The 144,179-nt window shown below is 43.2% G+C and overlaps 1 protein-coding gene across 2 annotated transcripts; it reads left to right on the top strand.

Moving 5' to 3' along the window:
• Positions 1-36,218: 36,218 nt before the first annotated feature.
• KLF7 (KLF transcription factor 7) lies at positions 36,219-130,320 on the top strand. 2 transcript variants are annotated; one of them, XM_079782777.1, is made up of 4 exons: positions 36,219-36,783; positions 83,912-84,340; positions 119,377-119,500; positions 124,106-130,320. In XM_079782777.1, exons 1-4 carry the CDS (start codon positions 36,682-36,684, stop codon positions 124,141-124,143), a joined length of 693 nt encoding a protein of 230 aa, XP_079638903.1. In that variant the 5' UTR covers positions 36,219-36,681; the 3' UTR covers positions 124,144-130,320. The 2 variants fall into 2 exon arrangements, with proteins under 2 accessions (XP_079638903.1, XP_079638902.1); XM_079782776.1 differs by having other exon boundaries at positions 83,912-84,542.
• Positions 130,321-144,179: the final 13,859 nt, after the last annotated feature.

Genomic DNA, 144,179 nt, shown 5'->3' with positions numbered 1-144,179 from the left:
CTTGGAAATGTGAAGTACCTTGTTCAAGGTCACACAGCTAGCAATTTGAACCCAGATTTGTTTGCATCCAGAGTTGAATTCTTATCTACTTTATGAGGAATTGATGATTGCAATAATTTAGTTGTTAGGTTATAATGATGGCTATTAAAGTGATAGCAGAGGGAATGGAAATGAAGGTTGGAGGAGAGAGGTATTGTGAAGGAAGTATCCACAGACCTAGTGACTGAGGGTGAGGAGCTAAGTGAGGACAAGGCAAAGATTTGGTTTTATTGCTTCAAGCCTAGATGTTTCGAAGAATTGTAATATCAGTTGAGAAAGAAAGTTAGAAGAAAGCCTTGGTTTGGACAGATTATGAATTATTAGTGAAGCCACAATCAACTGGTCTCCAATTCTTTCTCCTCGATCTCAACTTCGCTATCTCTCCCCTTTATTACCAGCATCTACCCAAGGCGGCAAAGTGCTCATGCTGCCTTGTCCTGGTGCTAGGCTGAGTCCTGTAAGATGAGGCTTGTAGAATGTGCGAGAGGGTGAAGTAAGGAGGGGGAGGCAGGGAAGGAGAAAGGGGAACAAGTATTTAATGAGGATCCTCAACAGAATTTATTCTCAGTCCTCAGGATGTATTATACGTAGATTTCACTGTAAAAATACTATTATACTTATTTTGCACCATTCTCTCAGTAATGGCATTGGGCCCACGGTGCAGTTATAGGACCAAATCACAGCAGTCATTTAAAATTCATGACCTTGCTGCTGCATGGCAGAACAATATAAATTGAAAGGCACAGCCTGGATACCATCTTGTGGTCTTTATAAGGGGAAAATTAGTGGCACTTTGATTCACGAAAGGCTATGACAGGCCTGGGCCTGTGGTGGCACTAATATAGCCATCACTGAAATGCCAAGAGGTGGCCTGCTGTGTTAACAGCTGTCATTTGTGCCAAACTCACATAACTAAAAGGTTATGGGCCAATAAAAAAAAAAAAAAAGAAAGAAAAAGAGGCTGCTCTCCTCCTTGGGTTATGAGACATGCGAGCAGGCACTTTGGAAAGCCAGCTACCTTGTTTCCTGCTAAAATACGCCTGTCAAAGTGGCCAGTGTCCGAGATGAAAGACATCTATAGACATGCTCATGTCGGCCTTTCTTTTTCGAGTGGGTGAGTCTTGCTAGAGCATTGTCCTAAGAGCTGAGCACTGAGCCAGCAGGGGAGACTGACTTAGGACGGAGTTACTTTAACATTTCAGTCAGGATGGTGGCAAAGGCGACTCTGAGAAGCAAAATGCCTGAGAAAAGCCTGCTTCTGATAAGTTACTTACTGTCATTGTGACTCATTCTTGTGAAGAAATACCTCAAAGAGTTGGTGTCAAGATTGAGATGATTTAATATTTAAATCACATGTAAGAATAGAGGACACACTAAAAGTTAGCTATCATTATTCTACTAAAAGATGAGGTCAATGTTTTGTTTCTTGCTATATCTACAGCATTTATAAAAGTGACTGATACATAGTAGGTACTCAAGAAATATTTATCCGTATAAAGGATTAAATCAGTGAATGCATAAGGTAATTATAAAAGATTTATATCTACTCCTGGGGGGCCAGTAAGACTTAAATTGTTAGCTCCGTCCTCTAATTGTTGTCATTTGGCAACAACAATACAAAAAATAAGAGCACTGTGGTATTTAGGAGCTAGGAGGCATCTGTGATGTTGTTTACTCTATCTGAATGACAAAATGAGGTTCCAAGAAGTTAGGTGACATCATGTGAGGTAACTCAGTGAGTTGACAGAACTGGTATGAGAATTTAGTTATTTTTAGTCTCAAGGACTTCATAAGCCTGGGTGGAACTATCCCAGGGATGATTTGAACTCAGTCTTTTTTTTTTTTTAACACGTTAAGCGTCCAGTCTGTTTTGTCTTCCGGACGGAAAGTATAGTGTCAGTCACTGGTGACTGACTGGGCGCTTAACGTGTTAAGGAAACTGCCTTTTTATAGTTTTCCATGGAAGAAGGAAAACACAGGGGAAAAAGAAGGACCATCTCCTTTTTGAAGCTATGAGCTAATACGAAATGGAATCTTCATAATGTTTGTGACATAAGTCTTCATTTCAGCTCCAGTTCCTGCTTTGGATTTGAACATGGGTTGGAATCCTGACTCTGTTATTTATAATCTCTGTGACTTTGGGCAAGTCACTTAAACTCTCTGAACCTCAGCATACTTTATCCATGAGGTTAGTTATCATACAGACTCAAAAGGTCCTCACAGGAGGATTAAATGAGATGATGCAACTAGAGGATTTAGCACAGAGCCTGGCACAAAGTAAGCTCTCACTAAGTACTAGTTCTATGTGAGTCATGTTGGTTCGTTCTATGGAATGTCTCCCTGAACTATTCCTTTATATCTGTGGGGTTACCATCCTGGTGTAGGCCCCGCATCTACTACTGGTCTAATGCTTCATTCTCTTTCCTCTTCAAGCCTTTCTTCATATAGCTGTCAGCTTTCTTAAATACTCTCCCAAACTGTTCATTGGTCCTGATTTCCTGTTTCTAGATCAAGTCTAGGCCTTCTGATCTGTTTTTCAAAGCCTTACTTTGCCTCTCTTACCCCAGACAACTCCTCTCAAATTTCCCATTGGCCTACCTCTGCTGTCGATGGTCCTGACTTCTCAGGTTCACTTACATGGCTATCCCATCTTTTAGGCTATCCAAATCCTTATGCTGCAAGGCACAGCTGAAGTTTCAGCTTTTCCAAGGAACCTCCTCTGGTGATTCCAGTACTCACTGATTTACTACTCTGAATTCTGACAGTGCATTTTGAAACATTAGGATAGTGCCTGATTTTCACTGCTATGTGTGCCCTTGAACTGTGACTGAAAGTGAGTTTCTATAAAATTATAAATGCAGTCTTATATTTGGTCGTTGTATCTATTCAAGAACTGTAAGAATAATACCAACCTATCATATTGGTGTAATAATATGTCAGTAAATCACACAGAGTAATGGTAAATATATGCATGAATTTCTATGAAGTAGGCACAGCCCAAAACCTGTTATTAATTTGCTAAAAGGGGATTAAGTTATCTTAAAGGGTACCTTTTTCTTATGAAGATATTCATGTACATGTGCAAAAATGCACAGGGAAGTTTTGGGTACCATTGTTTATAACATCAAAACATTGAAGACATGAAATATATGTCAATAAGGCTTGAAGTTATGCTACATCTATACACAGAATACCATGCACTTATAGAAAAAAACACACAAAGTGAACCTCTATGTATTGACAAGGAAATATTATCCGTGTATAAAAAACAAGCTGCAGAGTAATACATATGACTAAATCTTTATAAAACAAACACATATTTCAAATATATTCCATGTTCCTCTATGGATAGAAAAAAATCTTGAGACACACTAAACTGTTAAAGGTGATTATCTCTGAGCAGTTAGGTATGGGTAATGGATTAGGGTAGCTAGAAGAATAGTTATTATATATTTTAAGTATCTATTCAATAAATAAAAATCTAATTTTTCCATGTCATAAGTTTAGACCAGAGCACAAGCCAATTATAATATGTATTTAAATTTTTACATAAAACCTTGTGCTTGCTTCCTAATAATTTAAATATATATATATGGTGTTTGATTGAAATAATTGATTTTTTTCTCAGTATAAATTTTCTCCCAGCAATGAGTGTCATTCACATTGCCTTCTTTTAACCTAGAACTGTAGTCATGTTTGACATTATTGCTCTCAAAAACCAACAGTCAATGTCCTCAAATTTCAGGGACCCATTAATGACATTATGGGTCATAATATTTTAAAAATATGTCACATTCTAAATGGCTTTTGTAGTGACCAGTCAGATGGATGGGGCATCCTGGCAGATCACCAGCCCTGTCCTTAGCTTGTGAATTGGCAGAAGGTAGCGTCTAGAATCTGTTCTTCACATTTGTCATCTTGTGCTTGATCTCTTCCTTTTCCCACTCAACCCAGAATCAGAGGTTGTTTTGAAGAAGTGGTTATTCATAAGACAGTGGTTATTCAAATGCTTTGGTCAAAATGATAGAAGGTGTGATAGGGCTGATGGTGGAGTGGAAAGAGTGTGAACTTTGGACCAGATCTGGGTTTGAGTGTTGGCTGGATCATTTCCTGGTTGTGTGACCTGTGGCACGGCATATCATTTCTCGGAGCTGCTATTTCTTTATGTAGAATGATGATGTTAATGTCTACCTCACAGGGCCTTTGTTAAGGGAAAATGAGGTGACTGGTGAAATGTCTGGGACATAGTTGGTATTTGTAAATGTTAGTCAGTCCTTATCTCCTGCCTTCTCCCCAGTCCTCCTTCCCACATGCCCTTGTTTACTGTAAGAATGTGAGGTTCTGGTCTTTTCAGCAGCTGCTGGCAAATCCACTATTTCCCCTGCCATGTACTCCCTCTCTGAGTTATTGCTCAGTGCCAGCTCACATGTCCATTGTGTCACTGTATAAAGTAATGATGAGTGGACTACAGGTGTTTATTAGGCAGCTTTGAATGCATAATCATCAAACAGTCCAGAGTGCAGAACACACCCACCTAGCTGTTTAGCCCTAATTATACCTGGGTCAGTTTCACCTCTTCTAACTCTATGAAAAGCTCCTTGAGGGCAAAAGTCAAATTCTCCTACATCTGCAATAATGCCTTGCACAACTGATGAGTACATTTACCAAATATTCCTCGACTGACAGACATCGCCCCAGGGGTAGTAGGACCTCTTTAGAGGTAAACAAAGCAGATTTTGTAACTGGTTAACAGGGCTTGATAAGAAAGCCCAAATCTGACTGTTGAAGCTTAATCACATTTTAAAGCAAATACATCTACACCCACATCATTGCAAATGGGAGAAAGCCTTCCTTCTGTAGCTAGTCTTCATTTTCTCATCACTTGGTGGTGGCTCATTAGAGTAATGGAGAAGCCTTGAGGCAAGCTTCAATAGCCTTAGAGCACAAGTCATCCCTGAGCTCCAGAAAGTACCTGGACAGGCCCTGAAACTGGAGGGGAAGCTTGGGAGAAGGCAATTGAGAAACCTCCCAGAGAGACATTGTCTGCGGATCACTGGCCCGATATCACATAAAGGCCCCATCTGAGCCATTACAGCCTATTGTGTCAATGTGTTTTCTAGGAGGCTGTCATCCATAGATCACAGTCGGCAGTGAAGGTAATGCCTCCATGGGCACTGGTACTATTTCCCATTGGTGAATTCTATTAGAGGTCTGTGGGTTACTGCCACTAGAGTTCATATTAACTCGGTCAAAGGGATGGTGATTGATTCTGGGGAATTTTGTAAATACACACAAAATACATTTCACACTGTCATATGGGTTTTGTATTGCACTTCCAAGATCCCTACTATATGGTAAATCCAATATCATCTACTCAAATTGCTGCAGAGAAAAGAAACACACAAATTTCCCATGCCATTTTAAAGCTGAAATACCTGCTCATTTCCTTTCTTCTCCAGTCACAAAAGATTTAGACATAACTATAAACCATTGACTTCTCTTCTGACTTAACAACTTGATCTAATGGGAAGGCCATTTACTGAATGCCCACTGTGTACCAAGAAATAACAGTGGAAGCTACAGGATGATACCAAGAAATTAAAACACTAGGTTTGTGTCCACAGGGAATTTACAATAGAGCTAGAAGCACTCATAAAATGATTAAAGAATACAATTACAAAACAAATAACAGGAGGTGCCAAATTAATACACAGTTGTGTCACATACATAGTACATTAGCTATATTCTTAAAATGAAGAATGCATACTGAATCTTATAAAGCACTAAAAAAAAAAAAAGCTATTTTACAGGGGTCCTTTATGGTAAATAGTGTCTAGAGTCTAACTTTATAGCCTAATAGTCTTTCATAATCTAATTTATGATATTAAAATTTCTGAAGTTTGTGAATCTCTCTATTCCTTGAAGTAGGTTATATACTACTAGAGGCCCCGTGCATGAAAATTCATGCACTGGAGCGGGGAGTCCCTCAGCCCGGCCTGCCCCACCCCCACCTCACAGTCCGGGAGCCCTCAGGGGTGGGAGGCAACCCAGCAATCAGGGGAAGGCGATGCCCCCATCACACTTCTGCTGCTGCCACTGCCGACAGTGCAAGCCTCAGCCGGCCTTGGTTACCTGAGCCTTGGGCGGCCCTGGGTGGCTGGGCAGCTGCCATCTGAGGCTTGCCTGCATCTCAGGCCGGCCCTGGGTGGCTGGGGGGCTGAGGGAACTGGGGGACTCCAGAGGCAGGTGCCCCGGAGGGGCTGAGGGGACTGGGCACCACCGTCTTGTGGCTGTGGGCGCTGCCATCTTTGTGAGGGTGTGACGGTCAATTAGCATCTTCCCTCTTTATTAGATAGGATGGGCTCCTGAACCAGGAAAAACACCAAGTGACCTCAGAATGTTTCCTATATGAATTGAATTTTGGGTTTGATGCTGAACGTGAAAGACATGATGGTAGTGATTTTAGTGAGGACCAACCTTCCCACATGCTCAAAGCAGAAAAAAATAGCATCAGGTCTCCATTTCCTTCCTCAGTGGATGTTGCTCAGTACAGGAATAGCTAGTTCTAGGACACTCATGTCATTTGTCACTGGCATGTGAGTGTTTTCTTTAACATACCTCCCTAAATTGCATTTAGCATTTCGACAGCCTGAGACCATGTGTACACATACAGAATCTTGGTGATCTTCCAACCCTGCATCTGGACTCCTAGAGGAGAGACAAGTGCTCTCAGGACATCCCTGATATTGTGGGGAAAGGGCCACAGGTCTGATTCATTATGGAAATTCCTTTGTGCCCATGACTTTTCTCTAAAGGTTTTCAAAGGAAAAGTTCCTTAGGTTGAGGTCATCATTCTGAAGATGGAGTGATGATCTGAATGACAAAGTTCTTCCTCAAAACTCTTACAATGTCCCTTGAGTTTGTACCTTCCTTTAATTTTCCAACTCCCCTTGTTGTTTGGGTCCTCTTAGATAGATAGATAGATAGATAGATAGATAGATAGATAGATAGATAGATAATAGATAGAATGGGTCTCTTAATTATACTAATTTTCATCTCTGGTCCAATACCGCTAAAACTAACTGGTAATGCAACTATCCTCAAGTACAGAGACCATCATGTTACTCCTCTGTTCAAGAATTCCCTACTGGTCCAAGCTGATTTGGCTCAGTGGATAGAGAATTGGCCTGGGGACTGAAGGGTCCTGGGTTCGATTCCAGTCAAGTGCACCTGTCTGGGTTGCATGCTTAATCCCCAGTAGGGGGTGTGCAAGAGGCAGTGGATCAATGATTCTCTCGCATCATTGATGTTTCTATCTCTCTCTCCCTCTCCCTTCCTCTCTGAAATCAATAAAAATATATTTTAAAAAAAGAAGAATTCCCTACTGTTTAATAGGTCCAAATTTTTCAGTCTAACATCAAGGCCCCTCATAAACTCTCTCCCAATGCAGTTAAAAATCCCTCTCCTTAACCACCAGCATTTTTCTTCCATTGTGCTCTCTGCTATCTCCTAAGTAAAGTCTGTCCCTTCTCCTGTGGTTTTCTGTGAGATATCCCACTGCTCAAAAGCCCCATTCATTTCTCCCTTCTAAATCACACCCTTCAATGCATAGATTATAAATCAAATGTGGTTTTAAAAACTAGCTAGGCATGCAGGCACCTTGTTTCCATGGGAGAGTGGTTCCACATCATGGCAAGGAGGGGTCGTGGGGGACTGAGGAATTCTTGTGCAAGAGCCCCAGACTTGGTAGGAATGGAGCCCACAATCCAAACACCTCCTTTGCAGGTCAAATGCAGACATTAGTTCTGCACAGCTGAGAAGGAATAGGGAATGCATGCCTCAGGCAAGGTAGAAATCAGAGAACCATGAGCATAAGAGCAAATTAAGCTAGAAAATAGAGGGAAAACTGAGGTTCAAACCTCAGAAAGACCAAATACCACCCTTCACCGAGTTCTGAGGTCAGAGGGCAAGAATCATACAGCTGAGAATTCAGTGTGAGGCCAGAGTACTCAGGCAACAAAGAGCCCTGGGAGTTGATGGCTTCTTTTAAGTGGTTCTGAGGGGGGTGGAGGTGGCAAGTATGTGGTATGTGAGAAGATGCCCCCTCCCAGGAGCGCTGGCAGGAAATGCAGTGACAAAAGGCTCCCTCTCACTGGCTTGGCCTCTGGGGATGAGCATGCTCCTTGAACGTAGACAGCCTTTCAGTCCAGGACAGGTAGGCATTTGTTATAGGAATAATTACAGGTACCTAATAAAGGAGCTTTGCTCTGTGATAGTAAGGGTCAGATTTGTCTTGTGCACCACTATGTCCTCAGAGCCTAGCAGGCTGCCTGGCATCCTTTCCAGTTGGTATGTTGTTGCTGAGTGGATAATAAGGTTCTTGAGAAAATTAAATTAAATAATATATGCAAAGGTGCTACAGGCTAAATGTTTGTGTGTCTCTCCCCACCCCCTACCCCAAATTCATATGTTGAATTCTACCCCCTAACGTGATAGTAGCTGGAGGTGATAATTAGGTTTAGATGAGCTCATGGGTGTGGAACTCCCATTATGACACCTCTCTCTCTCTCTCTCTCTCTCTCTCTCTCTCTCTCTCTCTCTCTCTTCCATGTGAGGATATAGTAAGAAGGCAGCTATATACAAACTAGGAAGTAGGCTCTCAAAAGACACCGGATCTGCCAATGCCTTGATCTTGGACTTCCCAGCTTCCAAAATTGTGAGAAATAAAGGTTTGTGGTTTACGCTACCCAGTCTATGGTATTTTGTTATAGTTCCATGAACTGACTAAAACCAAAAGGCTTAGCCAATAAATGAATCACAGTAGTTCCCCCTATTCAAGGGGCGGGAGGGGGGGGGAGGGGATGTGTTCCAAGACCCCAGGGGATGCCTGAAACTGTGAAGAGTACTGAACCCTTTATATACAGGGTGGGGCAAAAGTAGGTTTACAGTTGTTTGTATGGAAAATAATACAATTACTAAATAATAATAATACAAGAATAAATTCTTTGTTTCACCTACTCACAAATATAAACCTACTTTTGCCCCACACTGTACTATATTTTTTCCTATGCATACGTACATACCTATGATAAAGTTTAATTTATAAATTTGGCACTGTAAGAGATTCATAACAACAACTATTAATAAAATAAAAACAATTATAACAGTATACTGTGAGAAAAGTTATGTGAATGTGGCCTCTTTCTCCCCCTGTCAAAATATCTTATTACTAGAGGCCCGATGCACGAAATTTGTGCAAGGGCCTTGGCCCCGGCCCCCTGCCCGCCGCCACAGCTAGGGGCCTCTGCCGCTTCTGCTTCGCCCCCCACCACTGCGGCTTTGTTCGGAAGGAACATATTACGCTTTTATTATTATAGAAGATACTCTACTCACCCTTCTTCTCCTTGTGATAATGTGAGATGATATAATGTCTTGTAAATTGAGAACTTATACCTTTTCACTTAAAGTATGAACTTTTCGGCCTCTCATTGGCATACTCAAATTGCCAGCATCCCTACTCTTGTGTTTTGGGGACATTACTAAGTAAAATAAGGTTAACTTGAACACAAGCACTGAGATACCTTGACAGTCAATCTGATAACAGAGACGGTTGGCCACTAAGTGACTGACTAACAGGCAGGGAGCATATACCGTGTGGATACACTGGGCAAAGGGATGATTCCTGTCCCAGGCAGGATGGAGTGGACCACCTGAGATTTCATCACGCTACTCAAAATGTTTCAATGCTTAAGACTTATAAATTGCTTATTTCTAGAATTTTCCACTTCGTATTTTTGGACTTGACTTATTTTTGCAGTTGACTCTGGGTAACTGAAACTGTGGAAAGTGAAACTGCAGATAAGGGGGACTGCTGTCCATTGAAAGTTTGTTTTCATGAAGCCAATCAATTAGTGAACAGATCTAACTTGAAATCCTATGTCCATATCTCAGTGAGGGGTAACATTTCTACAATAGCGTTATAAATATATTCCTGGAAAAAAACGTGTTCTGCAAAAGCCCACACCAAAAACAGCAGCACTTTTGGGGAAAATAAGATTGAGGCAGACCAATTAATGCTGAGGCAACATTGTAAACAGAGGACCAATAAAACAATAATTTTAATTAAATTCTAGTATTTTATAAGTCAAAGTCATGCTAACTCTTATATATATCATAGTATATATAAGAGTTCAAAAAATGAAGATAGGTTAATAAAAAGGATGTTAAAGGAAGTAGTGAGCCTGCAGATGGTAGAGATGAGAACAAAATACAAAAGATTGGGGAAAGCTGTGTAAATAATCATATCTAAGACAGAATAGGGTGAACAGAACAATGGTCTGTGATTTGCTGCACTGAGCTAGGCTAATATACTTTGCATCCAGCTGCCATGACTATATGACACAAAACATCAGTGTGCTGGCAGAAAACTCTGTGTGAACCAACGTGTCAATTATGTTCTATTAACATAATTCCCTTCTTAGCCAATCATAGATGAGCTCTTTTACATTCTGGAAACATGTTTAGAAGCAGTACAGACTAGATTTACACATTTTAAATAAAGATGGTCTAGAGAATTATTCCTCTTGAATATCATGAGTTTTACATTGAAGAAGGTTCATGGTGGCTGATAAAAGTCTCTTGTGTGGCCTACACAGTATTTTTTAAAAGTTTTGAATTGGGCCTGGCTGGTGTGGCTCAATGGTTGAACATCGACCTATGAACCTGACCAGTTGGATTCCCGGTCAGGGTATATACCTGAGTTTCAGGCTCAATCCCCAGCAGAAGGCATGCAGGAGGCACCAATTGACGAGTCTCTCTCATCATTGATGTTTCTATCTCTCTCTCCCTTTCCCTTCCTCTCTCTGAAATAAATAAAAACATATATTTTTAAAAACTTTGAATTGGTGTGTCCAACATTTAAACATTCAGAGATTTTCTATAAAAATGGGTAGTGGCTGCTCCTTATTCCCACCTGATAATAATTCGGTGGCCTGGGTAGCAGCTGCCTTTATCTAGAGAGTGGCTCTATTCATTTATGTTATCTGCATGATCCTGTAGGCATGGGGGTTGGCAAGACTGGTTATACTTTTCATTCTCCCAGGCTCTGCTCTTGTGCATGTGTATTTGTATGTTGGATATTTGTAACTTAGGAAATGCCTGCATTTTATTTATATTCACAGTCCTTTTGTGGACATCTCATTACCCCAAAATGCATACTCTTTAATTTAAAAGTGACCCAGATCCATACTAAACGGGTCACAGGTAAGTGAGATAAATGAATCCCAGAAATAGAAAAAGAAATAATGAGTTTTATGGGCAAATCAAACATTCCCCTCCTAATTATCACAGTTAGATGCTTAAGGAAGATCTGTTGATCACCTTTGAGTAGTTAGTATTTTAGGGCATTCTTTTAAATTTCATTTGATTTGATTGCTGTGGTTCTTATGGAAAGACAAGTGTATATAATGTCAATGTAATTTTATTAGATGCCTCCCATATAATTGCTTTAAAATAAGCTAATTCTTCAAGCTACACTTTGAGATTCTATTAGGATGATTATAAAATAAACAGAACATAAAACCTTGATTATGTGACACCTCTCTAATTATTATTTTTACTGTTGATCTTGTTATTGAGATGAAGTCAATATACTTTTACAGATGAGGTTTTTATTTTTTCAAACAAGATAATGAACACTTCTCTATTTTAATCTAGAAAATAAAATAATAGGCTATTGCTCAATATAATTTTTATGTCTACAAATGTTTGTTTTGAGTTTGCATTTCTTTGCTTCTGATTCCCATGGTATGTAACCGCCCACCTGCAGAAGAATAATTAAAAGTCCTGTTTCTGTGTTTGACCACGGAAAGGTATGCATTATCTCTAAGCCTTATTGAAACAAAGATTTCTTATTCCTTGACTTGCAATTGATGGATGTGTGTTCATGGCATCAGTTTCACCTCATTCTATTACAATAATAAAGCAGGGTGTAAGTAATCTATACAACATATACAATTCACAACCTTAGTTATAGCCTTTCAAACAAAGAGTAGAAATAGATAATAAAAATATAAACATGTAATGTATTAATGTAAGAGTTTATTTTCTCCTTAGGATTTTACTTGCCTAAAAGATTATCTACACCAATTGTGAGCAGTCATTTAGCATGAGAAAGTGAATTAGAACTGAACTTTTACACATAATTATTAATTTAATATCCTAGAAGCTCAATTTACTGTTCCTTTTGGTGTTATGGCTAATTAGTTGTTTTTTTCAGGGTCAGGAATATTCAGTGTAATTTTTTTTGGTCCACTATTCAAGTGTTACATAGATAAACATTTTTACAAATTTTATTGTTGGTTCTCTAGTCAGTCAAAGCCCTTGCGATTTTCTACTCCCTGTCTTTCTGATATCACAGATTATTTCCATGGAAAGTGAAGTGTTAGGAGATCAAGTGTGTTTCCCAAAAATGAGTACCTCTTTTGTAAAGAATATCTCTCCTAAGCATCATCTACTACATTTACTGATGTTGTCTCAGACCATCTTTACAAATGGTTCCTTTTCAGCTTTTATCTCTGAGTTCATAAGTCAATACAAAACTACTTTACACAGATTTCTCTTCCCCCAAATAGGTGCGTGTTTTGCAAAGGTCCAAATTGTCATGGTTTCTAACAAAGATTTCTACTCCAACCTTTGGTAATTGTATTGAATAGATACTTAAGTTGCCTCTATTTTTACCTGCAAAAACATTGGAAGAAATCATTGTCCAGGAATTCCCAGTTAGAAGGAAGCCCGTAAGTGTGCACAGCGTGCTGCTCGGTACTGCAAGTCTTCATGGTCCCTGGGAGACAGCAGCATTGTCCGTGTCCGTGAAGTAACAGTGAGCCCGACTCTGGCACGCTACCCTCTGATGAAAGAGCACTGGATTGAGGGTTAGGGGAACAGTCCTGAACTTTACAACATAAATATTTAGTCCCCCACCACTTGACACAAATGGTTTGAGACTCCTAACAACAATATTGCAACAATAGTAAAGCCATAAATGGAAGTAATAAGCCACGACGAGATGAGAACCTGAAATGTACTAAGCCTGGAATCAACATACTTGGCTGTTATTGAGCTTGAGGTCAGAAGGACAGGGTTACAGTCCAGGCTCCGTCCCTAACATACTGCTCACCTTGAGCAAGATGCTGCTCTTCTCTGGGCTGTGACTTCCTCAGCTAGAAAAGTATAGGGGACTGCATTATTGGATGATTTCTGAAATATCATCATCTTTAAAATTCCAGGTTTCCAGGATAAGGATGTGTGTGGGGGGGTTATCAATCATTAACTTAAGTAAAAAGAAAATATATTGATTTTAGGGCTGAGGGAGTATTTTGCAAGTCTAGCAAGTTATCTTGTGGATGGGGGTACCATTGATCATGATGCAGACAGTGCAAGAGAATGCGGAGATGTCTCCACTGGGGGGTGAGCCTCAAGATGACCATGCTTTTATTTCCAGGGATAGCATGTGCAGGTAACTCCCCCAAATACAATTATTTTCTGCTTTGCCAGAATCTGCAAGGCCTCCTTACAGCTTTCGATGCAACCAATTTTTAAAATTTACTTACTCATTCACTTAAATGTGAATACATGACTTATTTCATTTAAAGAAACATTATAGTTTTTATTATATATATATTTTAATCCTCACCCATGATTTTAGAGAGAGAAAGGGATGGAGAGAGAAACATTGATTGGTTGCTTCCTGGATGCATCCCAACTGAACCTGCAACTTGGGTATGTCGAACCCAAGACATATGGTGTATGGGCTGATGCTCCAACCAACTGAGCCACCCCAGCCAGGGCTACAGTATATATTTTTACATTACAAAGATATTTGAGGTAATACAGAAGAGTACAGACAGAAAGTGAAAACATACAGGCAGAGAAAAACCACACTAAACCCCCCAATCCAGAAAGTATAATCATGGATTGCTCAGGTAAAGCTCCTTTAAGAGAAAATAGGGAAATAGAAATGTTTTTTATAATACCAGGTATATTATACTTACCATCTTAAATGGTAAGAACTGATTTTAATTTAACTCAAATTTAATACAAATACAAATAAAATAAACTGAAACAAAAAGCATTATTGAGCTTAAAAGAAATGTTTGCGCCCTAACCGGTTTGGCTCAGTGGATAGAGCATCAGCCTATGACTGAAGGGTCCCAGGTTCGATTCCGGTCAAGGGCATGTACCTTGGTTGTGGGCACATCCCCAGTAGAGGTTGTGAAGAAGGCAGCTGATTGATGTTTCTCTCTCGTCGATGTTTCTAACTCTCTATCCCTCTCCCTTCTTCTCTGTAAAAAATCAATAAAATATATTTTTAAAAAAAGAAAGAAAGAAATGTTTGCTCCCACCTGGCTGGTGTGGCTCAGTTGGTTAGAGCATCCTCTCCGTACACCAAGAGGTGGCGGTTTGATTCTGGTCAGGGCACATATCCAGGATGCAGATTCCTTCCCGTTGGGACACATGTGGGAGGCAACCATCAATGTTTCTCTCTCACATCTCTCTCTCTCTCTCTCTCTCTCTCTCTCTCTCTCTCTCTCTCTCTCTCTCTCTCTCTCTTCCTTTCTCTGAAACAAACAAACAAACAATAAATGTTTGCTTTCAAATATTGGCTGTGGGGGAAGAACTTTGCTTAGTTTATTTCTTTTTTTAAATTAAATTTATTGGGGTGACATTGGCCAACATGAACATATAGGTTTGAGGTGTGGGTTTTACTTAGTTTACTTCACACATTTATGTTCACTTTCAAAAAGGTACAGAGACCAAAAAATTTGATGCTGAACTCATTTGCATCACTTTATTACTTTCTTCTATTGTGATGTTTAAGTCCAACACAGGCCCATACCTTAGAGTGTAATTCTAGTTGAACTTGAGTATTTGGGTCAATGGTACCATGAGGATAGGTACAGCCCAGCTAAAAGAGAAGGAAAAAAGAAAGGCTGTATGTTTGTGCTTAATATGTGATCCTCACTGAGTTCCTAGCGTGATGATATGGTGGCCCTGAGTATAAGCCGTGCACGCATGGCATGTACTCCTTTGCACACACAAAATTACTTACTTTTTAAAACTGGAGAGAAGTAGGATGATCAAATAGATGTGTTGAAGGGAGCCCAGGAATCTGCCCCCGACTCCCACAACCCTCACAATAATTCTGTGGTTTCCAAAGCAAAAAAACCCCAGGATAATCTGTGAGAAGAATACAAATTTTAAATTCATCGTTACAACATCTCTGTCTTTGGTGTATCTTTTAGAATGTATACAGAACATTACTGCAGTAGTACATGTAGATCATTTACAAAGAAATGAACGAAAGATGTATTTTCAGGGTGCCTGCTTAAGATTTTATTTGGGGTGCCCAGTCAAGACTTAGAGACCGAGCATTACATGGTGGAAGCAGAGTCTCTCCATCTGTAAATGGAAGCTGTTCTGCCCCCTCCCTTCCAGAGAAGTTGGAGGTCCAGAGAGAACCCTATTGCCCTACAGAGCAGAAATTTCATAAACATTCTGCATTAACTGGGCTAATTTAATTCGGATTAAAAAAATGGTTTTATTGCACTTAGTTCATATGTTAATGGCTCCATTTCCTATGTTTAATTCATGTTTGTGGGCATTCTCCCAAATATATATTCTGAACTAAATTAAGAAGCAAAAAAAGTCTAGGAGAAGATTTTCACTATACATGACAGATTCATATTAAATTCCTATGTCTTAATATATGACTGAAGGGGAATAACATAAATGGACTCTGAATTTCTCCCATGTAACTCATTTACAAGAGTACATCGGCTTGCTAAGAATTTGCCTCTTGTTGGCCATTAGAACACTTAGTAGAATATTTATTAGTTATTAACACAGAAAGTGTGTTTGCATGTGTGTGTGCAAGTGCTGAAAGAAATGTAGTTCTCTTATCTACCTACTAGAGGCCTGGTGCATGAAATTTGTGCATGGGGGGTGGGGGATCCCCTCAGCCCAGCCTGCACCCTTTTCAACCCAGGACCCTCAAAACAGACAGCCCCCTGCCAGAAGCTGCCAGAGACCCTGCCTTCCCAGGGGCTGAGAGGAGCATGGGGCCTCCTCCTCCCTCCCCCCACATTGTTCCTCACACTCTGGCTTCCCTCCAGCACACCCCAAAGCTGCCACCTTGGCTGCCACAGTTTCCACTGTCTCCACATCGCCCTCCAGGAGGGTGCTGTTACCTCCTGCTTCCTCTTACCCCTCACTCTGCTCCTGACACAGAAGCCAGCGGGTCCTAACCTACAGCCCCGGTGCTTCCACCTGCACTCAGGGGATGCCAGGTTCTCACAGGCCCTCGATCCCTGCAGGATGTGCTCCCTGACCCAGCCTTGACCCCCTTCCATTTGGCCTCTTACTCGTCCTGCTGCCCCTCCATAGGCTGTGCTCTCTCCCCAATGCCTTTCCCTCAGCAAGCCTCCCTTTGCCCCTCCCCTCACGGAGCCTTTATGTGGCTTCATTCCCATGTTTTCCTGGTGCCTGTGCCCTCTAACAGCTGCACCTCATGTCTGCCTGAGGCTGTTTCCTCCCCGCACCCCTGTCCTCTCCTGGCGGAATGCACGCTGTGTAGAACAGGACGGCTGGCTCCCTGCTGCTCTGCGAGCACCCGGGCATCGCCTGGGTGGGTGCTCAGCCAGTGATATGGGTTGAGTAAGATGCGCAGGCAGTGGTGTAAGGTGTAAAGACCATTGGAAGGCAGACTCACTTGGAGCTGAGGGCCAGTGAGCTCTCCGCACAGCGCTCAGGGTGGGGCCTTGGGAGCCAGTTGGTCTTTTCTTGCAAGAAAGCGGGAGGAAGAGAATGAAAAAGGAGCAGTGTGTGTTTTCCCTCAACTACTTAAAAGCTGATAATCTCATTCCATTCTGAAAGCTATGAATAGAAACCCTTAGATCAACCCTGTGAGGTGGGTTCTGGGATTATCTGAGATTCCATGGAGAGTACCCGGCCTTCGCCCGCCACAAGGATGGTGCTTAGTAACCGCCAACTTTTTGTGCTGTGATTCCTGCACTGGTGGGGATCAGCCTATTGTGGGAGCGCTGCTCATCTCGGTCAGCAACCACCATCTTTTAGTGCTGTGATTCGTGTACTGGTGGGGGGCAGCCTGTGGGGGTCAGCCCAGCAGCTGTGGACCCTCCCTCTGAGTGGCTGCTACTGCTGTGGGAGGGCCACGCACTAACCACCAAGGGGCAGCTCCTGCGTTGAGCGTCCGGTCAGTCCATCGGTCGTTTCAGTCGTCACGGTTACTGCCTTTTTATATATATAGATTGTTGGGGCTAGGTAAGATTTTAATGTCTTATACATGCTTAAAAACTAACTAAATCCAGCCCTGGCTGGTGTGGTTCAGTTGATTGAGCATCATCATATGCACCTACAGATTGCTGGTTCAATCCCCGGCCAGGACACATGTCGGGGTTACAGGCTCAATGCCTGGTGTGGGGTGTGTAGGAAGCAGCTGATTGATGTTTCTCTCTCATCAATGTTTCTCTCTCCCTCTCCTCCCCTCTCTAAAATTAATAAAAAACTTATTTTAAAAAAACTAACTAAATCCAAGAGTGAATTGAGGCGAGACTCAAGAGAAGAGGTTGATCGGCTGTCAAGGGTAAAAATGGAGAGAACCACACTGCCTAATGTATCTTGTGTTTCTCAGATTCACCTAATAAACCTGCAAGCTATTTATGCCCAATATTGTGCTGAATTCGTTTGCTAAGGCTGCCATACAAAGTACCACAGAAGGGGTGACTTAACAACTGAAATTAATTTTCTCACAGTTCTGGGGGCTGGAAGTCTGAGATCAAGGGGTTGGTAGTGTGCTTTCTCCTGAGGCCTCTTTCTTGCCTTATAGATGGTCGCTTTCTCCCTGTGTCTTCACATGGTCTTCCCTCCTTGGGTGTCTGTGATTTTTATCTCCTCTTCTTATAAGGACATATCATATTATAAGGACATACCAGTCATAAGGGATTAAGCTTCACCCTAGTGACTTCATTTTAACTCTGTTAAGTCACCCTAGTGACTTCATTTTACCTCTTTAAAGACCTTATTTTCAAATACAGTCACTCTGAGATATTGGAAGTTAAGACTTCAACATATGACTTTTGGGGGAATACAATTCAACACATAAATAGTGACATTCCCCAAGGTGATGGCTGCACAGTCATTCCAACAGCATTCCAGCTAAGCTACAGCTAAATTCACACTGGACAGCAGCTTTCTTTGGCCAGGACTATCTTTATACGCCATTGTGAAAGGTTGTATTGTGTAGCTGTTAAATAAAGTTTGTTGCTTTCCATACCAGAGGTGGCTATATTCCAGAAATGAATGAAATGTTTTCTGTGCCTTTTCTGTAATGGGAGAAAAAGGAGAGGAGAGAAAATTGGGGACATTAATACTGTTAATGACTATTATAAGTATTTAGGAGTACAAGTTTTAGTCCTACTCATGGGTTTCATTTTCATAGAATTTAATCTATATAGTAACATAAATTTGGTTTATTTTCCTCTTGATTCAGTTCCACTTGCAGGGACTTGAATTTGAACTTTTCAGAATATGGAGGAGGGTCAAAATACAATTAGTTTGCTAAGCTGTCACATAAGATTCTCTTGCTAACATTTGCTGTATTTTCCTTGGCTGACCAAGCACTTTTCTCCCTGAAAACTAAACACCAAACAGTTATCTATGAAACAGGTCAGAGCAAATATATTTGGTCAGGTACAGGATAAATAGATCATAGATTGATTAAAATAGTCCTAAACAAAACAAAACAAAACAAATCTCTAAGGCATACAGATCCAACCTGAAGGCTTTCAAAGGTAAAACAAACAAATAAAACATTTAATGTATGTCTGACTAGTTCATATTTCTATTAAACATATGTTTCCTAAAGCTTTATTCTCACAACTATACACCAACCAACCAACCAACCCCAAACCACGAGGCTGACAGAATTTTTACAAACTGTGATAGCCCATGATGTCATAGATCACAGAGAACTCTAGAGATTCTGAAACCCTCAAAATCCTGGAAAACAATGAAATGATTGTTACCTCCGGAGACAGAATGTGAATAGAAGAGGTTGATAGCCAAGTTTGGTATTCCAGATAACAATGAGTATTATTTTAATGACCAAAAAATAACTTGAGAAAATATATGGAATGTATGGAGAAAGAAAATATTCAACTTGTAAAGCAAAACAAAATCCATCACCTCCACCCAAAATGAAACAATTATTCATTTTGTGTTTCCAATAACAATGAGAAATTTAAGTACTTTGCTAGCCATCAACTTCCAAAGACAACCCTTCTATTTCACTTCTATCAGTCCCTTAGCAAAACTCAGTATCATTACAATTGCAGTTAGGATCATAGAATTCAAGAGTTCAATGGGAAGTTAGAGATTTTTTCTCCTTGAAACTCCCTTGGTTTTGGCGATATCCCTGTATCTCGGTGTTCCTTCCATCTCTCGAGTTGATTTTTCTGTTTTCTGTGCAGCCTTTTTTCTCTGTCCGTCCTCAGATATTGGTGGGTCAGTCCTTCACGTTCTTCTCACTCTTTCTGGGTGATCTGATTCACTCTCACAGCTTCAGCTGCTGTCTTTATGCTGATGACTCCCAGTGCTCATCTGCCTCCTGAACCACAGCCATAAACCCAGCTCTCTACTGTCTACCCCGCCCTCGATACTACATAAGTACTTTACGTTCACTACTGAACATCCAAGACTGTGCTCATTGTCCCCAACAGTGGTAGCCAGCTTCCAAGATGACTCCCATGATCCCTCCCTCCTGGTTTTTATGCCCTTGTGTACCCCTTCCCACATTAGATAGGGCTGATCTGCATAACTAAAAGAAAACTGTAGAAATCCCAGGGTGTGCTTTCCAAAGCTTAGTAATAAGACACTGTTGGCTTCTTTCATGTTCTCTTGGATCATTTGCCCTTGGACCATTTGCTGCTCATCATGAGGACACGCATTAGCCCTAGGGAGAGAACTGTGGGGCCTGGAAGATGCCTCCTACCAACCACCAGCACTAACTTGCCTGGCACGTGAGTGAGCTGAACTAGAAACAGAGCTCCAGCCCCAGTCAAACCTTCAGCTGATTGTACGCCCACCAACATCTTGACTGTGACCTCATGAGAGACCCTGAATCAGAACCATGTCGCTAAGCCATTCTTGCAACTTGCGCCACAGAAATTGTGTGAAATAATAAATGTTTACTGTATTGGGCCACTAAGTTTGGGAGTCATTTAGCAAATATATAACCAAAACTCCAACAAAAACTTCTGTGTTTTCTTCCTCAGAGGTGTACACCACAATCTAATTTCAGCAATTCACATAAGAATAGTGAGAATCTTGTTTAAGATAGTGGCAATAGATGTGTCAAGAAATGAATGGACTAAATATACATTAAGGAAATATTTGATAGAACTTGGTGACAGGAGGCGGGGGTTAAGGAATGGCAGGAGTTTAAGGTGAGAGTATTGTTCACTGGGTGTTAGATTTTATTTAGCTCAATTCTAAAAGGAAGGAAAGAAATATCAAGGCAAGTAAACTTCAATGAACTAGGTCTTTCATAAATCACAGTTTGCATGATTTCTTCACAGGAATCAGATCTTAAACATCATGACTGAAGAGAGAAAATAGCAAGAAGGGGTTATCTTTATGCTAGAACAGCAATAATCTTTTATATTTCTGTTTATACTCTTGAAATTTATCTGATATGTATTACTTTATTTGCTGTTCACAACAATAGTGTATTAGCTCAGCCAGTTTTCATGCAAACTTAAGCAGTGAGGAAAAAATGAGATAGTGTACCAGTTAGTGAATGTTTTTAATCGAAATTGTGACAGAGGACCCAACTCAAACTGGCTTAAGCTAAAAAGGGATTTTATTACTAAAAGCGTCGGAATAGGTATGGCTTCAGGTCAGCATAATTCAGTCTTCAACAAGGCTGCCAAGGTCCATTTCCCGGCTCTGTCTCATTGCTTCCTCTGGGCTGGCTCATTCTCAGGCTCCAGGTGGTGTGTGGCTCAGTGGCTTTAGGCTCCTGGCATGACAAGCCTGACACTCAGGTCAATAGAGGTAGAGCAAGTCTCTTCAGGCAGCAAAGTTCCGAGATTCACTCTGATTGGCTGTCCACCCCCGAATCACCCACATAATTCAGGGATGTATGGAATGCTAATGGGCCAGGCTTAGTTTTCATGCTTCACCCCTCGAGGTGAGAAGAAATCAACTCCATCCTAAAGCTCCTGGGTTGTGACTGGAGAAGAGGTCGTTTTCAGAGGCAAGTCAGAGTAGGGGTAGCAAAGCAGTGGATTCAGAATGCTGGGTGACCCAAAATCAACAACTGCTGATAGAAATCTTGTCTGCCAAGCAGGGAACATGGGCCCGGTGCATAGTCATCACCAAGAAAAACATTGTTAGGTCTGACTGTGAAAAGTGAGGCGAAGGAAGTGCCTAAGCTAGAACTAGAGCCCAGAGAGCCCGAGTGTTAGATTGATTGGTGCCCCAGCCAATGTGTGAGGTTAGCTGTCCCACTGCTCCAGAGGGTGGATGGTTGTTGCCTCCCTTCTCCACGTCCATCCTGAACCACAACCATAAACCCTTCTCATTTCATGGGCTGAATCATCCTGTATGCTAAATGTTGCCGTGGCCATACTGTTATCTCTGAGACTCCCATGACGGTAGAGGTCCCTGAAACTTGCCGAATAGAACCAGAGTTGGAGGTGGGGAGGGGGTTGGTTTCTATGGATCAGGCAGCAACCTGGAGAGAAGGGCCGCCTCTGCCCGAGGCAGTGGATCGGAACGGGTGGCTGAGCCATGGGCAGGCTGTGCATCCTCTGTTAGCACTGAGACCCCCTTCTAGCTTGGGGTCTCCTGAAGAGAACCTTGCCTCTAACCCCACAGCAGGGAGCACAGGATCATGCGGGGACATTGCAGCGGAGTGCGGCAAAGGCTCGGAAATACGGTGGAAAAGTATGTTCCCAGGGAGGAGCCAAAGTGGTTCTTCACAAGCGAAGTGCTGGGAAAATGTGAGTAAGAGGTGGGTGAAGCAGTCAAGGCATGATCACTTAGTCACAGCATCCCAAGAATTCCACTCAGCGTCCTTAAAAGGCTGGCCAGTAAATGTCCTGGTTCAGGTGGATCAGCGTGAAAACCCTCCGAAACACCCTGGGCTGTGTTTGCAGGCATTTGGAAAGATTGCTAATTTGGAAACGTGTGCTAATGATAAAGCACAGTTTTCAATTGGAAACTCATATATTAGTATACTCCATGTTTGGTCCTTAAAGAGAGCTGAATAATTTGAATACAGGAAGTGAGTTGAAGGACTAATCTGTCATGACTCTTTGACTTCACATTATGGCATCTTCCTTTCCACTGCCCTGATTTTTATGTCTATAAGTAAAAAATAAATAACCTGCATTATAGGAACATAATGAAGATGAGAAGATACAGTGTAAAAAATATATATTCAGCTGGAAAGACAAAAAGTACTATTTAAACAAGTGTATTATGTAATCCACATTATTGCTAATAATGACAGTTATAGTTATAGTAGTACATCTATGTAACAGAAAGAAGAGAACAGAGCAATTTCTAGTTTGGGTGAAGATGTACATACGAATTAGGAAAAGAGTAATAACACTTAGCTATCAATTATTTTTTCTTTGTTATATGGCAATATTTTTTTTATTAATTTCAGAGAGGAAGGAAGAGGGAGAGAGAGATAGAAACATCAATGATGAGAGAGAATCAAAACAACAATGAGGTACCATCTCACACCTGTCAGAATGGCTATTATCAACAAATCAACAAATGACAAGTGCTAGTGAGGATGTGGAGAAAAAGGAACCCTCGTGCACTGCTGGTGGGAATGCAGACTGGTGCAGCCACTGTGGAGAACAGTATGGAGTTTCCTCAAAAAACTAAAAATGGAACTTCCATTTGACCCAGCAATCCCACTTCTAGGAATATATCCCAAGAAACTAGAAACACCAATCAGAAAGGATATATGCACCCCTATGTTCATTGCAGCACAATTTACAATAGCTAAGATTTGGAAACAGCCTAAGTGCCCATCAGCAAATGAGTGGGTTAAAAAACTTTGGTACATCTACACAATGGAATACTATGCTGCTGTAAAAAGGAAGGAACTCCTACCATTTGCAACAGCATGGATCGAGCTGGAGAGCATTATGCTAAGTGAAATAAGTCAGTCAGAGAAAGATAAATATCACATGATCTCACTCATTTGAGGATTATAATGAACAACATAAACTGATGAACAAAAACAGATCCAGAGACAGAGAAACATGGGTCAGATGCTCAAACCTCAGAGGGAAGGTAGGGGAAGGTGCGGGTAAGGGGGAGAGATCAACCAAGAGCCTTGTATGTATGCATATAAGCCTAACCAATGGACACAGACAACAGAGGGTGAGGGTGAGGGCAGGATTGTGGGATGGGGGGGCAATGGGGGAATAACCACACATTTGTAATACCTTAATCAATAAAAAGGAAAAAGAAAAAACTTAAAAAAACAAAACAAAACAAAATGATGAGAGAGAATCACTGGTTGACTGCCTCCTGCATGCTCCCCACTGGGGATTGAGCCCACAACCTGGGCATGTGCCCTTGACCAGAATCGAACTTGGGACCCTTTAGTCTGCAGGTCTATGTTCTATCCACTGAGCCAAACCGGCTAGGGTATATATGGCAATATTTTGCATTCAAGGTCAGAACTGGAAATCAGGGTAACTTCCAATTTTGTTCCTTATTTCATTATTTTCTAATAATAACCCCCTGATATATTAACACCAATCTTTTACTGTCTAATTCTGGTTTGACTGGTCATACATCTCAAAAGAAGTATTGCTCACTTTTCTTAAAGAATTAATGGTGATTCCTAGGTGGAAGCATATAGTCATGTATCACACCCACGGACACTGGGTTTTTCCCAGCAGAGAGGTCTGGCAGCTTTCGTGGTTGCCAACAATTTCACATTTACTGTCCGAAGCAGAAAGGGCACAGCGTCAAATTCTTCCTTCTAATGCCATCTTGTCTTTCTGGAATTTGTAATATTTTTTTCTAATATGGACAGGGAATATTTTTTGAGAGTGCACAGTCATGTTAAAGTTAATACCCTGGAGAGATACTTTCAATTAAAATTCAGAAGGTTTAAAAATCCAGGCTAGAAAGGATTTCCCTGACCTACAAAACCTAATAAGATTTTTCCTTTCCATTTTCTCCCTCCTCATCTTCTCTAAGTGTGTGGAGCTGGCCTGCTTTCTTACCTGGTGGCCCCATTTAGCTCTGCCCTCTAGGCATTTAAGTCAGAAATGGCTTTAAAGAATGTTTTGAAAAAACTTGACATACTGATCTACTCTCAAACTCAGTGAAAAAAAAATTTAAGCTGGAAAAGAGAAAGAAACCACAAAAGCAAAGCGATAATAAAATCTTTTAGGTGAATAAAAAAAAAAATCTGGCCAGAAGATAAAGAGGTTATTTGTGGTGATTGAAGGAATTAAAATATGAAAACCTTGGAAAGCAGGGATTTTGAGACCTGAAGAGAGGGCTGGATGCAGGCAGCCAGTGTAGGCTTGGAGCAAGGTGGACACGGGGGTGTGGCCCTGTGTTCTCTGGTGCAGGGACCAGTCATTTCATCTGTCTTGATCTCATTACAAAGTGGGATACTGATGCCTAGGTTGCAGAATTTCTTCGTGAGTGCTACACAGAGTCTATGTAAAATACCTAAACAGTTTTAGTGCATAGGTACTCACATATTTAGAGTTACCATTGTAAAAAATTAAATGCCTGTGTCTGAGGGAAAGAAAATTCTCCCTTTTTCTGTGAATGTATTCTTATTAGGATTATGGTTAAAAGCACTGCTATTCAACTGAATTTCTAAATTTCTAAAACATAACAGGTTAGAATCAACAAGCAGACATGTAGCAACTGAAATTCAAGGGGCTAAGAGTGTCCATTAGAGAGCATTTTTGCCGGGAGGCAGGAGAAGTGCCCAGGGCCCACATTGAGGCACCCCCATCCCCCCAGGCCCTGCACGTGCTGCACCCTACACTGCATGGCACGAGCTGAGAGTGAGCGGCTCCTTCAGCTCTGCTCCCAGGATGCCTCTCCTGTCTTCTCCTAGGCCTTGTCCATTTCAGAGGACGTCCTGCCTGGCTCACTGCACCTGTACTTTGCTTTCTGCTTAACATTTCTTTCACATTCACTCTACTTGGAGACACAACAGCTGCCTGTTGTTAGACTTGCACTTCTCAGAGAATTCCAAAAGAGAGCTTTCCAGGATGCGTGGCACGTGAAAGGAAACAGAGGTACATTCAAGACTATACATTTAAATATACACTGAGTGGCCAGATTATTATGATCTCTGAACGCACAATAATCTGGCCACTCTGTGTATATCCTATATGATAAAAGGCTAATATGCAAATTGTCCCCTCGACCAGGAGTTCTACCAGCAGGCAGGCCGGCCAACCGCCCATGTCCCCTCCTGCTGGCCAGGCTGGCCGGACCCCACCCATGCACAAATTCATGCACTGGGCCTCATATATCTATATCTATATCTATATCTATATCTATATCTATATCTATATCTATATCTATATCTATATCTATATCTATATCTATATCTATATCTATATCTATACTGAGTGGCCAGATTATTATGCATTCAGAGATCATAATAATCTGGCCATTCAGTGTGTGTGTGTGTGTGTGTGTGTGTGTGTGTGTGTGTATGGATTTTAGGGAGGAAGGGAGAGGGAGAGAGAGATAGAAACATCAATGATGAGAGAGAACCGTCGATCGGCTGCCTCCTGCACCCCCCACACTGGGGATGAAGCCCACAACCCAGGCATGTGTCCTGACCCAGAATTGAACCATGACCTCCTGGTTCATAGGTGATGCTCAACCACTGAGTTTCGCTGGCCAGGCAAGACTATACATTTTAACTGCAGAGATGATCTTATGTTTAGTCATCAGAGAAGCACACAGAGGGACTTGCTAAAATTTCCAGTGTTGAGGGTAAGAAGTCATGACCTCATTCTCTAACTCCAGAGCCTTCATAGAAATGCTAAGAATACAAGCAGGACCTTTGCTATGGGCTTGTCAAGAACAGCATTGGGGACTGGAAGGTACCAGTCACCTCCAAGAACCAGCAAAATGGGAGTTTGATGGCAGTTGGTAGACAACCTCCAACATACATACTTTTCTTAGACATAATCTTCAAAATGGCATTATTTAGTTCTTTCAACCCATTCTCAATTAAAGTAAATGTAGCTTGATGATAACTAGCACTTTTGCTCTGGATTAATTGGTGTATTTGGATAAAATCATGTAAAGCCAGTTTTTTGTTTGTTTAGAATGGTTATATATCAGGAATGTGTTCCACTCTAAATAACAACAACCACCCAACTATAGCACTTTTAGCATAGGAGTAAATTTTTCTCATGTAACAAGATATGAATAGATGGATGGATCACAGTTCCTCCAACTCCTTAGTTCTCTTGGTCTTTCCCTCATCATCCCAATAAGGCCAGGCGGCTCCAGCTACTGAGGCAGTACTGAAGGCAGAAAGAAGGAGGGACAGTGAAGGATGGTACACGGTGACTGTCCCTTTTTATGAGAAAGCCAAAGATTCTCAAGAAACCCACATTCCTCCTTCCCCCCTATGTTATGGCTACCCATCCTGCTACCACCCCTGTGGCTCTCCCACCAAAAAAGATATGTTGGGGTCCTAACCTCTGGTACCTCTGAATGTGACCTTATGTGGAGATAGGGTCTTTACAGAAGTTACTCAGTTAGAATTGAGTCATTAGGATGAGCCCTAACCCAACTTAACTGGGAAATTGAGCCATAGAGAAACGGCCACAGAGAGAACAGCATCCGAGCTGGAGGGAGCCATCTACACGCCAAGGAGAGGAACATGGAACAGGCCTTTCTTCAGAGCCCTCGGAAGGAACCAATCTTGCCAACATGTTGATTTCAGACTTCTAGCCTCCAGAGCTCTGAGACAATACATTTCTCTTGTTTAAGCCACCCAGTTTGCCGTACTTTGTTGTAGCAGCTCTAGCAAACTAATACATCCCACAAAACTTCTATTTACATTTTACTGGCTAGAACTATGCCCCTGGCCATCCCTAACTGTAAGGGAGGCTGAAGAAGTATGTATGTAGCTGAACATATCCCAACCAAAACATTCGAATTCTTGTAGCAAATTGGAGAAGGAGATGAGATGTCGGGTGGATAACCAAGAGCGTTTTCCACAGGGGAGAAAGTGCCTATGCTTGGTAAGAGCCAGGATGGATCGCTCTCCCTCCAACACTGTTCAGAGATTTGAAATAATGTTTTGGAGACAAAGTTGTGCAAGAATACAGGGGTGCTGGATACTAGCACTGATGTTGCCACGACTTGCTATATGGTTTTGCCCAAGTTGCTTTAACCTCTAAGCCTCAACCTTTTTATCTCACAAATGGAAATATTATTCTATTTGCTTAACATTTTAACACTAGTTACATCATAGAACAGTTGTCAGAACCAAGTAAAATAACAGACATGAAACGACTTTTGAAAATATGACAGTCTATTCAGATGTAAAAAGATAATTAAAGAGGAAAGAATTGAGCTTGAAATGAAGGTGGAATAAAATAGCCTTCTCTGAGAAATCAGAGGAAGTGAAGGTCAACAACCATTCCTCTAAATCAAATTCTTACTGATAAGATGGTATTAATTGATGGAGTGGAAGTGACACCACAGGAAACAGCCCCATTATCTGAGTAAATAGCAATCAGGTAGGTGGGTGTGGCCAGATGGAATTGGTTCTAGGCTTTATAACAAGTTCAGAAAAAGAGAGGCCATGTGTCCTTGGCCTATAAGAATGCTTATCAAACATTGTGTGCACACAAATTACATGGGGATTTTATTAAAATGTATATTGCAGTTCAGTAGGTCTAGAGTGTGGCCTGCTAGTCTGCATTTCACACTAGCTCTCGGTGGTTGTCAGTGCTACTATATATGACCCAACTTGGTCATTTTATGGCACTAAGTGCCATATTTTATATTTGATAATTAGGTAGACCTCCTGTTGCTCAAAATTTTTATATCTCTACTGATCTATGTCTGTTCTTTCAGTTACCAAGAAAAATTACACTATCAGCATGATTATAGATTTTTCTAGTTCTCCTTTAATTCTTTCAGTTTACTTCATCATTTTGAGGTTATAATAATAGGTACATACAGATATATGCCCAAACAATACTGAAAATACTATTTAAAATTTTTACTAAAATTATTTTGTGTGATTTTTTTAAGTTGGCTTAAAAAAGTTTATGTGTACCGAAACAGTTATTAATTATCTATAGTGTGAACAGAAAAAATGTTCCCTAGGAATTTATAGCCTCAAAAGGGCAATGATTCACATGAACATGTGGAAAGGACAGAAAAGCAAAGGATAGGTTCCTGTATGGTACAGAAGGAGCTGGGTAGAATTTCACATTTGGACAAATTGGGTGCAGGGAGGGGACCTTTATGAGTTATGTTGCCCTTTGGCCTTCATCAAATGGGATTTCCCTAGCTTCTCAAATAATGACTAACACTGAAGTAAAGCAGAATTGCATGTTGTACGTGGGACCCAGCTTGGGAGAGGCCAAAATGAAATAACCCTGTGTAAAACATGACCACATTTGCTTAGAACAGTGTTCAAACATTGCAAAGCAGAAGGGAGAGATTAGCGAGCTGGCAGAAGGTTTGAAGCCTTCTGAGATGTACACTGAAGCATTTCCCCCCATTTAGACTGCATAAAGGCAAGGTCGGGGCATTGGCCTCACGTACCCCTGAGAAGCACAGCAACCAGTATTAATAACTTAGCTGACTCTTCTAACCATTCTCATAAGCATCCTTCTGCTAAAGAAAATTCAGTGTAATTCAAATGGGCAACCCGTCAGCAAAAACCTGCTGCTGACATTATTCATCTTCCAAACTACCCAGATCTATCATACACATGAAAACTCATCATTGGGCACATGTGGAATAGGTATCCCTGACTTAAAGGAATGGTCACTGTCAGCAAAGTTTGAAGTGCAGAGACTTTCAATCCAATCAATCTTATTCTCCTATTGATTTCCATTACAAAATCTGAGATGCATTCTGCTGTTAAATCCCATTAACCGTGTACCAAACCCTTTGGAAATGGCATGTTTTAAAGAAAAAGGGATATTCTGATAAAGCATTGACAGTGATATTTAATATATTAATAGTAACGCTGTGCTGTATTCAACATGTCACAACCCAAAAATGCTCAGGATAAAACACAACACAATCCTACAAACTGTGTCTCACATACTGCAGAGGGTAACAATTCCCCAAACACCAGCAACTTAATTTCTCACTAGTTTCACAACTGTCTTGGCATTTCTATCATTATATAGCCAAAGGACTTCTTCTGATTATTATCTAAAAGTCTTTTCTCATTTTCTACTGGTTCTGTTTTCCAAAATCTTTGTCTAGAACCCCCTGAATAGCTTGTGATGTTATTCTTAGTTGGGGAAAATTAGCCAGCCAGACTCAGTCATAGTGATTTATTGGGTCCTAGAGCAAATTAAGCCAGAAACATCCTTAAAGGCAGAACTGACAAAACTGAAGCTGTCTTAGTAGGAACACATCAAGAGAAAGCAGGGATCTTTGGGAAAGACAGTCAAGCTGGGAGAAACACATGAAGCAGGGAAAGAAGAGACAGATAGGAGATGGATTGACTCCATAAGAGAAGCCATAGGCATACGTCTACGGAATTGAGCAGGACTGCTGAGGACAGAACGTTATGAACTTCCCTCAATCACAGGGCCACCAGGAGTCGAAGCTCATTCAGCGACACATACACACACACACTCTTGGGATTTGCCCATCATTGGAGCAACTGGGCATCTCCTGGAAGGAGTGTTGCAGAGGGAAATGTGGATCTCTGAAGGCTGAACTAGATACTTCAAAGGCCTTTCCTCACTTCGGAGACAGTTTTACTATCTAACATTGGTAATGTGTCTGTGTTTACCATTTTCTTTTCAACCAATGCACTTCATAATTTATGTTAAATGATCAAATGTTTTCCACAATAATATATTGAATGACTGATTCAATTTAAATATTGATTTTGTTCTAAATTAAAGGATACTGACACTTCTAAGTGCTGGTAGCTCAGACTGGAAAAATGACCTAGGATGCAAATCTCCATAGGAATGATGCACCACAGGTCACAATAGCATAGAATGTCCAGCATTCTAAGGCCTAGCAGGACATTCTGGACAGTACACTTCTGCTGAATTCTTGAATTCCTTACCCTCGTCATCGTGGGAAGGCAATTTTTGTTAAGCAATAGACTACCTGAGTCAGAGCCACATGCTCATCACCAGCAATGCCCCCCAGCAATGCCCCCCCGCGGGCCACATGCGGGTGTTTCCCTCTTTATGAACCCCTTTTGTGTGACCCATTGCAATGCAAAATTCAACATTCAGGGTTGGATTTAAGATTTTATTTAAAAAAAATAAATGTTTGTTAAACTATAACATACTCACAAATTCTGAAAAGTCCATATAGCAAGATTGAGATGTTTTCTGGAGATCAGCAGGCAACCTGCCAAGAATTTTTGGTTATATCACCAAGACCAAGAGGGTGTTTTTTCCCCCCCATCATATGTTCAAACACTTCAACATGTCAGAGTCTCAAAACTGATACACCCAGGGAGTCAGACCCATGCTAACTAAATGCCCAAGGACCACAGTTATAACTAAAATGTCTTTGTATGGACAATAATAACCAGAACTGGAACAATGACCACCAGGCTCCTGTGGTTGTAACCAGCACATTCTTTCCCTGCAGGCAGAAAGAGTGGGAAGCCAAATTATGAGCTGAGTACGGAACGAAAACAAAAGATGTCTATTCTCGAGGAATATTTTTATATAGGACGTGACAGCTCTGATGAAGTTGCCATCTTTCTCTTCAACTAGAAATAATTTTCTGATTGTATATATGCATTTATGTAATTGTATGTATGGTCACATACATTTTCTTCCAGATTCAAAGTTGATCTCTCACAGTCATGTTTACTAAACTCCCCTTCTCTGACACTTGTTTTTTTATGATACGATCAAAGCAGATTTCCCAAGTTCACACTTTCCTCCACTATAGTAAGATTGTGAAGGGAAACAAAAGTATGTATTAATGATATGACAACTTATAAATTAGTCTCCCATTCAAACATTTCTTTTAAACCCCAGGACCCCCTCCCTCACCACCATACCCCCCATGGTGGCAAACATTTACAATCCAATCCAAATAAATTTGATTCCATTGCAAAGTAAGACTGCAAATATCACAGAAGTAGAAGGTTTCATGATATCAAGGAAAGTGAAGTTGGTAAAGCAGCTGGCAAAGGATCTATAAGGTTAAACAAATGAAGGTAAGTCAACAGGGACGATGACAATACTGATGCTTTAGAAGAGAATACTTTGTCAAATAATTAATCAAGACCCTTGGGAAAACTGATGAAACCCTCACAAATTTTTACAAAATAACCCTCTTTTTGATTATGGTATAAAAGTCAAATGTGAAATAAAGCATGTTATAAGGTGCTTCACATTTTATAGAAAATAATTAAGCCAACAATATCTCCTTGATTTATTACTTCTTCATTCTAATACGGACATAGTTGTACTTACAACATAAATTTTATTCAATATAGGATTGAATAAATGCATTTTCGTAACACTGTGTTTTATTTTCAAAAAAAGTCCCCTGCAAACCTTTTCCTCACTAACAGCTCTGAAACGTGGTTCCTGATTTAAGTAGCTTTACTTTAAGGAGGCTTTACCAGTGCTAATCACACAGTGCTAATAAAGACTTCCTATACTAATGAGGCAGAACTTTTCTAGTAGCAACCGTCTGATGCCTTGTGTCTATTTACATGTTAAAATTTCACTTTTGTTCCTAAAATATCCTCCTCCTTCCATTTTTTCTTGGGGGAGGGGGGGAGGTAACTTATTTACGCTTAGGTGTTTCCTGTAGGATCACTTCCAAATGGTGACGTTTATTAAAAGTAATATTAGTGTCTCCAAAGGCAGCTCATGTAGAGGACACGGACTTTGGAATCAACTTGGAGTCAGACTTACCTTTGAATCTGCTTTTGCCACTAAATAGACATATATGGTAATGAGCAAATTATGCGTCCTCTCTGAAGTTGGGTATCTTCCAATTGTGAAAATGAAGCAAAATAGCTCCCTCACAAGATTGTGGTGAAGGTCAGATGCGAAGGTGTGTAAATCGCCATGTACAGAGAAGGCATTCAGTATGCAGCCTGAGCTGTAGCAGTGCTGTTTGTTTTTTATTGGTTTGACTGACAAAGTTCCCTTGTGATCTTAACTTGTTGATTATTTTATACATTCAGAATCTTTGCATGTGTTTTGCAATGTGCATCTAGGGTTGTTAGGCTATAAAAAGTAGCTAGGCTATATTAAAAGTAGCTAAATATGACTAATATTGAAAATGTACCTTCAGGAACGCCTTGTTGTGTAAACCTCTTAGAATGAATTCTAAATTATCCTGTAAAGTTTTGAAAAAGTCATAATGAGGTTTTCAGAATCTACATTGTGGAATTTTGGTTGACTTCTTCTGTAAGTTAGATGGTTGATATTTACATGGGGAAAACCTCAATGAAAGCCCCCCCTTCTCCACACTCAATTTTTATAAAAAATCTTGACTTAAAAACAAGAAACTGTCTTTTATCACACAGAGAGACCCACGCAGAGCACAATCTTGTAAGTCAGATGCTTCTGGAATGGAACCCCTGTTCAACTGCTTCTTGGTTGTGTGACCCAAAATTGACCTACATAATATTTCTAAGCTGGGTATCTTCATCCATGAAGTTGGAGATAATAATAATGCCTATCTCGGGGTTGTCGTGAGGATATCTATACTAATAAGAGAGTAATATGCTAATTAGACCAGACATCTTCTGGACGACCTTCTGCACAAAGCCACGGTGGCGGGGACTGAGGTAGAGGTGGTTTAGGGGCGATCAGGCCAGCAGGGGAGCAGTTAGGGGGTGATCAGGCCAGCAGGGAAGCAGTTAGGGAGTGATCAGGTTGGCAGGCAGAGGTGGTTAGGGGCGATCAGGCAGGCAGTCGAGCAGTTAGGAGCAGGTGGTCCTGGATTGCGAGAGGGATGTCCGATTGCCTGTTTAGTTTAACATCCCCTTGAGGGGTCCCGGATTGGAGAATGTGCAGGCTGGGCTGAGGGGACCCCCTCCTCCCACCCACCACCCTGTGCATGAATTTCGTGCACCGGGCCTCTAGTTTCATATAAAATATTCACATGTCCATACAGCCCAGGACATAAAAGGTGCTTAATAATTCTTAACTGTTTTTTATAAAATCTTCAAATTCACAAGTTAACAGGTATGTCATGTTTTGTTCAAAAATGGTAAAAGTGTAACACAAAAGCAAAAATTAAGTTCACTTGAGGTTCAAACATCAAATTATAGGCTTTGGTCTTTTGCCCCTGGAGTTTCCTATATCTGAGTGTTCCTCTCCTTCCTCTGTTACTTCCCCCACGAACTTCATTTCCGCCCCAGTGCTTCTCAGTGGCCTCCCTCCCCCCCCCCCCCCCCCCCCCCCCCCCCCCCCGCCAAAAAACAAGAACAGCGAGGGGTGGGGGCAGTGGGGGTGGGGAGATCTTATTACAAATTGGCAAGGAGATTCTACCTCCCCTCCTTCTCTAAGACTCTGGTATGTACTTCCATGGGTCCAGCTAGTTCAGATATCATTCCGTTTACTTAGCTAAAGCCAGGCGGTAAGAATGGTTGACATTTGGTATTTACCTAATAGCACCAGAGACTATACACTAGGTGAGTTACAAACATTGTTTTGACTCTTCATAACAGCTAGGCAAGGTAGATACCACCTTCCCTATTTTTAAGATGGGTCGGCAGAGGGTCTGAGCTGGTAAGTTGCTTGAAGTCACACAGCTATGGTCATGGCAGCACCAATGACCATAAGGATCAGGTTAATGCATTCATCGGGAGGCCATGGCTGTAAGTGCTTTTCTACTTCTGGGAAAGGCCTGTCCTGTCTTCCAGAGGCCAGCGGCCCTCTCATGCTGGCGCTAACGCATATCTGTGCCATCATACCATCTTATTCGTGTGTGACTTTTAACCTTTTTTAAAAAATAGTTTTATTAATTTCAGAGAGAAGGGAGAGGGAGAAACATCAATGATGAGAGAGAATCATCGGTCAGCTGCCTCCTGCACACCCCACATGGGGATCGAGCCCCAACCCAGGCGTGTACCCTGACTGGGAATCGCTTGGTGACCTCGTGGTTCATAGGCTCACGCCAGCAGGGCACTTTTGACCTTTTTATACCATTTATCGCCCAGCACCACCAACGTGTATACATAAGACTACATGTACCAAGATCCTCGCGCATACCATGCATACCCACGGCAATAAACGCACCGACTATACAACGGATGCTGTAGATCTGATAAACAGAACTCCAGATATCAAAAGCAAATAAACTCCTCAATCCCAGTCATTTCTATTTAATTCCCCCTAGCAAATCCTGCATGTCACATTGAGCTCGTTCTAGAAAGCAGCATCTTTCGGATATTGTGATGCGGGGCCCCACATAGTCAGAAGGAGGGCAAGCTGAGAAGGGCCCTGAAGGGGGATGTGTTTCTTCCGTTACGGGAAGAATGAAGTTTCTCATCTCTGAATTAAGTGCCGAATTCGGCAATCATTCCAAAAGTGGAAGTTCAGCTCACAGTGCATTTGGGGGGGAAGCTTGAAGTGCACGAACCATTTAAGGTCAAGAAAACAACTGGTCAACCCTAAGCACCAGCGCGGTGCAGGGTTTTCACCTCCAAGATAACGGGATCTCCACCTGCACCTCTCTTTGTTACTCCAGCTCCAGGACAGCACGCTTTCCCCTCCCGGCAGACACCTCTCCCGAAGCCACCTGGGGAGCCTCACGTCTAAACCCCCTAGAAAGCTGCCTGCGCCCAGGTTCCCTCTCTTCTTTCTAACACACTTAAGGCAAATGTCCCCTCCACTGGGAGTGGGGCGCCCCGCCCGGCACCCGCGGGGGGGTCAGGAGCCTGGGGCGGCGGCGCGCACCGGCGCGCGGGGCGGGGGCGCGCAGCGCGGGGCGGGCCGGGCTGCTCCGCGCCGCTCCCCTTTGTTCGGAGCCTTCCTGCAGCGCTTCCTCCTCGGCCGCTCGCGCTCCGCACCCGGGCAGCCGGTGGGGAATTTGTGAAGGGGTTTTTGGTGCCTTTTTCTTTTTTTTTTTTTTTCGGTTTACTTTTTAGTAAGTGACGACCTCCCCGCGGCACGGCCTCTCCCCGTCGCGGTTCCGGAGGCCCCCGTGCCGAGGAGCGAGGCGGGGTGGGGAGTGTCAGTGCCTCCCGCCGACGGCGTCCCCGCCGGTCTGCCGCCCGCTCCTCCTCCAGGAGGCATCCTAACCCCGCAGTCCGGACGTCCCCACCTCCGGACCGGCCGCGTTCAGGCCAGAATGGCGACGCGGGACCCCCCTCCCCTCCGATGGGGCGCCGGCTCCGGGCGCCCTGGGCTCCACCAGGCACCTAGGCGAGGGTCGGAGGCCGGAGCTCGGCCGAGTCGGGCCGCCCAGGCGTCCCGGTGCCGGAGCGATCGTCGCCGGGGCCCTCCCCGTCCCTCGCGTTCGCGCTCCCGGCCGAGGAGCGGCGGCCTGGGCCCCCTTATATAGCCCTCTAAAAATAGCTCGCCGCGCGCCGCCTTGTGAGGCAGCGGGGAGATTCTCCACGCGCCAATCCGCGCTCGCCGCCAGGGCCAAGCCCCGCCCCGGGCCCCGCTCCGCGCTGCCCATTGGTCCTCAGTGACTTCATGAGCCCCCTGTTTACCTTACATGGTCACACGCGGTCTAAAGGACGCCCTCCTCCGAGATCCCACGGCTGCGCGCAGAGCCGGGCGGAGGGAGGGAGTTTGGGGAGGGGGAAGAGCAGGAGGAGGAGAAAAAGGAGGAGGGGGGGGGAGGGGGAGAGACTACAAACTAGCAAGGATGGAGTGGGGGTGGGGAGGGAAGGGAAGGGGGGGTGGGGAGAGAAGCGATCGCGAGAGAGAGAAAAAAAAAAAAGCAACCTCCCAAAATAAAGAGCAAAGATTGCATTAGGAGCGAACAGCGCTGCAGAAATAGATGGCAGCTTCGTGTCAGTGAGTTTGCATCCCCCTTCCTGGTCCACGCGCTGGAGCGATCAGAGCCCTGGAAGGGAATTGTTACTCCCGTGGAGAAGTCCCCTCTTCCTGGCAGCCGTCTGCACTGTACACGCTGGATGCCTCTCTCCATCCACCCCGCTCACTCTCTCCTCTCTCCCTCTCTTCTGCATTGATTTTTTTTTTTTTCCTTCCTCCTCCTTTTTAGTTGACTGAAACAAAACAAAACAAAAGGGCCACTGGATGTCTGCCTTCTTGGGGGGTGAGCCAGACAGACTGACAAACAAACAGACCCAACTGTGCTCCGGGGAGGGTTTCTCCTCCCGCTTTGCCCGGCAGCAGCAGCATGGACGTGTTGGCTAGTTATAGTATATTCCAGGAGCTACAACTTGTCCACGACACCGGCTACTTCTCAGCTTTGCCATCCCTGGAGGAGACCTGGCAGCAGGTGAATGATTTAAATTACTTGTGTAAATCGTGCGGTGGCGGCGGAGACGCAGGGGCTGCGTTGGTGTGGGCTTCGGGTTTGAGTTTTTGGTTTGTCTTATCCCCCCCCTCCACCACCACCCCCTTTTTTTTCTTTTGGGCTGTTTGTTGTTTAAAATGTTTTTTTGGAGACAAGTCATCTGCGTTTACCTCTCCACCCACCCCCTAACCCCGTACTGTGCCGAGCGGAGCAGCCGGGCGAGTTGCCTGCGTCTCCAGTCACCAACACACATCCCTGCGCACACGTTGTCGGGGCTCCCTGTCCCCCAGCAGAGACCTGCCTAACTTCTTGGGGTTCGGAGGAACCGAGTGGGAATGTGGGTTTAGGGTTTTACGAGCGGTGGCTGACAGGAGACCGCGTCCGTACATGCACGAGCTGGGAACCTTAAATCCGGTTCATTTTTTGTGTGCTGACAACCATCAGATTGGGGGGTGGGGGGGAGGTAGTATCAATAAAGAACGGGAACTTGATTTTGGGATTGGGAGGTGCGCAGCAGCCAGAGAGAGGAGCCCGGTGACAAAAGATACTCAAGGATACCGAGTAGCTGTGTCTAACGCTGACCGTGCATTGTAGGTTTCCCCAGTGCAATGCCTCCAGAAAGAAAACACCCTCTCCGTGTGTCCTCGTTTCTCTCTCTCTTTTTTTGTTTTGTTTTGGTTTGTTTGGGGTCCCTCTCCAGTTAAGACAGCACAACCTCCGACAAAGGACAGTCGGTGCCTCCGTGCCTCTGACTTGGTCTTCGAGGACTAGTTAAACTCCTAGGATGCTGAAGGGCACCAGTGCCAAGTTGGCTGGGTGTCCCAGGGAGGGCAGAGGAGGGCTGGTGACAAGTTCACTGGGCTTTGGGAGGTGGAATAAAGTGCTGGTCAGTGACAAGTATAAGCGATCTGCTGCGGAAACAGTGGTTTTCTCCGCAAGGATTAGGAGCTGCCGAGGGGGGCATTCTGCAGGAAAGATGGTGGGTGGGGAGGTGGGGCGGGGGGAGGCATGGGTATTTTTTGAAAATTCTACACCGTGCACGAAGGAAAGGCCAGGGAAACGGTTTGGATTTACACATGGGAAGTGTGAACTTGCCCAGCTCATCTCGGAGAAACCCGCTTGCCCTTGGGGAGGGCTGCGGAGGCTTGGTGTGTGGCTGCTCCTGTAACTTCGCTCTGTGACAGCGGCTTGTTAAGGCTAATGAACGGCTGATTTTCCTCTGCCAGGATCCAAAGCAGGATTGCCAGTTTGAGGCTGGGCTGTAAACAGTGGCTGCTTTAGCGAGTGAGGTTTGGCTTTTGGTACCACCGGCCGAGCGGCTGAGCTGATCCTGACTGTACTATTGTTACTAGCCGCTGCAGACCCTGATCAGAGCCTGCCAGTTTCCCTCCAGGTATTGGCCTCTGGTGTCTGTGTGTCCACACATGCATTCCTGCCCAAGGATGCTGGCAGGTACCCTTGACTTTTGTCTCCCTCTAAATGCACACACAGTTCGCACGTTTTGAGCTTAAGGCGTGCTTCTTCGGGGCATCCTTTCCCCCATCCGTAATAAAACTGTCTCATGAAGGGTCTCACTACCTCTTCTTCCTCCTTTTAGTTCACATTCTAATTAAACCCAAGTGCCAGAATTTCATTTTCTGAACTAGCCTTCATTTCACACTCTCAGCCCCACTGGTGTCAAATGGTTGGGTATTAACAACTGTCTAGACAGGTTAGGGAGGGAATCTGTTGATGTAGTCAGCCTGCCTAAGGCAGCTCTTGTTTGTGACTGACTGTTAAGCAGTGTTGGGAGGGAAGAAAGTTGGCTTTATTTGTTTCAACGTTCCCTCCAGATGAATCACACAACTTTGTTTTGGTTCAAGTTTTCACAGTAGTAAAGCCTGCTTTTGGGGAAGGCCTCTCCAGAGGAAACTTGCTTTTCTAGATTGGGTTAGACCATCTCTGAGAAAGCCTAGGTCTGTAAACAAACATCATTGGTTTGATAATTAGGGGATGTATTCCATCTTTTGTTTCCTCAGAAGCCTTCTCAGCTTTTCCTTACCCCCTGTCCTCCCTCCCCCCTCAACCTACCCCCCTTCCAGGAACCTCTTTCACCCCCCCCCCTGCACCTCCCTCCTTATGTCTTGCCTTAACCCTCTCCAACTGCCAACTAACCTCATCTTAAAAGCCTTTGCCAAGCTATGCCAGAGGCACACACATACCGAAACAGAACTTGTGGGGAAGCACTCCTAAATAACATATGGCTCCGAGAAGCTTGCTGCTGTGGACTCTATAGTCACAGCTGCTCTATATAAAGGTGACTCTGACTCTTAAGTTCATACTGATGACAAAACCTCCAACCTCTATCTCTTCCTTCCCCCTTCTTCTTACCCCCGCTTCCCTCTTCTGAGTGTAAGGAGGGGGGATGCTTATGTGCACTGTTGGTTCCAAATCAACCATCAGATGGTGAAATTTTGAGAGTCCTTTGCTAAAAAAGGCTCAAGAAGGTTGCTACAAAGAACCCCACACAGGAGGAAGTTTCCTCATGCTCTGGAGTAATCAGATTTTAGAGGTCAAATAAGGAGCAATTATTAGATGTTCTCCTGAAAGTGAGCAGTGTACCTGGTTTTGAGGAGATGAGTGAAATACAGAGATTCCATATAATCTGATTTGACTTCGTTTATAGAGAAAGAATGGCTTGGATGATAAACCCAAGAACATCTGTGCATTTGAAAATTGAGGATGAACTATTTGAGGATTTTATTTTAAACATATGGTCTGAGATAACTGTCCTGCTTCATAGTCAGTGAGCCTACGACGGCCCTCCTGTCACGGATTCATATTTTGACATTGAGTTTTCAGGCAATGATACCTTATCCACATACAACTCCCAACGCTGAAAATCATTGCGGGTATCATTTTAAAACCCAGATGGACTTCCTACATTAACTGCTCTCCACTCCTGGGCTCTGACTGCATACTTAAGCATTTGGCCCAAGGAACATCATCTCTGCCTGTCATATAACTATAAATTACACTGTGCTTATGTGGTCTATTATTTTATGGAATTCAGCTGACGCACAAGTCTTAAGGCTACCAGCCTTAACCTCTTTGGAAACTTGCAGGAAATTTTTCCAAGAGCTGTCTGAGCAAAAGTAGGAAAACAGTCAAAAGTATGACAGACGCTAGAGTAGCTTAGAGGGTACCACTTGGTGATGGATAAAAGAAGAGCCATTCATGAGTTTTGTTGGCAACAGAAAACATGTTTTTTTCTGGACCCACTGTTGAGTTATAAATAAAAAGGATTTGATAAAATGTTCTTGGTTGTTTGCCTTCGGGAAGCTACAGAGACTTTTAGAATTTGGATATATTCTTTATCCCCAGCCTGCTCTTCCATCAGTGCAGGTCAAGTAATGATTTGCACTTAGCTGTGCTGTCTATAAGTCTTATCTGCACTTAGCTGTGCTTCATGCCATTGAGGAGCATGGTATGTTTACTTGAAATCTCTTATGGAATTATGCTCGTTGTTAATGCTGATTCATAATTGGCAGATGGGGTCAGTTTCAGGCCTCTCTTTTGCTCAGAGAAAAATTTTCCACTGCTACTGGAAACAAATAAATAAATCATAGAATATTCCTCCCTCCTCCCCCATTTCCCCATTGTTTTAAACTAATGGCATACTTGGCTACTGGAAGAACTAAAACGTCCCCGTAGCACTGCAATTTCAACTCTGCTTCAGACATCCTGAAACACTTTTTATAAGGGCCTTCGGTACGAGGCATCTCTAGGGGACAACCTACAAAAATGGTTGCCTTCCAAGAACAGCCTCGTGGTACAAGGGATGGGGTTAGGTCTGTGAGCTGCATTGCTTCTCCCTCTCTAAGGTGATCTTGCCTTTGCACACTGCCTTCTGTAGGCCTGAGCAGCCAGGTGCTGTCTCAGCCAGGAAGACAAAGCAAACCGGAGGGTCCCTGCATCCGCAGGTTTGCCTCTGTCCCCAATTTGCAGAAACCCTTGTCATGAATTAGAATTTCTTGGCAACAGCACCACCCAGGGAAATCTGTAGACACAAAGGAGCCTTGCTAACCACGCTGAAAGGATAAAATAGCTGCTGCTTTGTAAAAAGAAAAAAAAAAGTGATTTGTGTGCTCTTCAGTTACCATAAGTCTATATATTATTTTTATTTGAAACAGTGTCTTGGTAGACGGAAAAAAAAATTAGAATTGCCCGTTATCTAGAATTTCTGTATAAGGATGCAATCCCTAAATAAAAGGTAGCTTTGCAAATGAAAGCACGTGTGAACACAATCCATCACACACTTAGCCTTTCTTTAATAGATTCACTTCCATGTTCTTCACAATAGATACATCTTTGTGTAGGTGCAGGGGTTCTCAACCATTATCATTCACTCAACTTGTCTGCTGTTTGGTGTCTGCAAGTGGGTGAATGTTACAATGCAGATATTTCTGCTACATCTGACTTTAGTGGGCAGTGTGTGTGTGTGTGTGTGTGTGTGTGTTTGGGGGGCATAAAGGAAGTGCTGACTTCTTTGTTCTCCATAAAATTCCGCCCCCCCCCCCTGCCACTTCTTATCCTGATGGAGAATGTGAGGTTGGGGTCCAATCCATTTAAAGGGCAGGACAGAAGATGCACTGTGACAGCCGCACCCTGACATGATTTATGTATGGGCATGCCAGAGACCTTCAGCCTCCAAATGGGGCTCTTGCTCCCTCCCAGCCCATTCTAAATATAAGTGCCAGTGGGGCCTATTTGCCTGTCCACTTAAACGGGAAGAGTTTAGAGAGGGTCCTAATGGGGCTTTTAGTAGCCATTCTCTTATAAATCTTCAGGTTCTTCTCCCTTCAGAGAATTCCTGTGTTTTAAATTTTGAGGCATTGCAAACACAGGAGGCATTGCAGTCTTCTTTAATCACTCCGTGCCTATTGGGGGATGAAGAATGCAGCTTACTCTGGCCGGTCCCAACTGGCTGGTGTTGGTAGGATAGCCGACCACGTGGGCTAGTAGATGCCCCCTCTCTCTGCAGTTTGCAGCACGTGTAAGGGTTTTTTTTTAAATCACCTTTGCTGAGCCCCAAGACTGGCACATGCGGAAACGGCCTCTGTGATTCTGGTTCACTCCGTTATAGCAGCTAGCGTGTGTGCTGGGACTGGGACTTGCTGAAAGTTTAGGACAGCTCCCCAACTTAACCTGAGTGGTGCCAGGAGGGTGAGGGGTGGAGATTTCGTCTCTACAAATAAATCCCTTTGCTTTCCCAGATCAATAAGTGAATGCTTGCTTTGCATACGCAGGTGGAGGCGTTTCAACCCAAATTATCAAATCTTACCAAGCACAGTGATTAGGAAGCTCCACAACCACTTCTGCTAGTATCTAATCATTAAAGTTACAGGTACCACTGACAAGAAACACTCCTCCGCCCAGTGACGTTGTGTGCTATCTTAGAACATCCACAGGAGAAAACATCCTTATTCAATTTAGTGTAAGAGATTATTATGCTAAGCAGAGTAAGCCAGTCAGAGAAAGGCATTTTGTCACACGATCTCCCTTATATGTGGAATCTAATGAACAAAATAAACTGACAAACAAAATAGGTCCAGAGGCTTGGGTACATGGAACAGACCTACAGATCTCAGAGGGGCGGGGGGGGGGGGGGGGGGGGGGAGAAAGAGATTAACCAAAGAATTTACATGCGTATAGGCATAGCCCACGGACATACACAATAGAGTGGGGAAGGCCTGCGGTGGGGAAGGGATTGGGTGGAGGAGGGAAAAGGAGGGTGGAGTGGGGGACATCTGTAATACTGTCAACAATTAAAAAAAGAGTCCCCGCAATAAACCAAGTATTGCCTTTAATAGGACATGCTTTTACCTAACGTTGGTCATGATCTTGCTCCTCCCCCTACTTTGCCTTTATTTTCTGCTGCTGATTTGGAGAACTATTTTTATTGCCCTGAGTCCGTTTCGGTTTCCTCACTTGGTGTTTTGGTGCGACCCTGAGGACTTGGTCCAGCTAAGTGTATTGTGTCTGTTGCGCTCTCGTCCATCACACGTGTGCTGTGTCCAGGTTACAGCTGAGCTGAGCAGCAGTGGGATATGGGTCCAGGATCAGCCTGCTGGAGATGTGACTTGTGATTTCATAGTGAAACCATTCCTGACTGGCCTGGTAGATGCACCCAGTCACACCTGGTGGGGTTTTCTTTGTTTATGCTAACACGTGGACAATATTTCGCAGTAAGTGCTTCATTCCTCGATCTGGTTATGTGCAAAGTCCTGTTTGGGTGATGCAAAGTTGAACTGGATCTGGATTCTGCCTTGGATGGGCTTGACTCCAGTGGGGGAGAATAAGCATGTTCAAAATTAAGCAATAAAAAACTAGAATACAAATGCCAAAATAAAGAGATTTTAAGTCCTCTGAGTTTTTGAACACTGAACTGTGTCTGTTTGTACTTACCACTTTGTTGCAACCTTGTTTATAAAACATGCCCGAATTTTACTAAGTTCTGTTGTTCTTTTAGCTAATGGCATGTCAGTCAGGGGCTGGTGGCCCTTTCAGGACAAATGAGTGTACAGTGTGGAAACACATGTCTGTCCGTAATGGCCAGGAAACAGCATCCATGTCTGTGTCCTTCGGAAGTGATTAGAGGTAATTAACATAATTAATGTAGAGCCATATGCAATATCTATTTCTGAATATGGGTTTATTGACATTTCCTGAGGGTCATATTGAAAGTCAGGCCCCAGGCCTTATACCAGAGCTAGGAGCATACGCTCTTAGAATTTCTTATCCTAAAAGGGTCTTCAAACACTAGGGTTGCACCAGGTGGTTGTTAAAGCCAGACAAGCCATTGATCCTCCAACGTCACCTACTGTTGTTATTGCCAAAGGGCCCAGGACTCTCTCGGGTGCCGAGATCAGTTCACTTGCTTTTCATCACCCTGTTCTAAATAAACTTGGAGTCACCTATCATTCTTTCCTCCGCTCTCACTCTCTCCCCTTAAAGGGAGGCAAGAAAATCTTGCTTTGACTTTGGACAGTACTAGTACATGGAATTGTGGAATTGTTTGGGCCCTAAATGAATATCTTGAAGAAGGCTTTATATGTGTAACTTAATCCCTTTTCCACTTTTAATAATGTGTGGTAACCTGGAAAATGTATGTTGCCCTGAATAACAAAACAGAATAATGTCACTTGAATAATAACAAGTAGAATGGGAATAAAGTGGGGGTGGGGATAATTGAGGTAATTGAGGTAATGTGGTGGGGAGTTGGATGGGTGGTAGAACTTGGGGTTTTATGTAGAAAGCGTCAAAACGTGAAATGGCTTTGTCTCTGACCCCTTTCCTACAAAGGGACTGCCGGAAACTAACAGCAATCATGTGCCAATTCAGAAAAATCTTTTAGACGTGTTTTTAAATTTCTTGAGAGGATTGGGTAGGCAGTGAGGTTGTGATGTTGTACAAATTCAAACAGAAAATACTGAACACTGTGATAAGCAGTTGGGAAGAAAGTCAGCTTCTGGGAGGCTTTTAAACAAGCCCTTTTGGGGCTAGAGGTTGAAGCAGGCCTCATTTTCACCGTGTCCCTAGTGAGGAAAGGAAACATAGGGTTGCTTTCCACTCCTTTGGCCAGTGAGTGTTTGCCCTTCTCGGCCCAATCTCTGCTAGTTATGGTGGGGAAAATTCTTTGTTGGAAATCATCTCACAAATCTGTTTCACCTCTAAGATCTTCAGAACTGAAATTTCCATCTCAAATGGAGGCTACTTCATTTCCTCAAAGCTATAATCTACATCTCCAGCTTCGGATATTTTCCTGAGTTTCAGGCTCACACGTTTGAATTGGAAACATGAGACTGACAATACTACAGGCTTTTGGGGTTGTCGCAGGATCACTAGCTTAAACTCATCAACGTCTTTCCTTCATTTCCTGGCTTTCTGATTTCTTGACGTGAGCTTTCTTCCCGTATCTAGGTTTGAAGCTTCAGTCATCTTTGGCTCCTCTCTTTCTCTTAAATCTAATCAGTTGAGAAATCCTGTTGATTTGACTCCTCCCATACTTCATATTCTTCGACTTTCTATTCCCTCTGCCATTGCCCGAAGGCAGCCCCTGTCACCTCCCCTAGATTGACTTTCTACTTCCATCACCATGGTTTCAAGTTGTCAGTGGCGCCCTGTTACACAGAGGATCGAGCAAAACTTCTAAGAGTCAAGACATTCCAAGACTAGGTTTAGAGAATAGTTACAAGTTTCACCCTTTCATGTGTAGTAAATGCCATCCAAATGGATGACTGTGCTTTTCCTGTTTCTGTTTTTATGTCATTTCCGTCAGCCTTTTCCTTCCTTCCTCTTCACATCTGATTCTCTTTGTCCAAATTCTACCCATCCTTTAACATGATGTCCCATCTTCTAGGAAACTCCACCCCTTTTCTTTGGCCAACAATAATTGCTACTATTACATTCATGTGTAGAACTTTTTATTTCCTCATGCTGCTTTTAAGTTTTGTCTTGTAGTATAGCTTTCCTTTTGATTTTATTTTTTTCCTTCTTGTCTTAGTTTTCCAGGTGGATTGTATGACTTAGAGCAGACTTGATACCTTGGTTATAATTTTGATAATATACTTTTGGTATAGCATTCATCAGGTTCTTAAAGAGCGTTGTGCTAGGCATTCAATGGATATTTAAGGATTATCATATGACTTGACTGAAGATTTGCCGGTGTCTATAGCAATGGTTTTCAACTGTGGGGCACCCCAGACCAACTAAACCAGTACCCATTTGGTAGAATGGATAGGCATCAATGTTTTTTAAAGCTTCTAGGTGATTCTAATATGTAGCCAAGGCTTATAGGGTTAATATCATATATATCAGAGTTGTAGGCGCCTACTCCATGTATGGAAATAGTTCATTTCTTATGTAATTGAATGTAAGTGTAACAGAGGTTTATACTAAAGCAGGGCAGTACTGGTGGATATAGTTCATGTAGCTCATTGATTAATAGTGACTGCTTAAGTGTTATTTCATCCTTTTTGTTTTGGGTTTTCCTCACCTTACAGTATCTAATGCTCATTTGGCTCACATTTCCTGTGACCCACTAGAGGTTTGCTTAACCTGGTCAAATTCCATTTGTGGTACCTTTGTGATGTTGGGCATTAAACTTTGGCCATGCTGTGCTTCAAATAATTCATTCTTGGAAGGCCCTTGACCATGATTTTCCACTTACCTCAGCCTGTGCTTTGGTTGTAAAGGGATGGATGCATGTATGAACATATGTTGGATGATGCCGGATAGGCATTAGGTAGCAGCTCTCCATACTTCTTACTGACCTCACTATTTGGAAGTAGACTCTGTTTATAAGGAATGTCAAAGGACCCATGTTTCTAGTAAGAGAAGCAAAAATAAACCGTGGGAGAAGAGGACTGCCACTGAGGACATTCAGGCAAGGAGGCTGCCTCCCCGTCGGTGAAGGCTTACCTCTTGTGGCAATGACCATGGGCATGTGGCGATCTTCACAAAGAAGCCTTAGAAAGGCCTCTGTTTCCAACTGTAATGTTTGCCAAAATGTATGTACTGTCGCTGCATCCTTTCATCTATAAACTGTCTTTGATGGGGGTAAGAAAGAACATCATGAGAAGAGCTCAGAGCTTAGGGTTGAAGGATGCCTTTTGGAAAGCTCAGTCCAGCTGTGAAAACTGCAATTAGCCGTGCAGCAATTGCTCTGGAAGGGAGTGCCGGCCTGCTCCTGCTCCTGACCCCACTCCCACCCTCACCTTCCAGAGCCCCGTTAGCAGGAATTCAATGGACGGGTCACAGTGCAGGCTCTGAGTTTTGGAGAGGCAGCACATTTGCTCGGTGTACAAAGGAGTAGAATTACATTCCATCTACTTTTACCTTTTGAGCTTTTGTTCTTGGTTCGTTTGGTCACGGTAGACCCTGTTAATAGAGCACAGCTCCTGCCCATGAGGGTGAAGATGCCTTCTGTGAGGGGGTCCGAATGCAGATAGGATTTTCCTGTGAGCTCCCTGAGGTGCTACTCAATGTAAACTCACTACTGTGTTCCAAGGTTGTTCAGCCCTGGCCTGTGCATTTGCCTCTCTATATCAAGGTGCTCCTTTTCTCTAATATGGACCAAGAGATTATTTCTCTTGTTTGCTTGTGAAAGTCTAACAGACATCTTTATTGAGCTTTTTGTTCTCAAAGGCTTAGGGTGTTTTGCTCACAATCTCATCATTGGCACATTCCTTCTGTAACTAAGGAGCAGGCAGATGTTACAGAATTTCCCTTTCAGAGGTGAGAACATGGGGCAGAGGAAGATTTAGCAAGCTGTCTTAATGTGGCTACAAAGCAAATGACTTGCAAAACCAGTGGTGGAACACACTTTCCCCTTCCCTCTTTCCTCTTTCCACTTGGCTAATCTTCCTATCATCATCATAAGCATCATTAATACTATCTAATATATGTCAAATACTTCAAACAGATAATATCTTTTGAGCACCTTATATGCAGCATTTCATTCAATACTCATAACCACCCTGTGTATTACATATTCTGTTTATTCCCATTTTGCAGATGGAGACTTTGAGGTTAGCGATATTAAATGGCTTGCCTGAAGTCACACAACTTGGAAGTGGTTGGGCTAGGATCCAGACCTGGGAAGACAGCTCAGCACTGAATTTTTACATTTATATTCACTCCTCCTTAGGTAGTAGGCACCAAGCCAGAAGCCTAAGCCTGGCGACCAATGGACCTGTAGGGAGTTGCATGGTTCTTGGGTCTTTTTACTGGGCTTTGGTTTTCTCACTATAAAAAGACTAGATTGTGCTAAATCTCCTTAAGGTCACAGTGTTTTGTAGTAGTTAAATTACTTGTAGGCTTTGAAATCTGGCAGAGCTGGATCCTTGAGAAAGCCACATAACATCTTTGAGTCCCATTCCATCATCTATGGAATGGAGTTAATCATGCCTACATGAGGCCAGGCAAGCTCTCTGGTCCTGTGTCTGGCACGTAGCATCCACTCAACAAATGCTCTTTTCTCCCCTATTTTCAGCTCTTCTTCCTCCCCTCAATGCTCTTTTTTTAAATAGTATCACTTGTCTCTCTAAGACAAGGGTGGAGAACATCTAGACCATGGGCTGTGTAAGGCCCAGGAAATCATTTGGTCTGGCCCTGCCAAGGTATTCGGGGTGAATAAATTAAATGTTTGACCAAAATTTAGCAGGTTAAATTTTAAGTTTATAATTTTGTATGGCCCAGGAATGATGTTATAAATATCCAAATGGCCCTTGGCATTAAAAAGGTTCCCCCCGCCCTGCTCTAAGGTCCCAGTGATCCTGGCATATCTAAGAGAAGGTGAATGGTGGAGGCTAGGCAAGGGAGTGTGCTGAGCATTGGACATGGTATTCTTTTATCCATCCACAGGAGAGGCTCTCATGAAGTTACTTGTACTTAGAACTGGGGAAAAACAAGCAATACTCATTATCCCCAGAACTGACCTTAGTTTGACGTCCTTGGAATTTGCTTGGCCTGCTCATGCAAATATCCAACCCGTTCCCCTTTCCTCCTCTCCAGTTTTACTTATGACTTACTGCTAAGTTTTTCCAGCATACAGTTATTTTTTTAAGGGCCAGAATTAGGCACATATAACATAATACAGTACTGGTTACTATACCTGCCATTTCTGCCTTACCTGATGACTGAGCTTACAGCAGCTTATGAGAGTGAATGAGGTTTTATGAGATCTATAAATATCTCAGATAGGATTTTTATTTCATTTTCCCCCTTCAAATAAGACATAATGGAAGCACTCACATACACAAGGAATATTTTTTCTGTGATAAAGTAGGGTGTTTTTGAATTGGCCTCTGAGAAGCAATAATTTGATGTGGCTGTTCGTGTTGGGAGTTCTGTGGGGGAGGGGGAAGAATCATGCATATGTTGCTATAAAACTCAAAGATTATTTCCTCATATTGAAGGGTTAGCCCAGCACCTATGGAGAGATTTATTTCAGAGATGCCAGCCCTGTGTGCAGGCTGCATTCCCTCCTTCCCAGGGGTATGTATTTGTGTTTTCTTAGATACATAGGAACCATTGGCTGGCTGGGGTGGGGATGGAGGGCTCCAGGAAAGAATGTTTTCAGTTGTCCCAAGGGAAGATGTTTTCATTCTTCTCCCCACTTCCTGGATTTCCTGGGAAGATTTCACACCACTTAATAGATTGCAATGAGATTTTTTTCTCTTAAAAAAAAAAAAAAAGTCTTAAGCTTATACAATTTAAAAAAACACACATTAACCCATACCAAAAATAAATTTTTAAAAATCTTGCTCGTTGAGGGTATCTACAAGGAACCCTGAACTTGTAAATTTAAAAAAATGTTTTTTTTATTTAAAAATAATAAATGGCATCAAATCGTTATGGTATTTAGATTTCATTGGCTACATTTAAAAGACTAATGGAACTACTTTATTTTTTTATTTTATTATTTTTAAAAATCTTTATTGTTGAGTTTATTACAGATGCCTCTCTATTTTCCCCCCATTGCCTCCCTCCACCCAGATCCCGCCCGCCCTCACCATCCTATTGTCTGTGTTCATAGGTAATGCATATATGCATATAAGATCTTTGTTTAATCTCTTCCTGCCCTCCTACACCCCTTCTCTCTGAGAATCGTCAGTCTGTTCCACTTCCATGCCTGCCTCTGATGCTTTTTTATTCACCAGTTTATTCTGTTCATTAGATTTCTTAATCGTTTATTTTGATTTTTAGATCCAGTTGTTGATAGGTGTGTATTTGTTGCCATTTTGTCATTCATATTTTTTATCTTTTTCTTTTTCTTCTTCTTCCTCTTCTTAAAGAATACCCTTCAACATTTCATATAATACTGGTTTGGTGGTGATGAACTCCTTTAGCTTTTTCTTATCTAGGAAGCTCTTTATCTGACCTTCAATTCTAAACGATAGCTTTGCTGGGTAGAGTAATCTTGATTGTAGGTCCTTGCTATTCATCACTTTGAATATTTCTTGCCAATCCCTTCTGGCCTGCATAGTTTCTGTTGAGAAATCAGCCCCCTTGTAGGTAACTAACAGCTTTTCTCTTGATGCTTTTAAGATTCTCTCTTTGTCTTTAGCCCTTAGCATTTTAATTATGATGTGTCTTGGTGTGATCCTCTTTGGATTCCTCTTGTTTGGGACTTTGGTGCTTCCTGGACTTGTAAGTCTATTTCTTTCACCAGGTAGGGGAAGTTTTCTGTCATTATTTCTTCAAATAGCTTTTCAGTATCTTGCTCTCTCTCTTCTTCTGGCACCCCCATAATATGAATATTGGTATGCTTGAAATTGTCCCAGAGGCTTCTTACACTATCTTTATATTTTTGGAATCTTATTTATTTTTGCTCTTCTGGTTGGGTGTTTTTTGCTTCCTCATATTTCAAATCGTTGACTTGATTCTCAGAATCCTCTACTCTACTGTTGAATCCCTGTATGTTATCCTTTATTTCAGTCAGTGTATGCTTAATTTCTGACTGGTCCATTTCTATGTGTTTGGCCTTCTCACTAAGAACCTTGAAAGTCTCACTAAGTTTCTAGAAGATTCTTGAGTAACCTTAGAACTGTGGTTTTGAATTCTATATCCAGTAGTTTGCTTTCTTCCATTTCTTTCATTTGTGACATGTTTCTTTGTCTCTGCATTTTGGCTGCTTCCCTGTGTTTGTTTCTATGTATTGGGTAGAGCTTCTGTGGTCTCCTTGAGTTGGTAGAGTGGCCTTATGTAGAGGTTATCCTTTTGGGGCCAGTGGCTCAGCCTCCCCAGTCACCTGAGCTGGGAACTTTAGGTGCACCCCTTTGTGGGCTGTGAATACAGTCTTCTTATAGTTGAGCCTTGATTGCTATTGGTGTCACTGGAGGAATTGACCTCCAGGCCAATTGGCTGTGAGGACCAATTGTGACTACAGTGGAAGAGCTGCTGTGCAGGAGACACCCCTATGGAGCAGGACTTGCTTCAGTGGGGCTTTGGTGCTCACTGAGTCTTCCCCCTGGGTCTGTTGCTTATGGAAGTGTAGAGTTTTAATCTAATATGGTCTGACACTGACCACTGGGTACACTGGCTCTTGGGTCTCCAGGGAGGTACAAAGTCAGCCACTGCCTGGGGCCACAGAGAGATCTGCAGATTCCTCCTCTTTGTCTCAGGTTTGGAAATGCCCAGATGAGGTTCAGCTATGAAGCAAGGCAGGCTGGTACTGGTTTGGGGCTCCCTGACCCAGCTGCAGCTTATTTGAGATTTTTAAGGACAGGCTATTCATATGCAAAAGCAGCTGCAGGCAGTTTGGGTGGGGTTGTAAATTGGATGGGAAGGGGTTTTAGGGAATCACCAGGGCCGAGCAGACAAATGGCTGCCAGTCAGCCCTGCAACCAGGGAAGTGCCAGCACAGGAACAGTGATCTCTGCGAGTACGGAGTACCTCCGCCTCTCCTGGGAGAAAGCCGCCCCCAAGTTCCTATCCAGATGCCAGACAAATGTGTCCCCCAGAGCCTCGCCCTGGTGCTGGAGCTCAGAGGAAGCAGAACCTTGTAAGTTCAGTTGATGGTGCTGGCCTTTTAAGAGGAACAGCTGGGTCTCCAATAGCCTCTGTGTCACTGAGCCCCAATCTGCACTGGTTTTTAGAGCCTGTAGTTATGGGGACTTCTTTTCCCAGCTCTGGGAGTCTGGGCTAAGGGTCTGGTGTAGGGCTGGGACCCCTTTCTCCTCCTGACGGCCTCCACAGAGACATTCTCCCTCCCGATTAAAAAAGGGGCACATGTGGGTGCCAGACCAGCCGGTTCTGGGCCTCCGCTCCTCCTACCAGTCTTAGTGTGCTTTCTTCTTTATTTCTCTAGTTGTAGGACTTCCATTCAGCTAGCTTTCCAGCAGTTCTGGATGATGATAGTTCTGTATTTTAGTTTTAATTATGATGTGGTTGTGGGAGGCGGCAAGTACAGGTGTTAACCTATGCTGCCATCTTGCTTCCTCTCCCTAAAAGCTGTGAGGGTTCTAAGCACTTCACTTCTATCTGTAAAATGGAAGTCAGACACTCCATTTGCCATTTGTTGTTTGGGGCCGTTATGACAAATTTAACTACAGATTTGCCTTTTTTTTTTTTAAACTTGAATATCTGACTCTATGACTATTTAGGGTTTTTGTTTCTTTGTGTGTTTTTTTAGCACAACCTCTCCCTACATACATCTTCCCCTGTTCTCAATCGCTTTGTGTTTAATTAGGTGATAATTCAGTTTGTTCTCTGAAGGAATAAAAACCATGTGAGTTTAGTACATCTGAACCAAAAGCATGCAGAGGATTTTTACCTAATGATGTTTAATTTTTTCTATTTAACAGCATCTCAGTGTGCAACATACCCCTAGCACTTTGGTACAGCTACATATACTCACTCCTCAGTGCTTATCATCAACTGATGTGACTTCTCCGGTCCTCAGTGTCCTTGTGTGTATATTGTGGGGTAGAGTTGGGAACAGTTACATGATCAGAGAACAAACAGGAAGCGCCTAGGCTGAACTGGCTTGGAGAGGTGTTTTATTTGGCCAACATACATGTTTCAATTTTCTTTTTAACTTAAATGCTTTTAGACAGATCGTGCACTCTTCAATTAACCTTGTCCCCACTATTTCCACCTTGCTTCACTTCTGATCTCTGGCCTGGTGAGCATGCACTGGAGTTTGTGACCCTCAGACTGGCAGCCCTCTCAGGCCCCTTCTTCTCCGTAACGCTGTGATTCGAGGACACCCTTCATTTCTCCATCTCAAGCTGACTTGCTTTCTACTCTCACCCAGAATCTGTTTTCCATTCTTTTTAGATTTCTCTGCCTTGTTCAATGTCTTTGTCCAGAACCCTGTTTTAATAAAGCAGCTTCCAAATTGCATGTCAATTTCTCTTAGTTATCCAGGTTCTGTTGTAGATCATTGAAATCTGGGATGGAAAAGACCATCTGGTTTACCCCTCTCCCCTCCTGGGCTGAGCAGTTGCTCCAGAGCATGTTCATTCCTTATTGGCTGGTATTTGCAACATTGTCCGATTTGGAAACTGACTCTTAAGTTTCCTGAGCAGGCAGCCTCTTTCCAGTCTAAATGTGAGCAAATGGAACAATACCAAACAAAATATACACATATATATATATATATATATATATATATATATATATATATTTTTTTTTTTTTTTGGTGGGACAGCGCTCATTAACAAATGACCACGATTGTCGTGGTTTCTTTTCTCTCTCAGAGACCCAGGTGGTCAGTGGCGAGAAAAGCTCCTTTTCGTGGAAGAGAAGCATGTGAGCAGTTCTGAGGTTTCTTAGTCTGACATGGAGGCATGTTGTATAGAATCCCATTAACTGCTTTCACTACTTACTTTTTGTGGAAGTGGATTTTTATGTGACTCGTTTCACAGAGGAAGTGATGCTTTGTGTGTGAAGAACTCCAGGGCATTAGAATAAAGTACTTTCCTGAGACTCCGGTAATTTGCTTTCTTCCCACCCTCGGCACTCATATACTGCCAGCAAGACACTTGGCCTTTATATTCTCATGCGTTCAGGATGCTATTCTACATTAGGCGTGTTTTAAAAAAAAAGTATTCTTTTTTATTGGCTACCTTATATTACTAAGGATATCATTTAGGTAGACCAGATGGTGATTCTCAGGGTCATTCTTTTCCTGTTAAAAAAGCCATTCCTTTGAATTACTTGGTGCTGGGTATCCCTCCCTGTTTTCTCCAATATGCAATTACTCCCCCTCCCCCGCTTTTTAAATACATCTGAGTGCTAAGTAAAGGTCCAGGCTCACTGTCTTGTTAACATATATCTTAATTGCTTTTTAAACTAATGACTGCTTATCTTACCATATGAATTAACTAAGTAAATATTAAAATATTTCTCAAAAAATACTTCTAGGCAGGAGGAAAGGAAGGAAAAGGAAAGAAAGGCAGACATTATGTGGACTTTAATGTCCTTGCAGTTTTCCTGTGAAAGAGAAGCAGAATGCAAAGCATTTGTTTTCCTACCCAACATGTGCCTGCCTACTTTTTCCTCCTATTTTACATCTGTGATTTCTTGTTTACGCTCCCTATTCACAGAGACTAGGATTTTACAAACGTTAGATTTTGAGGCCCACTTGACATCTCATGGCAGTCCTTCCTCAATTTGTAGATAACCTGCCTGAACTTTAGAGATCCTTTAGTCTAAGTCAGTAGTGGACCTTCAAGAATTGGGGGCCCCTTTTCAATGTTTTAAATGAATTTGCCTGTTGACACAATGCACAATGCAATGCTTCTTGAAGGGTGTCCCCAACCCTCCTTGAGCACAGAATCACCTTGGGAGGCAATATTATGACGCTTTCAGTAGTTTTCCCCAAAACCTTGTGATTAATTCAAGGAGAAAGACTCAGCCTTGTGGTAGTATGTCTTTAACACCTAAGGCTTTATAATCTTTCCTTCTCTTCCTCCTCTTTCTCCGATTTCTTTTTCTTTCTTTTGTTTTCTAATGAAGAGGAAACAGATCTATCTCAGACCCAGAACTTTAAAAAAAAAATGTTTTTATTGACTTCAGAGAGAGGAAGGGAGAGGTAGAGAGATAGGAACCTCAATGATGAGAGAGAACCATTGATCGGCTGCCTCCTGCATGCCCCCCCCTGGGGATCGAGCCCGAAACCCTGGCGTGTGCTCTGCCTGGGAATCGCATCGTGACCTCCTGGTTCATGGGTCGATGCTCAATCACAGAGCCACACCAGCCGGGACAGACCGAGAACTTTTGACAGGCAAACATCCAGCAAGATGTTAATATAATGTTGGTTTTGTTGTTTTTAATTTTATGATTATGTTTTATTGATGGACATTTACAGGAAAAGTATTTTAAAAATATGCAACATTAATACACAATGGCTCAGTGAGGCAATTACAAAATAAAAATGATAGGGAAATGATTGTGCTGATGAAATGCTGATTTGGTAAAAATGAATGATGGTGGAATGAAATTGAAGTTTGAGAAATACTAGTGTGGTAGAAAATTCAAGGGGTTTGGAGTCAGAAAACCTGGGATTTAGTCCTGACTTTGTAAGTATATAAACTAGGGCAAATTGCTAAGCTGCATTTTCCCATCTGCAATGTGGGGATTATAATAATAGGGTTGTTATGTTCAAATGATATATGGATGTGAAAGTGCTTTGTAAACTGTCACAGGGTATACAGTGTTATTGTCTTCTATTCTGTGGTAGGGGAGGCTTTTGTTTCTAGTCTTAAGCTAGTACTTTTTGTTGGCTTTCTTCCTCATGATTTCTATTCATTTTTCTGAGCAAAACCATAGTAGCTTCTTATTTGTTTATATGGGGCTGTTTTTGTGCCTTACTCATGGAACTTGAAAAACGTTTTCCTACTGGTTGTCTAAAAGTAGGGGCATAAAACTTTCTGATGTGTTTTTATGTGTGTGCATGTGTTAGCTTTGAAATTTTCAAAAAGTAAAATTAGTCCATAGTATGAAGTGTGTCAAAACTTTTGGCTAAAGATAATATATTTTGCTTAATTATTTTTAGATACACTTTTATTTATTTTTTGTTTGTTAAAAAATATGTTTATTGACTTCAGAGAGGAAGGGAGAGGGGGAGAGAGATGGAAACATCAATGATGAGCGAAAATCACTGATTGGCTGCCTCCTACAAGTCCGACAATAGGGTCCGAGCCTACAACCTAGGCATGTACCCTGACTGGGAATCGAACCATAACCTCCTGGTTTATAGGTTGATGCTCAACCACTGAGCCATGCTGGCTGGGCTAAATACATTTTTAAAAATTTTTAATTTAATTTTTATACATTTTTTTTTACATTTTAAAAAATTAAAATATTTTATCACACTCATGACACAGTTGTGTACATTTGTGTGTGTGTGTGTGTGTGTGTGTGTGTGTGTGTGTGTTTTGGTACCCAGGGATGAAGGAAGTTTGGGTTTTATGTAGAAGTGAGAACCTGAGGACAGTTCGCTTCTGAAAGTGGAAGTTTTGGTGCCTAAAATGACTCATTAACAATGCACTGTCACATGTTATTAGATGATGAGATGGGGACTTACCTGGGTAGGAAGTCCTAGACTTACCAGGACCCGCCAGCCTGACTTCCAGGGGAACCCAGCTTATGCTACACAGGGAGTACTCTGGGGGACACGGACTCATCCTAACCCAGGACAGCTCTGCTAGGAGGTGACTAGATAAAAGGGAGGTTGATTTTTCTGACATGAGGACCACACTGCCTATGTTGGTCAAGTCCCATGAACTCTTCAACTGAGGATGCTCAGTTCTCCATGCTACTTAAGACAGGTGCCATATTGACAAGGATTTGGGATCCCACAGTGTCAGGTCCAAAGGTCCACTCGCATGCAGCTTCACCTGAGGCACAGGGAGAAATGAGGGCACATCTGGACCTCTGTCTAAGAACGGGCTTTTAGTCCACTCTGTTATTGTGAGTTGGATAGCTCTGTCTTTATACATCCATTTGAAGTGAAAGTTTGCATCTAGGATGGCCCTGGGGCGCAGTCCATGTGGTCTGAGAAGCACAGGCCTCTCTTGCTCTGTCTGCCTGGATCAAAACACAGACACGGCTCTCCCCTCATTCCAGGTAGAGTTGGATGGGGTCCCTGAAGCTCACAGCTTCCAGTTTGCCCTGGCTCCAGACTTTCAAGGGGGAAATAGAAATGGAGAGGGACAAGAATGTCAGCCTTTTGACCCACTTCTGTAGGGATTTGTTAGGACATACCTTTGGCTCAACCTCCCACATGAGAAATTTGATTCTGGAGTCAGGAATGTGACAAAACACTTGAGTATGCAGCTGGGTTTTTGCCATCGATGTGATTTGCAGGGAAGTGTGGCCATAAAATGCTTGAGATCATGAGTTGGACGGACTCCCCATCTGGAGAGCCATACCTTTCTCTGCAAAATTAAATATTTATGTACTTTTAAGGTTCAGTTTTGATTTTTTAAAAGAAGATAGAAACTCACTCAACTGTTAAAAAAACCAACCACCATGAAATGTTTAGGATCAAGGGGAAACATTTCCAAGTTCGTAACAAATAGCTTTATCGGAAAACATTGCTTTGTTCTTTAAAGAAAATCAAACCCTTACTAAAACATTTTAAGAACTGACGCTACAGTCCTGGCCAGTGGTCACCATGAAAGTGGCAGAGGCCAGGGGCTGATGTTGGCCTTCACATTGTTATCAGAGAGCTTCGTCATCATCCATTCCTCCTTCTCCTCTTACTTTAGGGTTCCTCCACTGTGACTTTCCCCATCTGGCACTGACTCCCTTTTATTCCCATTGACCCCCTACACCTGCCCCCTCCCTCCCACCAGGCCTTTACCACACTATTGACTGTATCCATGGGTTATGTATATATGCATATTAGTTCTTTGGTTAATCTCCCCCCTCCATCCCTCATCCCTGCCTCTCCTCTGAGATTCATCAGTCTGTTCTATGCTTCTGTGTCTCTGAAGCTATCATTTTAAAAACACTTCTACTTGAAAATAATACACAGAATCCCCTATACCCTCCATCCAGTTTCCCCCAATGGTGACATCTTATATAGCTACTAGAGGCCCGTTGCAGGAAGATTCCTGTAAGAATAGGGCTTCCTGCGGCCATCTCCGCCACCCCGCCTGCTTCCCTCCCTTCTCCACTGCCCTGCTTGCTTCTCAGCAGCTTCGCTCCCTTCTGCAGCTCTTGGCTTCCTTCTACGCTGTCTTCAGTCTTCATGCAAAGTCCTCTGCACCTGGACATGCAAATTAACTGCCATCTTGGTTGGGTTAATTTGCATACTCGCTCCTGATTGGCCCGTGGGCGTGGTTTGTGGGCGTAGCAGAGGTATGGTCAATTTGCATGTTTCTCTTTTATTAGATAGGATCAGATGACTTGGTTCATTTTGAGGCACTTGCTCTGAGGAGGTGGGGTGGGTGTGGTAGGAGGGAACGCGGAGAAAGGAGGATGAAGTTATTGAATGGCCAAGGGAGGTGTGGGTAGGGGGAAAGAGGAGCCCAAGAAGGAACCCCGACCTTTTGTACCTGAGGCCTCTCAGCTGTTAAAATGAAAAGCTAATTATCTCTTGTTTAAATGAGAAAAAGGGATAAAAATATCTCTTCTATATGTGGATACACATAACATTCAAATAAAAGGATAGATAAGTACAGTTGACAGTTTTGGGGAGGAGGGAAAGAGGAGAGACTGCTGGGAAAGAGGAAAGGGAGATTTTAACTTTGTATACATTTTTTTTGTTCCATTTAAATGTTTTTGGCCTTCATGTATGTTCATTATTTTTATTTTTTAAAAGTGCAATCCAGGTGATGGAATAATAGGGCACTTATATTTTCCTCTATGGTTTTGTTAACTATATGCTAATTAAATACATACCAAGCTTCTTGACACAATCAATAATTTGGACTGCTAACAGTTGTTCTTTTAGTGGGGCCAGTAAGTGAACCCCATTCTCCCTTCTCTAACCCATTAGAGAAAATACATACAGGAACCAGAGATAGAGGTTAAAAACCAGGTTTATTTATCATGACAAAGCTGCATGTAGACCCAGTTGGGAAGTGCCATTTCATTCTGGCTTCCCAATGTTTACCCCATTCCCACCCCCTGCTAGCTTATGAGCTGACCCGTCTGTGGGAAAGGGTCTTCACAGAAAGCCAGTCACTGGGATTCCCATGGCCCCCCAGTGGGAGTGCTCCCCCATGGGAGGGGGCAATGTAAAGCCCTCGGGGGTCAGGGTGATGAGAGATGAGTGAGCATTGCACTGTTTTTTTCTTTCTGTTTTTCTTTCAATATCACTGATCGCTTTTCTCTCTTGGGCAGGAGTGAGTGAAGAAAGTAAAAGGAAGTGTTACTTCCAGGGTTTTCTTGGAGGGATTTACTCTGGGAGTGGAGGCCCCCCAGGGAAACACGAGAGAAGGGAAAGGCTCCCCCTGCAGAATGAAGACTGAGGAAGAGAGCAAGTGCCCATGCGGGATGCCCCAGGAGGGGACAGAGGAGCCCAGCATGGCCGGGGGAGAGCTGGGTGGAGGAGAGGACAGGAAGCAGCAGTGATGGTATTGCGTTGCTCTCAGTGGAGGCGGCCTGGGCACATTGTCCTAGGCCCTGGTACTTGAGGAACATTGGCCAGAAAGGGACTGGGAGCAAGTAAAAATGGAAAGAATTTGAGGACTGTAGACCCATAGCCTTACAGGAAGAGTGGTACAGTAGTAGTCTCTCCTTATCCGTGGGGGTTACATTCTAAGACCCCCAGTTAATTCCTGAAGCCGCAGATAGTACCGAACCCTGGATGTACAATGTTTTCCCCTATACATACATACCTACGATAAAATTTAATTTTTCGATTAGAGGCAGTAAGAAATTGACAGTGACTAATAATAAAATAGAACAATTAAATCAATATATTGTAATAAAAGTTATGTGAGTGTTCTCTCTGTCTCTGTCTCTCTCTGTCTCTCTGTCTCTCTCTCTCTCTCTCTCTCTCTCTCTCTCTCTCTCTCTCTCATAATCCATCGGATAACCAAGAAGGCTACTGAGTGATTAATGGGTGGGGAGTCTATACAGCATGGATGCGCTGGACAAAGGGATGATAACTGGACAAAGGGATGATTCATGTCCGCAGTGGGACTGAGCAGGACGGCGTGAGATTTCATCACAGTACCCAGGAAGGCGTGCAGTTTAAAAAAGCGTATGAATTGTTTATTTCTGGATTTTCCCATTTAATATTTTCAGACCATGGTTGACCACAGGGAACTAAAATGGCAGAAAGTGAAACCGCAAGTGGCGGGGGTGGAGGGGACCACTGTATAGATGGAAAGATGAGAACAGAAGACTCTCCCATGTCTCCAGAATACTCTGTTTTGGAAACTGCTTTGTCCTTTACCTGCCTCCCTGTCCACTTGTCCCTTCTTGGCCACTTCACATGAGAACAGAACTCACTCCTTGTGTCTGAAGTCAACTAGCCTTGGCTGATCAGGGCATGTCATGTGTCAGCAAGGGATGAAGACATTGGAATAAACACGCTTGTTCATAGTAAACCATTGGCAGCATTGAGAAGGAAGTAGAGAATGCTTAATTTTGGAGCTATGCCCCATTTCCATTCTCTGATTTCTGTTTCTGGTTCTCTTTCTTTCCTCAGCGGTGCCTTGTCCGTGCATAATTGTTAGTTGCTCTTCTTGTGAGGGGAAATGAAGTCAGCAATGATCTATGTCAACATCTTGGTGACATCACTCTCTTGGTTCTCTCTTTTTTTTATTTCTTCATATAATTCCCCCCTCTCTTTCTCCTTCCCTTCCTTCCTCACTTCCTTTTTTGAGGGCTTTCGATCTGCCAAGGACTGAGGTAGGTCTGAGGTTGCACTGGTGACCCAAACAGACATGGTCTCTGCTCTCATGGAGCTTAGAGTCTAGAAGGGGACCCAGAATATCAATAAGTACATATAGAAATGTGCATTGTGCCTGCAATAGAAGGAAAAGAGCAGGGTGCCAGGAGAGAATATTTCTTCAGTGATTTTCCCAGTCACCTCTGAAAGAGTCCAGGAATTTCCTGTTCCTCTCACAGCTATTTTATATACTTCCCCAAAACGTTTTCAGAACTTCTTCCTGGAAGTTTACAGTTACTACTCAAAAGGAATCTAAAGTGGAACAGACGTTTGAAATTGAGAACACTTACAACTGGTAGACACCACTTCTTATTAGTCTCTCGGGTTTAGACCTTTCCTGCTATGTGTGATATATACGAGGCTGGAGTTTTATCCTGGTAAGCAAAGAAGTTGTTACACTTCATATCCTATATATATTGTTGGCATTGAGTATTGTTTAAAGGTCTATTTTAAACCTCAACTTCATTGCAATAGATTTGTATTATTCCTTCCATTGGAAAAAATAATGAGGGAATTAAAGAAAAGGAAAAGTTAATGGTCTTTCCTTGTTACATAGCAAATCATCTTGGGCAAGAGATTTGACTAAGTCTGTCAGCTAAGACCTTAATGATATGTTGCTGTGTAGCACTCCCTAACAAAGCCTGTATATGTAAAAGCAGTAGGTAGTTCATCCTCATCAGTGGTGGCAATTTTTAAAAATAGATATATATGAGCAGAATTTTCTTAATTCTGCCCCAGGATTGATTGGTGAGTTTCCTACTGAGAGATGTAAATAAGATTAATAAATTTATCTGGCCGAGTTTCTCTGATTCTGGCTTGGTATGTGGCTAGAGGAAAAGACTTTCTGGGAAGAATGATGCCTTTTTTTAAAAAAACAACAACAGCAAATGGATTGAATTGGTGTAAGTGTGATTTGCACAGGGATGCTTAATCTATCTAGCATCAAATGCCAGAATACAATGTGGATTTTATAAAGATAAGACTATTGCCTGATTTGTATGATTAGAGGAAAGATTTTGGGATTAAGATGTATCTGAAAACTGACTCTGTTTACCTTTAACGCCTGCCGATTTACAGCCTCGCCAGGAGCTACTGGCACTACTGAGGGATGGTGGCAGGATACGAGAGAGACCACGGCACATCTTCAGAAGAAGGGCAAGATGCAGTGAACCCCTGGCTATTACTGGGTGTGCGTGGGAGTTGGTGGTGGTGCTGATTTGGTGATAGACGCAATGGGATTGGGTCACAGGACCTGGAAGAGGGAAGCCTTGACTCAGCTGGGAGGGGCGGGAGGGAGGAGTCCTAGGCAAATCAGAAGGGGCCCAGGGTTGGGTGGTGGTTTCATTTCCAGGCCTCCCACAGGTAGCAAGAGCACTGTACCTTTTTCTGGTGAAAGCATTTGCAGACGTTCATTTTGGTACTTGTACCACCGGTGGGGGACTCAGGAAAGCAGAGGAACAATTAGCAACAACAGAATACTTGTGACTGCAAATGACCGTGCCAGATTTGTAGGATGTCTTTAAAACTTTTGCCTTGGGTTGGCCCCTGGCACGACTTCTTGGAAGTCTACAATAAACAACAGGTCTCTGCCATCCAGACCTTGCTCGGTTTAGCTGTTACTTTTCTTCCACTATGACAACGCCTCGACCAAGGGCATGATTTTTATGGGAGGCTATCAACAACGGGTTCCCCTGTTTAAGCTTACATGGCAGCTGCCTTCCCAGAGTTAAGACTTTAATGAAGCATCTATTTCCCTTGGAGCCAACCTGCCTGTCCCTGTCTTCCCTGTCCACCCAGGCAGAGAGCAAAGCCCTTTCTCTCTTATGATGTTGCAGAGTTAATGCTGCTCTATTGATTTTATGAGCCTCCCAGTGGCGGGGTGGGGGATGGGCCCAGCGCTCCCAGTGTGCTTCCTCCAGCTCTCTTTCCAGCCCTGGCGCTTTTGTTTTGAATCTGGAAGCTTCCGACCAGGGCTGGGTTTCCAAAGGTCAGTGTGCCTGCACATCTTGTCCTTAATGAATTGGCTCTGCCCTGGAGCCCTCACTGAACTCAGCACTGTTCATCCTGAGCAGTAGCAGCAGCAGCTTCATAACCAGATCCAATTGCTTGACATCCACCCTTGAGGAGCCACTGAGGATTATTGGCCGGGAGAATGTGGTCGGTCGTAAATGCATGTCTACAGGGTTGAGTGAGGTTTCTCCTTTGCTTAGAAAGCCAGGAAAACATCAACAGAGAGAGGCTACGAAGGAGAAAAACATACCCAGGCACTGTTTTTAATGAGGGAATTTCACTTTTTTTTTTTTTTAAAGTGGGAGATATTTTTTCAATCACCTTCCTTCCTCCTCTTGTTCTTCTCTTCTATGGTTTTTCATCCTCCTCCTCCTTTTGCTGTAAATCTGGTGTGCCCAGGTCTACCCATCTCTGAGGAGCTGTTTTATTTGATGGTGAGAATTTCTTAATTCATTGAGCTTTTTGCCCTGGCTTTCAGGAAACTCAGGCCCGAGTTTAATTCTGTGCTTGATTCAGTAGCATTATTTTAGCTAAGATTTTTTTGGGAGTTATATTGATCTCTACTTTGGTTCTCATTTCTAAGTTTGTTGTATGTGTGTTTTAAATTAGGAGTGTAAATGCGAAACGGAAAGTACCTGAGGTGAATTTCTGAAACACTCAGGTTCAGGTATATCACTTGGCAACATTAATTGACCCCTGGGCCTCACTAGTATCTTTTAAGCTCTTAATCTTTCCCTGAATTATTATTATTATTATTATCCAGAAAAATAAGCGAGTTCTCTTTAGTAAGTATATTTGTAAAGCTGAGCGAAGAGCAAGCCAACAACATTATTGTCAGCCAGAAATATTTGGCATTTTTTCGGCCCCGGGGACACATTTCTTGCTGCCCTGTAACATGTATCCAATGCAGCAAAACACCTACTTCCCAGGCACATAGCCGGGCTTTCATGTGTGTACACCATTGCTCATGTCACATGCTCTTCCCGGAACGTGACTGCTCCCTTTCTCTAACAGGCAAAAGCCTAGCTCAAAGGTGACATCTTCACATGGCCTTCACTGACCTGTCCAGGACAGTGAATTGGTTCCTTCTGTGTGTTGCCGTAATACTTTATTCACTCTAGTTATTAGTCATACACATACCCTGTTATTTTTAATTGGATATATTTCTATCCCTCTGTGTGTGTGTGTGTGAGAGAGAGAGAGAGTGTATATGTGTGTGTGTGTGTGTGTTGTGTATTAGAGGCCCCATGCATGAAATTCGTGCAAAAGTAGGCCTTCTCAGCCGCGGCTGCCTGGATCCCTCCCTCACAGCCGCAGCGGCTCCCTCGATCCACGGCTGCAGCCCTGGCTTTGTCCCAGAAGGATGTCTGGTCTAATTAGCATATTATGCTTTGCTTTTATTATTATAGATGTATGTATGTATGTATGTGTGTGTGTATATATACATGTGTATACATGTATATACATATATATATGTATGTGTATATATATGAAGTGTCAAGGAAAGTGTCTGGTATAAAGTAGAAGCTCAGTAAATAGTTGTTACATTAATTTAAAAGAAGTATAAGATACAGTACCTGTCCCTGAAAGGCCAACAGAATTCAGGTGGGTGTAACCTGCTTCTCCTGGCAGAGTTCTTTCTCCCTGGCCATTATCCTATCGGACAGATCCACTGCTCTGGTCCAGTTGCCACAGAGAAGAGCGTACAATGAGAGGTAATAGTGGCTCCTGATTGAGATATTTAAAAAATTCACTTAGGAAGTATTTATTGAGAAGCTCGTGATTATGACAGGCAGTGTGCTCAGCCCAGGGGAAGTTTGAAACTTGGTGCCAGACCTCCAGGCTCTTGTAGATTTGTCAGAGCGCTTACTTCCTCCTCCTTGACATTTCATGGTGCCATCCCTGCACATTTCCCTTTCTTGTTTGAGATTCTTCTTCAGGGCAGGGATCCAAGCTGGATGGTACTGGGCTAGAGTAGCTGAGCAGAAGACGAATAACAATGCAGGTCATGTAAGATTGCCTCCAGCTAGGTCTCTCCTCGCATAAAGAACGTCATAGGAAAACTGTGGGATGTGTTTCTCACATCAGTCTCTACTGTCATATTCCTGGACTGTTTCACTAATGTAAGTTATCTAGTCCCCGTAGGAATTTGAGTTTGTGAATCCTAACCTAGTTTTATCAGGGAGGGCATTGCGAACGTCTAGAGGAAATCACCCTCCTGTCTACCAGAAGGACAACCGTGTGGCCTTGTATCTTGGAGACTAGACAGAAACCGCAGTCCACAGTCTGAAACTGAGATCCCCGGGGGCATGGCACTTCCATAATAAGCAGAGCGATCCGGGTAGTAAATTCCATCTTCTTCATGCCTCGCTCCCCTTAGGCAAGTAGGATTTGGTCATAAGAAACTAGGACCAAAGAGGAAGTGACTTGAGGAAGGCCACAAAGCTAATACGTAGGAGGAGCTGGTAAAAGTCCCCCTGGCGTTGGTCTGTGTGGTCTCCATGACATCACATTGCCTTTGATTTTATATTCCTATGTACCCAAAGCGGAAGGATTTTAATATCCAAGATTGATTAGGCAGAGCTGAACCACTTTGACGAAGGAATGCCTAATTACTTGATTTTTAGCAAAGATGGTCTTCCACCACCACACCTTTCTGAATCACAATAATCTGCACCCACTGGCCGTCGTTCCTTGTAGGTTGTTACTACCAGATGATTATAGACAAAACCACTTTAAAATGAATGTTTATGTTCCATGTAGAGGACAGGGCCAAGTGTCAATTTTGCCCGTGAGCTGATCTGCTGCCCAGAATTTGATGGATTCCCTTTGTTGGAGGTGTGTTACCTGATAAGAGCCAGCTGTTGGCATCCAGGATTTTTCCACAGGCATGGGATGCTTGCAATTCACCTGTTTCCATGCTGCTCTCCCCCTCTTTTTCCTCTTGCTCCTGCTATTCCTTCCGTGTCCCTTTTTTTAGCTGCATTTTCCATTTGAATTGGAACAAAGCGATGAGTGATTGATAATACAGGTGTTGAAAATGAGCCAAGAACCACTACTCCTCTGAAGGACATGGGGGAGGAGGAATATTGAATCTGGTTTGATCAAATTGGTACTTTTATGATTATTAAAGTTAGGAAAACTTTTAAAATGTTGTATCAAAGATTCAAATCATGCCTCTTAAAAAGTATATCACTTCTAGTTCCCATATATTGGGCATGAATCCAATAAATAAATAAAGTTAAATTTTCAGTAAACTGTGCTTATAAATTTTCTCAGTTCCTATCCTTAAAAAAAAAGAAACCAGTTCTATTTATTTCTGTCTCAGTGATTACACTTGATGTTGACAGGTTGGAATGACTGAAATCCTATTTACTTCTAAAAATCCAACAAGATATGGAACAGCCAGGGAGAAGTCAGAAATCTCCTAATAAAGGGTGTTGGCTAAACCAAGAGCACTTGCCCCAGTCTCCCTGGGAGAAATTACATAGAGAGATGTAGTTGGAAAGCTTGTGAAATGAAGTTTGGGACGTCTGTGTTTCCAGTTTGGGAAGATCTTGAACCTTTGTCAGCAATCCTATTCTTTCAGGGTTACTGAGGGATGATAGTTTGTTGAATTTTTAGAATGTTTTGAGACTCTGGTAGAAGGTTCAGAGTTGGGCCAGAAAAAGCTTAATTATTAGTAGGCAAGAAACTTGGTTCTGTTTCTGGTATTATTGATAGTATGACTACAGAACTGTAGAAAACCCAATTTTCTATACTAGGTTGGGTTCCCCACATATAGGATGAGGATTTTAATCCTTGTAGCCTCGATGGTCTCACAGGGGGATTCTGAGATTACATGATCAATACTGATGAGCATTTTCAGAAGCTTTTCACAACAGAATTCTCGGTAAAAAAAAAAAGTATGTCATTTCATATGGCTTGGACTGGAAAAGTCCAGGTTTCACCTGGCTGCTCTGGTTGACTTTGTTCCTGATTCTGTCAGCCTATTTTCTAGAGAAACTGGGAGGAAGGCTTCCAGAGAGCTCTGATTCAGTGAAGTGTGAGGGGAGAGCTCAGAGTGGGCTTTTACGGTAAGAACAGCCCAGATAAAGAAAGCACCCTTTCCCTTAGCCAAAGTGCTCTTTTCATTCACATAGCTGTTTGCAAATCCTGAGAGTGTGAATGTCATTTTCTTTTCCCCTAAAATACATGCAAGAACTCAAGTTGTTCAAGATCAAGCCAAATAAGGCCAAGTTTTGTGGCAATCTCAAATCTAGACACATCAAAATATCTCCTTAATTAAGGCACTGGCTCTGCTGGGGCTCACATTCCAGGATCCTCAGCAGAGAAAACATGTTTTCTTTATAGGGGAGTTTTATTAGCAGCAATGTTCCGGTATGTGCTTCAGGTTAATTAATGATGTAGTCACACTGGTGTCTTGCCATGAGTTTCATTCCAGTAAGTGAGGGCACAAGGAAATCGCATTGGCATATCCTGTCGTGCCAAATAGGAATCCTTAATTTGGACCAATAAAATATATCTGAGTGAGGTCTTTCAACAAGGTAGTTTAAGAATTCTTAATGTGGATACTGCCTGAGACAGAATTCTTTTACCCTAAACCCGTGGTCTGCAAACTGCGGCTCGCGAGCCACATGCGGCTCTTTGGCCCCTTGAGTGTGGCTCTTCCACAAAATACCACGGCCTGGGCTAGTCTATTTTGAAGAAGTGGCGTTAGAAGAAGTTGAAGTTTAAAAAATTTGGCTCTCAAAAGAAATTTCAATCCTTGTACTGTTGATATTTGGCTCTGTTGACTAATGAGTTTGCCGACCACTGCCCTAAACTATTAAGTCGCATGTGCATTGGTTTCAATGAGTATATGCTGTTCTAAAATATTATGTTGGCCAAGATGATTGAGACCTCAGAGATCCAGCCCACCCACAAGCTCTGGTGGACCCGACCTTCACTGTGTAAGGAGATTTGTACCAAGAACCACCTTTTCCCCGTGAGTGTTTTTACTAATTTTAAATCATGGTAGTGTTTTAAATCTTAATTTACGGTGTGCATACGTAGCAAGCTTCTTTGGAGGTTGAAACAACAAAGCAACTGGATTGGAAATTAGATTTTTCCCCTTATGCTGCTAATGTAGTTCTTGTTCCATGGGGATTTCCCCTTTGCACGGGCTGATGATTTCTTTGAAACTGTATGGAAATTGGTTCAGACAGGAACAAAGGGGAGAGGGGATGGCAGTGATGATTCAAATTAGTGTCTCTTCTTCAATGAGCGTCTGGTGTGCCTCAAAGTGCATGTCACCCACTATCAGCTGAGTCACCCAAGGTTAAGTAGCCAGAGCTACTGGAATCCAAACTCCAGGGCCTCGGCACCTGATTTGTCCCTGGCAAGTTGGATCAAATTGTCAATTTGAAATCTGCATCGTTGTAACGTGGCTCAGAAATAGCCACGCACAATTTTGCTTTTCTTTACATGATGGAAAACCTTTTCTTCCTTTCTCCCTCACCGTTTCCAGCAAGCATGTGGCAGATTCCTATTAATGAACAGGAGAGCGAACAGCTTTGGGACTGTGGGGACCGTGGCAGGTTTAGAAAAAGGCATCCGAAATTCCTTAAAAAGAATCTACATTTCACTGTCAGAGGCACATGTCCACACACATACGTACTCACACGAACACACACATACACATGAAGCCTGTAAAGCTTATATTCAGTATTTCCACCGTCACTCTTGCCTAGTTCAAACGCCATACCCTCTTAATTGGATTTTGGCTCACTTCCAGTTGCAGTGTGTGAGGTTCAGTATCTGTGAAATAAATAGCACCTCTCAGCAGAGATGTCTTTTTATGTAAAATTCTTAAAGGGAATGCAGAGGAAAGAAATGCTTCTGTGTTTAGGAATTTATAGGAAAGCCCCCAAAATGCGCCAGAACAGGAATTTCCAAGGACCCCACCTCTGTAAGTAGAGTGTGTGGCTATTTAAGAGAACAGAAAACAAGTTTTTTGATGAACTTAGATTTGAATGGGCTTTTCATTTGAGGGATGATGAATGTAGGGGTGCTAATATTGGGGACCAAACTGATGTGACTCTCAAGTGCTTCTGAGGCCAGTGGCTAGAATTGCTTTTTTCAGGGGGGTTCATTTGGGTGATGGAAATGGCAATAAATGATATAAAGTGGGTTGAGCCTTTATCTTTAATCTATTCCCTCAGGATACCGGTTAATAAGCACCTGATGTGGAGGCCAGAAGAGGGGTGGGTTTTGTTAATCTTCTTGACACTCAGGGCATATGATGCAATATGGACTGCTGAGAAGAAATACCCTCTTTGCATCTGTTTGAAATGGGCAGATGCGAGGTCCAAGATAATCTCTTTGTCTTGAGAAGAGGCTCCATTTTACTCCTGTCTGAAGAGTCGGAATCAGCAAGTGCAGCCTCAATTCTAAAACTTGAACTGAGGAGAAATGATGATTGAGCCTTTTTGACCTACTGAAGTAAGACATTTTAGGATCAATTTCCTGGTGGAGAGACCAAGTAACATCTTCTCTGGAATTCCAGGATTGATTAATCAGTTGATCCATTTATTAATTCAACTAAGTAGGTTTTGGATGCCTTTTCCAGGCACTGTGCTGCGTGCTGAGGATTCATGGGTACTTAAGTCTCTCCTTTCCTGGAACTTCCATCCTAATAGGGAAACAATAAATATGTAAGCAAATAAATAATTTAGCTCTGTCCAGGGCTTGGTAAGTACTAAAAAGCAAGCAAAGTAAAGTAATATGATAGAGAATGAATAGAATGTTCGGGCTAATTTATCTAGACAGATCAAAGAAGGATGCTGAACTGATGACAATTAAGCCCAAACTTAACAGATGAAAAGGAAGTAGGTATGCAGTGAACTGGGATCTGCATTCTGGGGTGCAGGAGCACAAGGCACTGTGGCTCTGAGAGAGAGGAGCTTGGTGGGTTTGTATGAGTGGGAGAGGTGAAAGAGTTGAAGAAACCGAGGCCAGATCTCGGAGGGTCTGATTTGCCATGGCAAGGAAGTAAGTGTGATGACAAGTCATTTAAGGATTATCTGCAAGACTTTTGAGCTGGAAGGGGTCTTGAGAGTGTGGGTCACTCCTTTTACAGAGAACGAAGTAAACTTCCTGCTTGGGTTCAGTAGTTTAGTGGCGGAGGGAGAGGTGGTGTGGGAAAGGGGGCTATTGAACCTTATTCCCAGGTCAGTTCTTTTCACCAATAAAAAATGAGAGATGAGCCCTAACTGGTTTGGCTCAGTGGATAGAGCATTGGCCTGCAGACTGAAGGGTCCCAGGTTCGATTCCGGTCAAGGGCATGTACCTTGGTTGCGGGCACATCCCCAGTAGGGGTTGTGCAGGAGGCAGCTGATCAATGTTTCTCTCTCATTGGTGTTTCTAACTCTCTATCCCTCTCCCTTCCTCTCTGTAAAAAAAAAATCAATAAAATGTATTTTTTTAAAAAGACAGATGATCCCAGCTGGTGTGGCTCAGTGGTTGAGCATCGACCCATATGCACCAAGAGGTCACCAGTTCGATTCCAGGTTGTGGGCTCAATTCCCAGTGGGGGCTGTGCTGGAGGCACCCCATCTATGTTTCTCTTCATCAACGTTTCTCTCTCTCCTCCCTTCCTGTTCTCTAAAAATCAATAAAGACATAGAGAAGTGAAAATAACATCTTGTCCCCTTGTCTTTACTGCTACTCTTCCTGGTGGTTTCTGGAGGCCAGAGGATACTGGCAGAAGGGAGGCGGTCACTCTCCAGGGCGAGGAAATGGCTTTTACTTCCGACATAGGAATTAAGGTGGCACACCCACACAGCCATCTCCAGCACTTTGGGAAATTCTCAGGGCTGCCCCTTAGCCGTTGACGAACCTAAATGTGCCTTTCAGTTTGTAAGACTGGATCTGTGCCAGATAGTAAGCATTACATTTTTTTTTACAAATGAAAAACACTGAAGAGATAATAGATAAATATCATCTATAATAAATCTTAAAATACTGATGTATCCTACAAGAAATGTTGGTAATAAATGTATACGTATTGTTTCTAATGTTCTTTTGGTAAAAAAAAAAAAAAAGAAAAGAAAAGAATTTTTGGTTTTCATCATCCTCTTAAACCCCTGCCTGACTAGGATTGTGCTCACTGTGGCTTTTCAGCTGGATTGTTTGATCATTGCTCCATCCATCCATCCATCCACCCACCCATCCATCCACCCATCATCCATTTGACAAATGCTTGAGGCAGACCATAAGTCTAGGTGTCTTTGAAGAGCCCACCCACATGCTAGTGAAATTTACATTTAGTTGCTGGTAAGGCTGATATCCGTGATGAAGCAGAGAGTTAGTTTTAAAGCCTCTTGTTAACTTGGATTAGTGAGTGTCTTAGGCTTTATAGGTGCGGCCGGAGGCCCCTGTGTGGAGGAAGGTCCATGGACCACCTTCTTCCAGGTCTCCAGCCTCTTCCTTTCACCCTCATTTGGGCAGCAGAGCCATGTGCCGGTTCCTTTGGTTCTCTTCTGAATGAGCTGCTCTCCCTCTCCAGTCTTTGCTTCTTGACTTCACAGCATTATAGGACGCCAGACTCATAGGTTCCTTAGAAGTTCAACCCGTTTGCCTGGTAGATGAGAAAACCTGATCCCAGGGAGGAAAGTCACTGAGCCAGAGTTCCTTGCTTAGTAAACCTTTTATATACAACAACTTTACTTTACTTTGACAATTATTTGGTACTGTTTATTTTCCCTCTCTGTGCCTTTGATAAATGTGTTTATACTTATTGTCTTCTTGGATGTGTAATGAAAATTACACTAGTTACATATTAGCTACGACATACACAGTGAGCGTAGCAGGCCCTGTTCCAAACACTTAACACATATCAAGTGATTGAACTCTCACATGTAGGTTGTATTATCATCACATTTTACAGGTGAAGAAACTGAGGCACAGAGGGGTTGAGTAAGTCTTGTAGTCTGAGTTTGGACCCAGGCAGTCTGGCTCCAGGGCCAATAAACTTACCCCCCTCCCCCCTCCGGCCCCTCTGTACACAGGACCAGTCTATTTCCTTAGCAGCACAGCAGCACACCCACACAGCCATCTTCAAGACTTTGGGAAATTCCAGATCCCTCAAATTAAGTAAATGCAAACACCCATGTCAGGAAAAGCAGCCTAGGTCTTGGTTTCATTATTTTTTGGCTGCCATCTTACACAGTCTGGGGAGTAGGACAAACATTCCTCTTAGCAAACCCCACCCCCATTGTGTTTCACATTCCACAGTGGAAGTTGAAAACTCTCTGTTTTGAAAATATTCTCTGGGATCACCAATCACTAAATTGCACTTGCCACTGAGGACCCCAATGGGTTTGGAACCTATTGTTCTTGGTAAATTCAAACTTTCAGTGTGTGTGTGTTTGTACATTGTACATGTGTGCAGGTGTGCTTGTGGTAATAAAAGCAATTGCATATGTATATATATTTTTATGTGGAGTTGGAGGGGAGGGTATATTAATTAACAATTAACCCAACTGAGAAGGATATCACATTGTTTCAGAAGGGAGTCAATGAAATGAGTTTGCTTTTAAAAAAAATCCCAATAGCCTGAGCCAGGCTGTACAAGTGATTTAGGAGAGGAAGGGGAGATGACGTAATGGGTTCGGCATGTTCCCATCTTGGCCACTCTGTGCAAAAGGGCCCGGGGAGTTCTGGGAGGGTGTGTACAAAGTTAACGGGAGCCGGTGGGGGTGAGTAAGAGCAGGTTGTAAAACAGGATTAATCACCTCTTGTCAGACCTTTCCCTGTTCCTGTGTTTTCAGTAATTTTGGTTTGAATGAAGGCTCTCTAGCCAATTAATATTTGTTTGTTTCCTTTGGCAAGACCTTGTTGGGGCAGGGATGAGATTGTGAGTTTAACATTTTTGTTTTGGTTTTGCATTTTGGAAGAAGTGGTAAGTAATGTGAGCTTGGGTTTTTAATGAAATGTCCCCTGTCCCCCTCTCCCCACTCTTTTAAGAGGCAGGAGGCAAGACATGGCCAGCTGGTGCCTTGAACTGACACAGGTGCAGAGGCTGTGGGGGGTGGGGAGCCAAGAATAATTACAGGTTTCTGAAGCGTCAGGCCTTGCCTGACACACAAGCGCTCCCATGAAAACTGCTCTTTATGGAAAATTAATGGCGAAGCTGAAAAACTGTCAGGGCTATTGCTGTTCTTGGGAAGCCATCACTCCTCAGAGGGGAGGCCTTCTCCCAGGTCCCTGGGCTCTCACGACTTGCTAGGACAGAGTGCCCTCCGTCCCCGGCAAGGACTGATGGGCACCCTCATGCACAGGGATGGGTTTATCCTTTAGGAGTGTCTCTTCTACATTGCTTTCTGTCTGCAGCCTCGCTTTCTGCCCAGACCTAGATCTTTGCTCTAGTGTAGGATGGTTTTCCATCAACTCTTAAGGCCTGAGTTTACTTTGGTCTATGAAAGTGTAATGACCAAAGCAGGGACAGCTAATGAAACTTTTTATTTTCAAGTTATAAAGTAATAAATGGGATTTCCTCCGGTGTGTGTCCAACCTAATCAGGTGGGGAACGTCCATCCTGTGGGCCGTATAGTATAAGGCCCGCGAAATCATTTGGTCTGGTCCTGCCAAGGCAACCGCAGGCGGGACTTGAAATTCAGTAAGTATAGGAGCATTTTTCATAGCAACATAAATTTATATTAAGTGAATTATATTAATCAAATGATGTTATAAATATCCAAATGGCCCTTTGCAGAAAAAAGATTCCCCACTGCTGAAATCAATAGAAGATTAGTTGGGACATAAGGCATAGCAGACCCAAGTGTGTGAACCAGCTGTACATGAGCAGTGGCATCTCTTGACCACTCAGAAGATTGAATCTAGTTACAGGTCAAGTAACTGGCCAAGTAATAGCGAGCGACTCTTCCTCAGGGCTGACGGAGGATAGGTGCAGCAATTGTAGGCCAGAGTGATAGATTTCAAATTGGTATGTTCTGCAAAGTAACATCTGGAAAAACAACCCTGGACCAACATACAAAGACCTCTGAGTGCATGGGCCGTCTTGTCTCACGTGGAGGCTGTTAATGTTAAGGATCACAGACCCTGTGAAGGAAGACAATGCTTTTCCAAGTAGTTGGAAATGGGGGAGCCCATTGCCTTCTTTCAAGGAGCCTAAGACCTGGGTACCCTCTCTGCCCAGGTTACATGACTTTAAAACTTTAACATTTAATTTGGATTTGAGTTGTTTTGGGGATTCTTTTTATATGCTGCAACTAAGGAATGCGCTGCTGGAAGGTGAAAGGGTTTTTTGAGGTCACTTATTTCAAAGACATATTTCCTTATTTCCCAGGCCTCTAATCTTGTCTCCTTCCCTCCCCACCTCCCCAAGGAAAAATGCATAGGGTGTCCCTAAAAACCTATACACTTTAACAGCTGATAGCTGCAGATTCAATTACATATTAAAAATGAAATGTGTTTTTCAACATCCTTTCTTGATAAAAACTCTCAGCAAAGTGGGAATAGAGGGATCATACCTCAACATAATAAAAGCCTTATATGACAAACCTACAGCCGACATCATACTCAATGGGCAAAAACTAAACTCATTTCCCCTGAGAATGGGAACAAGACAGGGATGCCCACTTTTACCACTCCTGTTTGATATAGTACTGGAAGTACTAGCCATAGCGATCAGACAAGAAGAAGAAATAAAAGGCATCCAAATTAAAAAGGAAGAAGTAAAACTGTCCTTATTTGCAGGTGACATGATACTATACATAGAAAACCCCAAAGACTCCATAAAAAAACTATTAGACCTAATAAATGAATTTGACAATGTAGAAGGATACGAAATTAACACCCAGAAATCTATGGCCTTTTTAAATACCAATAATGAACTCACAGAAAGAGAAACGAAAAAAACAATCCCATTTACCATTGCATCAAAAAAAAATTTAAGATACCTAAGAATAAACTTAACTAAGGAGGTAAAAGACCTATACTCGGAAAACTACAGGACATTGATAAAAGAGATAGAGGAAGACATAAACAAATGAAAGAACATACATGTTCATGGATTGGTAGAATAAACATCATTAAAATGTCCATACTACCCAAAGCAATCTGCAGATTCAATGCAATCCCCATTAAAATACCAACGGCATACTTCAAAGATCTAGAACAAACTCTCCAAAAATTCATCTGGAATTAAAAAAAGACCTCAAATAGCCACAGCAATCCTGAGAAAGAAGAACAAAGTTGGAGGGATCACCAATACCAGATATCAAGCTATATTACCAAGCCACGGTTCTCAAAACTGCTTGGTACTGGCATAAGAATAGACGTATAGACCAATGGAACAGAACAGAGAACCCAGAAATCAACCCAAGCCATTATGCTCAATTAGCATTTGACAAAGGAGGCAAGAGCATACAATGGAGTCAAGACAGTCTCTTCAATAAATGGTGTTGGGAAATTTGGTCAGATACATGCAAAAAAATAAAACTAGATCATCAACTTACACCATACGCAAAAACAAACTCAAAATGGCTAAAGGACTTAAATATAAGATGGGAAACCATAAAAATCCTACAAGACTTCACAGGCAGCAAAATAGCAGACATATGTCATAGCATTATCTTTACAGATACAGCTCCTAGGGCAATGGAGACTAAGGAGAAGATAAACAAATGGGAGTACATTAAAATAAAAAGCTTTTGTACAGCAAAAGAAACCATCAACAAAACAATAAGAAAGCCCATTGCATGGGAGAACATATTTGGCAATGATAGTTCAGATAAGGGCTTAATCGCCAAAATTTACAGAGAACTCATGCAATTTAACAAAAGGAAGATAAACTATCCAATCAAAAAATGGGCAAAGGACCTAAATAGACACTTTTTGAAAGAGGACATATAGAAGGCCAAGAGACATATGAAAACATGCTCAAAGTCACTAATTATCCTAGAGATGCAAATCAAAACAACAATGAGATACCATCTCACACCTGTCAGAATGTCTATCATCAACAAACAACAAGTGCTGGTGAGGATGCAGAGAAAAAGGAACCCTGGTGCACTGCTGGTGGGAATGCAGACTGGTGCAGCCACTGTGGAAGACAGTATGGAGTTTCCTCAAAAAACTAAAAATGGAACTCCCATTTGACCCAGTAATCCCACTTCTAGGACTATATCCCAAGAAACCAGAGGCAACAATCAGAAAGGATATATGCACCCCTATGTTCATAGCAGCACAGTTTACAATAGCTAAGATTTGGAAACAACCTAAATGCCTATCAGCAGATGAGTGGATTAAAAAACTTTGGTACATCTACACAATGGAATACTACGCTGCTATAAAAAAGAAGGAGCTTTTACCATTTGCAACAGCATGTATGGAACTGGAGAGCATTATGCTAAGCGAAATAAGCCAGTTGGAGAAAGATAAATATCACACGATCTCACTCGTGGGATATAATGATCAACATAATTTGATGAACAAGAATAGATCCAGCCCTAACTGGTTTGGCTCAGTGGATAGAGTGTTGGCCTGTGGACTCAAGGGTCCCAGGTTCGATTCCAGTCAAGGGCATGTACCTTGGTTGCGGGCACATACCCAGTAGGGAGTGTGCAGGAGGCAGTTGATCGATGTTTCTCTCTCATTGGTGTTTCTAACTCTCTATCCCTCTCCCTTCCTCTCTGTAAAAAAATCAATAAAATTTATTTTAAAAAAAAATAGATCCAGAGACAAATGGAAGGGGAAGGAGGGGTTAGAGAACAACCAAAGGACTTGTAAGCATGCATATGAGCATAACCAATGGACACAGACACTGGGGCGGTGGGGGCTTGCCCCAGGGTGGGAATGCCTGGGGGAGGGGGAGTCAAGTGGTAAAAAAGGAGACATATATAAAACTTTAGACAATAAAAAAGATAAAAAATAAAGTAAAAAAAAAAAGAAAATGCAATGTATTTCAATAAACACTACCTTTATAGTGTGCATACATTTTGGGGGTGCACCCCATATATACGAACAAATATTTTCCATTATGTTGGAATAGTTTGGGGAGGAGAAACCCTGAAGAGGTTTCGGTAGAAATTCCCCAACGTTCACGTTTATTTAGAATTCAGTTAATTTTCACAGCATTGTCTCTCAGAATTGACAAATTACTAGAGGAAAATATTTCATCGGGTTTCAGCTCCAGCAGCCGGTTGGTGTGAGCAGCAGTGGAAAGGAATGCGATCCTGTGCGGTTCCAGTGCTGTGGTTATTTTGCAGAGCGCAGCAGTTCTGAGTGATGTGTAATCTCTGCTGCACCTCTGGGGTGTGCTATCGATGTTGTGTGTTTTTCAACTTAATAGCTAAGAAATGCAGTAAGAGATTTCCACTTATCCCATATACTTGCTTACCCACATTTTCTAGACTGAATTCATTCTCCCCTAACCTTCCACCCTAATATTCTTTGGCAATGGAAGCCAAGAAAAAGAAAATAATTATTTAAAATTTTTACAGGCATCACTTTCTAGAGCTTACGAGGTTGATTATTGTCACTGGTTCACATATGCTCCCTGCCCTGAATTAGGTTCAGTGTTAGATTCTCCTTCTCAAACCTGTTTCGAAATGTCGGAACCTCGGAAGATGGGCAACAAAGTTTAAGTGCTTGGTGTCTGAGGTTCTCCCGTGGGCTTACTGAGTTTTTTAATCATAGGGCTTCTCTCCCCTCCTGCAACCCTGGAGAAAATGGTACCAGAACTCTCTGGCCATTTATTTTACTTCCTTTCCCATCTTTGAATTCGGATCTAATTTTAAAAAGATTAGAAATGTGTCAGAACCATTACATCATATCATCCTTGGGAGGGAAATTAAATCATACAGTTCTCATAAATACCAATCTTTGCAGTCTTACAGAGGTTTCCACGTTGGTGTCAGAGGTCAAAGAAAGAAAAGATTTTAAGTTAGAAAAGGATGAGTTTTTAGAAGATCATTTTTTAAAAAGAAGCCCCAACTACCTACTACCAGTAGTTTTTTTGTGTGTGTGTCAGTTGAAATTTTTACTCTGGGATGTATATGAAGATTTCAAAGCATAAAAGAGTAATTAAACTTTGGGACACTCCCAGGAGAAAGGTAAGAGATTCATCTCCCTGTTTCTGTGCTTCATACTCTCTGGGGACTATGGCACCATGGTTAATAGCACGTGACAAAACCACACACAACAAATGTCAGGAAGGGGCTCCCATGGGCAGCCAAGTGCGGTTCACCTGTGTGTACAGTTACTAGGGTGAGCATTCTTTCTGGGAACCCAAGTCCACCCCTTCCTCACTGGGAAAAGCATCATCAACATCATCAGTATTATCATCGTCATCACCAGGTCAAGGTCTCATTTCAGAAGAAGTATGACTTGGAAAATTTCCATGAAGTGGGAAGCTATATTTCCCCATAAATTTGCATCCGTGTTCTTTCTCCAATTTGTTTTCTCTTTGCACTTTTAACTCTTGGGTATTTTAAGTGAATGAAATAGGTGAAATATTTGGGATTAAGGGCAGCTGGCTAAAGGGACCACAAATGACTAATAATTGATTACAAACATAGGGTGGCATTTTATATTAAAGGCTCTGTATTATCCTGGGGCAGGGGGGGGGGACATTAGCAAAAGGCAATTTCTTTTATTTATTTATTTTTTGGCTCACCAACTCAAGTATACATGGATCCAAAGACTTCAAATAATTACTCAGGGCAGTGTTGTTGAGTGGTGGCAAAAAGTATTGAACCAATGACTTTGTCTTCTGATAAAATGAAAAGACACAGAAATTAAAACCTAGAACATTTTCCAATGACTTTGTCTTCTGGTAAAATGAAAAGACACAGAAATTAAAACCTAGAACATTTTGTGTTCTAAGGACTTGGTTTTAAAGGGATGGCATTGAGGAACCTGGTCTAGAGTCTGCCCAACCAAACATAGATATAATTACAGTGGTGGTGATGGAATGGGGTCGTGAGGTAATTCCAGCTCATTTCTTTTTTCATAAAGTTCTAACTCTTACAACTCTATGCCACTTCAGACACCGAGACAGCTCTGCCATCCGAGATAACACAGGTACAAATTTAGCTCTAAATGATTGTTTTTACTGTTTGAGAACTCACGTGGTATAACTACTACGATCATTGCTGTAAGGAGATCATGATCTTAATAAACCAGCCATATCAACAGTTTATGGGCTCTTAGATTCATTTTGGAGATTCTGTTTATTTGTCCAGGATTGAAGAGGGGTGGCTTTCAACACTTGGCAGTCAGCGTATTTTCTTAACTCCATTTTTTTCTAGACCAGGCTTCTTGCAAGAGATAGACTTTATGTTGAACTCGAAATGAAAATGATTAGTGGGAGGGAAGATGAAAGATTGTGCCAAGCATGTGGGCATAACAGAAAGTAAAGGAAAATAGGCGAAGGATATCCTTTCAGGAGAGTTATAGGGGAAATGGCAAACATGCTTAGAGATGTTTGTAATCCTGACTGGCAAGTTTCAAGTAATTTATGATGAAATAAGGACAGGTTGAACGAAAGTCATTTTGGTACTCTTGGCATCATCATGCCCCATATATGACCAAATTTCTTACATATCTGTTGATTCCGTGAAAGTAACCACCTTTTGCCAACAGCAAGGAGATTTTGGTGAACTTAATTTGTGCTATAAGACTTGGGATATCCTGTTCTCCATCAATTTTGACATTGTAACCGATCATGGAAGTAGTAGGCCTGACAGTAATAGGTTTGAACTTAAAAAAAAAAAAAAAGACACTAGGTCTTGGATTATCTCTCTTTTAAAAAAAATTATCTTTATGGTTGAAAGTAATAAAGATGGGTTAGTGGGGGGTGGAAAGGGGGAATTTTCTCTTTTAATAAGCATTTCAACAGGTAATAAGGCTATGAACAAAATGGAGAAGGTATTTAAAAAGATTTCAGGATGATCATTTCAAAACCAATTCCATGTGATACTTGTTAGGAAACTGGGAGAAGAAACCATGCATTTCAAAGTTAAGGTATCAGAAAGCTTTCAAAAAGCTCATGTGTGATTCACTAAGAAGATCACTTTGTACTGGGCACATTTCCTTCCCATTGCTGACTCTAAAGGATTTTTGAGGGGGTGGAGGTTGAGCCAGTGGCTCAAGCATTTAGTTGTATTGTTAGGTGAGGCTGAGGGCTGAGGGAAGCTTCATTTCTCCAAGGTGAGGTACTAGACATACATAATTTGTCATTGAGATAGCCAATTCCGATTTGGAGTTTGTTTAGAATGTTGGTTTTGGTAGACAAACATTTGAATTCTATATCCAAATTTACAATCTGGAGATGCTCCTAGTTTGCTGTTGGGTTGTTTTCTTCTCTTTCTTTCTCTCTCTTTTGAAATTATTTAGACTTACAGAAAAGTTGCAAAAATAGTACATACAGTTCCCATCTACACTTTGCTCAGCTTCCCCTAATGTTACATAACCAAAGTATAATGATCAGAACCAAGAAATTGACATTAATATGATACCATTAACTAATCTATACACTTTATTTGAAATACATATTTTCCCCACCAATGTCCTTTTCAAAATCCAGGATCCAGGCCAGGATTCATTGCATTTGGTTGTTATGTATAGCTCCCCAGTCTCCTTCAATCTGTGACAGCTTCTCAATCTTCCGTTGTTCGTCATGACCTTGATCCTTCTAAAGAATACTGGCTAGTTATTTTGTAAAATGCCCCTCAATTTGGATTGGTCTGATGTTTTCTCATGATTAGGTTGAGGTTATTTATTTTTAGCAGGAATGACACAGGAAAACATTGTGCCCTTGTCAGCCTATCATATCAGGGGTACATGATATAAATGTTTATTACTAGTGCTGCCAACTTTGACCATATGGTTAAGGTGGTACATGCCAGGTTTCTCTACTATAAAATTATTTTTTGTCTTTGTAATTAATAATTTGTTGGGAGATACATTTTGAGACGAGGCAAATACCTTGTTTCTCATACTTCCATCTACTAATTTTAACATCCATTGTTGATTCTTGCCTATAGTCATTATTACTTTGTCGTTTGCCTAATAGAGATTTTTCTATTTCCATCCTTCCTTCTATGTTTATTAATTGTAATTTTACTGTAACGAGGAGCTGGCCCTTCTTTATCTGTTTATTTATCCAATTATTTATTTATATCACGATGGACTCATAGATATTCATTTTATTCCATGGGTTAGCATCCGTTATTGCCATCATTCATCTTTGTTGTTCAAATTGTCCAGATTTGACCATTCAGAGATCCTTCAAGTTGGCTCCCGAGTCTCTTTGACATACCTCCATCACTTTATGAGCACTTCCTTACTTTCTGGTACCACAAGATAGTCTAGGCTCATCTTTTCTATTCTTTGTCCCAGCCTTTGAATCAACTATTTCTCCAAGGAGTCCAGTTTCCTTTGTTGGATAATGATATTTAGAAACCAAGATCACGGTGCCAGGTGTTCTTATTGCTTGTGGAGTGTCTTTGCTTGTAGATTCTTCCCATAGACAATATAGTATATAGACTCATATATGCATATACACATTTATTTCTATGTGGGTGTATTAAAATCTATGTATAAATAATGATGCCTCAAATTCTAATTAAACATCATAGGCATTTCTTAAGGGACTTCTTATACTAATTAAAAAAGAACATTGGAGATAAACTTTCTCTTTGGCTTAGAAATAATCTAACATTAAGACCTTCCTCATTCTTAACATTTCCATTTCCAACATTTTTGATTGGTTTCTGATTGACAGATCTTATTATCTAAGCTTTATCTTTAGCAGATATTACAAGAAGTAGATTTCTCAAGACAAAAATTATTCCACAGTGATTTCATAGGGCTATCAGTATACCCTAATGGTTACTCATGCTTTTCTAATTCTTAGATGGAATAAGAATGTCCTGTATTAGAATTGCGAGTGACAGCCTCTTATAAGTGGTCCAGATTTTCCTTTATACTGAGATCATTAGTGTGACTCATATTCACTTGGGACTCAAACTATGGCGTACTGGATAGGTTATTATTTTTTTTAAATATATTTTTATTGATTTCAGAGAGGAAGGGAGAGGGAGAGAGAGAAACATCAATGATGAGAAAGAATCACTGATTGGCTGCCTCATGCATGCCCCCTACTGGGGATCGAGCCCACAACCCGGCATGTGCCCTTGACTGGAATCGAACCCAGGACCCTTCAGTCCCCAGGCCGACACTCTATCCATGGAGCCAAACCAGCTAGGGCAGATAGGTTATTTTTTTAATCCTCCCAGAAGAGTATGTAAATGTGTGGAGAATATCTCAGTTCCTCAGAACTCTGAACATGAAGAGATAACGAGCTTTCTAACAATCACAGCAATTTTTAGTGACTTTCAAATATTTGAGCTACAGAGTATATAAGAGGACATGGCATACAAAAAGCTCTATCTGTAGACAGTGGTGACTGGGGGTGTGTGTGAGGCAGGGAACTGCCTCAAGTACCACTTATAACCCAGGATTCAGCTGAGTTTCACTTGGAACATACCTGTGTCTCAAAGGTCTGGTTCTGCCCTTGGGGCAGAGCTGAAGAAACACTACAGTTGTCCCAGAACACATGCATTGGTGACCATTTCTAGGATTGCTAGCGCCAGCATGGTCCGGGATAGGATGTCAGAATGGTTTTGTGACCATCAGAGTAAAGCAGCATGACTAAAGTAAAGTTGACTTTATGTTTGATAGTCATTCTGTACCTGTCGAGTGCCAGACACTGTGCTTGGGAGGTGATGGTTTGAAAAGAGAAGGGGAGGTTTCAGGAGTAAGATCTTTTAATTCAGAAGTGAACTGACTAGAGTTAACACTGAGGGCTTTAATACTGGAGAGAATAAAGTTATAATTTCCAGCAATGAGATAGAAAAATGAAAGGGCAATTTCTGAGACATGGAATTCAGAAAAGGGAGGATAACGCAGATATCTAGCCTGAGAAGGTGGCAGTGCTGTTTTCAAATATAAAGTTGTCGGAAGCTACTTGGCAAGAGCTATTACTTAATAAATAAAATAGAATCAAAAGTTACTTTTCCAATAAGCTTTCCTTGATTAATACCTCCACATTATAGAGTGTAGAATTCCTTGCCCATTCGTCTCCTAAGAACTCATCACCACACTTTATTATTACGTTACTTGCTATCACCTTGCTTTGTAAACTGATGTCATTTTTAGCTTGTAATTGTTTATTCTCTCCCTGCATCACATGGACCTACTACTGTCTCATTCTAACACACAGAACCTCGCACCTTGCTGTGGACACTGTAGTTGAATGAACACTTGTGACATGAGTGTTGAATGAAGACTGGAACCAGTCATTAGTTTATACTATTAAAAACCAGTAGTGGGACCCAGAGGTGAATCATAGCTAAAAGTCTGCTTTTCTTATTCAGTAATGCAGAGTTTTACCAGAGGTTGATTACAAAACCAATCCTTTGAAATGTCACCACAGTAAAATCTTTGACAGATACAACACAGCTAGGTATATCATTAAAACATATTCTTAACAGAACAAAAACCTAGAATCAGAACATGGGTTGAAAACATAGACACTCTATGGAGGCATTAAATTAAGAGCTAGTCACATTTTTAAATTTGCCGTCGGTATTTCTTTGTTGAAGTCCAGGAGTTAGAACAAATTGAGCTGGTGTAAGTTAGCACCATGGTTTTATACAAGATTCTGGCAGAGTAGATTTTTTAAGTGAGAAGAGCTTTTAGACCAGAAATGTAAATATCCTTTTTTTTTTTGCCATAAAAGTGCTTCCACCATCTTACAAAGACCTGTGGGCACCAGGGATGAAGAACTGTTGAAACTCGGGACTTCTCATTCCCTTTTCTCTATTTCTTTACCAGGTGGAAGCTTTATGTTGAAATTAGATTGGGTTTTATCATTGACAAGTCAGACAGCTGTGTTTGAACTTATTTTTATCTCATAGAGATGTTAAACCATGGTAATGGACTCGTGCTCCTTGCTACAAAATAGGTAGCAATTGTATTTTTAATAACTTACTGTAAACACGGGGTTTTTGTCTTGTACATCAAAGGTGTTATACAGGCATTCTTTTAGAACAGTATCCATTCCTGATGGTTAGGCAATCCATGCTCAAGGCAGGCCTTGATGTTGGCTGCTTGTGCCTTAGGTCACCCCTTGGTTTGGGTGGACACGCTTTGTTCTTCAGAGCAAGTTGGAAATTGGCTTAGTTTTGTGATTTGCTCAGCTAGTTGAGAAACGAAGTTGCACTGTGGGGAGCCTGGTCTGGGTATGAAAACCTCGCCTGATCCTATTGCTTCGTGCTTAGATGGGAACTCCTAGGGAGCATCTCATCTGCTGAGCTGGATTGTGGGGCAGGAGGTCATTTGAACATTGAATGTTCTCTGAGATCTTGATGGTGTGAGATGGCCCTTCTGGGCCTCTAGTTTCCCATCCGTTCTGGTAGTTGAACTCATATAACGTGACCTTATGAACCCGTCAGGAGTACTCAGGGAGTGACTAACAAGGTCAGACCTTTCAGTGGGAGAATTTCACATCCGAGCCATGAAACCGTTCTCTGTGTCTTCCCGAATCTTCCTCCTGTGCCTGTCGACATGTGGCCTCCTGGTGTTCTTTGCCTCTGATAGCTGTTTCTCTCCCCCCTCCTGCAGACATGCCTTGAATTGGAACGCTACCTACAGACGGAGCCCAGGAGGATCTCGGAGACCTTTGGTGAGGACTTGGACTGTTTCCTGCGGGCGTCCCCTCCCCCGTGCATTGAGGAGAGCTTCCGGCGCTTGGACCCCCTGCTGCTGCCCGTGGAAGCGGCCATCTGCGAGAAGAGCTCGGCAGTGGACATTCTGCTCTCTCGGGACAAGTTGCTCTCGGAGACCTGCCTCAGTCTCCAGCCAACCAGCTCTTCTCTGGACAGCTACACAGCCGTCAACCAGGCCCAGCTCAACGCAGTGACCTCATTAACGCCCCCCTCGTCCCCCGAGCTCAGCCGCCATCTGGTCAAAACCTCACAGACTCTCTCAGCCGTGGATGGCACAGTGACGTTGAAACTGGTGGCCAAGAAGGCTGCGCTCGGCTCAGTGAAGGTGGGAGGGGTGGCGACGGCGGCGGCAGCCGTGGCGGCAGCTGGGACAGTTAAGAGTGGACAGAGCGACAGTGAACAAGGAGGGGTCGGGGCCGAGGCATGCCCCGAAAACAAGAAGAGGGTTCACCGCTGTCAGTTTAACGGGTGCCGGAAAGTTTATACAAAAAGCTCCCACTTAAAGGCCCACCAGAGGACTCACACAGGTAGTGGTACAAGTCGGCCGCACGTGGCTTCTTCTTTCTCCTCCCTTAGCCTCCTGGTGGGAAGGGCTTCTCTCTGTTCCAAGGAGTGGCATCCCTGCCAACTAGGAGGTGATAGAGAGGCAGGAGGGCCTGGGTGGGGACGCACATGACTCACTTGCTGCCTTAAGATCGCCAGATGTCCTGGGCACAGCACACGGGCGTGTCCCTGGCGGGCTGGGACATCCGCTCAGAGGCCATGCCAACCGCAGCATGGGATCACACAGTTCCCGGGATGCCGGAGCGGGGCCCTGCTCCGGTAGTGACTCACAGCCCTCCCTGACACGTGCGCTTGTCACTTTCTGACACTTTCCATTGTTTTGTGAGTGTAGTTCTGCGGTTTGATCGACCCCGGAATCTGAGGAGGTACATTCGAAAGAATTCACAGTTCCACAAGGTAGCCGGGGCGTCCCCATTCCCCCTTTTCCCAGCATCCCTGATTTTTCATCAAAGTCACCAACAGCAGGAGGGTTTCAGAGTTCATTAGATGCGATCATTCTATAATTAATTGGCATCTCCTCTTTTGCATTGTTCTCTGGCGCATGCTTTATGGAGAGATGGCGGAATGGCTTTTTAATGAGCTTGTTACTGAGGAGTTGCTGAAGTGATTACACTGCTATGTGTGTGGTGGGGGCGGGTGGGGACCGCCGGGTGTATTTTCCTCAGGACTTGTGTAGTGACTCCCAGGAATCAGACTGATCTTTGGAGCAAATGGGATCATTTGGGAGAGTGGGATTTACAGAGGAAAGGCTCACATTGGCGTTTCCCTTGAAACTGGTCTTTGTTCTCTGCTTTGAGGTGGAAGCTGAAGGCTGGCATCCCTTCTTGGTGTTAGCATCCTCGGAGCAATTACTGTCATTGGTGGGTTTTAAATGAGTTCCTGAGAGTGGATTGCCTGTATGGTCTTCGCCTACGGCTTGCACAATATAAGCTGAATAGGGAGCCCTCCAAACGTCTAAGCAACAGAATAAGTATTGTTGGAGAGAGGTGGGCGATAAATCTAAGTTAGGAGGTGTCTGGCGAGAGTTCTTTTGGGGCTCACTGCTTGTCTTTCTGGTGCTCGTGGATGGTTTGTGGACTGTGCCACCAAGAGGATGCGCAGTGCAAAGTTCATTGGCTGGAAAAGCAGAAAACCTGGGTCCTAGTTCTAACTCTGCCACTTACTAGCTCAGTGACCTTGAATGTGTCCCGTTACCTCATGGGCCTCATTGTCCACATCTGTCATATAATCTGGCTCTTAAAGCCTCTGTCAGCTCTACGGTGGAATGCCTTTGTTCAGTACAGAGGAACTTTCCTGAATAGAGATGTATAATGTGGCTAGAAGAAATCACTGTTTAGAAGCACGGAGTTACAGTATTCCCATGGGAGGATGAGGGCTGACAGTGCTTCCTCTCAGCACTGGACTTAGGCATGCACTCCTCCAATTCTGTACTTAATTCCCCGTGGCTCTGGCTTGGTTCATGGGAAGGTCTCCTAACATAACTCTGAGCCCTGGGGGCTCGGGTGCAGAGTCCCACTCACGGATGCCCATCAGAGTTTGGGTTCAAGTTCTCCACTCCACATACACCAAGGCTAAGGCTTCCTACTGTCAGCGTTATTTCTCCCTGATACTGTCCCGAAGGTCGTTTCTTTCTCAAGTCAATGAGTAAAGCAATGACAAGACATTGCAGTGTTCCAGACTTCAGTTGTGACTCATCTCCCGCTCCCCACAGGAAACTAGAGAAAGCAGGATGAGGTGAGAATGTCCAGTTTTGTTTGGGGTGTGGAATGCATGCTGGTGGACACATTTCTGAATTATTGACACTAAGACAGGCTATGTCCTGTCTCGTGTGGTGGCTGGACAGCACTGGGGAAGCAGAGATTCCTTTCGGGGGTGGGGAGGGGAGGGAGCCCAGAGCATTTTTTTTCTTTTTTTAATCCCTTCTTCCCAAAAGATGTGTCAGAAGGGCAATTCTTTGGAGTGTTGTGTTATTTGGTGCTTTGTTTGGGGGGCATGGTGTACTCGGTGATCATCAAGGTGGAGCTCGTGGTGTTCCCCAGCACCTATGTCCACTTACATGGGGTATGGGGTGGACTCCTCCACATTGGGAAGTCGCCCTGGGAGGCACCACGCATTATTGGAAAGGCAGTGGTGCAGAATGGTTGAGAGCAGGGTTTTGTAGGCAGGTGGACTTGGGTTTGAGCTCTGGCTCTTCCACTTCCTGGATTTATGACCTGGATAAGTTATTTATCTTCACTGAGTCTCATCTTCTTTATCTGTAAGATAGGGACAGCTGTGTTCACCTCCTAGACTGCTTTGAAGATTAAATGAGAAACTATATGCAAAATACTTGTAAAAGCTTATTAAAAGACTAGAGGCCCGATGCACGAAATTTGTGCAAGAGTAGGCCTTCATTTTGATATAGTCCCATTTGTTTATTTTCTCCTTAGTCTCCATTGCCCTAGGAGCTGTGTCTGTAAAGCTATTGCTGCGACAAATGTCTGCTATTTTGCTGCCCATGGAGTCTTGTAGGATTTTTATGGTTTCCACAACATGGATGGAGCTGGAGAGCATTATGCTAAGCGAAATAAGCCAGTTGGAGAAAGATAAATGTCACATGATCTCACTCATATGTGGGATATAATGATCAACATAATTTGATGAACAAGAATAGATCGATCTAGAAACAAATGGTAGGGGAGGGAGGAGTTAGAGAGCAACTAAAGGACTTGTATGCATGCATATTAGCATAACCAATGGACACAGACACTGGGATGGTGGGGGCTTGCCTGGGTGGGAATGGCTTGGGGGCGGGTGTCAATTGGGGAAAAAGGAGACATATGTAAAACTTTAGACAATAAAAAATAAAAAAAAAAAGAGTAGGCCTTCACAGCCCCGGCTGCCTTGGCCCTCACAGCCCCGGCTTCATCTGGAAGGTTGTCCGGAAGGTTGTTCTGCTGTTCGGCTGTTTGGTTGATTTGCATATTACCCTTTTATTATTATAAATAGCATGTGGTTAGTTGTAGCTGTTACTATTGCTGTTGATATTGATTAGTGATGATTGCATGAAAATAAAGCCCCACGACTTTAAGTCACTTAGCCGAAGTGAAATATAGGCAAAGAGCAAGAAGCTTTTCTGCCCTCACTCCCGCACTCTCTGTGTGGGGCTGACGATGTTCGTAGACACTGGTTGTGGAGGGTGAGACTGGACATGTAAGCATTGGCCATTGATGTTGTCACTAATGTAGACCAGGGCTTTTCTAAGACAACATAGGAAGCAATCGCCTGGCATCCTCGGAGCCAAGCTCGGAGGGAAGAGTAGCTGCTGTGTAAGAAAGAAAAACAGACAGGAGAGAAGCAGAGGTGGGGATGAGGGACAGGGAGCGGGAATATGAATTAATTTGGATTAAGTGGATGAGAATCAGAAGTATTTATTTGGAATTGGTGTGAATGGGGCACATGGGGAACTGCGAACAAAGGTGATAATTTATGTGGTGTGGATGAACTAAGAATAATGGAAAAAGCATGAAGGATGGAATCAAATTAAGTGCAAGCATATCAAGGAAATGGACTAGTAAAAGCTTGAGGGCAAAGGTATATGGTGATGGGAATTCAGGAAGAGTCTGCTGATATGAGTGAGTGGGCTGGGGAGAGCTGCTGACCTAAGGTTGAAATAAAGTTTAAAAAAATGGGTTCTGGTTGGATTCAGGCAAGTTGTTTTAACACAGGGTTTACTTTAATTCAGTGAAAATATTTCCTTATCTTTCAGTTAGGGAAGTGTTTTGGGACAGAAAAAAAATGAGAAAATTATTCAAGAGAAATAGGGGAAATATTGGCATTTTGTTTTCTAGAGTTATATATATGCTCTCTCTTCTATATGTTCATATATTGAAAAGGGGACAGTTGCAAAAATAAAATAAAATAATGTGTGGGTCCCTGTCTATGCATAAGAAAGATAGTACTTTGTTAGTAAGCTGGGATTGCTTGCATGGAGGAATTTTTAAAGTGTTATTCATTTAATCTTTATATAGCTAGAATTTAGAATTTACTGAGCTGGAAAAGAAAAATATGCTCCCCCCGCAACCCCATACCCTTTGGTTGGTTTTTGAGGATGCTGAATCCTTTAATTTTTTTGCCCTGGAGGATGTTAGGCAATGAGGTGATTTTTTCCCCCCAGGTAGCAGATGTTCAAGTTGGTAACTTGGGCACAAATGCTGATTACCTACCTAAGGAGGTGAAGTTATGGATGGGGGACCCAGGGGGTGGGGTGGAAGAAGATGAGGCAGAGCCTGGGACAAAGGGAATATTGTGAAGTAGCAGAATCTCAGTGAAAGGAAGCACATAAAAACGGACATATGGTTTATTCATTGGGAAGAGCACTTAGTGCTGGCATGAGTATAAATGTCCTTTAGCAGCCAAGCCGTACAGACCTTTTCTCTCCCACCCTGTTTGCTGGTCTTTGTATAATGTATTTTTCTTTCTCAGTAATTCAACCATTATGATCATAATTTTATCCATCTTCTTGGAGTCAGCTAAGTAATCCTAATATTTTGATGCAGGAGAAATCCTTACTTTCAATTTCCCCCCAAATCACTATTTTGCTCATTTTTAGCAGAAATCAATGTTAAACTGTTAATAGATTCTATGCAAAAAGAAAAATAATTATTTTTCACATTTCTTCTTGATCATTTCTGAGATGGAAAAAAAAAAGCCTCTGATTGAAATGATGCTTTGTGCTCAATGAACAGACTTTCCTAGTATGGAAATTCATATGAAAGCTTGTTCACATTCACACAAGTAAGAATGGATCCTGTTGGTACTCAGGACAAAGACCAGCAATGAAATCTTTGGTTGTTGGTCACAGAGGAAGGAGAAAAGAGGCCACCTTCTCACATGTGCTATTTGGAGGGTCCTCTCTAGGGACTGGGCTTGCTTTAGTCTAATGTATGGGTGGTGATGAGCACATTCTGGATTTTGCAATGGAGGGTGTAAAGGGATGTTTTCAGGTGGAAAGGTAATACAAGTGTGCAATTAACATTTTATATCTGCTTTGGGGCAGGTCATAATGAATTAAGATGTGGTACAATCTCTAAGTTTAATTAGGGTTTAGGGAAATAGTTTGCTTTTAAATGAAAAGGTGTCTAAAAATATTACAAACAGAAAGATGAGCATTGTGTTTAAGAGGCAAACAAAGTGCTTATTTTATACATATAATGAAAGTCCTTTGAAGGTGAAATATATATTACTTATTCAACAAACATAAAGCACTTGCAATGCATTTTTTTGAAGTCTTCTAAAAATATAACCCTTTTAATCCTCATATTAATATAATGACATAGGCACTATTTTTATTTCATAAATGAGGAAAATGAGGTCCAGAGAGGTCAAGTAACTCGTCCAACTTCACATAGTTCTTAAGTGGCTGATCCAGGATTCTCACAAAGCACTGTTGCTCCCATCCAAGCTCTGGTATGCTAGCTAATGAAGGAAAAAGAAATCAAGTAGATATTTTTTCTTAATAACCAGTTAGTAAGAAGAAATGAGAAACATGTAGTTGAAATACAAATTGACAATGAAAAATACTTTGTCTCCTAAATAGATAAAAGTTGGGCAGGTCTTTAAAACATAGTGCATCATCAAATGACTAAGACCCGGAACAAGGAAATTACAAAGAAATGGTCTTCCATTTTCCAGGCCCATTGTTGTTATGACTATAGCCACTGTTATGTGGTCATTACTCTTAAACCGGTTTTTTAACCTTAGGATTAAAGAGAGACTTTTTTTGTAACAGTCCCAATACACTCATTAAAATGACAAATGTTAAGATTCTATACCTGTGAAATAAGAAAGGCAAACATTATCACATTCAGGGGAAACTGAGGACCAAAACTATAAATATGTCTTAGCCCAAGTTATACAACCCGCCATGGGCAGAAGTAAAATTTGACCACTATTTCCTGTCCCTTAGGCTTGCATCGTATTCAGTAGATCATCTTGCTTCTTATTTACTTTGTCCATTCAGTCATTCCATGAACAGGTATTAGGTACCCATAGATGTCAGGCGCTGTGCCACGGGGGACCAGCAGGGGAGAAAGGAAAGGCAATTTATAGAATTGGGGGAGGGGAGGGAGGCTAAAGGAAGACAAAGCGTTAACTGAGGGGGGCGGGGGGCTCCTGTCACTGGTCAGAAGCAGCATGGATGATTCTGAGATAAAAAGTCGCTTTTCTCTTTCTGGACAGGGCATTTATGGATGCTGTTCATGTTTTTAAATGATGCCAATGTGATAAAACACTAATTTATATAAATAGGAGCCCTAATTCAAGGTCAGACATATCAGCAGGACGAAATTAAATACCTTAGTCTAGAACTCTAGGGGGCCCATCAACCACTTTCAACCTCCTCGGTGCCATAGATAAGAATTCTTTGAATTTATACAATAGCAATGGAATAGGGGCAATTTTAAGACACTAAAGGGCCTTTAATGCTCTGAGACACAGGGCTGCTAATGTTTATCCATGTATTGAGGCAGAAACTCATTAAACCCCGATTATGGGAGGGAAACTAGAATACGAGTTAACTGTTCGGTTCACAAAGTAAAGAGAGTTTAATAGGAGCATTTGGCATCTTGGACTTAGCGTATTCAAGATTTAAAAGAAAGAGTTTGTAGAGAAGGAGTGTGAATGAGGTGGTGGAAAACAACTGATGGGAGAATTTTATGAATCAGAAAATCTTTGAGTTTCACCCATGATAATTTAGAAATATGCTAGCTCTTAACATTTATGAAGATAAATTTAGCTAAACATATATTGGGTCTATCTTAAACTCAGCATATACACTGCAAGCACATTTATTTTATCATTATAATGTGGTAATAAATGTAGGCTTTGGGAGATTCCTATTCCAGCCAGATGTCCTTTTAATGGATAATTAGTAGTCACAAAGTAAATGAACATGTTAAAATAAGGATGGAGGAGAAAGTCAAAACATGAAATTAATACATATTTCATCAGACACTATTTATTGAAAACCTACTATATGAGACACTATTCCTTCCCTCACGTCTGAGGACCTTGCTTTTTGATGCAAAAGCCTGAAATATGTTTTCATCGAGTCATTATATTTGGAAACTGATCTCAAAAGAGAACAGAGCATGGGTTGGGGGTGGGAGGTGAGGAGGAGGGAAGAGAATAGAATCGCATTTCAAAAAAGGCAGTGGAAGCAATAGCATTTTATAAATGTGAGGATTTAAAGATGAAGTCATCCCTGATAGAGAAAAGGAGGGTCATGAGGAGACTGCATAGTTGAAGGAATGACATGGGGAAGGCCAGCGTGAACTTTAAAGAAAACTGTTCCCTTTAATAACTAGATGATGTACAGAAGCGTTTCTATTATAATACGAATGTTAATGACCATGATGATCATAGCCATTCAATACATATTATATTAGGAGGTTTGAGGAAAGTTAAATGGAGCTTTCTAAAGAGTGCAGGCTAAGATTATATAAAAATTAATTGTAGTAGGCAATCTTTTTTATGTCTCCTTCAGTTGAAACATTAATGGAGTAATTTCTGTTTGAATCAGGAAAAAAAAGGAGTTTAAGGAAACCATATGTAAAATTAAAAGCAAAAACAAAACCCTTTTTTAAAAAACTGTGTAGTGATTTATTTATTTATTTTAAGAAATCTCTTTTTTTTTCCTTATATTTTTAAAATTGATTTTAGAGAGAGGAAGAGAGAGAGAGAAACATCGATGTGAGAGAGAAACACTGATCAGTTGCCTCCTGCAAGCACGCCCCAACTAGGCATCAAACCCACAGCCTGGGTATGTGCCCCGGTGGAGGGAATTGAACCCGCCACCTTTTGGTGTACTGGATGATGCTACAACCAACCGAGCCACATCGGCTTGTAAAAAATCTTTTTAAAAAAATTAGTTAAAATATAAGGACAGGTAAAAAATAATTTGTAAAATGGTGTATTTTTCTTTGAAGACGATCCAATTTGAAATTAGTAGAAATTAGAGTTAAAACCTTGAAGATGGATCATGAGCAAACATACTTTTTATTTAAGGAAGTTGGTTCTGATAACTAACAGCTTACATGGGCCTGTGTGTAATGGGACTCCAAGCTCTGCCAGGCTACTCGGGTACCGACGGAGAGAGCCTGGCTCTTTCTAACCAGACGGTTTCGATTTGTCCCCACCCTAATGGAGGCGAAGTGGCTGGCCCTGGGCAAACCTGTTTCTGAAATTTCAATCCCTTCCTTTCTCATGCCCCACCTTCTACCTGCTGTTTCCCGCACGGAGCCACTTCCTGCCTCTGAAGCCTTCCTTTACCCTCCTTTGCAGCACAAACGGTCTGGTAGCAGTGCCCTGTGGATGGGTAGACCACACATCCATCAACCAGTGTCCAGCTTTGAAATCTTTCTTTATTATTATTTTTAATGTTCAACTGTGGGAGCCTCTCCATAAAATTTCAGGGATCTGTGAGACAAGCTGGGGGTGAGGGGGTGATGGAGCTAGAGCAGCATTCACCACCTCTACTCCCACCCTGACCCTCTCCCCTACTACTAGATTTTCTACATTTTCAAAGAGTAACTTCTTTGCAATCATTTAAAAAAAGTAATGTAGTGTCATGGCAGTTATTAAGCTAAATGCTAGTAGCAGCAAGACCATTCAAAGTCATCAAAAGCTAGTGACTTGACTATGCCGGTTAATTGGCCAACCAGTGATGGCATTGTTCCCCACTCCTGCGCCGTTCCCATGGTCAGTGTTAGGACCGGCTAGCTTATAAATGGAAAGTCAAGCCACTTAAATTATTTAAGAGTGTCTGTAGTCAGAATAAGTTTGTCATGGACTGTCCCACATTTGTGTTCACCCTACCTTCTTTGTCCTCTGTGCTTATTAAGTCTTGGGGACTAACCCAGGATTGGACCTTATAGGCTTTTAGGGATGGAAGACCAGGTGCCCCATTACCAGTTCCTTATGGAACCTCAGTCCAGCTCTGTCCCAAACCAGGCCCGCTTGGCAGACGCTCTTCCTAGATTATATATGCATATTATTCTGCAAACAAAATAAAAGGGGTCTAGCCAGAATGCAGATATTTTACAAATATTTTTTACCTGTCCTTATATTTTAACTAATTTTTAAAAATACATTCCATTAATTTTTTACAGAGAGGAAGGGAGAGGGACAGAGAGTTAGAAACATCGATGAGAGAGAAACATCCATCAGCTGCCTCCTGCACACTCCCCACTGGGTATGTGCCCGCAACCAAGGCACATGCCCCTGACCGAAATCGAACCTGGGACCCTTGAGTCCGCAGGCCGATGCTCTATCCACTGAGCCAGTCCGGTCAGGTCTTAACTAATTTTTTAAAAAAGAATTATTATTCCTTGCTTTCCTTCAAAGGTTATCTGCATTCAGGCTAGACCCCTTTTATTTTGTTTGCAGAATAATATGCATATATAATTTAAAACTCATTTTATGTTATAAAAACCACTCACCTGGTATCATAAACTATAACTTAGGTTTTTGTTGTTGTTTCTACCTTCAGAATATAACCTCTTTCCATTACTATAACTGACTTAATTTGTGGAATTCAGTAAAGTAAAACAGTACTGTGCATGCTGTTTTCGGGTAACAATGTAAAATTTTTAAAAATCCCAAGTTTATTGGGATAGAACAGTTTCAACCGTTTCACTAGGTGAGCTGAAGTTGATTAAAAGCCACCAATCCTTTTGTGGCGGACAGGAAGCCAGAAGCCATCCTCAGCTGACAAAGTTCTCTTCCTTCATGGAAGAGTATTGCCCAGACAGGTGTGCTATGGTGTGTAATGTCTTCCTCTAGAACCCTTGCTGTGTTCCTATCAAGATTTTATAAGAAGGACTATAGATTGTTCCAATATTAAAGCCACTGTTATGAGAGAGGTTCTAGTTGTCTAGTGCAGTGGTCGGCAAACTGCGGCTCGCGAGCCACACGCGGTTTGCCGCTCTGTTGACTAATGAGTTTGCCGACCTGGTCTAGTGTAGAGTTATATAATCAGTGCCCTGAAGAATAGAGCCCAATAAATAAGGTTGAGTCTGGTACATATTCTAGTATAAACAAGAGTGTCCAAGCAGAGTGAGAAATTAACCTTTAGAGGTGAAAGGTCTTTCATCGTCATATAAATGGGAAAGAAATCAATCATCTGGCATCAAATCTCGGCACATTGTACATTAAACTGACTTGCTGGCAGCCCCCCCCCCCCAAAAAAAAAAGAGTCACAAGATACAGTAGGAAATATTTTAGAATAGCTGTGCAGTAGTCCTATTTAAACGTTGTCTGTCTTCATTTTGTGAGTTCACATGATTTAATGTCAACTCACTGGAATTCATTAGTGTGATTATGAACTTACAACATGGTGTTTGAACCCCCTTACTATAGGATATGCACACTCTTCACCTGTACTCAACGCCTATCGTAGAAAGGAAATAATGATTCTTCATATTGAATTCTCAGTTGCTCATGAGCCTATTGAAACTAGTATTGGTATTTTAAAAAGAGCATCAGAAGGTACATCTTCCTTCACTGATATAGGTAATAGACATTTTATGTTCCTAGTGTTCAGCAGAGAGTGTCTAAAATCAATATGAATAAATTCAAGTACAACGGGATTCAGCCTATTCGAAAACGTTGGTGAATGGCAAAATGACAGTATGCATTATTAAATATCTTTTGCTTCACCCACATGTAAAATTAGCATGTAGGGAAGGTAGCAAAGGCTACTTAGAAATTTAGGCACCGGGCGATTTGCTAGCTTTTTTTTTTTTCCTTTCCTTCATTCTTTGTTGTTGTTGTTTAGTGTCTCAAAGCTTACAACTAATCTGAATTTGAAACTAAATACTATCATTACAGAAGATTTTTTTTCTGAGTTCTTCCAATTTCTCTAGGGACAAAATAATGGCCCCTTGAAGCTGTGGAGAAACAGTAATTAGGGCAAATAGTAATACTGTGCATGATTGAGGAAAATGTGAGGAAGGGAGAAAGAAAATGCATCAGACAGACTTGTACAGCCTGTTACTAGGAAACCACATCAGCATTAAATACAGTGTGCTAATTGGCTATCCTGTTTCTGCCTGGGTACCAGCCTGGGCCTGCTACACAGCTGTTTCTGCTCTTTCTGGTTGCTAGGTAACTGCATCTTCCCCCCCCCCCCCCCCTTTGTATTCTGGAGGCTAATTGGATACTTCTGCTCCCGGTGTTGCTGCTGGGTACCAGTCTGGGCCTGCTGCTCTACTGTTTTCCCGAGGGGACTTAATGGGGGGAGGGGAGGGGAAAGGGAAAGGAGGATATGCTGGCAATTAATGGAGCATAAGTGCAAATTCTACACAATGTCTGGCACCTGCGTCCCCTCATCCTGCTTTCTCAACTAAATCCTTCAGCTATGAAAACATTAGAATCTTGAAGTCTTTCTTTTCTCCGCACACCTTCTGAATAGGGTTTAAAAGAAACAAGACATTTCAAGACTTACTGCTTAAATGATGGATTTGGTCTTCTTAAGAAAGAACTCGCAAATCATTACACATCTGTATCTGTCGTGGACACGATAGAATTTGTGCAAACATTAAAATTTGTAACTTATTAACAAGGCAGCATCTTTAACACCTTAAGGATAGTACCAACTCATCTCTTAGATGGACCAAATTCCTTTGTCACCATTCTTCTTGTTACCATACAGAATATAAAGTAAGAACTAATATGGACTAAAAGCAGTTATGGGATTTTCCCAAGTGTTTTATTCATTCAGATGGAGCGAAGGGGAGCTTCTAGGCCCATGACTTTGCATTATAGATTTCATTCCTCTGATGCGCACAGCATGCCTCAGACAATTTAGGTGATACATTTCACTTACAGAGAAAGAATGCATGTTTTGCAAACCTATAACAAGCAAACAAATGTGGTGCAAAATAAACCTAAAATCAGTTTTGTGATTTAAAATAGTGTAACTATGTTCCATATACTGGTATCTCCTGTTTACATAGAGGCTTCCATTTCATCAATACTGAAATTTTCACTGGAAGTGTGGGGAGAAGGGTTCTTTAAAGGTGAAGTGATGCTTCTAGAAGGTTTCACTGTAAATAGTTGAGGAAATCTATGTAAATTGGGGCTCCATAAGGAGGCAACTTCACCTCCCTGGGAAGGAGCTATTTTCTTGAGAAAACTCGGAACATGTTGGTGACTGTGCACAGAAATAGTTAGCGAAGGCACCTCTTACTTGACGCTAATGGCTGGGACTGGCTTCCCATACTAATGAGTTCCATCATCCCTATGGAAAGTGAGGCAGGAGGAGCTCTATTCTGAGCAGTAAGCCCCGCCACTCTAGGGTCAGATCAGGCTCTATGGAATCGTTTCTGCTTAAAGCATCCCTAAAATAGAAGGCCCTGAACTAGGCTAGGATGATGGAGAGAATATTGCGGTGTTCCATAGCTCTCAAGGAAACCAGCTAGCCATTAGTAACATTCAAATTGCAAAGGAAACCTTACTATCAGAGGATAACCAGGGATCAGGTGTAGTCCTATTTCCGCTATTTCTATGAAGAGGACTCGTTGTTAGTCACGCAGAAGAACTTGTCCATTAAAGTACTTAGCCGTTGGATGAGGAGGAGCCACCGGAAGTCAGGACATTCCTTCACCTCTTGGCAAGTTGTATATTCTGACTTTGGGAGGGGGTGGTTTCGATTGCTTCGGTGTTTCGTCTTTGTTGATGGCAGATTGTCAGAATAACAGCTTTCCAGTGTGTTTTATGGATTGTCCCTAGTTGACTGAAGCAGGACATGGGGTGAACAGTCCGGAGAAGTCCCGGGTGTTTGTCTCGTCTACTCCTCCAGCATTCGTTGGGTATGGTTACGTACCTGCATTCCGGCTCTGGTAAGACCTGGGAAACCCAAGGTGGGCTCTTTGGAACGGCTAGTCATGGTTAGCCCCAGCCGAAAGCGAACACCAGTACCTGCTTCCAAGCTTCCTCTCATTATGCTCTTCCTGGTGGGCAGGTCTTTATTCTTGGGACGTCTTCATGTTTAAAGTGATAGTGGGAGCTCAGGCATGCTTTGGGGCCTGAGAAAGGAGATATTCCACCACCTGCTTCAACCTTACGATTCTCCTCAGTCCCAAAAGCCTGCTTTGCTAATTCTCATCTCCACACCAAGCCACTACCTCTTAGATGAGGGCAACCAGCGGACAAGCCCGGGAAAGAGGAATCCGATGTCCGCTGGCTGCCCAGTAGGGCTGCTGCTAACCCATACTGTGCCTCTGTGCTAACCAGACAAAGGTGCCTCTTCCGTGGGGGCGGAAGCTGCCTTGGATCCTGCCCCATCAGCCCTTCAGCTGGACACCCTGCGCTCACAACCTCACGTGGCCTTCTGCTCACCACAGGAGCCGATCCACTCCGCCGGGCCTTCCCTGACCCTCCAAGAGCTTGTGAGGCTAATGAGGTTCCAGCAGGAACCTGAAAGTCACACGACTGTTCAGGGGGGCGTGTAGGGACCTCCTCTCAGTGGCTAAAGAGGCCGTTATGCATGAGAGCAAACTTCTAGCCCAGCCGTTCTCCCCAAATGTGAGACCATTAGTTGCCTAATGCAGCGATTCTCAACTTGGGCCAGTTTTGCCCCTCAGGGAACATTTGCCAATGTCTGGAGACGCTGTTTGGTGGTCACAGCTTGGAGGGGAGGGGAGTTTACTCCTGGCATCTGGTACGTGGAGGGCAGGGACGCTGTTAAACACCCTGCAGTGCACAGGACAGGCCCCACACAACCACTGGGCCTGGATGTCAGCAGCCGAGGAGGAGAAACCCCAGCCGGCCTGTGAACCTTAGCTCCCCTTCACTATTTCTGTTTGGATTATGCTGCACCACCAGCAAAGTACTTCCTCATTCTTCCAAGACTACCGAACAGGTCTTGCCTTCCTTTTTAGGATCATTTAAAAATGAACAAAATAGAAAAGCTGTGTGATTTGTTATTTCTGTCGCGACTTAGAAGCTGTGCTGTTTCACCCTATGATATGGGGGGAATCTCTCCAGCGCAGCCAGATGCTTTGCTCTCTAGATTTAACATTAGTGATGGCGGCTCTTCTCCAGCCACAGAATCCACTCTTGTTTTGTTTTTGTTTTTTTAATACATTTTTATTGATTTCAGAGAGGAAGGGAGAGAGAGATAGAAACATAAATGATGAAAGAGAATCACTGATCAGCTGCCTCCTGCACGCCCCCTACTAGGGATGGAGCCTGCAACCTGGGCATGTGCCCTTGACCAGAATTGAACCTGGGACCCTTCAGTTTGCAGGCTGATGCTCTGTCCACTGAGCCAAACCGGCTAGGACCACACAGTCCCCTCTTGCTGGAGGCTCCTGACCAATAGCAATGTGAGATTTTGCTGAGGCAAGGGTTTGAATCCCAGGAGCTGCCAGGCTGGTAGGGGGAAGGAGGCTTATAGCCAGGAAATAGGCCTTGCTGACTAGACATCATTTTCTTCCTGTCCTCTCACCTGTAGCAGCCTCGCTGAACTCTAACAACTGTCTCCCTCTTACCAGAAAGAAGATTGACTGGTAGGGCAGAAACAAGACTGAGGAAAAGTGTCTTCAGTCAGAAAATAGAACTTTTATTGGGAAACCGGTATTGAAGGATGTGGTACTTCATTGCACTTCCCTTCACTCACTAGTCTGGTTCCAGGGAGAAGGGGAATCTCAGGTAAAAGGATTTAAATGGCATCATCTAGTGGACACAGACTTTATGCTTGAATTTGCCAGGAGATGGGAATCACGCATTGGCCCTTTCAGCCACGTTCACATGCCTAGAAAATAGCATTGTCAGACGTGTCATCCCCAGATACAATGGACAATATGCTATTATAACTGTGTGGCATTGTCCTAACTGTTTGGAGATCATACTGCTGACACTATTCTTCTCATACATGTGAATGTGGCTGCAGGGAGTACGTGACATCTGTGTCTTTCTCACAGATTAGCTTATCCCTTGCCCCTTCGAGCGGTACGATTAGTGAGCTGGCCTCCTGGGGTCGTGGTAAGGGCCATGTTTGGGATCGCAGTTGTTGTTGGGCCTTAGTTTTGGGCCCGGTGGCGAATTAGTAATATTTATCTTGATGACCTGACGATGCACTGGTTGTTTAGTCAGCTCCCCGGAGCAGATGTGCTAAAGAAAGGGTTCGCTGAAGTGTTCCTACTCAGATTGGCTTTGGGAATGAGAAGGCGATTGGGTATCAAGCCTGGGAATGGCTGCTCCCACATGTGGCTTTAGCCAAGTGAGTAAGTAATGGTAATATCCTCTGTGTTGCTCTTTATAGCTTACCAACTGCTTTCATGTACCTCATTTTACATAGCCCCCGCCTACCTATGTGGAGAAGATTCTCATTATTCCCATTTCATAGATGAGAAAACTGAGGCTCAAGAGTGATTTTTCAAAGGTTTCTCTGCCAAACTGTAGAGCCTACCCCATTCAACAGAATTTCCTTTAAAAATCAGCTCTATGTTAGGGGTGCTTAAGTTAAAAAAGGATAGAAATTAATTTAGTTGTGTTTATAGATCAGCAAAATAAATGGCTTAATATTTGCCTTCCTACTTACTTCACACATATACACCAAGTAACTTGTGAGTTGTTATCTTACTTCTCCAATGTGACAGCAAATTCAGAATAGCTAAGAAAATTGAGTGATTATCTTATATATCCTTATATTCTGTCTATTTTTATTGAACTTAAGGATCCTTGGCCTTAGTTTCTTTTCTATTTTAAGAAAGCCAGCTAGTTTTGAAGATGCAAACAAATGCACGATATTGATTCTCAGAGTGATGTCTCAGTACCAGTGCATTGCATATTTTAGAAAATTTGTGGAGAGAATTTATAAAATGAAACTTCTCTTTGAATGCACCTAGGCAGTCTTCTTTTACCACTAAACTGAGGTGCCTTGGAGAAGTATTTGGGAGAAGCTGTGGGTGGATGGATCTTGGTGTTTAAGTTGCGCCTTGCTGTCTTAGGTATGCTGGAGTTTTTCTAGGAGAGTTTGAAAAAATAATGGTTTTTTAAAATTTATATAATAAATGTGGAGTTAAAGATAATTCTGTTTTATCTCCTTTCTGTCCCACTTTTATGGGTGTGTTAAGTGTCCTAAGAGAAAAACACGTGTTCGGTACAGGAATTATACATTCCCGAGTGAGCAAAAGACCCCGAACTCAGGTTAAGAGTCTGCTGCTGTGCGCGGCGATCCCTCCCCCGTATTCACGAAAGCCTAGGAGCTGCTTTCGAACATTCTGAACCTCCCAGCCATGGGCATCTGCATTGTCTTCCGGAGAGCTGAGAAAGAAAAGGTTTTAGCACCAAAAGACGAATTCCTGAAATAGCACATGGGACTGACTTCTAAGGATTGCTTGCCTCAAACACATGGATTGTTTTCTTTGTCCGATCTTGTGTTCCTGTGCATCTTCGTGTTTTCAGATTTACATGCCCCCTTTTACTTATTCTGCCTGCCAAAGAAAGAACCGCCATAAATCACGGTGATTGGCAAGGCCCCCATGCCCATTGCACAGTCGCCTTTCCCTCGCTTCGGATTTGCCGCTAAGCATGCAGGCCCCTTTCTCACCCCCCTCCCGTGTGTCATTTGCCCCCTCCCACGGCCAGATCTTGTCATTTTCCTGTGGTTTTCCTCGGCGTCCATCTTCCCCACAGAGAATGCTTAATAAGCAAAGGCAGGGACGGGGAAAGGATCCTTTCAGCTCAGGGAAACCTTTCATCCATCTTCCCCACGACTGTCGTCGCGTGAGCTAGGAAGGGACCGTAGGCACAGAGCTTACGGGATCAATTACCACGAGCTCCCTGTTAAACATTTTTTTAATCGGTTGGGAGAAGAATAAAGCAATAATTAAAATGAACTGAACAGCCTTTGCTCTATTGAGGCGTTAAATCTTTGTGTAAACACAATCACATTGTGCAAACATAGATCCTCTCGGCTGGCTGGCTTCGGCAGCGCAGCCACCGACGCCGGGGTCAAGGGCCCGCTTCGCCACAGTTTGAAAGGTCACCGGCTCCTTTGTGTCTCTCCTGGGCTGCACGGGCCGGGAGTGAGCGGGGCGATGCCTTGCCCGCCGTGGCACAGAGACGAGCTGCTGGCACTTGGCAGATCTCGGCCTAAGCAGCGGAGGCAGGAGAACTGCGCACAAAGCAAGACGCCGAGCGAGCAGGCCGGCGGGGAGTGCTGGCCAGCCCCTGGGGCCCAGGCAGCGAGCGGCTGGAAGCTGGAGAAAACAGCCGTGATAAAATATAAATGTGTTTATTATTACACTGGGCCCCGTGCGATAGACTTTTACACCCACTCATATTTGTGATTTATGGCTGCGGCTCCGTACGGAGGAGAAGCTGGCTAATTTACCCAAATTGATAGGGAGGCCTCTGAAGGCGATCAAGTTGGAAGGAGCCCTAATTGAGAAAAGAATGGTTTCCTAAACCAACCGCCCCCCCCCAAAAAAAAATTTAAAAAATGGCTGCTATGTCAGAGGCATCCTTGGGGCATTTATTTTAATGAGCCGAGCGTCCCTTTAATTATTCATGATAGCACTTGCCCTACAAGGAGTGTGCCCCCCGCGCCCAGAGCAGAGGCCTGCCCAGCTTTTCTGGAGATGGACCTGATTTTCCCTGTGAGAGGCAGAGAGCCGGAGGGCCGGAGGTCTATGCTTTAGGTGCTGTCCCTTTCTGGAGCGAAGGAGGAAGGTGGAGGAGGCAGAGGGGTCCCAGTCCCAGTTGGGGGCCCTGTTTCTAGGAATCAGGCTGGTGCTGTACCTGTGCCATGGCCCTGAATCCTCCCAAGGGCGGAGGTGATGTTCCCATCCTCGGAGGAAGCCCAGCAGAGCCAGGTGTGCGCAGCTACTCAGCGGCCAAACACGTTTACGTTTGGGTCTGCCCCTTCTCCTGCAGTATTTTGCTGGAATTTCCTAGGAAGGAAGCCAGGAGAGGGGCACGGGAGTAAAGACCACCCCCAGCCCCGCTCTGTGCTTCCACCACAGCCCATCCCCTTTGCTGTGCTTTCAGCAGTCAACCTCGCCGTTGCCCACAGCTTTGCACGGTGTTTCTTGTCTTGGCAGAATCTTGAATCACTTGCGCTGGGAGCTCTTTATTTTTTTATTTTTTATTTATTTTTTAAAATATATTTTATTGATTTTTTACAGAGAGGAAGAGAGAGGGATAGAGAGTTAGAAACATCGATGAGAGAGAATCATCGATCACCTGCCTCCTGCACACCCCCTACTGGGGATGTGCCCGCAACCAAGGTACATGCCCTTGACCGGAATCGAACCTGGGACCCTTGAGTCCGCAGGCCGACGCTCTATCCACTGAGCCAAACCGGTTTCGGCACTGGGAGCTCTTTAGAGGGAGAGCAGTCTGGAACAGCAGGCGCCAGTTCCAGAGTACCCCGAGCATCCGGGATGCGTGCCCCTGGCGGGGGACTCCACTGCGACCCAGGGTGACCTGATGGGCCAGTTTCACCTGAGTGTTGTCATTACGAGAGCGGCACGTGGAGCTCGAATGGCCGCTCACGCTTCATAGCAGAACCCGGGGAGGCATTCCTGGTACACACCCTTGTGTTTCTCCCCGACTCAGTCAAGGTCCCTGTCTTGTCGGCACCAGCTTCTGTGTTTTGTATTCGCTCCCTCCCCTCCATCTCGGCTGCTGGGAGCGGCGCCGTCCAGGTTTCAGCCACTGTCTTGTCTCTCCAGGTGATTGTAGAGCCTCCTGGAGGGTCCCCTCCACACCAGCTCACTTCCCTCTGCAGCCCATCCTCCATTTTGTAGCCAGGAGGATATTTTTAAGAATTTAAATCCAGTCGTGTGATGCCTCTGCCTGAAAGCTCACAATGGCTCCCATTGTTCTTAGGATCGAGTCCAAATTCTCAAGTGTGGTCCGTAAGAACACTGTCCAATAGAAATACAGAATGTAAGCCACGTGGGTACTTTTAAATTTTTCTAGAAGCTTTATTTAAAGAGTCATTAGTTGGTGCTAATTAATTAATTTTGATACTAGACTTTTATTTAACTCAGTATATCCAAACTTACCATTCCAACATGGAATCAATATAAACAATGATTAATGAGCTATTTTACATTCTTTCTTTTTTCCGAGTCTTTGCAACCTGGCATGGATTTCGCACTTGGAGCGCATCCCAGTTTGGATTGCTCACATTTCAAGTGCTCAGGAGCCATATGTGAACGCCGATTGGACCGAGCAGGTCGCTGAGCCTGTGCAGAGGCCTGCTCTCCAGCCTCATGGTGTGTCTCTCTCCCTGCAGGGCACGCTTTCCAGATCTTCCTCTTCGCAGTTTCTGGGCGAGGTGTGGGAGCAGATGAGGCAGAGGGTGGAGAACCCCACCCCTGCTAAGGAGTTTGTGGAAATAGCCCAACCCTGAGCATCTTCCTTCTTCCTTCTACCCTGTGGGGCTTTCAGGGGTGAAGCCCTAGCTTTGCAGTTTGGCCTTGGGGGGTTCCATCTTCGGTTTGTTTACCTAGGGCCGTGTCAGGTGACACAGATAATTTTTGAGGAAGTGAAGGGAACGAAATGGAAAAACACTGGTTACGTTAATTTGTGGTCTCAGTCTCTGAGGAAAAGTGACTGCCTACCTCACAGTGAGGCCCCATACTAGCGAGGAATACTGTTACATGAGCTAAAGGTGAGAGCGTGGGACCTGAGGCAGGAAGAGCGGGTTGTTGGTCACAACCCTGGTTTCTAGTCTCAGTAGATGTCATTCCTTCACTTATTTTTTAAAAAGAACAGCTATTATCTGGGTGCATGTAAATAGTTCGGACTTCCTTTCCAGTAAAGATTTATTTTATCTGAAGATGTTTCCAAAGGAAATGTAAGCATTTATTTTGTTTTAATTGTAGGTAATTAAGTAAGAGGCAGAGAGAGGTAGTGGTTAAGCCTGTGGACTATTTAAACCTGGGTTTAAATCTTAACTGTACACTTACAAGCGGGCAAACTTGGGTGAGGGGCTTAATTTCTCTGACCTCTGTTTCTTCATCTATAAAATGGCAAAAGATAATAGCCTGTGTCTTATAGGGCTATTGAGAGGTTTAAAGGAGAGAATATACATAACGGTGCTGGTGTCTGACAGTGCCCAGCAATCAGGAATGCTTGATAAATATTAGCCAATAGCACATTTCCCCAGGGTTTGTAAAACACTCTCATCGGTCACGGTTGTGTGGACTTGGGCCATGATCTTGGCTGAGAATAATCATTCAAGGAATAGTCTCTGAAAAAATACATTTATTATATAGTTTGTTTGTATATAACGTTTTGTATACCTCTGGGAGAAGGCAAATATAGACATCTCATCAGGGCTTGATTCTACCCTCCATATACCCAGTAGGAAAGCCAGTATATTTCAGTGAATATGGGGCATGTTGAAATATACAGCATACTGTAGCGGTACACAGGCTTTGGGCGGTTTTTCTATACCTGTTGGGTTGCGGTGTTTGGTTTGAGTCCTTTGGCTTTCTAAACAATGACGCATTGCTAGTTGAGTTGAGGCTTGGGGTGTCATCACCGATTATTAAATGAAAGACCGGCCCCAGGAGGTGTCCCAGTCCTAACACCTTAACACTGACCTCTAACCAGCTTAGCTAGAAATAGGTGACTGCAGGCCCTTACTCACGAGGGAGGGGTATCTGAGATGAGCCAGCTTGAATAAAGCAGGATTTTCGTTTGGGGAATTTGACTAACCACCTTGCCTGTACAGTGCTTGACAGTATACAAAGCACCAACACAGACATCATCTCTCTTCATACTTCACAGTTGTCCTGTGAGGCCAGCGTGAAAGGAGAGGTAAACCCCATTTTGCAGAGGAGGAAAGTGAGACTCAGAGTATGTAACTTTCCTAAGATCACACAGTCATAGCAAAAGCTAGGACGAGGACCCAGGTCTCCGGATTGTGAGTCGTGTGTGTGTTTTTCTACTAAACACCATTTACAGAAGCTCTGGCGACCCTTCTGAGTAAAAGAAGTGAGATCCAGGTGTGAAATAATGTTTACATATTGCAAGTTTTGGCCATTTGGGCATGTATCCTTTTCACTCATCGGTTTCTGTTACCCTCTGAATTAATAAGAACATGAATGAAACTCTTTGTGACAGAGACACAAGCCAACAGACGCTTAAAGAAGATGTGCGATTACTTTTTTCTTTCACCTGGAAGTCCAGGTTCTCAGAAAGCTGTGCTCTGAGAAGTTGTCAGAAGCCCAGAACTTTCCATCCCATTGGCTGCCCATCCTAAGGGTTTCCACCCTTAAGGAATTGCCCATGTCCATGCAATTCAGGATGGCTACCCCCAGGCCTACTTTCCAGGAACCCAGTTTTCATGCAGCTATAAAAAAAAGTACAGCTTGAAATTGCACTTGTCATATCCGCTCACATCTCATCAGCTAGAACTTAGTCCTGTGTCAACACGCCACGGCCAGGGAGCGTGGAAATAGAGTCTTCGTTATGGGTGGCCAAGAGCCCAACTAGAATTTGGGGGGATCTCTTATTAGAGAAAAGGAGAGAATGAATATAGGACATGTGGCGGGTGCTGCTATGCTCTTAGTCTCAAGAGCAGTTTCTTTCTAGCCTGTAATGCAGACATTTTAACATGAAACACTTGACATCTGAAATTCTAAATGTGTGCATGATAAGGGAAAAATCCTACTTCATTGCAAAATCGAAATAACTGCATGAAAACTGGATTCCTGGGGAATGCCAGAAGTTTTTTAATAGAAACAATGTACATTTTACATTTTGTGAGAATATTGCATTATTGGAATAATATGAAGTGACGAGGAAATTAATAACTTGACAGAGCAAGGGTCAAATTGACCACATCTTAATATCTCTTGCACTTTCCCCCCCTCCAAAGGGTAAAGTCACATTGCATTGACATTTTTGTAGCAAGATGAAAATTTAGTAGAAGAATGAAGAGAAAGCATTTTGTAACTGTGGGTTTAGCACTGACAAAATTAAGACTGTTTGAGGTTAGAGGTACAGAGGCTGACAGATTGCATGAGGGTGTTTCTACATATGTGGGTGTCAATATGTTTGTGCTGAATTGTTTGCAGATTTGCGGGGAGAGGGAGCTCGTGTGTGTGTTAATGTGGATTCCATGGGTGGCTTTAATCATTGTGTTTTCTTCCCGATGATTTTTATTATGGAGCAGCAGAGAGAGGATGTGGGAGGATTTAGGTTACAGTGCTTTAAAAGAAGGTTTGAAAAAGGACTAGTAATATAGGCATATGTTGGTCCCATCAAGTTAATGAAGGGTCTTTGGGACGTCTTCAACATTCTAAGTCTTGGGAATACTAAGGTCACTAAACCCGGCCTTCTGTCCTCGAAGGCCGGTGGGTGTGGCTCTTACCACCTCTCAAGTCCATTCTTGAAGTTCCTCCTCAGATATTCACCCTTCATCTCAGCTGTGACAAAGCACTGGCTCATCTCTGGGCCTTTGCATATGCTCTTCCTTCTCCCTGAAATGCCCACTGCTCTTGTCCCTGCATCCTTCAATTTCACCGAGGCTTATCTCCTCTGGAACGCCGACCTTGATGGTTCTACACCTCGGAAGGTCATCCACACGTCCATGCACATTGGGTCTTGTGTTGTTTGTATGCAAGCCTGGGCTTCCCCACCTGGGAGCTCTTCTGATGCAGAGGCCCTTTCCTCTGACTGTTCAGCACATATTAGAACCGACAATTAATGTTGGTTGAATCCAATGTGTCACACTGGGGAGGCTGTATTTTCACCACCAGTGAATTATTCCGGAAGTCTGAGTATTTGACTTTGTCTGCTCACCTGTGGGCACAGATGAGGTGTTTTGGAGATAATGCATGTTAGGGCTTATGAATCTGGAAGGCAAGGTGGTAATGAAGCTTTTTGTGCTATTGCTTTTTGATTACTTACTGACATATTAATTAGCAAGCATTATACTGAGTATATAGAATGTGCCTGAGCCTGTGCTAGGCATTGTGGGTGATGACAAGGAGGCAAGTGAGAAAGCATCCAGCCCAAGTCCTGGATAATCGTATTTTGAATGGGAGATGTCAGATGTCCCAAATTCAAATTTATGAAGTGCCTTCCATGTAGTGTGGGTGGGGAAAAGCAGGGCAAGGGATCTGGGCATAAAAAGATAAATATCTTCAAGAAATAGTAAATAAGTAGCCAAAGGGTAAAAACTCAGACAAGGCTGTAGTTTTCTGACCAGGAAATACTCAAGACCAGCGTGACATGTAGAAGACTGACACATTCTGAGGAGAGGACATCCTAGTAAGTGGGAAAGGCTGGGGAGGGCTGCTTAGGGATGTTGGAGAGTGAGGGGCTTGTGTAAGGAGTGGGGGGTGTGTGGTGGGGGTGGGTAAGAGTAGAAAAATAAAGTGAGATGGTTTTGTGGACATCTTTTCCTAAGGACATAGGCAATAGTATGTGAAAAGCATCTGTCTTAGGTTATTATTTGTCAAAATAAGAAACTAAATTTTTTCTTTGGGGTTACTATTTTTTTAGACTTCATGCCTAGGTAAAGTACATATTTGGGTTGCTTTAGCTAATGGGGCAATTCAATCTTTAAAAAAGTGTTTGATCACCTTAGTAGGCAGTTATGTAGACAAATTGATGTTTTAAATCTTTACTGATTTAATATTTACCTCTAAAAATCTCTAGGGAATTGGATCTTTACCTATTCAAGCTGAATGGTAGCTGGTCTATAGGTCCAGCTCTCCATCATCCCTATGTAAATGATCCAGTTTGGGCTTCTTGAGGATTGATAAAGTTACCTTTTTTTTCTTTTTAATTTTAGGACAAATTGCCTTATAAAATATTGATATGCTTAGCCCACTTCTTCATCTGCCTTTATATAATCAGGCAATAACAATTAAGATTGGCATTAGCTTAATCAGAACAAATTCAGGATGCTGAAGCCAATCATTTGATACTTCCCAAATCAGATGTGAGGTGGTTTTGGATTATCTACTCATATGGTGTGTTTTTGTGTGTGTTTTTTATACCATGGATCCATCTTTTCTTCTTCTTTTTTAATGTATACCAGATAGGTAGCAGAAAGTTAACTTTGCATCCTAATAGTAAATGATTCAAGTTTATATTTTCCAATTTTTAGTTAGCAAAGAGAAAAAAATCAGTGTAGATAACAATTAGGCATCAACTAACGTGACATGCTAATTGATGACTACCATGGGTCCTGGATTGGGGCAGGTTTGATTTAGCCTCCCCTCCCCGCCCCCTTTTCTGGACTTCCATGCCCTTCTTTCCCTGACTCCCAGGTACCCAGTCCTCTCACACTGCCCTCGGCTCTGCTAATCCCTCCCCAGGAGGTGGCAGGTAGGCCTATTCTTCCTCAGAGCTGTGTGCTCCACAATTATTCTTGTCTTACTACCGGTCTCCCTGCAAGAAGAATACATTTCTGGCTCTATCCACTTGAAGTTATACACCTGAGTTGCCAACTTCTGCAATGTGATTGCATCTTTGGGGGGAGGGTTCCCATTCTGTGTTGGTTTATTTCTGAAGGGCGTACTTCTGCATTAGAAATACCATCACTTTCAGAGTGGCTTGGTGAGACTTTTGATAGTAACTTAGCTTGGAACATATGTGAAGCTAAAGCAACATTTCTTCATTCCTGAAGTTAAATTTTTAAAAGTAATTCAAAATTTAGTTATTTGGTCATTGTGGTAATGATAGACTATTTCTGTATGTGTACCCTGCAATGTGGCTATTTTTACATTTAAATGCAAAACCCAGATTGGCTATGACTTTACAATTCACATTTTTAATAATAAAATTTCTCCCTAAATACATCAAATTGAACTGTGTGAACCTGGCTTACAAAGTAATACCTTTACTAATAAGTGGGAGAAACGTCTCACAGAATTGTTTCAAATAAATTCTCATGGTGCAGTTGTTATCTTGACAGTAAAAAGATGAATATTTTAACAACTTTTTCCTTCAAATGTAATATACTTAAATTTTTAAGTTGATCTTAAACTTTCTTGGGAATTATCCCTAAAAAGCTAATAAAAATAATTTTAAAAATTAATCTTGGATAACAATGAAAGCAAAGGAAAAAAGAGAATAAAAACAAAACAAGGAAAAAATTCAAAACAAATTACCCACAATGCCAGTAAAACCTTTGTTTCCCCTGATGGTCACGCGCACCTGTTTCACAACTTGAGAACGTAATGCTTCAGGTATGAGTATTGACATCTGAAGTTCTTAGCGAGTTTACAGTTTCTGAGAATTGCCTTTTTAAGAGCTGTGGGAATTCCTGGAAATCTCATGTTCTGATGCATTTTGTTCTCTACTAGACCTGTGCTGGGTTTTTAATTTAATTTTTAATTGTGGTAAAATGCACACGACATAAATTTTGCCATCTTAAAGAAAAACAGAGTTGTGGGACTTTGTTTTGCTTTGTCGGGGAGGGGATTAGTTGTATCACACTCATCCCACTGAAAAATATTAGAGTACTGTATACATTTTTATTTAAATAAAAAAAATCAATTAGACTTTGAAAATATTACGATACTCCTTGGCTTCTGAGAAACATGCTGTGTTAGGTATCTAAAAACACATGCATTGAAATCACAGGTCGCACGCACATTGCAAAACCTCCAATTGCCAACAGCTATACTTATTCTAGCACCTGGGATGGTTGCCAGTTTTTATGACCAACCAACCCAGTCTTCCTCCAACATTTCAAACAAATTCACCAAGAATCTAACACTTCACTTCTAAAGGAACATTTTGGAAATGTTAACAGGCACTAAAAATGGAATATGGCCCCAAAGATTTGTTTAGTCCTGTGCCTTTCCTGACTGTGCTTCACAAGGCCAGGTGGGCGTGGGAAGTGATTCACTGTGATGCTGGGGTTCCTGTTTAAGTCTCATGGAGAAGCCCTTTGCCCTGCCCAGAGGTAATGGATATCTCTGTCCCAGAGCCTCCTCTGGCCTCCTGCAGGCCTGCAAACTCCCTTTTGATATCATCATTATCATCCTAACGCCGTTTATCCATTTGGGACTTTGTAATTGACCAGTCACTCTTATGTGCTAGATGCCACTGAATCTTCCTAACCATAAGGAAACAAGTTATTTTTTATTCCTTCTCCGCACAGTTAAGGACAGAAAGTGTCAAAGAAGAAGTTAATTGACTCTACAAAGCCACATTGCTGTTTCAGAGCAAAGAGAGAACTAGAAGAATCTGTTTTTGGAGGATTTGCCTGTTATTTGGTGACTAATCCATTTTGAACCCCTAGAGCAAGGGTGGGGAACCTTTTTCTGCCAAGGGCCATCTGGATATTTATAACATCATTCGGGGCCATACAAAATTATCAACTTAAAAATCAGCCTGCTATATTTGGTCAAACATTTAATTCACTCACCCCTAATGCCTTGGCAGGGCCAGACCAAATGATTTCATGGGCCTTATTCAGCCCTCGGGCCGCACGTTCCCCACCCCTGCACTAGAGCAATGATTCAAGCTTCATTGAGGCATCAAGAGAGGCTTGCGCTATGGTCCTACAAAGGCTTAGGGATTGCCTCCTCCACACGTCAGTCACATGCATTTATCAGACACAGTGGGCCTTGTGCTGTCTGCATGCTAGCGTGGGGCTTTCCCCCCTGGGAGCTCCTCTGATGCAGACACCTCTGACCTTCAGTCTCCAGCAGTGTCACTGCTCGGCACAGATTAGAACAACAATTAATGTTGCTTGAATGCAGCTTGTCACAATGAAGAGATGAGATGTTTTGGAAATACTGCATATTATGGCTTATGAACCTGGAAGACAAGGTGGTAGCAAAGTTTTTGGGGCTGAGTATGGGGAAAAGTTTAGGAGGGATGAGCCCTTATGCTTCAGTTGATGGTGGGGTTCCCACATAGAAAATGTATTTTAGCCGAAACCGGTTTGGCTCAGTGGATAGAGCGTCGGCCTGTGGACTGGAAGTTCCCAGGTTTGATTCCGGTCAAGGGCATGTACCTTGGTTGCGGGCACATCCCCAGTGGGGGGTGTGCAGGAGGCAGCTGATCGATGATTCTCTCTCATCGATGTTTCTAACTTTCTATCTATCCCTCTCCCTTCCTCTCTGTAAAAAAATCAATAAAATATATTAAAAAAAAAGAAGAAAGAAAATGTATTTTAAACCAGTGCTGAACAAAATAGAAATACGTTCAGGCCACACATGCAATTTAAAATTTTCTAGGAACCACATTTTTTAAAAAGTGAAAAGAAACAAGTGAATATACATTAAAATATATGATTTTAACGTAAAATCAATATGAAAAGATTGTTAATGAGATTTACATACTTTTTAAATTCTAAGTCTTCAAAACCCAGTGTGTGTGGTACATTTACAGCATATTTAAATCCGTGTGCTAATTTTTTAATGGTTAATGGTAAGTGTAGTTTTACCAAAACAAGAGAACAAAATGTTCTTTCTATTGCTTCAGTTTTTACATTTTAATTAAAATTAAAGTAGAAGTTCACTTCTGTAGTCACCTGAGCCACGTTTCAAGGGCCCGTGGCCACATGTGGCTGGTGGCTTCTGTGTTGGACACCACGGTTGTCAGCAGTTGTGGGATTAAGTCCTAATCCCTTCTCGCTGTCTCCATGTTCTGAAGTAGGAGCTACACTTCACATGAGTTTATGACTTACATTTTAGTTTATGCATTTTTAAATAGCCATTTTAAGGTGGTGATCCAGGCTATGCGGAGTTAACCTTACCTTGGCCAGTTATTGTTTTATGAATAAAAAAACAGAGTAAATACCCGAACGCTCTGTACAGTGACTAATGCTCTGTGCAAATTCAACAAGTAGCCTAGTAGGCCTTTGGGTGAGCAAGTCATAAGTAAACGAAAAAAATCAACATGGAACATAAGTAACGAGTGTACATTCCATCTTATGTTATCTTATAAACGTTATAGTTACAAATGCCTTTGAAATTCTGGGAAATAAAGCCCTGGTCTCGTTTTCCATCGGTCATCTAATTTAAAAACCTTGAAAAAAGAACATATTTAAAATTCAGCTGAAAACGAAGAGGAACTCTGAGATAGTTTTCCAAAGAGAGTTAAAAACCTGAGGTCCTTTTCAGTGACACCACATATACCGGAGAAGGGGTTGCCAAGTGACGGAGCGATGTTTACGGCTTGGCTTTCTCGTTTTCCAGGGGTAAGAAAGCTTGGTGACATTTTCTCTCTCGATGTCTTTATTCCCCAGGTGGCTCACGCTCTCTAGTGCTGAGTGTGCTGTGAAAGTAATGGCCGGGGCTTTGCTGATTTCCTCTAGACAGACTCAGTGGCAATATATAAACCCATTACAAAGTATTCTTCCTCCTTTCCATCTTGCTTTTCCATTTCCTGATCTGCAAAACGTCACGTTTCTAATCCAAGTCCTAAAGAGACTAGGACCTTGACCTGCCCAGATAACAGAACTCTAGTAACCACATTAAAAAATAAATAAAAAGTAATAGATAAAATTAGTTCTAACAGAAAACTGGGCATGCCAAAAAGTTCCTAAGTCTCCTTAGGAATTGGATTAGGAACTTGAAATTTTGCAGATCAGGAAATGAATGCAGAAAATTTGCATTAGTGATGTTTATTTTCAAGGGACTTTTAAACCTGGAATGCAAGAGCCTGACACAGGTTCGTATTTCATGCTACAGCCTGCATCTTAAAGGCAAGGTATACTGCAATACATTTGACATCTCTCTTATGCTCCCCAAACACATCTTCAGTGAGAGAGAGCCTTTACAAATGAGTTTCACAAAATGACGCACTTGGTTTCCCAGAGGGGCTGTTGCCCGGGAGACGGGGGTCCCAGGTGGAAGAAGAAGGTTTCAGGAAGATGTTCAGGATACTCCTTTAGGCTTGGGCAGATAGGAAGAAGCAGAAGGGACCTTTGATTGAAGGAATATTAAACCCCGTATGGAGTTTCACGTTGTAGCCCCCGTCACAGAAGAGTGGCCAGGTTGAAACAAGCGAGCAAGAATGTTCTACTCTTTAGCCTGTTTAACATCTAGAACGAGAGGGGCTGAGCTCACACAGGCTGTCCCGCCTGTCTGTGGGTGCTTGGGTTGTTGTTGCAAACCAGGATGCTTTATTCACTTCATGTGTTCCACGGCATTGAGCCAGGCCCTGCCTTAGTGCTTTTGGCACCACAGTGAGCAAAACGGATGCCTGCAGGAAGCTTATGCTCTAGTAGGAGCAACAGACAATAGTACATACAAACAGGATGCAATCTTGTTTTCAAGTGATTGACATGGAGAAGGTGACAGAACCTGCTGTATGAGAGGATGGTGAAGGTAGGTCAGCTCTAAGGAGGAGGCATTTGAGCAGTGATGTGATTGACGTGAGGGGACCAGAGTGTTCCAGGCAGAGGGAGGAGCACGTGCCCAGGCCCTGAGACCGGAGCATGTGGGATGGGTCGGGGGAATCTGAGAGGGTGGGGTAGGAGATGTGGTTAGAAAGGTAGTCTGGGGCCAGAGCATGCAAATGTAAACTTTAGGGACTTCAGTGCTTCTGATTTCTTCTGAGAGTGATAGGAAGGGATTGGGGCACTTACATTTTAATTTCTTCCTAATCTTTCCTCGCTCTTAAGCTTATTTGGTAGTCTGGGGAAGCCTGTGGGACCCTTTGCAGAATAATGTTTTTAAATGCATAACATGAAGTCCAGAGGATGTCCCAGAAACAGTTATGTGGGAATATAAAGAATACGGTCTCCTGCGAAGGACAACATGCTCTGACTTAGGTTTGCAGAGGACTGCTCTGACTGCTGTAGACAGCAGACTGGAGGGACCAAGGATGGACGCACTGAGGCCAGCGAGCGAGAGGCCAAGCTCTTCGCATTTATACCAGAGGACAGGCGTCTCTAAGGCAGGGTGCGCGGCACAGCGTTCTGAATGCAGGAAGGGAAATTTATAACTTCTATTTATATTTAATTTACCCTAATTTTTTTAAAACATCAGCCTAGTGGGTCATGACACTTTTTGTTTTTTGGTAAATGAACTGGGATTGAATAGAAATATCAGAGTGTGTTCACTAACCCATAAGACAGCAGGTTTTGTTTCACGTAACGTTTGTCTCATGAAACACAAACATGCGTATACACGTTCCCTTGCCTGCTGCGAATTCCAATGTAAAGTGTATTTCTTTTATTCTTCACTTTCAATTACAGTTTACTTTCAATATTATTTTGTGTTGGTTTCAGGTGTATAGCATAGTGGTAGATAATCATGTATTTTATAGAGTGTTCCCCCAGTAGTTCCAGTATCCGCCTGGCACCATAAGTACATTCATATGATTCATGAACAAACCTATATATACACCAAAGAGACGTATCCAGAAAGTATTTATGTGTTTTTGATCAACCAAACTTGATGATCATGATGTAGGGAGACTTAGACTCTGTAAGAAACTAACTAATAGAGGCCACTCTGGTTTAGACCACGTGACCTTTTAGAGGCCATTTTGTGGGAGAACCTGAGTTCTTGCCCTGATTCAGCCTTGCAGATGTCAGGTCTGTTTCTCAAGCATCCTTCACTCCCTCCAGGAGCCCTAATTTGGTTATAAATCTGTGTATGCCTAGTTAGACCTGCTGTCACCGCTGAGGTGACATGGACTCCCCCAGGGAGACAAGTCCCCAGGGTTAATTTCCAGAAAGGAGAAGTAGTTGTTGACATTCCTCCTAAGATTCAGGGGGCTCTGAAGAGCGTGTTCTGGCACTGTGAACTGGGGGCGCTGTCATGCTCCCTCCTCCACCCTCTGGGGGTGTGCCCGCCTTCCTTCACACAGTCCCCGATGCTTTAAGCCTCTGTCCCATCTGCCTTTCTTTTTGACATTTTCATTTGCTCTTGAGGTGAGCGAGTTGAGTGGCAGCATTATCCCAGGTGCCATGCAGTATAGTATTGTGCAGGGGTCTGACATTTTCTGTTCTATACCCAGGAATAATATCCGCACTGGAGCAAGGAGAGAAGGGAGGGTGAGGGAGAAGAGCAGATTTTGCATGAAATCTGCTCCAATTATGACTGAATTGCCTATTTCTTTTTCCTCCCTCCCTCTCTCCCTCCCTCCCTCCTACCTTCCCTCCTTCCTTCCCTCTCTCCATCCTCCTTTTCCTCCCTCCCTCCCTCCCTCCCTCCCTCCCTCTCTCCTTCCATCCCTCCTTCCCTTCCTTCTTTTGTTTCTGAAAAACAACAACAACAACAACTTTCTTTTGTTTTATAAAGAAAACTCAAGCTTTTATGAAATGAGCAAAATCTTTAGGTAGGCTGTTAGGATGAAAACGAATACATTGTGGATATAGGGGCTCCACCCCCAAGATGAAGCAGTAGGTGCTGGTAATCTCGGCTTCGCAAAACACTTCAATTTCACTAGCCTCCCTTCGAGTAGAACTTGGCTTACGGAAGTGGGTATAGAACCCAGAAACAAGGTCAGCCTCATCCCACTATTCCTAAGCCCTGAATATGAAGCCATATTTCTGATTCTCCTTTTCCCACCTGCTCTTCTGCTTTCTTAACTCTGCCTGTTTCAGACATCACTCCTTCATTTGGCTGAAAGTGATTATTTTAAATAATCACTTGGTTATTTTAAAATTCTTATTAGTATTTGCAGACATGGCAACTTGCAGGTAAACTGAGCAGACCCTGAGGAAATAGCTTGGTGACTCACTATAATATGACTTGGCTAAGCTGTCAGGTACGGAGGGGCTGTCCTCAGCGTGGTTCTGTACAGCACGGAGCCGTAAGCCAGAAGCAGTGTTAGTGACACGACTCCGTCAAGGCAAGCTACCTGTGTAGCTGCTGTCTCCACAGTTGCCAGAGGGACCCTGGAATAGCTGCCGAAGAGGACAGCTGGGCTGTGCCAGAATTCACTAAGAGCCTGCATTCTTTCATGGGAGGTAACTAAATCCTGGCTATCAGTTGTCACAATAAAACAAAACAGAGCTAATTTAAAAGGTTTCGCCAGGGGGAAAGCACCCGGTTTGAAATGAAAAAGAAAAAAGGACGCGAAGACCTCCGCTGTAACCTCTTGCTTTCATTTTCTCCGTGTCCTTCCTTGTCCTTCAGGATGTGGTTGCCTATGAGGGCCGGGCCGGGTTGATGGTGGGGACTGGATGTCGCTGCTCCTTGCAGTGGAAGGTCTTAGGATTTCCAGGCGTTGGCTGTCTGGTCCCCGTGGTTCCAGCGCCCTCCAGGTTCACTTGCATTAGAAGGAAGGCCTATGGGGTGGAGGGCGTTTTGAATGAAGTCTTTGGTGCCTCATTCTCTCTTTTTGTTGTTCTTGTTCGTGTGGGATTTCCTTGAAGTAACAAAGCCTTGTGGGCAATCAATAGCGTTAAGATGGATGCCGACCCGCCACTCGGAGAGGGCACTTCTCCCTCCAGCCGGGCTCCCTTTTCCCCCCTCAGCACCCTCCTCATTCGGAGCAGATCTAAAGGATGCTCCCTTCTCCTGACCCACTCTCCATCAGTATACTGAGAGCATCCTGAAAGCTTAAACAGACTCTATTTTCCAATATTTCGGTTGCCCAGCTGCCTGGAGCCTGAACTCTGAATGTTCCTATTGGCATCCGGTTAGCCCTGTCTCCTTCAGCAGCCTCTGAGCGCACAGGTGAACTGGGGAGGGAGGGAGTTCAAATTCATTGAACATTTACCTGTGCCAGGCTCAGGAAATGTGTCTTACCCATGACAGCTTGTCTAAGCCTCGCCGTGAACGTGGGGCGCTCACCTGCGTCTGACAGATGACACCGAGGCTCAGCTCCGTAATGAGCTCAGAAAGACCCAGGTGTGCTCACCCCGGAGTGGATTTGACATCTCCCCTCTCCACCCTCTGTTCAGCAGGTGCGCTTTTCTAAAAATTTGGCTTTCAGGATGCCGAAGGTGAACTTTTGACTCTGCTCGGTGATTCATGTTCCCCGGTTTCCAAAGCTGAATGGTTTCCTCCTGTGCGCCCAGCGCCCTCGCTGCTCCTTGGTTCCCTTTCAGAGCAGCGCGCTTCTCCTCCTCCTCTCCGCCGGTCTTACAGAGCGTGGCTCACTAGGGCACCGATTTAATGAAATACAGTTTTCAGTCATGTTTGGTTTGATTCTGGGTGATACAAATAAAGAATTGTGATCGCTTTGTAGTCAGGCTTAAAGGGGAGAGAAAAGGTGGAAAGAAGAAAGTGAGTCAAGGATAGTCCTGGGCCAGGTCCCTTTAAGCGCTGCCTTAGGGAAGGCTGAGCTGTGAAAGAGGGAGAAATAATGGGGCAGCCAGACATAGTCCTTTGGCTCCTGTGTGTCCTGAAATGTGGGGTTTGGCAGTTTCTAACGATCACAACTTACGGGAATCTTCCACGCGCCAGGCACTGTTCTAATTAATAGATACTATATGTTAATTCACATAATATGACCGTATCCTCTCCAAACCCTCGGAGGTACATGCTATTACATCTAAGAAAACAGGAGCAAAGAGAGGCTCATTGACTTAGAGTCCCAGTGGTCGGCAAACTCGTTAGTCCACAGAGCCAAATATCGGCAGTACAACGATGGAAATTTCTCTGGAGAGCCAAATTTTTTAAACTTCAACTTCTTCTAACGCCACTTCTTCAAAATAGACTCGCCCAGGCCGTGGCATTTTGTGGAAGAGCCACCACACTCAAGGGGCCAAAGAGCCGCATGTGGCTCGCGAGCCGCAGTTTGCCGACCACGGACTTAAGACGATTGGGGGCCGAACTGGAAGCTGAGCCGCGGAAGGTTGGGATCGGAGCTCCTGACCACGGTGCTCACCTGCCTCTCCGTTCCAGGGCTCAGTAACCAACGCTCATGATTTCATGTGGTTTCAAAGACCATTTTTCTTCTTAATTCCAACCAACAAACCATACAGTTGGAAGGGTAAATATTTGTCATGTTGGGTGACGGACATGGATGGGCTAAGAAAAAAAAAAAAGAAAAGTCAAAGGAAAAACCATGCACTTCCCTTTCTGTGTCTCTCCCTCTGTATTTACTGTGCGAAAGGTCACTTGAGTACAAGAGCTCGAATTTCGTGCTTTTAAGCAGCTTCCCTGTGGCTAAAACCCCTGCTCTTCAAATTGACTTGGAACCTATTTTGTAACCATGCGTACCTCTCTCTGATATGAGCGCTCGGGAGTCATTAGTTACGGGCTCCTTAAATAGGACTCTGTGACTGTGTTTCACAGAAATGCCGGGAATCACCAAGTGATTTTTTTGCTTTACCCTCGGATTGTAGCCCTTTCTCGTGACCGTCCGTCCACGCGCATTTACTGGAAGGAGCAGTGGTCCTGGGAGACCTGGGCTGCTTGCCTGGTCAGGCAGCTACCTGGGCACAGTTTGTGGTGGGAGAGCAGAGGAGGGAGGAGGCTGAGAGAGGGCTGAAATGGTAAATTACTGTAGGTTCTGGAGAAAAATAGATTAGAAGCATTTGTGGTTCAGATGAAAATAGCACATTTCCTGTCTGCTTGGACTGTGGGGGTCAGAGGGCTCCAGGGGATAGAAAATAAATAAAAATGGATCCCTCCCCAGTCGAAGGAAGTGCTCTGACTCTGGGAATGGCAGTGACAGATTTGGGGATCTTGGGAAGCCACTTTTGAAGGTTAAAAAAAAAGCAGCAGCAACAACCACCAAAACACCAGGAGATCAGAGAACATGTGGCCCTCTGTGCTCAGGAACGCAGTCTTTCAGGGATGATGTGCCCTTTTCCAAGACTGGCACCCAGGTAGCTGAGTCTGAGCAGGTATGTGGCCACCTTGTTCTTGCCACTGACCACGGTCATTCCCTCTCTTCTTGCAGGTGAGAAGCCTTACAAGTGCTCATGGGAAGGGTGTGAGTGGCGTTTTGCACGAAGCGATGAGCTCACGAGGCACTACAGGAAACACACAGGTGCAAAGCCCTTTAAATGCAACCACTGCGACAGGTAAAGAAACGTTGAAGCTTCTGGATGTGGTTGGAGGGGTGGAGATGGGGGTTGGAGCGGGGGGAGCTGCCAGTGCTCTTGGATTCATCACAAGCTTCAAACTTCTCTCTCAGAGTCTCGGATCTGGGGATGCCTTTTACTTCTTCACCGAGAAAACCCATGAGATATGGGTGCCTTCTTGCGTGTAGTCAACAGATAATGTGAATTCTTGGTTCCATTAGACAAGCATTTACCTGGACATCAGCTTTGGGCCCGGGACCGCGTTAGTCACTGGATATCAATAGGACACGACTCCTACCCCTGAGGAAATGAGGAGACAGATCATTTTACTATACTGTGAAAAGTAATAGGATAGAGAATGGTCACCTGTAGCTGATTCTTCTGATCTTTTTATTAACATCAATACCATTTTCCCTCATTCTTTATAACACGAAAGAGCAGAAAGCCTGCTTAACGGAAGGACGCTGAGTTATAAGGCCTTCCTCTGAAGTATTATTAGACATGAATTTACTGAAGACGGTTCCCACTCTTTGGGGGCCTGTACCATTCTTTCTCCTTTGAAAATAGGCACAAAGGTCTAAACTATGGAGAGGCTTTGAGAACGTATCCTGTAATTCCATCTCAAACCTCCAGCGTTTGATAGTGGAAGAAAGAGCACGCAGCAGCAGAAAACGACACTAGTAATAGTATCTGACAGCCTTGGCATTATCAACCAATAAACCCCAAAATGGAGACTCTGCAGGCCAAGGTGAAGGCAGGATTAGGTTGAGACATAATCAAATAATGGGCTTGCATCTGAGCGTGTTATCCTTCTAATCCTATTTCTGTGTTTAGAAGGAAGCTTAAGAAAATTAACCATCTTTTTAATGCAATCCTAAAGGTCTCGGTTATGATGAGAAAAATGCTTCTAATACGATAAAAGCCCTGAGAGCCTCAGGGTTCCCGGCTCGGCCAGCCGCTCACAGGGTGGCAGGAGGGGCCGCAGGATGTCCACGGAGGCCTGGCTCTCCTCGGGAGGAAATGTGATCGCTTTCGCATCCTGCCTCCCGGGCCGTGCAGGGCCCTCCCTCCCCAGGCCTTCCTCTGGAGCAGTGTGTGTTTGTTTGGAGACCAGGTCAGGGGTGGCCAAGTCTCCCAGGTGGCCAGTTGGCTTAGTGCTCCTTTAAGATGCTTATAAAGGAGCATTCATATTTTTCCTCTTTTTTTTTTCCTTCTTCCTGAAGAGGCTATTTTCCTCTTATCTTCATTCTTTAAGAACTAAATAAAGCCCCCATGCCTTCTGGAGCCCAGAGATAACCTCCCACCCCAGGCCTGAGGAAGTCCGCTTCTTGAAGCTGTTGTCCCTCTTTTCTTTTAGCTTTCTCCTGCTACCCAAGAACACAGCCTGTTTTTTCATTTCTGTCCCATTACTTAGAAGTCCCAGCCGCTCTTCTGAGTATCTATACTTAGTCATGTTTCTCCTTGTTGGACAACTGCCCCCATCTCCCACCTCAAGTTTATTCCTCTCTAGCCCTGGCCATTAATAAAGAAGCTGCATAGATGGGGATTCTTTGTCCACAGTCCATGAAGAAGAGCTTTACATCCACTTTGTGAGCTGCCAGATATGGTATAGGAGGCGTGTGTGTGCGTGCGTGCTGTGCGCACACACACACACACACACACACACACACACACACACACCACTCCCATCCCTGAAGGGTGGCCAGGCTTTTACTTGGAGATTGCGCATTATGGCTTGCCATCATCCTTGGAAATGGGCAGAGAGTGTTTCTGTCTTCAAGTCAACTGGCTTAACTGTGAAATTTACAACTGTGCAGTCGTTGACATATCCAGGTTAAATCTGATTGTGTGATTTATGTGAGAAATAATTCAGACCCACTAGATATTTCGGGGAAGGATATGTCAGAGATGGGCCGTCTCGTTGCTTTATTTTCTTCATCAAAATATAGGATGGTTTCTGGAGCTAGAAATGTTCGAAGCAGATGGTGCACGTTCTGTGACATGGTATTTGGGAGAGACTGTGAACAGCCCAAAGTCCTGCGGCACTGCCAGTCGCCCGGGCATTTTCATCGATGTTGGAAATGAGGGGCTGGACTCCCGTTGGTGTCTCATGACGGGCAGCACCTTGCCTTCCATTGCACGGATTGTGCTAAGAATAGAGCAGGTCTGGGCGGTGGCATCGGGAAGCGGAGTGGTCCCAAAGCAGGTGAAAGGAAAGCCTGGGGTGACTGGGGAGTCTTCCCTAGAAGATGTCTACCTTCAGAAACAGAGGGCATCTGTAGCCCTTCACAGGACACTGGGTCCTGTTGGCACCACGGTGTGTATGAGCATGAGAAGCCGACTTCTTGCCTCTTCTAATTTGAGCAGTCAGACTGCCTTATTTAGAAGCTAAGCTAGGATTGGGGTTTCCTTTCCTTAAAGCATGGACCATGTCTACTTTTATGTATAAGTAAGCTAGAATAAAACAGACATGTGTTTGTTTGTTTTGCTAACAGTTAAAATTGCTGGATGCCATTAAAACATTTCTGTATTTCTGGCTTTGTCTGGAAAAGCAGACGATGTGCCCATAATATCCTGGAGCCGAGTAGTAACCAGTACCCACTGGCACTGGCCGTGTGATCACTAATTCCGCAAGTTCCCACCGCTCCCTGTGGTCTCCCAACAGGAAGGCAGACCGTCCGTTGACATGGATCATCACCCCTGCTCTGTTGTCTGCTCTCACAGAAAGCAGTATTTCCTCGCCTTATCCAAAGTGGAGTTAGATAGGGCTGTGTGTTTCTTACACTTGACCCACTGCCCGCTTTCACTTTACCTGCCTGACCGCGGAAGACATTGGGTTTTGTGACCTCTGGCTTCAGGTTTGGGTTGGGGGAGAAAGCCAGGGGGCAGCTCTTTTAGCTTTCTCCCGCTACTCAGCCATGCAGCCCACCGAGTGCCCAGCTGCTAGAGGATGGATCTTGTCTCTCAGCCCATAGCATGCAGCTGCCTATGGCGGTGAAAGTTCTCTGCTTCCGCGAGTCACGATAGGCAGGCCATGCCGACTTAGCACAGACATAATCCAGGGAGACTGCCCCAGGGTAGCATCTCCAAGATCTCGGGCAGTGGGGAGGAGGCATTTTGATTGTTGAATCAGCCACCTTATAGGTGGTAAGAAATTATCAGCCCATATCTAGCTCTTTGGTGCCCGAGAGGGTTGCTGTTGGCTTACTGCCCACATGACCATCGTGTGCCTTTTTCATGGGCAAGAGAAACGACCATAGGGGTTCGACTGGTTCTCTGTAATGAACAAATTTCAGTCCTTAAGGACCTTCTTATTTAAGGTCATCTGCCTGCTATATACTTGGAAATACCCTCTGGGGTTCTATTACCCTTAGAGTTATTTGATCCTGCATTTCTAGATGCTGAGTTTATCTATTACCTTTTACTGTTCCTATGAGGAGTAAGTATAAATTAACAAATATAAATTAATCACGAGTAAGTAGCTTTGCTGGTGCATTGCATTTAAATAAAACCTCAATGGTGAGGGACCTAGTCTAATGCTAAGTATCATGTGCTTCTTAGAATTTGAGCAAATAATGATGCTAGTTTGATTCTGGTGGGGTGCAATTACCTTTCATATTATGTTAAAGATCTGTTGTTTTTTTCACTTTTTTTTTTCCCTGAAAGAAATGGAAGGCTTGTGCTTATATTGCTAGATACCTAGCACAGAGTAGGCGATGGGTAAAGGCAGAATAAAAGTCCAGAACATACGCATTACTGAACAGTTACTTCAAATGAAGTGGTGTGTCAACAATACTATTTTCCTCCAAGTTCCCAGAGTATAGAAAGGAAAGGAAAGAGGTTTTGTCCACTGCCTAGTCCTTCCTTCACTTCTTACCATCTCAGATCCCCGTGTCTCCCTTTTGAACAGGCAGATTGCTTGTCTTGGCTTTGTTTCTTTCTCACGCGTTGTTTCCAAAGCATTTGCTTATTCATTTCTTCTTTAATGCTGACAATTATGCCTGGCTGGCATGGCTCAGTGGTTGAGTGCCGACCTATGAACCAGGAGGTCACGGTTCAGTTCCCGGTCAGGGCACATTCCTGGGTTGCGGACTCAGTCCCCAATGTGGGGTGTGCAGGATGCAGCCAGTCAATGATTCTCTCTTGTCATTGATGTTTCTCTCTCACTCTCCCTCTCCCTTCCTCTCTAAAATACAAATATATTTTTAAAAATTTATTAATAATGACAATTATGATAATAATAGTTAAATTCATTGAGATCTTACTACATGCCCGGCAATAGTTAAAGCACTTTATATAGTTGGTCTCACTCAATCCTTACAACCAAGCTATGAGGTGAGTGCTATAATTATCACCATTATACAGAGGAGTAATTACGGCCCAGAGATGTTAACGTGCTCAGAGTTACACAACTTTTGGGTGAGCTGGGATTTGAACCCAAGCAATCTGACCCCTGAGCTCACCTTCCTAACACGCTGCCTTGTTTCTCAGAACATACCTCCTGTCTCTCTGAGGGTTAGGGTTAATCATTTTCTAAGGGGTGATGGCAGTTGAGTTCCTTACCTGGACCTCTCTAATATCCGTGTTGTTGTTTATATCTCTTAGGTGTTTTTCCAGGTCGGACCATCTTGCCCTCCACATGAAGAGACATATCTAAAAAAAACCTAAAGGCCAGAGTTGCCATGACGTCGGCCATTGTCTGAAGGAAACGCCACGAGGCAGGGGGCTGGACTTCAGGCGGGGACCCATTGCCTCGCAGAAGAAAGTTCTCACTTCTACACCTCTGTGTACACACACACACACACAGTCACACACGTACACACATGCTGTCACGCACAGACCCCCCCAAACACTCACTATCATGCACCCAGCTATATTTAAAATATATACGGCTATTCTTCATGCCTTGCCCTAGCCAGATGATAGAAGACGAAGAAGAAGGAGACCAGGTTGAACTCAGCAAGGCAGACTGGCTGCCCACGTCAGCACTGTTGGAATTATTTCCCGCTGTGGCCAATGGAAATCAAAGCAAACGGATGCGACGTTTCTGCAGGTGGACAGCCGTGAGAGGGGCTTATCTCTAACTCGCTTCTCCGTGCAACTTGATAGGAGAACACAACGTCTTAAAGTTGCGTATGTGTAGCACTGTTCCTTTCTAAGTAGTTGGGGGAAAATGACCTAGAAAACCAAATTGCAGTTTGGTAGCCAAAATTAACTCTCGGTTTATTTGTCCTTTGTGTGTGAAAAGTCCTACTATTCCGTGCGTCCGACTTCCTCAAAGAACTGTTGATCGGTTTTGGTTCTTCTTAGCACCACTGAGATCTTTCCAGTCGATACCAACGGCCTTAGCGGCGACAGACTCTGGAATACACCTTACACCTTTCTGGCCTGCATTTCTCTAGACTTCACTCGTAAGGGAGGAGTTTTCTTTTCTTACTTTTTGACTCTTGCACACCATATGCACTAGGGATTCTGGAAACTTCTAGCATGACTGCAAAGTGGCCAAGAGAATAAAGTCCTGATGGTAAATCACAGCCTATCCCTTGAGCCTCACCTATTGCCAGTGCTAGATTTTTTTCTTTTTAATCTCTGTTTTTGCTAACGAAAACTTGAAAAGCTTATTTGGAAGCTTAAATGTTTTATCTTTTCTCCATGGACTAAACCTCACCAGGACTCTCTCAGCACCTGGATGTCCAGCTCTCAAAGCAGCCAATCAGATGGGACATCACAGTTCTCTCATCCCCTTGAGGCATCATGACCTCAGCTCATAGTGGTCAACCCCGTGCTGTGTGTCATTGCTGCCCTGTACCCAGTTTCAGCATAGATGTTGCTAGTCTCAAAGGGCAGCTGCATATTGAACCTAACTCTGGGTTATGACCTGACAAAAAGCCAAAAATATCACTCTTTCCAGGAGTGGGGAAAGTGGAAGATGCCTCCCAAGTCTAGTGACTTCAAAAACATCATCTATCTTCCTCTCTCATGCCCACTGAGCTCATGTTACTCCACTTGTTAAAACACACAATTCAAAAATGCCATTGTGGGAATGAAGGGTGGACATTTAAGGAAAGGGTTGAGATGTTTCTCTAACCGTCTGTCTAAAAGGAGAGACATATTTCTAATTTATTTTCTGGCTAGGCCCTTCATGACTTGTGACCTAGAGCACCCAGGATCAACAGAGGCCTCACGTTTACTCTGCAAACTGACTCCGAAGGGGTTACATTCCTTCCTTTTCATCCCCCACACACATCCAATATCGGTCTCTATCTACCCGCATTCTTAGCTAGCTGGCACTGGCCTCAACTCCAAAGACTGCCTTTAGGACCATTACATGGCCTATGCAAGCAAGCGGGGTGGTTATTAGGACAGATTGTATATTTTGTATATTCTGGGACCATCCCTTCAAGACACGTCTAAAAAAACAAAAATGGCACTTGGTCCACACATGGTTGCTGCTCCTTCATACCAGCTGGCTCCCCCCGCCCTCCTTTGACTGTTTGACTCATTGACTGTTAAAATGCCACCCCATACCTATTTGGGATGCAAAACTGAAGTCTTTAAAAGGAAATAATAATATAAGAAACACAAATACACTTATGACAGCAACCTTCAAGATCCTTGGCATTTGGTTTCTCAGCTTTCTGCAACCTTTGATTTCACTGAGATGTTGAATCTACTCATCTGAGGGTAAAGGAGCCTCCTTGTCACAGATGTTGTAGCTGCCAATTGGACACATGGGGCATTCTGAGGTCTGGCCCTTAAACTTTACTTTCTCCTTTTCCTTTTTTCAATTTAGACCAAAAAAGAAAAAAAGAAATAAAAACCCACAACAAAATAATGACAATAAAAAAAAAAAAAAAACCACCCTAAAACACACACACACACAAAATCTGCCCATTTGCCAGAGGCAATTATGTATATGTTAGTTGAAGGGTATTTAAAAAAAATCAGTTTTATTCCAAAGATTTAAAACTAGACATGACTTAGAAACAATTTCTGGAGCACTGCTTGCTGACAATCTCGTAGTTCTCTACTGCATTTGAGTGCATTTTGTGGCCAGTCCATCGGGGCGTGCCATGGGGTTATATTTGAATGTGTGGTGCATCCTTTCTGGGTGAAGGATGTGGGGGGGACCTTGAACCTCGGCTGTATTAAACTGTAGCGCCTCCAGTCAGTGCACTAGATGAAACTTTAGACACCCCAGATTGTGTTGGTTCACTGGTCTCCCTTCCCATAGTAGCCTCTAGCAGGAATGCACACACACACACACACACACACACACACACACACACACACACACTGGTGATGGCGTTGGCCGTGGCTGCCACCATTTACAAATGTTCTCTCCCCAGCGGGAGCTGTTCTGGCCTCTCGAAATGCTATTACTAAGGGTTTAGAATATTTTATTTTATTTTTGAACCGGCCAATGCAAGGCTCTATTAAAAAGAAAGTTAAAGAATGCAAAAGAGTAATCATTGCTTGTTTGCTCCCTGTTGTCATCAGCGGTCTGGAAAAGACCTTATTTGAATGTGGCGGAACAAAGGCCCTTTGGTCCTCATCAGTGTCTGAACTGTTCTGGAATTCCTCTCTCTCTCTTGTATCAGTGAGGTCCTTTGTAATCTGCCCCTGACCTTTCTCAGAGCAGGGGGCGCTGACCCGTGATGGTCGGGCTTGCTTGCTTCAGAGTCATCTGTTGAGTGTGAGAATTGGCCTGAGAATTTGGTGGGTGCTAAGGGTATGGCTTGGAAACTGTTCTCTAGCGGAATTGACACCCATGAACGATAAGCAGTCCTATCCACGGGAGCGGGGGTACAGCCCCTATCATTTGGAAGCTGATTTGTGATACAATGCCCTTCATCTCCAGAATGGCAGAGATGGTCGGTAAGAGCCTGCTGGAGTGAGCAGGCTTCCCAAGAAATGGCCTGAAAATGTTTTGCTCCCAAAAGGACGGGTTGTTTAAAACAGTGCTTGAATGGACATTTGAAACACATCAAACTGCTTTCTCACTTCCATTGTTACCTCCTGACCTTCCAGGGGATCCCAGATTGGAAAGGAGAAACCTGGCAGGGTGTTTCTTGTGATTGTCCCTCGAGCACACTTAATCCAGGGTTCAGAGTTCGATGTAGAGAACAGGAGTGTTTCTAAGCCACTGACAATTTTTGACAGTTTTCTTTAGTTCAAGTTGTGCTTCTGTCTCCTACCACCCGGCTGTAAGTCAAAGACGTGGAAACCTGAAATGATATGCTGCTCCTAGCTACTGGCCTCCTGCCCCACTAACGGTTAATCTGCCCAACTTAACGCCTGGTGGTGATGACTATTGCGTTTCGGATGTTCGGATTCCATGACAAAGCTGCATTTTTATAAAGAGATCGGAGACCCCAAAATGAACTTCGTGCTGACCACTTCCTTCTCCTCTCTACGTGCTTTCCCTTGCAAAGCCCTTCAAACCCCCACCTTCTCCCCTCCTGCACCTCTTGTGCCCTTTTTACATCTTTGATCGCCTGATTCTAACAGGGTAAAAAGACAGCCAACCTCACGCACGATAGCAGAACTGATTCCTATGTTTTAAAAAATCTTCTTTGAATCTAGAAGCCAGAGAAGATTTTTTTTTAAGGACTTTAGTTTGGGATAAACTTTCCAGATGAGCCATGTCTGTTTGCATCAGAGGGGACATGGGACTTTCAGGGCGACTCACCCAGGGCCCGCAAGCATTCTGCCCCACGCCTGAATTCTTTGGCAAAGTAAAAAAAAAAAAGAAAGAAAGAAAAAAGAAACTTGAATGGCAAGAACAAGAAAACCTAGTGATTGGTTTTATTGGTTCAAAATGGTTTCCTCTATGGAAGGCACTTTGTAAAAGAGAAAATACAGTGCAAAGTGCTTTTGTCTTCTCTGTTGCAGAAGTTGGTTTTAGGAGAAGGAAGAAGGGAGGGGAAGGTCAGAGAGATGCAACACACTTAATTACAGAAATCAGGTTCATTGTTTTCTTTTTTAAAAATCTTAGGAAGGCCAGCACATCTGGCCACTTTTGCACCCAGATCTTTGCCAAAGTGAAAATTCATTAAGTAGAACCGGTTGCGGAAGTGTTCCCTGGCATCTTCCGGAAGTGGCCACCTGCCAAGCGTGGGGTGGGGCAGGAGGAGAGAATTTGCATTCTGGGTCTGGATTAAATTTCGGTAAACATGGTGATGTCTCAGTGTGAAAACGAGGGGGCCTGAGTCTAGTCAGTGCCTCTTTGACGGCCTACTTTCCTCAGTGAGAATCATTGGGAATACTTGAGATGAAACAAACAAACAAAAAAGTGTCCAAGGAAGCAAAAGCTGCTTCTCAGTGTGAGATCCCATGACCAACTGTCTGAGGCTTCAGGGTTTTCTCTTGCTTTTAACACTCTCTCTTAAACCTCCTCTGTTGGTACCTAATAGATCCCAGAAAGGGCGATGCTAAAGCTGCAATTAACTGTTGTGTGCACCCTTCCGACCTAGTACTGTATTCTTCAGGTGTTTTCCATTTAAGTACAAGTCCTCGGGAAGCAGGTATCAAACATGGAGAGAGAAATCCTAGGCCATCGCTTCACAAATATCCCAAACAAGATACACTCTTTTCAAACAGGGCTCCCTCTAAGGGTCATGAGGGAAGGTCGATCCATTCTTTGTTGGGGACTGTTTATACAATTTTTTTCAACTGTGAGCTTTGAAATCGTCAATTGCTTTGACTCCAGCTTCTGTCTACTGCCATAAAATGGACCCCACGTCAGAATAATGAGGGTGGTATGTCTGCACACACCTGGATGTGTGCCCACGTACCTAGTGTACCTTCGCGGAAGGAAAACAGGCTACTGACGTTGAAGAGGAGTAGCCACCAGTGCCTAATATCTTTCTGGGGGGATGGATGCTCATAATTGCCAGTATATTGAAACCACACTGGGAGTTCCACATAAAGGGGAAGGGCTGAGGGTGGGGAGAGGGGACCTTGTCATCCTAGGCCTTCGGACCAGACAGAATAAGTTCTGCTAATCTAGGTCCTCAGAGGCTTTTGGGCTCATTGGCTGGTTCTCAACCTTTCTTTTTTTTTTTTCTCCCCCAGCATGCATTTCCTGTACTCAGACTTAATTTTCTTATCTTCCACTTCTGCTTCATTCCAGGGAGGAAAAGTACACCTGTTATGGCCACGATCTCCTTGCTAACACAGAGGCAAAAATAAATGGTTCATATGTTTGGAGCCTCCCCTTTCTTTCCACAAATCTCCCCAAACTCCTCCTCTCTCGTCATCCCCTCCCCACTCCCACCATTTGACTTCCCAGCCACCACCATTTTTCTTTCAAATCTCTATTATCCTCTTAACAGTTGGCTTGAAAATATTTATTTTTGCACTATCCATTTTCTTTTTGCCAGATGTGTCTAACAAGTGTGTTTGGAGAGACCTACTCCCAGCCCCTCCCCTCCCCCACCTCCCCGGTCACATTCTCTCAGGCCTTCTCTGGTATTTATAATATATCACAGAAGTACCCAGTCTTATAGCCCTCGGTTATGCCTTTTTTTGACATTTTATTTTTTTTAAGCTTTTTATATATATATAAATATAAATATATTACTTTGTCGAGTTTTTTTGCTGTACAAAAGTCTTAAGATTTAAAACTATTATTTGTATTATATGATGGTGGTATGTTAATGTTACAAAATTATTAATGAAGAAAAAATTTATTTTTGTTACTGGTCTGTTTCATAATTCTTTTTTAAATTGGTATATTGTAAGATATCTATGCAAAAGATGTTATGTGACGCATTTTTATTTAAGAATGTAATATGTGTAATAAACAGTAGAATGTGTTTGGCCTTGGAATGCCTTACTCTGTTTCTCCTTAGCTTATTTAATTGGGAAAGAAAAATCCTCAGAGACACAAATGGGTCCTTATATACCTCATGAGAATTTTCTTTCTCAGAGAAAGGGAAGGCAAAAGACCATATGAGGTCGTTTTTCTTTGTTTGGGAGGTTTTGTGGGGGGGAGGGGGCGGGGGAAGGTATGTATTTTATGGTTTCAATGAGGTGGCTCAGTGCCAGATAGGATGGAACACTGAAGACGGTTTATTTCTTCGAGGGGAGGAAAGGAGCATATTGTTGGAGGTTATGAAAAGCAATATTTTAGAGCGGGGTGGGTTATGGGATGTTATTTGTTTAGGGGGTTAGAGAAGGCTTATTGAAAGCAGTTTATTTCGTGAGCAGGGGGTCAAGTTTGTTCTGGGATAGTGTTGAGTGGAAGTATCTTGGAAAGGATGACTTGAAGCCATGAGTGGAGGAGCGAAGCAGGGCACAGGTGAGGCAATCCTTTAGGTGAGAGGTGGGAGGAGTCCATTGACAGGAGGTAGTTGGTAGGCAGGTGGGGAAGAGCTGACTAATCAGAGGCGGAGGAATCTGGGTGCCTGTCCACAGCACAGAAAGTTAGGTGCAAATATAAGCTGTCTCAAAGCGCTGAGAAGAGGAAGAGGAAAGGCGTAGGGAAAAGGCTCAGAACTAAAAGAACACTGGCTAAAATCTCTTCCACAAGTGACTTCCAGGAAAGAACATCAAAGTAAGGAGGACAGTAGGGAGTCTACCTAGTGTTATTATCCCAGCATCCCTTGCAGGGTGATTCCCCAAGAAAAGTTGCATCATTCACTGGAAACAACAACCGCATCTGTCATTTTCATGGGACACAGCACCGCTCAAGCTTTCTTAACACACTTTGGACTTATGGGAAAGGGTACCATGGTGAATCACTTTGATCCGCCATCAAATGAATCTGACAAAGTTTTCAATAGATTTTTACGTGCAAGACTGGCTGCAGCCACTGCCTCTCTGCATTGGTACAGTCATGTCTGGGAACAGGAAAGCAGGTGTAAGGAGTGTTGCGTGGGTTTGCCATGGAAGCTGAGGGGTTGTGTTCTCGCTCTAATGAAACTTAAGGTGAAGAGAACAGTGGATGCCACAGGGGCCAGGAAAATGGTTTTGAAAATTGTAAATATCAGCTGTCACATCTTTCAAGCAGATAAGTGAGCAGGTAAGTGAACAGGGCAACCCAAGATTAACTGAAATCCTGTGGGACCGGAGTTTGTAGTCCTGCATACTGGTCCCTGGTCATTTAGTAGATCCCTGACTAGATGAGTAATGGAGCCATCTCAAAACCAAAGTCGTTTGCCTAGAAATTTCTTTGCATGAGAAAGTATAAGACAGCTTTGTAGTATTGCTTAGAACAAAGCTTATTATTCTGTAAAAGTAAGCCTGACTTGTAAAAGGATGTCAAATTGGACATGTTAGGAGGAGGACGACCTGTATTGTGCTGAAATGTTCAGAGGACAGGGTGGTAAGTCTCCAACCTATTTGGAATAAGGAAACGAGATGGTTTATATAGGTGAACACTATATTCTAGATGACTGAAGCTTTCATATTGAGAAACATATGTTGCTTAAAATATACCTAAAAATAAGTTACCCACTTTACAACCTTTTTGAGCACCCATTTTTGCAATAAAATATAAATTTGGGGATGACTCCAAGCGGTGGGGTTGCTTGACCCCACACTACACGACTTCACACTTAATACTGAGGGGCTGTACTCTCTTTGCTGTGCTTTCCCTATTTGGAAGTTACATGTTCTGTCTGTTACCTTCTAACAATACTTTTCTCCTCATCAACTAGCAGATATCAGAGAATCAAGCTTGGTAGGTTGTATAAAAATAACTATAATTTGAATTTAACAAGGAGTAATCTGAAAGTGTAACCTGGCTATTCTAGGGGAGTGAAGTGTACAAACCTTGAGACAGCTGTAATCTGAGGTCGCCTATCCAATTGGGAATTCTTGGCTAATGGAAAAGAATCTCATAAAAAGCAGGGCTCAGTGGGATTGATAAATAATTCAGTATATCTAGCTCATCTTCCACTTATGATGATAGGGTTAGAAGAGGAGATGGCTGCAACTTTTCACTGAGACAAGAATTTGAGGTGACTGGTAGGTGATGGTTTCCGGGGTTTTCCACAATGAGCCAAAAATTCACCATTCCTTCTCCAACATCAACCATCTTATCGGAACTCTTAGAAACTATCAATACTGACTGGCTTGAATATAACCTATTTTTTTTTTAATTCTGTCTGATCATAATATAGTTACACATACCACCACACTCTATTTAAAAAGAATGAAATGACACAAAGATGGTTACAAGAGGGTAGGAGAACAAGATTTATGTTCGTGTAGAATTTGTCACTTTACACTGCATTTGAGCTGCCCAACAAGACTGCACAGTAATGACCCCTTTGCCCTCACTGATAGAGAAACAGGGATTTAAAGAAAGCATGTGACTTCGGGGAAGCCCAGGGGAAATACTAGTAGGAAGTGGTAGAGCTCACCCGTAGGTCCCCTGACTCCCAAACTAGTGCACCTTCCTCTGTTCCTCACTGCTTGTGGGAGTTGAACCAGGAGCTAACTCAATGCTTATGTGTGTCTAGCCATGACATCATCATTGGCCACACTGACTTAATTTCTCCATCTCCTCTTCATTACTCACAGAAGGTAACCTATAATATAGATAAACCACCACATGCTAGCATTAGAAGGGACCTTGGAGATCCCCTTCAATGCCACCATTGTCCTGAAGGAAACAGAGGCTCAGAGAGGTTGCAACTTGCCCAAGGTCATCAGTACATCTTCTTCATCACAGGCGTCAACCATGGGTTATTGATATGCAGATATGATCTACTAGTTTTGGTGGGTTTCTTAAACTTTAATCACTTGAGTATAACCCTCAAAATTCTAGCAATGTCCTTGTATCATTATTTTTAAAATATTTTTCTTTAAATGGACCCACTTTCTAAAAACTTACCCTGTGTTAGCTTTGTCCAAAGCAAAAATATTCCTAAAACTACTCATTTGACTGGTTTTCCTTTACATATAATGGAAAATTAATATATGACTCACAATAAAAATACTTATCTTTATATTACATTAAAAGACTCAATTACTACTGGTGGTACGGGAGAGGCACTGCTCTGTGCCATTCGCTAAAATCTATTCTGTACCCTTTCTCTTCAGCTAATTATTTAGTCCATATGATGCTCTTTGGAGCACATTTCAAATTGAATTTAAAACTAAGTGCATGTGAAAATTTAATAAAGACTGATTTGATGACTGGGAAGTTACTTAAAGGACCCAGAGGTCTCTCAGGAGGAAGAAGATAATGTGGCCATAAGTGAAGGGAGCATGCATCCTCTGCCTCGCCTTCCCATCCTTGGGACAACCATCTTCCCTCGGGAAAAGGCACTCCCAGTAGGTGGGCTTGTGGCCAAGTCATGCCATTATTCTGGGAATGGAGCCCTGACCATTAGGCTGCATCAAGGAAATCACCTTTTCCTCATGTCCCCCAATCAATGGTCAATGCCTAGAAACACATGCTATAAAAATGCATTTCATATGCTATAAAATGGCTTCAAAAATGTGCTCACTTTTATGACATGTTTCCTGAGATCCCCAGGCCACCCCCTATACATGCACACATACATACATCTCAACCCCAAGGTGTTTTTCCAGGCAGCTTTCAGGCACCTGATACTCTACTATTAAATATTTCTTTATAGCTTAAAGGCTTTCCTATTTTAAAACTACAACTGGCCAGGAAGAGGTAACCCTTTGTGTTTTATTCATCATGTGTACTATAATGTGAATCAGTTTATTCTATCATTTCACAAGAAAGGGTTTTAGTACAAGGAGGATGAGAGATGTGGGGATTATGGATAGGGAAAAAAATATAGAAGCAGGTGGCCAACTTTGGGACAGGAGGTGGGGAGGGCTAAGCAGCTCATTACTGTAGAGACACAGGATATCAAATGACTTCATAAAGGCACTGAAGCAATATTTTGTTGCCAACAAAGCCTCCTATGTGATCAAAAGGATGGTCTACAGAAACCTGGGTCTGCAGAGGTTATCACAGGAAACAGTTGCGAGTATACGGGCGGCCTCTAGTTAGAGAATCATGGCAGATCTCTAGTTATGGGCCTAATTCTGTTCCTGAAGCAACAGCTTCCGGGGTCCTGGTCCTACCAGTGGAACATCAAGGTTCCTTCATAAAGATGGGAGTGTATATGAGTCCCTGGGGGAATATTTAAAGGAACATTATTTGTGGACTCCCATATCAGAGGCAAAGCAATGATGATATATTTTCTGCAGCTACACAATAGGCCGTGTTCTTGGGACTGTCTGCAGACTGTTCTGAGAAGTACATGGGCTGGGAATATGGGATTGTTAGTCAAGGACCCCAGGCTACCAGAAATAAACACCCTGATCCTATTTCCATGTCTAGGTGGACTCGTGGAGGCAAAGACCAGACCAGAAGATTTGCCTTCCTTGAAATCGTAAATGAACTGACTCAGTGTCAAATTTGTTACAAAGTCATTTTTCACCCCCCACTTAGAAATATCTATTTATCTTCTAATGTACATAGAATATGATGACAATATTAATAAATGGTCAAAATCTTAACTTTGATTCTGGGAACTTTTTTTAAAACATATTTTTATGGATTTCAGAGAAGGAGAGAGAGTTAGAAACATCAATGATGAGAGAGAATAGTTGATCTGCAGCCTCCTGCACACCCCCTACTGGGGAGTGAGCCTGCAACCCCAGGCATGTGCCCTTAACAGGAATTGAACCTGGGACTCTTCAGTTCACAGGCCAAGGCTCTGTCCACTGAGCCAAACCAGCTAGGGTGGTTCTGGGAACTTTTAACACCTTTCTGTTCTCAGTCGTTGTTTTTTGTTGTTTTCATTTTTCTTCCCATTTACACTCTTTTTTCTTTCCTTTCTCTCTTTCTGCCTCCTGATATCTGCAAAAAATACTGTGAGGAACTGGCTCCAAAGCCCATGTTGGACTTCCCTCCCGGGTGTTGCCTCAGTGACCTGCCCCAGGTGCTCCTTCCTCTTCTTTGCCTCCTCTATACCCTTAAAGTGTCACTGTCTCCCAGTTGGAGGGCGTCCATTATTCAACATTATTTAAAACTAGAGGCCCAGTGCACTGTCAGGAGGAGGAAATGGTGGGAGGTTGGCCGGCCAGCCTGCCCTGATTGGGGTCTGATCAGGGCTGGGCCGGCTGGGGGGAGGGGCCAAGGGTGATTGGCCAGTGGGCCCTGCCCCCAATTGGGGTGGGGGAGGCTGCTGGGGGTGGGGCCAGCCATGGGGAGGGGCTGTGGGTGGTGGGCCCCACCCCTGAATGGGATCCGGGGTAGATCAAGGGCCAGCAGCCTGGGGAAGGGGCCATGTGGTTGGCTGGCCGGCTCTGCCCCCTATTGGGGTGGGGGGGATCATGGGTGGGGCCGGTGGGGGAAGGGGCTGCAGGAGGTTGGCCGGCCGGCCCCACCCCCAGATTGAGCGGTTGTCTAGCTGCAGTGAGCGTCATAGCGACTGGTCGTTCCGGTTGTTATGGTGTTCGGTTGCTGGCTTTTTATAGATGGTGCTACTAAGAGAATGGTTTTGGTAGTTTCCCTGGTTTTCTTAGGTACAGTTAGAAACAGAAAACAGCAGGTGACATGCCGGCTCCCAGCACAGCCTCATATGTTAAACACTGTCATATGCCAGACATGAGCAGTCAGTCACTGGGATGTGCTTGTCATGTACGATGTGTCAGCCACATACATACCCATGTGAATGTTTCTTACCAAGACCCATAAGCAATAATAAAATAACTGTTTGGTGAATCTTAATCCCAGGTGACTTGTGAAGTCTCAAATATAAATTTTCTCTCTCAGCTCCCAGTCCTGTCCATTACAATACAAGTGGGTTTTGGTTTATGCAACATAATCATCCCCCAAATTGACAGTGACTTCCTTTTAAATGCATGCAGTGTGCAGTGTTTCTCAGGGTGCGGACCAGTGACCACATGCATCAGAATCATCGAGTTCCTTTTAAAACTGCAATGTTCTGAGTCTCATTCTTTGGGAGTAAGAACTAGACGTCTGCATTTAGCAGGTTCTCTTGGGGACATTTTCAGAGCACCCTATAGTGTGAGAAACACTCATACATAAAACAAAGTAACATTTTAAAATGCAAATAAGCATTCTCTGATTTTTATTCTGTAAAAATGTGGATTTTCAGATGTGCTTATGATCTGCTCAGAATGAGGAATGTCAGACCTCTTTTGTGTGGGATCTGCCACAATGTGAACTGCTCTATCACCAGTTCTTACAGGAGGTAGCTGGCCAGTGAAGTCCCAGGAATTGTCGTTGCAAAGTGTGTTGACATGGACCTTCCCTGGGTGTGTGTGTGTGTGTGTGTATTGATTTCAGAGAGGAAGGGAGAGGGAGAGAGAGACATCAATGATGAGAAAGAATCATTGATCGGCTGCCTCCTGCACACCCCCTACTGGGGATCGAGACCGCAACTGGGCATGTGCCCTGACCAGGAATCAAACAATGACTTCCTGGTTCATAGATCAATGCTCAACCACTGAGCGACACCAGCCAGGCTGGGTCTTTCTTTTTTCTTTTCTTTTCTTTTCTTTTCTTTTCTTTTCTTTTCTTTTCTTTTCTTTTCTTTTCTTTTCTTTTCTTTTCTTTTCTTTCTTTCTTCTTTCTTTCCTTCTTTCTTTCTTTCTTTCTTTCTTTCTTTCTTTCTTTCTTTTTTTTTTTTTTTTTAGAAAAGACTGCTGTTGGGAACTCTTTGGGGCAGTGAGTTTTGTTTTGATTTGATTTGATTCAGTCCTTTTATTTGGCCTTGGCGGCTCATACCCTGTGCTGAGAAGACCTCTGGCTGAGGCCCTATCCTGGGCATAGGCATGCCAGTCTGTTACCGAGCCTGAAGGACTCACCCCCTCTGGATCCGGCCCTTGGCTTCAGAAATGCCAAGGACGCCCTCTCTGTGTCAAGTCCTATTTGCTTTTGCCAACCCTTGCCCCCTTCCTCACTGCCCCCTTCATGCCATTGCAGTTCATCCTTGAAGCAAAAGTTACCTGGGACTAAGAGCCTGGAGGACCCAATGCGTGTGCTGTCTGTCAACAAAGCCCTTTGAGCGAAGCCCCGTTTTACGTCTAGATCTTACCATAAAATCCACGTGGCAGTGGATAACATAGCCTTTTCTATAGTCTGAAAGAGTGACTCTAAAACCTGGCCCGTGGAAGACCCAGCAGGGAAACAGGCACAAAGGAGGAGGCTTCAGACCGATTGTGCAAGCTCATCTTGAACATGTTCGGCTACAGATGCCTGCTTATCTCCTTCCTCTGACCCGCAGCGCCGAGAGAAGAGGGGGTGGCTCAGGGAGCAGGAAGGGAATGGCCATAAATCTGAGCTAATTTGGAAAGGGGAGGATGAAGCAGATACTCAGCAATCAATAGGGGGACGTCTTGCTTTGTGGTCAATGTTTACGCTGCGCTGCGGCTGGAATGTAATCCTGCTGCATCAGGACCTGAGCGGTTTGAGGTGAACCGAGGTCACTCAATGCCTCCTGGTGTCACGGCTGCATCGCCCCTCCAGGTACAGGAGGCCAAATCCTTGCCGGCGATTCTCTCCGTCCCCTTTAGCTTCTATTGCTTCATGCTTCCCAAAAAAGAGAGGGAAAATGACCGATGGCCCTTTCCTGAGCTCCTGTTTGCAGGACGGGGTGTACAAATGCCACTTAGCGTTTCCTTCCGCGCCTGAAAGTGCTTTGGGGGAGCGCACGAGGAAAGGAAAGCGCAATGAGAACAGGGACTAGATTGTTCCCTCCCTGGCCAAGCTCAGGGCTCAGCCGCCAAGTGGGGGGGGGGGGGGGGGGGGGGGGGGGCGGGTGTGGAGCGGGGAAGCAAAGCATGTGTTATCTTGTCATGGGAAGGAGAGGGTATAACAAATGCTTTGACTGAATAGCAAGTTCACTAATTGATTGTTAATGACTACACAGCCCTAAATGTCTGGAATTTGGTGTAGATTCAATGTAATTTGACATTTGCCAACGGTTATTAAATCTCTTTGATGATCTCCCATGCAGCGGGCGAGGAGCAGCTGATTGGCTGTTGGGGATGGGAGCGAGGCTGGCTGGGCCTGGAGTCCATGGGGTGTCTGGAAGGCAGCCCTGGCCTCCCACTCCCCTCTGCTCCCCAGGCCCCCTCCCCGAGCAGTCCTGATGGTTTGGTCCTCTTCCTGGTTTCTGCAGGCTCTCTTCTCCAAGGCGTGTTTCCCGTCCAGCACCAGTCCACCTGCCCCTCGGAAAGCAAAAGCAACCTTGGCTCTCTTGGTTCCTCATGGGAGAACTCCCTGAGTCTGAGTCTAATCTCAGTCCTAGAGAAAATAGGCATGCTGTTCACATGCTTTTCCAAACCTTGGACTGGTGGCCTCTGCTTTGGGCTCAGGGAAGGGAAGACCCTGGAGAGAGCAGCTCCATTCGTGCCCCTCAGCCCCTCTGTTTTCCCTCCTCTCTTGCAGCCACCCCAGTTGTGGGCCCCCCATTCCTTGCCCAGCTCAGATTCTCCTTAATTGTGCAATCGCCAGAGAGGCTGGGGGTGTGGGGTGGGGGTAGGTGGGGAGTGTTTCCCAGGTTCAATCCTGTTCTTTCTCCAGAGACTTCATCCCCGAAAAGCTAGTGAATATGTTTTCAGACAACACAACCCCGGTGGAAATGTTTGCCATTTTCTTTGTTAAGTGTTATTTTTTCCATATTAGAGGTCTGATTTCCTGCGATTCTTGGAGAGTACCGGGAGGAAGAAGGGGCAGGAAGCTCAGCACAGAGGGGAGCGGTGATTAAGCGCTCACTCATGTCCGGCCTGCTCCTTCAGCTGCGGGAAAGCCTTGTGAGGGGTTCCTGCATCGGTTATTTTTGTGCAGAAAGAACAGTGTCTTTGTTAACGATCCTGGATGATAGGAGCAGAAGATTCAGCATTTTCCCTCTGGCTGTCACTCACCAGCAGCTTCCCTGAGCATCATCTCCCGGGCTGTTTCCCCAGCCCTTAAAAAAGGACAATACTTGCTTGTTGAATGATTTGGATTTCCTTCAAAATAAAATGCCAGGCAAGTCTAACTTACTGTTACTAATGTAAAAGGCTCAGTCTTGGGAAGTGGTTTTCATCAACCGATCGCCGGTTGAGTATTTCCAATAGTAAAGCTGCTGTAGGGTTGCACGATTTGATTTAATTATTTAGTTTTTTAATAACAACTCTCCATAGGTACAGCATGAAGAGTAAATGACTTCTCCAAGTATTTACTAGCGAGACAATAGATAATAGTGAAAGTTACACCTCTTTTGGTTATCGTTTTAATAGCTTGTCAATAGCTTTAATAAGTTATGTCATTTAATAGTCATCATAAATTTGTGAGTAGGATAGATGTTATCTAAGCCCAACTCCCTACCCTGTTTTTGTCTTTTGAATGAGGAAACTGAAGTCCAGGGAGGTTGAGTGGCTTGCCCAAAGTTGAAAAAGTGCTAAGCGATCGAGGTGAAAACACCACTCTTCTACTCATTCTCTGTCCCACCTGCACTTCATGTAGAAAATTTTACCCTACCTTAATGAGATTTGGTTCACCATGGATGTTCACATTAATAATTGGATTATTATAGTATTCTGGAAGTTTGTTCAAAAACAGAATTTTACTATATTTTTATTAAAGTAGCTAGTCCATGTTAAAGGATTAAAACAACTACATATTGTATTTTGGTCATTTAGAAGATTAGGTGGTTTTATTTAGTGTTATGAAAACTTTATGGCATGGGAATTGAAATAAGAATTACTTAATTTACTAACTTACTTAATGAGTACAATAAGGAAAAGACTGTTCAACTCAACACTGGGGATTCCAATATGCCCGAGGTAATTTATATTAGACTAGAGGCCCAGTGCATGATTAAATCATGCACGTGTAGGGTCCCCTAGGCCTAACCTGCCATCCAGGCCATATCCACTACCCCGCAAAGCCTAGCATGCTCCGCGGACACTGCTAGCAGCCTGCTCCTTGCTTTTGATGGCAGGGGGTCCGCTGGTGCCAGAGCGGACACACAGCTCCCCACTTTCGATCGCGGGGGAGCTAGGTGCCTGTCCTCTGGTGCACCAGGCCTTTCAGAAGCCTCTGGCGCTGCGAAGGCTTCTGAAAGGCCTGGTGCCGGAGCGGACAGGCACCCAGCTTCCACACTTTTGCTTTAAATCGCGGGGGAGCTGGGTGCCTGTCCGCTGGTGCACCAGGCCTTTCAGAAGCCTCCTGTGTGGCGGAGGCTTCTGAAAGGCCTGGTGCAACAGCAGACAGGCATCCAGCTCCCCCGCTTTTGATGGTCTGCAGCGGGACATGGGCTCGCTGCCCCAGAGGCCCCTTCTGTGCCGCAGCACAGCCATGGCGCAGATGCTGAGCTTGCGCCACCGCTGGCAACGCGAACTCAGCATCCTGCCGGCCCAATCGGCCATCCCGAACCACCCCGAGTCCCGCCCCTCCGCGCCTCCTGGCCAATCATGGGCATAGCGAAGGTACGGTCAATTTGCATATTTGTCTATTATTAGGTAGGATAGAACTGTATATTTATGTTAACTTATTTGGCGGTAACAGAAACTCAATTTGAAACAGTCTATGCACAAAGGGGGATTCATTGTTAGGACTAGGGTATAATTCAGTATAGGGATACCAGAGTATCTTCGTAGAAACTCTAGAAGTGAAACAAAAGTTCTAGAATCACTAGAAATGGGAATTCAAGAGCTCAGGACCCCCTGTCTTGGTCTGTTCCACTCATCTCATTTATTCCATGCTTTTTTCCCCTAAAGACTTCCACTTCTTGTGCCCTCATGTCAGTAAGCAAGGCTGCCAATAACTGAGATTTATTGCTTCAAAACCAAAAGAGATTGAGTTCCTTTTCTCAGTTCCCGTTCCTAAATTGGGCCAGGAGCTCACCCTAAGGCCAAATGATGCTGCCCTTTGGGATGGGACACCCTGGAAAGGAGCTGCCACTGGAAAAGGGATGTGGAGAAAATCCCGTGAAGGATGGACAGTCTCTACACTCATGAAGCTCCTAATCTCATGATCGAGAAACAGAAACAATGTTATAATGACAGGAGCTCAATTAGAGACATAGATCCCAATAAACACAGTAAAAGGAGCAATGACTCTGCCTAAGAGAAATCTGGAAGTCTGTACAAAGTAAGGTTCAAGCTGAGTCTTGAAATATGACAAGAAACCCATCAACGAGGAAAGGGCATTCCAGGCAGAAGGAACAGTATGGTCAAAGGCTCAGAGGCATGGAACCACGACTTGGAGGAGTGAAAGATGATGCTGGAAAGGGGACTAGCACTCTATGTCCCTTTTTACCTGTGACCTATCCACCTTCCCTACCCTCTAAGGAGCAATTGAGGTCCTGAAATGATGGAAACATTATATAGCACTTTCGGCTTTTCAGAAAGCTTTTACATGAACTCTTTCATTGGACTCAAAATTTTGCTATGATGGAAGTAGGACACATTTCCTCACCCCACCCCCATTTTATTGAGGAGGAAAGATATTTTTAAAGGACCGTGAATTGACTAAAGTTGTTTAGGGATAGAACTGGGACTAGAACTCAGGTTTTCCATTCCCAACTCATGTTCTTTCTACCCCTCCTCTGGGTTTTCCTTGAATGCCTTCAACTTAAGGCATCAAAGCTGTGTCACTACGAATTCAGTTTATTGTGACAAACCACCCAGATGGTCCCAAACATAGTTATGTATATTTTATTTTGGTCATTTATTAAAGTGTCTTGTAAAACCTCCATTCCATAAAATTATTTGAAAGAAAAGTTTCTTGTCACCTGGAATAGAAGGGGAGAGAGACGAAGAAATGGCCAGCCAAGCACTTGTTTATTCCTCTGGTTCTTTTGTTATAATTAGTACATGCAGATTTAAGCAAGTCACATAATGACTAGGTGATCATTTTTAACCTTACAAAAGAATTTCCTGCTAGATTTTAAGCTACATTTTAAGTTAAGAGTTTTAAGATGAAAACAGGGCATGTATCAATTTTTTAAAGAGCCAGAATTTGCCCAGTGTGGCCTGTGGTGCCTGGCACTTACTTTGTAAATGCTCAGTAAACATATGATGAATGAATGAATGAATGAATGAACGAACAAATGCAGGAAATGTTTAAAAATAAGGACATAACATAGATCTATGATTAAGAAGAGCAGATCTTGGTGTCAGATGTATTTAGGATCAATTTTTGGCTGTACCACCTACTAAATGTAAAACAGCCAGCAAATCATTATCTATATATATAAAAGGCTAATATGCAAAGTGTCCCCTCTGGAGTTCGACCAGGAAGCATGAGCAAAGCTGAGGGAGGGACAGGATCCCAGAGCTGGAGGGACAGGAAGGAGGCCCCTGGGGCCAGAGCACAGGGAGCCAAAGAGTATGAAGTAAGAAATTGGTCAGGTCACCAAGTGCCTTCCTGGGAGGGCAAAGTCAGGGATTGGGCCTTTGCTCTAAGAACAATGGGGGTCCACTGAGGAAGTTAAAGAGAGGGGGTCCCCTTACCTGATTTACTTTTAAACAAGCACCCCGCTTGTGTAAAGAGAATTAACATCCATCTTGTTGCTTTGGTGAAAAACTGAGTCTTTCTCGGCTCATCAGTTTCCCTCTCCCTCCCTATCAACAAATCCAGTGAATGCACCCTGTTAGTACACCCCAGGCCTCTGACTTTCTATCCATGTCCACGAACACCACCTTCACTTAGGCTACTCTCTCTCGTCTAGGCCAGTGGTGGGCAAACTCATTAGTCAACAGAGCCAAATATCAACAGTACAACGATTGAAATTTCTCTTGAGAGCCAAATTTTTTAAACTTAAACTTCTTCTAACGCCACTTCTTCAAAATAGACTTGCCCAGGCCGTGGTATTTTGTGGAAGAGCCACACTCAAGGGGCCAAAGAATCACATGTGGCTCGCAGTTTGCCGACCATGGGTCTAGGCTATTGCAATGCTGCCTCAGACACTGTATGTTGGAAAACTTGTCAGACCTTCAAGGGAAGAGGTCAAGTAGGCAGTTGGACATTGAAGGCTAAAGCTCAGTCTGAGGATTACAGGAGATCTAAACCCTTGACACAGCACCTGGCTTCTAGAATGTTCTTAATGCACATGATTTTTTTTTAATTTTCATTTTAAAAAATAATACTCATTCCCCTGCTACTTTTCAACATGATGAAAAGAACAAGGGACTTGGAGCAGGAGACTTGGGTTTATGTCCTAGTTCAAAAGAAGTGTGACTTTGGACAAGTCTGAATGTCTCCGAGCTGCTGTTTCCTCCTCTAGGAAATAAAGATGTAACACCTGTTCTTCCTTCCCACGGGGCTATTGTGAGCTTCAAATATAATGATGGATGTGAAAATGCCTTGTAAGCTGAAAAGCATCTTTTCATGAGCGACCAACCATGGTGAAATTATATTTCATTCAGTTTCCCTCTGTACCTGGCCTCTTAGGTTCCTACAATGTAAGACAACATTACAAAATACGTTTTATTGTAGGGCACTGGGGTGTTCAATTTACAGGCAGGCGGAGTCCCAGATTCCCGAACCTCTGCCTTGTGTCATCCAAGCCAGGGCTGTCCCATAGGCCTTTCTGCTGACACTGGAATGTGCATCCGTGATGTCCCATGTGGGAGCCACTAGCCATTGTGGTTATTGAGCACTTGAAACATGACTTAGTGTGACAAAAAAATGTCGCATTTTATTTTTTAATTTTTAATTAATTTAAATGTAAATAGC

This window comes from Cnephaeus nilssonii (assembly GCF_951640355.1).
Source record: "Cnephaeus nilssonii genome assembly, chromosome: 10".
NCBI classification, from domain to species: domain Eukaryota; kingdom Metazoa; phylum Chordata; class Mammalia; order Chiroptera; family Vespertilionidae; genus Cnephaeus; species Cnephaeus nilssonii.
The sequence above is the reverse complement of the archived record's forward strand: the minus strand, read 5'-3'. Positions and strand labels throughout refer to the sequence as shown.

What these genes read in the sequence shown, in the direction of transcription:
- KLF7 (XM_079782776.1), top strand. Translation starts at nt 36,682, where the DNA reads ATGGACGTGTTGGCTAGTTATAGTATATTCCAGGAGCTACAACTTGTC. An exon ending in TGGAGGAGACCTGGCAGCAG is followed by an intron (nt 36,784 to 83,911) that starts GTGAATGATTTA and finishes CCCCTCCTGCAG; the next exon opens with ACATGCCTTGAATTGGAACG. An exon ending in CCACCAGAGGACTCACACAG is followed by an intron (nt 84,543 to 119,376) that starts GTAGTGGTACAA and finishes CTCTTCTTGCAG; the next exon opens with GTGAGAAGCCTTACAAGTGC.